Below are 144,179 nucleotides of genomic sequence, written 5' to 3'. Positions count from 1 at the left end.
TCGTGACCAGCGCGTCATCCCACTCTCTATCGCTCATTGGCCTTTGCGCTCTGCGGCACGACAGAAATGGGTCTCGGATCCATTTGCTCTGCGTCAAGAAAAACGCGCCGCTCTCGGCGAGAACAGGTTTCCAGCGGCTGCCGACGCCGGCACACGGCGCGCGGCACGGCACGGCGCCGCTAGTGTGCCCGTATGTACCTTTACTCGGTGGTTTGGGTGACGTGAGAAGAGTTGTTTTATGATTGATTTATTGTAGGGTTTAACGCGCCGACGCAACGCAGGCATGCCGTAGTGGAGGACTCCGGATGAATTTTGACCACCTGGGGATCTTTAACGTGCGGCGAAACCTCGTACACACGGGCGTTTTTGCTTTTCGCCTCCATCAGAAAAGTGGCCTCCGCAGCGGGGAATCGAGCCCGCGCCCTTGTGCTCAGCGGCACAACGCCTTAGCCACTGAGCCACCGCGGCGGTTAGAGTTGTTTTATGAAGTCCGCAGCAGTTCTGGAGTGATTTGTAGTGAGCCCCAGAATTTTGGTTTTTGAGACGCGAGGGCGAGGAGCGGCCGGGGTCGTCCAGGCTTGCGCGTTGGCTTGCGACACATGGGGACCCGCCTTCGTCGTCGTCGTCATCTTCGGCGCGGCGGACCCGTGGCGCTACGGTCGCTGCAGCCCCCCCCCCTCCTCCCCCCTTTGCAGAACCGGAGGCAGTTGTGTTGCCCACGTTGGGAAGTTTTTGGTCGGAATTGAGCTTTGGTATTCTGGGGCAGGGCTGTTGAGACAGGGAAGCCCTGGGTGGGTCAAAGGGAGACGACGTAAGCGGGCTTGATTCGGTCAGCTGCGACATCTTGGCGCCTGTTAACGTCGAGGGTGACCGTCGCCCTCACCAGGAACGTACGAGGTTGCCGCACGAGGAACGTGCACAGATTTACCCTTTCTGCTCCCTCTCTCATGGGAACCACGGTCAGTGTGGGGAGAGACTAGGTCGACACCCAGCTCTGCTGTTTCTCCAACTTTGCACCACTAGTGCAAGCGGCGCCATTTTTTAGGGGCGAAGCCTCTTAGGGGCTCGAGCTGTCGGTGTCTCATGTCGTCGTCGTCTCATGTCGTCGTAGCATCATGTAGCCACGGTACTAAAATATCCGGACACTCGTTTTCCCACGCTTCGCGCTATAACGTAACGCGTATAAAAGAACTCACCAGGACACTTGTTTTCCAACGCCTCGCGCTAGAACCCCGCTTCGTGCTTCAAATGAGACCTGTAGCAAAGCTGTATGCCTCTACCCCCCAACGGTTTTATCTCCGTGAGCAAAAATGCCAAGGCGCCAAGAATACTCTTATACACTGCATGCTTCGCCACTCCCCAGGTTTCAGGTAACGGTTTTATCTCCGTGAGCAAAAATGCCAAGGCGCCAAGAATACTCTTATACACTGCATGCTTCGCCACTCCCCAGGTTTCAGGTAACGGTTTAATCTCCGTGGGCAAAAACACCAATGCGCCAAGAATACATTATACACTCCTTGCTTCGCCATCCACCCCTCCCCTCCGGGTTTCCCGTCAGTGGAGATGGCCCGGGATTATTTTTATAACACCAAAGGCCATTCTTCATTTTACAATTCGAGGCCATACTTCTCACTATTCCCGTTAACTCCACTCCTATACGTAACAGCGGAAGCATTGAACGTGCCTATCCTGGCCGTCTTAATGCAAGCCTCCGCACGTCATCCAACCGATCCCACCCATTCTCTTCGAGACGTTATCGCTATAATGCTTGCAATGTAGCTGACATGTTCAATATTATTACGGGGTGTCATCTATAGCTGATAACGCAATGATGCCACATGAGCCAGGTGATTGAAACACGCTCTGAGAGAGAGGAGTAGGTGAGAGAGGGAGAGAGAGGGAGGGGGCTTCATTTGATGCCCGATGTGGGTTTTGAAGGGAAAATGTCTTGAACGATGTCTTGTCCTCAGTCGCCAGCTATGATTTCTTGCATCCTTGCGGCGGCTTCGGTCATCCGGACTTCTGTGAGTTGGGGCTCCGGAATTGAAGAAAACTCGAGAAATTCGGAATGGAGAAAAATAGAGAAAACGGAATGGTAAAAACTGAATGGAGAAAACCGGAATGGAGAAAAATAGAGAAAACCGGAATGGTGAAAACTGAATGGAGAAAACCGGAATGGAGAAAAATAGAGAAAACCGGAATGGTGAAAACTGAATGGAGAAAGCCGGAATGGAGAAAAATAGAGAAAACCGGAATGGTGAAAACTGAATGGAGAAAAACAGAATGGAGAAAAATAGAGAAAACCGGAATGGTGAAAACTGAATGGAGAAAACCGGAATGGAGAGAAATAGAGAAAACCGGAATGGTGAAAACTGAATGGAGAAAACCGGAATGGAGAGAAATAGAGAAAACCGGAATGGTGAAAACTGAATGGAGAAAACCGGAATGGGGGTCTCACCGGTTAACATTGCTATGGGGATTACGACTTCATGACCTAAAAACCATCGTGCAAGAATACGAAATGTCTTACAAATATACACAAATGTTCACAACGGCTAGTTTGCTTATATGTGGCTTCTGTACTGAAATAAATAAACAAAACTGTCACTTGCTAAACAGATAGCACCATCTAGTGAAAACTGAGTAAAGCAAAATGCGTGTCTTGTTCTATTTGTTATTTCATTGAAGAAGTGATACATTTCTAAAATAAGCAAACTGGGCAATCAGGAACATTTCTATGGATTTTTAAACCTTTTTGTATTGGTGCACGATAGTTTTTACGTTCGTGGGTCATGAATTATTAAGTCCCACAGGAATGTTATCTGGTGAGTCCCCCATAAACTGTACTTTTTAAATGTATTTATATCTCTAGAGCTGTAATTGTCGGTTGTCTTTTTTTGCAGCTCATGACAGGACCATGTCAAGTGATGTAGGTCTGCTTTGTGGTTGCGCAGAGTGCAGAGGTTCGGGATGTTTTGTTTGTTCTCATGGTGGTCTCAATTACTTCGTCCCCCAACTACTGCGGGCCTCATACAATTTGATTTTAGGTGCAGACAAACAAAATCTAATCTTCGTTTTTTTTTTGTTTGCTTTGGTCTGCTTTTCCCCATGGCACAGCGTACGGAGCACCAGAGTACGGATCGCGGCGACGAAATGGGCCATAAACTACACTGCGTTGCCTCCTTCTGGAAGTGTATCCCGAGACCATGCCGTGGTGCTACGGCTAAACATAGCAGGGCACTCGACACCAGGGACGGTATTCTCGTATTTGTCCGTTTTGAACACGCACTTTTTGCGTCCGTTTTATTGTGATGTACTTCCAGTTGTACGCGGTCTTTGGGGTGACTTTTGCGCAAGAGTTCTTGTAAACATAAACCTATTTTAAACTGATGTCGGCAAACATATCTGCATTTTCATCTTTAATAAAGAGTATCGCTCTCTGTCGCACTAATACATACATACATACATACATACATACATACATACATACATACATACATACATACATACATACATACATACATACATACATACATACATACATACATACATAGATACATACATACATACATACATTCAGGCAGACAGACAGACAGAAGATCAGGCGGACGGACAGACAGGCAGATGGGCAAACGGACAGGTATACAGAAAGACGGACAGGCAGACATACGTACGTACAGGCCTACAGACAGACATTTAGACAAACCGACGGACGGACGGACAGACAAACAGACAGACAGACAGACAGACAGATAGACAGACGGGCGGAAGGTCAGACGGACAGACAGAAATACATACATACATACAGATGGACAGACAGACGAGCAGACAGAAAGACGGGCGGAAGGTCAGACGTACTGAGAGAAATACATACATACATACATACATACATACATACATACATACATACATACATACATACATACATACATACAGACAGACAGACAGACAGACAGAAGATCAGGCGGACAGACAGACAGACAGACAGACGGGCAAACGGACAGGTATACAGAAAGACGGACAGGTAGACATACGTACATACAGGCCTACAGACAGACATTCAGACAGACCAACCGACGGACGGACGGACGGACGGACAGACAGACAGGCAGACAGATGGGCAGATAGACAGACAGATAGATGGGCAGACAGACGAGCAGACAGAAAGACGGGCGGAAGACCAGGCGGACAGACAGTCAGTCAGTCAGACAGACAGACAGACAGACAGACAGACAGACAGACAGACCAAAATTCGCTTGCTTAGGTAGCCCAAACAAGACTATCGTCTTTACAACGGTCTCCCTCATGAGTCGATCAATGCACCAGCCAGGCGTAGCTTAACCGCACTGAGTGGACCGCTCGTCTCCCTTGACCACCATCCTCTTCCTTCCGCTATGCAAAGCAGGGCGCGTCTAGTGGCCCTTAGTTGAGATGAGAAATTCCTAAATTCCTCACGTGTCTTTGCCATAGTAACGCGGGCAGTGTGCGCCCCTATTTCGCGTGGTTTTTCGGGCGCGCGTGTCGAAAGAACCCAATGTTTCATTCAAACAAAGAATACCGGACGCCGCCATGGTACATTTCAATGCAAATGGAACGGCGTTGATGGCGGCCAGATCTCGGGCAAATAGCTTCTGACCTTGGTTGCATCCTAAGGAAACGCGCTTTTGCTTTATCTTTTCACATCCAGCAAAAGTCCTAAATTCCTTTCGCAAGGGTGTTGGGGTTTTAATCTACACTTTAGGAAGGCGCCACAAGCTTTTTTTTTTTGCGCTTTCTTAAACATTCTTCGGGGTAGTGGGGTCGCGGTGCCATTAGTCTCCGCTAAAATAGGTGACGTTTCTTCTCGCTTTTTCTTTTTTGCTCGCACTAATCTCCAAAGCTTGGTTCTTGAGTATTCTGACTTATAACCCTTCGTATTTCAGTCTTCACTGTAAAGAATCCTTTGAGCGTTGACGCCATCTCATTTTTTTTTCTTTTCTTTCCTGAGGCTTTACATAATTCCAGGGCTGTCATCAACGAATACACTGTGTCCCTACTGTAGAGGCGACAAGGCTTAGCGGGGCTGAAAAATGGAAAATAGAAAAAGAACGAACTCTATTCGTCATTACGCAAATGATCAACCTAGAGTACACATTATGCGACAGCAGCTCTTGCTTACGGATAGCGCGTGCGAGACAGGATAATTTCATAAATCTGAAATCAAGGGAAAAAACATATAAACAGTGTTAAGACGAAAAATGATGACGAAACATTTCTTACAGCGCTTGCAGTGTATATCACACTGCTAGCGGGCGGTAGGGGAGAAGACATTGAATGCAGAGCAACGAAATGACCTAACTATAGAGCTTATATACTGCCTATTGAATTTCGAGGGCTAAAACGAGGAAGTGCATAAAGGAAATTGAAAAACCAGCTACCTCCTTAGATTTTTGCACTATGAAAAGTACGCCCGAAATTTTCATCTTCTGGCGCTATTTCTTTTTCGTTTCACTCAAGTAGAAAGGAGAAAATTCGAGGAAGATAAGTGTACAGAATCCTTGTTTCCTATTTGCAACCAACTACGGGGAATCAGAATTGAAATGCGTCGTTTAAATGTCTTAGGAAATTGGCAACAGCCGGCAAAGTGCCTCTTAACACTTCCTACAGCAATTCAACTACACTGGAAGCTCATTGCACTCTTAAGACAAAACCGAAAACAGGAAAAAAAAAAAACGAAAATGAAGAAACAAGATGACTCCGTTTAAGCGCGATGGTTCTCATTTATAAATCTAATGTCATCATAACTTTTAGCACGCACTTCTTTTCTGAAATATTGCGAGGATTTGTAAGCCATTGAATAATTTCAATCGTATATTTAAACTTCCCGCGTTCCTAGTTTGCAAAGACAAAAAAAATGATTATAACCCGTTTTTTTTTTTTTTTTCAGGAACAGCGGTGCACGCGAAGCTTGAACTCTGTGAAAACGAAAAGGAAAACACTCCTGCCAAAATCAAAAGGCAATGACCGAAATGAAAACACAAAATCACCGATGGGCCAAAACGAAACCCTTTGATTTCGCTGAGCTTTACCCGAACATAAATGTTAGTTATACGTTATTGTAGATCAGTCTTCTGCTGCTGAGCACGAGGTCGCGGGTTCGATTCCAGGCCGCGGCGGCCGCTTTTCTGATGGAGGCGAAAAGCAAGAACGCCCGTGTGTACGAGATTTAGGCGCACGTTAAAGATCCCCAGGTTGTCAAAAATAATCCGGAGCCCTCCTCTACGGCGCGCCTCATCGCCTGCTTTGCGTCAGCGCGTTAAACCCTACAATCAATCAATTTCGCCTTCTTAGTAAAGTGGCGGTAGTTGCTGGCTTCCTTGCGTATAATCTGTGCCTACTGATATAAGTTATCTGCAAAACAGCAGAAGTGGCATCCTTACTGCCGCGTGCGCGTGAGACTTTTTAGGAAGACAAGGTAAGCAAAATTCTTTAAAAAAACTGATTTATTGCGTACGAAAGAAATTAATCGCGTTCTGCATCTTTTCCAGTTTAAAACTTCATAATGGGTGATATCAACCTAAAAAAAATTACACCATCTTCCCGTGGGGAATCCTGATGAGGATGCGAAGCATCGTGGCGGTTCCGTGTGGTTCCATTGTGTTGCCGTTATGTTGAGTGATCTGGTTTTTACTAGCGCCAGATCCGGAGCCCTCCACTGTATACGGCGCGCCTCATCGGCTACGTTGCGTCGGCGCGTTAAACCCTACAATCAATCAATCAATCAATCAATCAATCAATCAATCAATCAATCAATCAATCAATCAACATCAGTCTTCTGCGGTTATTGGGAACGCTCAATTTTTTTCATGGCTGTCCGCTCTTGCGCTGTACGAACAACGCGCGGCGTGCTTAGGCCGAGCTAGAAAAGGTGAACTCGCATACGTCCCGACGCAGGTGCGTCGGTATTCAAGGGCATCGTCATCATCATCAGCGTCATTAGAGCATGTGGATAATGTTGGCTTTGCCGCAAGGCTCTTAGGCATACGCCATCACCGACAGCACAAGTCATCCAATACAAGCTCCGCTTGAATAAACTCTTCAGGAGCAAACGGTCGCGTCATCAGCTTGTTAGACTGACCGCTTTCTTTGTTGCTTCTAACATGTAGGCGTATCTATTCGCGTAATCGGAAGCGGATACATACATACATTATTTGTATACATATGTACATGGAGATACATTCATGGATACATAGGTACGTACAATAGATGGATAGGAGGATCTTTCACAGAGATGCCAGACGGCAAGGGTATATTCAGACTTGCACACGACGCTGAAACAGTCAGTACAGCGGGAAAGGGGGGGGGGGTAACCAGAATGTAACAAATTTTACGGGAACGTACAGGAACAGGTAATATAATCATCATCATCATCATCATCATCATCACCAGCCTATCTACGCCCACTGCAGGGCAAAGGCCTCTCCCATTATTCTCCAATTGCCTCGGTCCTGTGCCAACTGTGACCAATTTATCCCCGCAAACTTCTTTATCTCATCTGCCCATCTAACTTTCTGCCGCCCCCTGCAACGCTTGCCTTCTCTAGGGATCCACTATGTTACCCTTAATGACCAGCGGTTATCTTGCCTTCGTATTACATGTCCTGCCCACGTCCATTTCTTCTTCTTAATTTCTACTAATATGTCTTTAACACCAGTTTGCTCCCTGACCCACTCCGCTCTCTTCCTGTCCCTTAATGTTACACCTATCATTTTCCGCTCCATTGCCCGCTGAGTCGTTCTCAATTTAAGTTGAACCCTCTTAGTGAGCCTCCAAGTTTCTGCCCCGTAGGTGAGTACCGGTAAGATGCAGCTGTCATACACTTTATTCTTCAGCGACAATGGTAGGCTGCTATTCATTATCTGAGAATGTCTGCCATATGCACCCCACCCCATTCTGATCCTTCTAATTATCTCTGCCTCATGGTTTGGATCTGGAGTCACAACTTGGCCTAAGTAGATATATTCGCTTACCACTTCCACTGCCTCGCCACCTATGTCAAACCGCTGTGCTGTCCCAAGGTTATTGATCATTACTTTAGTTTTCTGCATATTAATTTTCAGTCCCACGGTTCTACTCTGTTCGCCCAGTGCGGAAAGCATACTTTGCAATTCGTCCCCCGAGTTACTTAGCAAGGCAACGTCATCAGCAAATCTGAGGTTACTGAGGTATTCTCCATTAACCCTTACTCCCACCTGTTCCCAATCCAACGTTCTGAATACTTCTTGTAAACATGCTGTGAATAGCATTGGAGAGATTGTGTCTCCTTGTCTGACACCCTTTCTTATAGGTATTTTACTGCTCTCCCTATGGAGGATGATCGTAGCTGTAGACCCATTGTAGATATCCTCTAGTATTCTTGCATAATGCTCATCTACCCCCTGGTTCCGCAATGCTTGAATGACTGCTAGGATTTCGACCGAATCAAATTACCGAGCAAAATGGTAATATAATACCAATAAAAAATTGACAGGCGATCCCCCCTCCCCCCTCAATCCCCCCCCCCCCATATCCAAAGGTAGCGCCAACCACAGCTGAGCGAAAGCTGTCAACGTGCTGTATGGGAATAATTTGCTGGGATATTATTTCACGAAGCACCTTATAAAGTTGGTGCATTAAAATGACAAAAGTATTCCGGACGTGGACTTGAGCCACAAGAAAATTGTAAATGTGCAGCCATTGACGCGGACCAAATGACGTGGACCTACCAAAGCTACTCGTAAAGCACTGGTGAGGTCATGATTGGTCAAACTCGCGCGCATGGTATGTGTCAATTGGGCGTGGGAATTGGTCTGAAGCAGTAACAGCGTGCCATTTTTTAGATGCGGAGCATCTCTTGCTCGGGGGGATGTAACTTGTCCGTGCCCCGTCCGCAGCGCCTCTGATGATGGTTATGGCAGGATGCCCCTAGGGATTGGCCAACCAAAAAATCCATCACGAGATAGCTTCGCGTTCAACCACCGTCGTCATCTTCCCGTAGGGGAACCGCTGAAGAAGAAGAAGGAGAAGAAGACAAAGCTGCGAAGAGGAGGGCGTGTACGTTGCTAATCCATCACGACATAGCTTCGCGTTCACACATAGCTTCGCGTTCGCGTCACACGGCGCACAGAACGTTGATCGCTGCCCGGCGTTTCTCACACACCCCACGCGCCCAGCGCCTTCGCCGACCTCCGTTCTGCACGTGGCCCGGGGCTTTTGATGATCATGCGAGGGGTGGCCGGTTGTGGAACCGATGGCTCGTGCGCCGCAGCAACACCGGCGTGCGCCTGTGGAACCAGCTTGCTCTGGGGCGATTGGTGACGCTGCGCCGGAGCCGCTCGATAAATATACATGTGTCACATAATGCGTATACCGTGACTGTGTCGTTGAAGCAGCAGTAAGCATGATAATCAAGCTAATCCTATAGGCAACAAGGAAAGCTAAGAATAACCAGCTGAACCTTAGCTCACGCTACGTATATCCTTGCATAGCCGAGCTAAGCCACTGCTAATTTTTCACTTTTATAAGGGGTGAAGCCAATTAGGGGTCGGGCTGTCGGCATCTCCTGTTGTCGTCGTCGTTTCATGTATTCACGGTAGTAAAACACCGGGACACTCGTTTTCCAACGCCTCGCGCTAGAACGTTTCATCTCCGTGGGCAAAAAGCGTACTAGAAGAACCCACAGGGACGTTCGTATTCCAACGCCTCGATCTATAACACTTCGTACTTCAAAGACACGAGTCCTTTACAGCAAAGCCCTCCATCGGTTTCATCTCCGTGGGCAAAAACGTTAAGGCGCCAAGAATACACTTATACACTGCATGCATTCGCCCCTCCCCAGATTTCACGTTAGAGGAGATGGCCCGTTTTTTCTTTGTGTTCTGTTTTGCAAAAATTGCGTGCGTATTGCGATTTGAGTGCGTTCTTGTGGCGCAACATCCCTTGTCGCGTGCCTTAGACGCGACAACATTCGAAAGTTTAAAGGGAGCGAGATAAGATAGAAACTGAAGACATAAAGGGAGTTCGCGGTTTCACTTCTTTCTTCTCTCCGCATTCCCCTACTTCCCGTATCTGTTCAGCCACCCAATACGATCCAATAAAACTTCGTTTCTCACGGAGGCCGCACAATTCTCGCGGTGGCCTTCGTTTTTCTTTCACGGCTGGTCGGTGACGCGTTGCCCATTCCGCGCGTGTCTCTTCCACTTTAGCCGGTCGAGAAGGAACCACCAGTTCGCTGGCGGAACGAAAATCGGCTGACAGCGCTAAAAACGAGGCAGCCGCGAAGACCGAACAAAGCCCTCGAGATGCTCCTTCACTCGGAAGACTTGGAGGTTCTGGTCACATTGAATGCGGACAGACAGAAAAGGGGAAAAAAAAGGGGGGGGGGGGGAGCCAATGGCTCCCTGGTCGCAACTCTGGAGAGTGAGATTCTTAGGTTCCTGTTGCTACTGGTCCAAAACAAACCATTGACATGATAAAAGAGTGTAGAGAAGCAACAGTGAAAACGGAAAAGAAAAAGACGAGCCAATGAAGAAGGAGAGGCCGACAACGACAGGCTACTAAAGGCGGAAGTCAATTTGTGTCCAACCATGTCGCTTAAGCAGGCATCTAGTATCTTCTTACATAAAAATGCAAACATAAAATGGTAGTAAGAAATTGGGAAGAGACTTTTTTTCTCCTTCTGTGCAGAGGAAAGCAAATACCAGTTTCCTAAGTTTTTTTTTTTTTTAGTGCTGTCGAGCTGGAGGAATTGCAAACGAATTGAAGTGGGTTTTATCGAACTCTTCAAGAAGAACAAAACTGACCGTTCCTCTCGTTAGCATTACGAAGTAAATAGTGTCCGACCGCTTAGCCGTCGAGTTGGGAACGCCACCCGAATAATTATTTCAGTCCGTTTTCACGTTCCGACTTTATTCAGCCCTTTTTCGCTCCGAAGTTCAAGAGCGTATAACGTTTCGGTGTCTTCGTAATGGCGCTGCAAAGCTGTGAAACAGCACCTAAAGTTCCTTTTGAGTCACCTAGCGAGGCCCTAAACTTGCAGCAAAATGTTAGTGTTAATCATAACGAAACTTTTCAATCGAAGTAAAAAAAAGAAGAGGAGTAAAAATAAGGTCCCCTTGATTCCGGCGTTGTCGGTGCGGCTTAGAGTACAAGCCCGATACGCAGAATACACTAACAATAGATACACCCCAAAAATTGAGTGGAGTTCAGTTGCTCCAGTAACGCCTAAAATGGTAAAGCGGCAGACGCGTTACCCGAAGGTTGTGGGTTCTGATACCAGCAGGAGCGCAAACATTTTGTAGTGTTTCTTTCCGGCCATATTCACACAAAAAATAGACAAACTACTTTTCCTATGCCTCTGTTTGCGTGCTTGACTATTGTCTTTCATTCCTCTCTCTCCTTATATGCAGACCGTATTTACTCGATTCTAAGGACCCCCTTTTTTCACGATTGCGATGGTCAAAGTGAGAAGGGTGATTAGATTCGAGAACCCCCCCCCCCCCCCCCATCATTTTTTTTCGCGGCCTGCATCTTGACGAGACCGGTGCAGGTACAGACAGTGAACAGAACACTTCCGTCTGATCGTCGGCAACCCTAACTACCATTCGAGTCCATTGTACCGCTTGGGCCGCCGCTCTCAGTAGCCCCAACAGGCCGTCTTCTGTTCCGTTGAAGTGGTTTGTATTTGCAAAACTGCATAAATGACTTGGCCCCTTCGTTGAGTCGGGCCCGCTTCCACGCGTCTCAAATCCGGTTGCGATGGTGGCTTAGAAAAGGGGGTGCACGCCCTTGGAATCGCGAAAATAAGCACGCCCTTGGAAACAAAATACCTTAAAGGGACACTGAAGTGACTTGTAAACATTCCGGGATTACTAGTACAAATTGTAGTCCGGAGTCCATAGGCCATGTTTTGACCATTCTGAGCGCCTTTACGCGAATTTATTTAGTAGAAAAATTACATTCTAAAATGCTGTCCTCTCTGCACCATCGCCCATTTTCTGCGGCGTTTTCGTTTACGTCAGGAGGAGATGACCTGGCAATTGGCTGCGCTTCTGCACGGCTCGCCGACCTTCCGGCAGAGCCAGTCGGCCCAGCGTTTAGTCCGCCAGCCGCCAACGGGTCGTCGCAATTCGTTCGATCAGTTCAAACGAAGCCACGACACGTGTGTGAATGGAAGAATGTGCCTTTCTTTACTTTGTTAGTTTGTACACTGTACCTAGCTCCGAGTCAAGGTCGCTCCACACAAGCGCTGCACAAGCGCACATGCGACACTTCGCTGACTGGTACGCTAGTAGGAAAATGTAAGGCCACTTGAAGGCGGGACAAGGGTCAGTGAAGTCAATATAGGTACTAAGAAAATAATATCAAGTGATACTTTTACCGTACAGCGTAAAACTAGGGAGCAGGAAGCACTTTTTTGCGCTGGGTGAACAAGCACAGCCGTCAGCAGCATGAACAGATATCTGCTAACGCTTTTCCGTCTAAGAGATGCAATTGCTAGACGTGAGATATTGTGGAAATTTGGGGGACGCTTCTTGCACGAGCGCTATACAACAAATAGCCACCTAATCTGCTTGAAATGCTAAAATTCAATAAAAGTGTAAACCGGTTATACATTATACATCTTATATTTTCAACGCTGGCAGCGCTGGCCGAAGGGGGCTTATTTGTCCACGTTTGCTAAGGCTACCGTGTGTAATTTGTTCTTAGAATGCAAACTCTGGTATGTGATGCAGGTGTTGCACTGCTCACGCACGAACGTGCAATAGTTGCAGCGAGTGTTCACTTTATTTCGCCTGGGCCTCGAACTGGGAGAGGTGCAGCCGTAACAACCTTTTTAGGCGTGTGAAAGATGGAGGAGTGGGGCTAGCGCATTTATTTGTGCGACATCTAGTAAATAGATTAGAAAAAAAGACATTTAGTAGTTTAAAACGAGAGTCAAATCAAAATACAAACAAAAATTCAAAATACGGCTGTTCTCCAGGGGCAGTGGCGCAATTGCAAAGCAACTTTAAACAATTACGAGATTTTAGAAAAACAGATGAAGTGGCGACGATTTACCACATACTTTCTGTCTCAGACTTTATGTTGTCCTAGTGACTATTCATAAAGCCACCTCCAAGAGATATGACGGTGGGATATATTTTCTGCCCTTTCCTTTTTTTTGTTGAAATTGCAATCGTCGCTATGGAATCGCCCATCACGCTAACCTTGAAGCCTTAAATTTAGGCCTGCGTACTGGCGCGTTCAAATACCAGCGCTTATATCAATGGGACCCATTTTTTATACTCGTAATCAAACAGAAAATTCCTACAACAGGCACATAAATACTACCAATAAATTAGAATATTTGGACACCTTGAATAATTTGTTAGCTGTCACCTTATCGAATGTGTTAGCCACACTTTTGTTAAAAGTAACCTTTAGTTAACGCTCAGTGAGCGAGAGAGAAGGCTCTTTAATGTGAACTGGTGAGGTCAGCCCTGCTAGGGACAAGGCTTGCTACACCAGATGGGGGGTGACTACATTGATGAGTGGTGCCTATCAGACATCAGGGTTACAGCAGGAAAAAGACAAACAAGAAACGTTAAAAAAAAAGAAAGTAAAAATAAGAAATGCTGTCAGCAGAGTCCGGACATAAAAATACAACTGAAATGAGAATCATTAATGTAAACACTGCAAAAAAATCAAAAGTACACGATGCGAAAAAAAAAAGAGTACCAACAGCAACCCAAGAAAAATACAAAGTAAATAGATGAACGGCACAGTGCGAAAGAGCAGATATCGCGACACACTTGCTCTGTCTGTGATTTAGAGAAATTTGTCTAGTTCAGTGTCTCGTAGGAACTGGAGTATAACTTTTGTACCTAATGTACTGTCAGCATATTGGCCCAGGGCCCACGAAAATGACGAAGTTCCATACTGCCTCCATGGCGTACACGAGAGCGGGAGCTCGCTGCAGTTTTTCGCGCAGCAGCGAATCAAGGGTAGACGCACAGCAAGTGATCTACAGTCTCACGCACAGCGCAAGTCAGGCACAGAGGGGAATCGTCCCAACCTATCTTGAACTTAAAACTCCGCGTAAATGCTACATTCAGGCGTAGTCGGTGCAACACTCCTTCACACCGCTTGTTGATGCCGCGTGGAAAGCGGAAGTTGCAGTGCGGGTCAATAGCCTGCAGTGGTTGATACCTGCGGCGAGGGTCAAGTCATTCAACACACCACATACAACAGGCACACACCAAAAACAGCCAGTCGTGACTCCGACTTGGCTTTGTCACTGGTTCATAATCTTAACAGCAGTCAGTGTTTCAACAAAATCCAACCACTCGAGAACTGGCTGTAGCGTTCTTTGTCCCTCAACAAATTGTGTAACGCTTTCCCGCAGTAACTGCCGCGCCGGGCGAGCGTCCTCGTCGCCATGGAGCCAGGCCATGCACGCACGCTAGATGCTATGGAGGACCAGAAGCATCGCTAAGTCGTACGGGATCCCTTCCTCATTGTCTGAGTATAGATACCGGATACCGTGTGAATTAAGTGGCAAGTCTTTGTGTAGTGTTCTTTGGATCACATCCCAAAAGTGCACCACCATCCAACAGTGTATGAAAACGTGTTCTATGTTCTCTGGTTGTTTCCAAATTGTACAGTCTGTACCCCATGGTGTCTCTAAACCCTTTTCTTATAACCATGACTTCTCTGTTAGTGTCCCTGAATGAAATTTGAAGGAAAAGGACTTCACCCGGTGAAATTGAGTCATTATCTTCTTTTATTATGTTTTTGTTGCTGAACCTCGACATACAAAAACCAACACATTACTACACAAGACAGCACGAGTTACTACAATGCTACGATCCGGTTCTTGTTCGAATTATTCGAATTAATGACTGATCTCCACAATGCAGTACATTCGTCCTCACAAATAGATGCTATATTCATAGATTTCGCCAAGGCCTTCGACAAAGTCCCTCACATCCGTCTAATGGAAAAACTTTCTGCTCTTAATATCAACCCTAAGATTAACAGGTGGATTAAGAACTTCCTAACCCATCGGTTTCAGTCAGTAACCATTAATGATCATTCCTCCTCTTTAGCTCAAGTAACTTCCGGTGTTCCACAGGGCTCAGTCTTGGGTCCTTTCTTATTTTTAATATATATCAATGACATTAACACTAATATCTCTTCTACTATCCGAATATTTGCGGATGACTGCGTCATTTATAAACAAATTAAAAACCCCCAAGATTTCTTATCCTTGCAAGCAGACCTTAATCAACTGACGAAATGGTGTAGGGATTGGCAGATGGAAGTAAATGTGCCCAAAACAAACGCCATAACATTTACCAAAACTAGCGCGTCCGAGCCCCGTCACTATTTTCTCAATAGTATGCCTGTACAAACCGTAACCATGGTAAAATACTTGGGGGTCCACATAACGTCTGATCTAACCTGGAATCACCATATCGATAAAATAACCAGCAAAGCTTCTAAATCACTCGGATTCATTAGGCGCAATCTGCATTCAGCTAACACATCCACAAAGCTTCTGTCCTACCAAACACTTGTTCGATCAAAGATTGAATATGCAGCGCTAATCTGGAACCCCCATCAGTCGTATCTCGTAAATAAACTTGAGGCACTCCAAAATAAAGCTGCCCGATTCATTCTCAGGAACTACTCACGAACATCAAGTATAACAGAAATGAAACAATCCCTGAACTTACCACCTCTACAACAACGCCGGCTTTATAGTCTTTTATCGGTTTTTCATAAGCTATACCACAGCCAGTCTTCTTTCGCTGCCTCGCACATAAGACCCGCTGGTCGCGTTTTTCCCCGTTTAGATCATGCATTCAAAGTTCAACCAATATTCGCGCGTACCAACCTATTTTTCTTTTCGCCACTCTTACTTGCTATTCGTCACTGGAATCAGCTCCCAGGTAACATCGTCACCCTCAGTAATCACGACTCATTTATCAAAGAGTTGCAGTTATTCCTCAATGTATAAATCATTTTTCAGTGTTTGTGTCATTTTTGAACCTCTTAGATTGGTTCAATGTTCGATGTTTGTGTAATTTTGAGCCTGAGTCATTTTTTAACCCTCGCATTTTATGGATTGGATAACTGTTGTGCGCCTTTTGTGTACCCTTTTTTTGAAACTATGCATTTCGACATGAATGTATTTGTATTCGAATTTTTTGGGGTGTTGCTGTTTTTAATGTTGCAATGTGTTCTTTTTTTCATTGCGACCCCTATGTAACGCCCGTAAGGGCCTTTAGGGTAAATGAATAAATAAATAAATAAAACAAGTCACTCCAGTGTGGTCAGTGGTTCTGCGCGTGTCAACCATTCAGGCACATACTCTTGGACTTTAAGCCCTTCAACATAAAGCGCCACACTCTCATGAAAGCACCGTCGCGCCGGCCTCGCATCCACATCTCCGTGAAGCTATGCTATGCGCGCCCTCCAAATACTGCACAGGCCCAGTAGCATTAGCAAATCGTATGGCACGCCCTCTTCATTTTCGGCTGGGAGGTATCGAATGCCATGTGGGTTCAGCGGAAATTCTCTGTGGAGTGTTCGCTGTAGGACGTCCTAAAAGTGGACTGCCATCCAGCAGTGTATAAACACGTGTTCTATTGTTTGCGGTTGCTTGCAAATTGTGCAGTCTGTACCCCACTTAACTTCAAGCCCCTTATCTTGAAGCCAAGTTTGAACTGTGAGTGTCCCGCTATGGAGTTTAAAAAAGAAAGACTCCCTCCCCGTACTGGCATCCTTTTGACCCTCTTGCCTGCAGAGTACAATGTTCTGTACCGTGGCGCAGAAAAAAGGTTATCCCGTAAGTCCTTGTACAACTGTCTATACTAATACGATGCAAGGCACTCAACGCACTACGACATACACACTTCCCATAGTTATACTGACAAAACGTTCCTCTGCACCCCTCGTTCTCTTAGGTGATGTTCCCATGATTTCTAACAACCGCCCCTTCCAGTTTCTTAACGACGTCAAATTTTTGCACCTTATCTCTTATCATGCACACTGATCCCCTGGCCCTTTACACCAGCCATCTCTTTTGCCTTTTAATTTATTTTGAGGTATATTTTAACTGCTATACTTTAGTATTTGCTTTCACACCAATATCATGAAGTACCCTGTTTTTGGCGCTCTTTGCCCCTTAGTCGGCCTTGCGCCATAAAAAAACCAATCATCATCATCATGAACTTTCTACGGCAAATATCACCCAGGTACTTTAATAAAAGCGAGCCGACGAAAATCGCACCGCCAACACAATTTCTCTAGAATGCCCGAAAATTACCCCCTCTATACTTCTTGCTGACACCACAAACTGCGCAAGCACTTGGCCTAAGCGCATCTGGCACGCGGTTTTTTAAAAAAAAGGTGATTTGTGTCCCGCATAAACAGAAACCGATTCACTAGCGGGCGCACGAACAAATGCGCTAGTCCCAGTCCACTGGCTCGCACCCATCTAAAGAGATTTGTTATTGCACACCTTTCCCACGTCGACGACCATATAAACACTGCAAATATCCGGTGCAATTTCTGAACATTCATGCGCGAGCAATGCATCACTTTCATTACAAACCATACATTTGAAATAAAAAATAAATTGCCCACAGTTCCAGGGCGCACTGCATTTGTTTTGGGTTCGTATCGCGCGCGTTGGCTTTGGACTTGGCCCCGGGTCCTAGCGCGTGCTAACGCGGTCCGCTTTAAGCGAGATGTGAAAGCCTGCGGAAGAAACGATCCGGGCCTGCCAGTAATGGAGAACTTTCAGCGGCAAGTTCAGCGGTGATGACATACGGAGCGAAAACTTGGCGCCTCACTAAACAAGTTGAAAGCAAACTTACGTCGGCCCAAGGGGCCATGTAACGAATAATGTTCGGAGTAACACTTAGATACAAGAAACGAGCTTCCCGAATCAGGGAACAAACTAGAGTAGAAGATATCATACCTCAAATAAAAAAAAAAAAAAAAAAACAAATGGACTTGGTCTGGCCACGTAATTAGACGAAATGACAGTCCGTGGACTACCAAGGTGACAGAGTAGACACCGAGAGACGGGTATAGAAAAAAAGGAAGGCCAATTACTCTATGGAGGGATGAAATAAGGGAACTGAGGCAAACAATGGACTCAAGCGGAGTAGGACAGGGGCGGTTGGAAGTCCACGGGAGAGGCCTGCATTCCGAAGTGGGCCTAGTTGGCAGCTGCTGCTGCTGCTGCTGCTGCTGATGATGATGATGATGATGAGGATGATGATACAACAGCCGGGTCTCCGACGAAGGGAGAGGGGCCACCAGATCTGCTGTTTCCCCAGCCTTGCACCAGTAGTTGCCAGCTGCGAAAATTTTTCATTTGCTTTTTAACCGCGAAGCACGACGCTCTATAAAGGAATTGGACACTGGCATAAAAGCCCTCTGCAGCTACGAGCTGGCGCGCAAGGTGTTCCTACGTTTTAATACCGCCCTTTCCTCCAGCGCGTGCATTGAGAGAGTGTTCAGTGTAGCAGCTGACCTCGTAACGAGGAAACGTAGAGGAATCAGCGACGACCGCTTCGACAAACAACTCCTGCTGAAAGTTGACAACGTGTAAGCTCTCATTCCCACAGCCGTTTTTCACCCCGTCACGTCACCGTCACGTCACCGTCTTCCGTCAAGGGCGCCGTTTTTCGACCGATTTCTCCCCGAAAGCGGTGCGACGGTGACGAGAGGCCGAGCTCTACGGTTCCGTCACGTCAACGTGACGGGACCATGCCCCGCGCTAAACCAGCTAATCAGAAAACAAATTTTTACGGCTAAATTTAGCGAAAAGTGAGCACAAATAATTTTCTTTACTTTTCCGATTAAAAACGCTCAATTCTAGGCTAAACTGGTCACTAGGCAGACGACCCTGTAATCTGACGGAGAGCTCCAGTACGAACGCTACTCCTTTACGTCTCCGTCGCGGTTTCTTGACGTGACGGTGCCGTGACAAAAAATGTGACGGCTGTGCGAATGAGGGCTAAGCCCTCATTCGCACAGCCGTCATTTTTTTCGTCACGGCACCGTCACGTCAAGAAACCGCGACGGAGACGTAAACGAAGTAGCCGTAAGCCGTAAGACGTAAGCCGTACCGCCGACGCACCCGCCGGGAAACGCTGCTTAAATTCACCGCGCCATCTACGGAGTGCTCCTTGAGGGAAACCCTCCGCCCCCGACCCGCCGCCGCCCCGTTGGAAGTTTATTGTCCCGCACGCCGCGAAAGAACCGTTGGCTGGTAGAGGTAGAAAGCTTTGCTTGAAAATTCAGGGCTCTTCCACTGTGTGCATAAGGGTGACCAGAAAAGCTGTGATGCCGAGGCTCAACGTGAGCTACAATATGCTTTGACCGGGTCGTGGTCCGAGGGGTGGACGAAACAAAACGTGTTTTTTTTTTTGTAATTTATGACTAATCATACTTACCGGTTTAGTACCTGATTAAAACTTTGACGAACTAGAGTATTTATTGCAGAGGAAAAACATGGCGCTGTCCGTTCCCTTCCCGTAAAAGCCCACGTATTACCAGCAGACGAGAATTACGGAACATTTATAACTTTACTGTGAACTACGTAATTTTGAAAAGTAAATACCACTCGGCGTAACGTTAGGGTCGGCTTACCGGCTAATTTGTCATGCAGTTTGTTTCCGGATAGTTTCAGTAAAACAAGAGCTAGAGCCACTTTCTGTTACAATACTCCCCCCTGAAGATGGACGTGCTTCAATGTACAGCACTCCATGCGGGAAAGCCAGCTTACAAAGACCAAGCTATCTACGAGACCCTGAAAGTCTGCTTCACCTCTAAACACGTATGCATTGCCGGGAAGACATTTTTTTCAGGAGAAATATAAACCGTCTAGTATTAAAATATAAAAACCCCAGGACTTTTCCCAAATATCTTGAGTTTTAAATGCAGAGCATTTCAGTAACTCACAATGTCACCTGCGTTGACGTCCGTAGTCCGCATCGCTCCCCCTACACTATATAAAAAAATAATACTTACCGGCGCCAGGTTTCGATCCCACGACTTTGCGGGAGGAACGCAAGGTACATGGTGCTGTACCCACTGCGCCACAAAGCCGACACAGAATGGAACGTTACGAACGCGCCTTATATCCTTGACTCATTCAACCGTCGGCCACAGGTGCGCCCTCTCCCCCACGTCCTCATCGCCTTCTCTCCGCTCGCAACACCCTCTCTCGCCGCGTTCGGTTCGGGCGCACAACAGGTGGGGACGTGCGCAACACCCTCTCTCGCCGCGTTGGGTTCGCGCTGAGCAAGTCGGTTCGCGCCCAAGAACAGGTGGGGGCGCTCGCATCGCGCTCTCTTGCCGCGTTCGGTTCGCGCTTAAACCACACATGTCGTTCGCGCGCGCTCCGGTCGCTAACATCTGTGGCGTGATCGTGACGTCAACATCACGCGTTCGTGTGGTGGCGCGATTTCGGCGCTATAATACTCTCTCGCGAGAGGCATTGGATTGGATTCGATTGGATTGGCTTGGCTTGGCTTGGCTTGGCTTGGCTTGACTCGGCTTAGCTTGGCTTGGCTTGGATTGGATTGGATTAAAGTGGATTGTGTTGAATTGTGTTGCGTCATAGCCGCGCCACGTTGCGTCATAGCCGCTCCACGTTGTGTCATAGCCGCGGCAGGGGGCTCACGGCACGTTTCACGTTTCACCATCGACTTCATCGACAATGTCTACACTGGAAGACAACAATTACAACAACAACAACCAATACGTAATCCATACGACTTGCAGGCGCGCCCCCCGCGGAAACGCTCTGCATTTGATCGTGCCCCTCGTGAGGGGGATGTTTTCTTTGCGCCATAACAAGTGTGTTTATCGCCCAGCGTAAACCCAAGGTGCAGGAGGCACGTTTTTTTCATACGCTTAAGGGGTGGCGGACAATTTTACGATCTCGCTAATGTGGGTGGGCGCCGCAGCGTGGCGCTACGCTCGCGTGCGATTGTTTACATCGCTCTGTTTCTGAAGACATCTGCTGGGTCCTAGCCATAGACAGCTTTATTGTAAAGAAATATCTTTTTGCATTTTTTTGTTGTTGTCATTGGCCTAAGGTCACCTTTTTTATTTTCCAAGTCGCTGTAAGCGACATTAACTCGATTCTCCTCGGCCACCTTTTTTGAGCTTGTGTATGCCACCACTTTCTTCGTTACCATCATCATCACTCTTACATCATGCGCGTGCACAGAAAAGAAGTACAACTGAGCTGGTGCGCGTTCCAACCAGCTCGATGAGTAGGGCTATGAAAGCATGCCGGTGGTAGACCCTAAGACAGTCGTCAAGTTGGTAAGGCCACGTCCTTTGCATTCCGTCGTCCAAACGCGATCCGGTGAGTCGCCGCCGCACTTCGGCCAAGGCGATGCCGCCATTAAGAACGTGAAGTGTGTACGAAGACTGCCACCTTTACCTCCTTTGCGCGTGTTCAACGCCGCCACCTCAAACGCGCCAGCACGGGACAGTGAGGAAGGTGCGTCCTCGCCTTTCTTATCGGGCACATCAGAGCTCACACCGAAGAACAGTGAACCGTCGACGGCCCCACCGGAAAGGGAAGTACTCGACGCCTTGAAAACGCTTATTTCCGACCTTGTGGAGGACGTAGAAATTTCGGTTGGTAGAATCGCTGACGCCTGCGATCTAATTAGGTCACGTGGGCCTGAACTCGGAGAGGAGCACAAGGAACTATTGGATAACTGTTTTGAAAAGTTGCGGACGATTTCTTGTGACGCGAATCTCCCTGCGACCATCCGTTTGATGCTCCTGGAGTTGATTGAACTGCAAAGCTGGGAGTGGACTTTTTCTGAAGCGCTGGAGAAATTTTATGCCGAGATCATCACCGCGCAAAGTGACCTTGGGAGCGGGGAAGGCACGCCAACTCCGAGTGAAAAGGCTCCGGTACTTCTGCGGACAGTGGGACCACAGAAGATGTCATCAAAAAAAGATTTTAAGGAGAAATTCCCGCCAAACATTAGCCGTGCTCGGAAGGGCAGCCACCAGGACCGGACTTTCGGTGACGACGTCACCAACAAGCCGTTTCCATTAATGGACGACCGGAAAGACCTCGGTGGCTTTAGGAGCGGGCACCACAGCGACACCGCTGCGGGCAGGGACACCACCCAATCTATTAAAACCGGCGAGATGGTCGCAGACACTGCAATGTCGGCAGCGAAGAAGGACACTTGCGCGCACAATCATCCGCCAAATCGCACGGAATTTGGGGACGTCAGCTATTCCCGCGATTTCCTTCTGCAGTGTTCCCGCTCGCCGTTCTCCACAGAACTTCCACCAGACTTTCCTCCACTGGACCTCTCCATTGAAACCATCATGGTGAAGAAACGTCCAGCGCCCTTTGACCCGGACCATCCCCACAGGCGGCCGGCACACCGCGGTTCTCGTGCCGGGAAGCGGGGGAAGCTTCGCTCCGACAGCATCAAGGCACAAAATGGCCGTGGCAGCAACCCAGAGAAACTCACGTCGGGTGGACTGACTCCAGCCTCCAAGCCGGAGACGGGACCCGGGGTACAGAAGGCAGCAGAAGAACCCAAGAAAAACGTCCAGTCGAATTCCGACCACGGTCCTTATATCGGGCACGGGAACCGAATCGTCGGGGACGACGTCAACACCCAAGAGCCTCCAGTGGTGGACAACTGCGGCATATCCGATGCTTCTAGAAGCGACCACACCCGCGACGCTGCTGCTGGCGGAGATGCCGCAACGGATGAAACTCTTGCTAAGCCTGCAGCAGAGTCAACGGTGGAAGGAGACTGTCTGGCCAATTTCGGTACACCAAATCGCTTACAGCCTGCGCACGCGAGCTACTCTCGTGATTTCCTGTTGGAGTGCTCTCGGTCGCCGTTCGCCACCGAATTGCCACCGGACTTCCCGCAACTGGACCCTTCCATTGAAAGCATCATGGTCAAGCAAACCCCAATGCCTTTTGACCCCGACCTTTTCAAGACGCTCCCTACACGCCCGGGACCTAGTCTTGTCATTGAGTGAAGGCGTAGCAACGCATCACCATCCACAAACACCGTGGTCTTGAAGTTAAGTTGAGTTTTAATTAATACAGCTTTCCAAGGAGTGCATATTTCTCATTCCTTCTGCGAACCACAAGACGCAAGTGAGCGTCGCGAACATTGGACGGGGAAAAACATGCACGGACTTAATTCGTTACCTTGTGCGTCTACTCGCTGTACACGTGAACGCATTCTTTAATTGCAAAAGCGTTTTAAGCCATTGGATGAACACGGTTGGAGAGATGGAATCACAAACATTGAATCAGTAGGGGCGGGTCGGTGGCAGAATATGACATACATGGTGGCACGAGAGTTAGTTGCAGAAATGGTGCTCGGTTAATTTCGCCGGATGAACGAGGGCAGCATGCAGAAGCTAGGGAGGAAATGCTTCTGTGGGAACATTTCTTTCTTTCACTGAGGTGTGGATGCGTACAAATAAAGAAGGAGTTAGTACTCCTGACTGCGCGTAATTGCCTGTCTTTTTATGACGAGGTGCTTTCTGGTAGTATCGTTCATTGCATAAGCTTGGCCCACGTTTAGACATCGTGCGGTGATATGTTAGTTTCAGGTTTCCTAGTGGTGACGATGATGATTGGTTTTTGCGACGCGAGGCCAACTAGGGCAAATAACGCCAAAATTACAAATATGAGGTGGAAAGATGACGACGACGACGACAACGTGGCGGGAACATACCCCCAGAGTGCTCGTGGCGCCAGTGTGGGCTGCGGGGATTGCCCTCAGTGTAGTTTGGGTGAGAAAGAAATAGCCGCAAGACTCGCGAGGGAATGGCGTGAGCCAATAAGAAGTGGCCACTACCAAAGAGTGCGAGGCCAGGCTGGAACGGGAGGAGAACGCCGGGAGGAGTGGACGGAGCAGGCTTGAGGAGCGTGACGTCCAGGTGGAAGTCTCGAAGCTCGTCGGGTTTTCGGGACCCGAGCTCGAGAGGTGTGTCTACCTGGCGCCTTGGCATCCTGGAGCCGAGGCGCGACTCCTAACTCGTGGAGGCGCGCAACGTTGGCGTGCTCCGCTCTTGGACAACCCGCTGCCTGCTGCTGCCCGTCGTCGACCGACTGTTGCCGGTTTCCTACTGCCCGCTGCTAAAGGGCACCCGATCATGAGCGGGTGCCGAGAATACCGTTGCCTACGAGGACAACAGTGCGTCTTCATTGTTAACGTTCCGGCACGCGTGACGATGTCATCGTAGCCCCGAAACGCCTCACCTCGCAGCGTCGTTAGAACCCACGACATCGTGCTGACAGCGCCTCATCACGGCAAACCTTTGGTGGGGACATCTCTTTGTACTTCTTTAGAACTGGTAGTTATCAGTGTCTTGTACATTTGGGGGAACTTTACGTTGTAATTAGCTGACGGGTGTAATTCACTCTGCAATCTTTTAAGTGCGAATGCACTTTATAAGCGACCCCGAACCTTCCGCCGTCCGCACAGCAACAGCTGCGGGTGCGCGCGCTTTTCGTCTTCCTTAGCAACGGGGGGAGATGGGCGCGCGCTGCCTGGCCGCTGACATGGCACATACCCACGTGGGAGATTGGCCAGGAATAAGTGCGAATGCACTTCTTAAGCGAGCCTGAATCGTCGCGCTCACATAGCGCCTCCTCTCCCCCCTCGCCTACTCTCCTAAAGCCCCTTTACTACTCTCCAGCTCGCAACACCCTCTCTCGGCGCGCCAGCCAGGCCACTACACTATATAAAAAAAAACAGCATCCGGCGCCAGGTTTCGACCTGCGGACTTTGCGGCCGCAGCGCGACGCTCTACCGACTAAGCCACGGACGCTTTTTTTTTTAACATACCAGCCGTGCTTCCGGCTAGGCTTTGTTATTTAATCATCACTTTAGAGAAATTAACGGCTCTAAAAAATCCAACCAATCTGGTACTGGCTGCTGGACTCTCAGCCCCTCAACGAACTGCGTGACACTCTCCCGCAGAAACTGCCGGGCCGGTCGGGCATCCATGTCGCCATGGAGCCACGCCATGCGCGCCCTCCATATGCTGTGAAGGCCCAGGAGCATTATTAAATCGTAGGGGACTCCTTCGTTATTCTCTGTGGGTAAATACCGTATACCATGCGGGGTAAGTGGGAAGTCTTTGTGTAAAGTTCGCTGCATAACATCCCAAAAGTGAACCGCCATCCAGCAGTGTATAAAAACGTGGTCTATGTTATCCGGTTGTTTACAAATTGTACAGTCAGTACCCCACGGTGTATCTAACCCCTTTTCTTTTAACCATGTTTGCACAGTAAGTGTCCCCGAATGAAGTTTGAAAAAAAATGACTTCACCCCCGGTTTTACAGCCATACGCTTAACTCTTTTCAGTACATCCTGCCCTGGGCCATCTTTGTACAGTTCTCTATATCGTGGTATCGGGAACAGACTGTCGCAAACATCTTTATATAATTTTCTACGTGACACGGTACTCAAATATTCCATCGAAAAACGAGTTGACAGAAACCTGAGTGACATGACAACTTCTTTAAAATATCCTGAAATCCTTCCCTGTATGTGCAAACTGGATACGACAAATTCCGGCAGTGCTTGAGACAGCCGCACCTGGCAAACTGTTCGCAAAAAAAGATCGCTTGTATCGCGAAGAAAAAGGAACCTATTCACCAACTGGCGGACAAACAGGTGCGACAACCCAAGCCCGCCCTCCTTGACGCATCGAAAAAGGTTATCTCTACTGCACCTTTCCCATGTAGATGACCAGATAAACACAGCAAATGCACGATGCATTTTCTGTACATTCAAACGCGAGCAGTGCAACACTTGCATAACGTACCACACTTTGGCAACAAAAACTAAATTACAAACAGTCGCTTTAGCAAACATTGAAAGAAAAACCCCTTTCCACTTTTCTGCCCTGTCGCGTATGTCCTGCGTTCGGGCACGCCAATACGGTTCGCTGTCCTGGTAACACTCCAATGGCGTCCCTAGATACTTAACGGGACTCGTTTCCCAGCTCACGTTGGCAAAAAAACTAAGCCACGGACGCGACGTTGATATCAGTGTTAGTAACGCGCCTTATATCTTTAACGCATTCAAACTACGTCGTCAGCGGCGTGCGTTGGCGCCTCAGCGGCGTTATAGCGGCTTGATAACTGCGTGGTGTACACGTGATACTACAAACCCGCTAGTTCTGCATTCTCTCACGTGACTGCGCCTCCTCTCCCTTCACTCCGGTCGGCGCTTCGCAGCTGCGGTGCGCTGCGGTGCGGTGCGCTCCTCCTCTCGAACATACACGTTAATTCACTTCCCGTCGCATCTAAAACAGGGCCATCTCCAATAACGTGAAACCTGAGGAGGGGCGAAGCATGCAGTGTATGAGTGTATTCAAAGATTGTAAGTCTCTCTTGCCGCACACCGCGCTCTGATTGGGCGCCGGCGAAGGCGGGCTTGTCGCTTGCGCTCGGCTAGTGTCACTAGATCCCACCTAACCTTGAAAGATAATCTGCAAATATTATCTCTACTATGAACACATGGGGGTGGGTCCCATTGTTCAGAGGTGCCTTACCATCCATAATGCGGTTTAGCTGCTGAGCGCGCTGGGCGTCTCAGGCTTTGGCGCCTTGGCATTTTTGCTCACTGAGATGAACCGTTGGTGAGTAGAGGTATACAGATTTGCTGTAAAAGTGTCGTGTATTTGAAGCACTATGCGTTCTAGCGCGAGGCGTTGGGAAACGAGTATCCCGGTGTGTTCTTTTAGTACGCGTTACGTTCTAGCGCGAGGCGTTTAAAAACGAGTGTCCCGGTGTTTTAGTACCGTGACTATATTAGACGACAGGAGACGCCGACATGCCGTGCTTTGCCAGAATTTGTAATTTCTTCAATTTTCGTGCAAGGTGGCGTTCACGGATATTTTAAATAAATTGTTTTGTCATTCCGATTTTTGGCAACACCTTTTTCAAGGCAATATCTGGCCAATGAGCCAGGAAAAAAATTATATGAGGATGTATATGACGTAGCTTTCCCAGTGCCACTGTATACAGCTCTATACAGAAGTGGTCCAGGACAAGATGTGTCAAAACGAGTGAAGCGAATGGAAGTGTCACCTGGGGCAAAGACTTTCTTTTTTAATTTGCACACTGGTACACTTTCAGTCGCAACTTGAATGAAAAAAAGGGGGGCTCTCAGTGGCATGGGGAACGGACTGTCCTATTTGTAAACAACCCGAAACTGTGGAGCATGTCTTTCTTCGTGGTTGGGCCGCAGTGTGAATTCCTTTGGGATGTCCTCCAACGCTCAGTCAAGAAAGATTTTCCATTTAGCCCACTGAAGAATACGTTTTTTGTACATTGATATAGAGGACGGTGTGCCATTTGACGCGGTCATGTTGTGGGGCCTGCACAGCATTTGGCGTTTGCGCATGAGTTGGCCTCATTGTGATGTAGACGCGCGACCAACGAGACCGTATTTTCGGGAAAGTGTGTCACAGTTTGTTGAAGTTCGGAGAGCGATGAACTGTCCACCACAGTGGTTGTCAAAAATTGAACCCCTAACTACGCTTTTGGGGAATTTTAAATGACAACACCGGCCCTGGGGTGGCATGGTGTCATTACTGTGTTTTTTTCTTTGTCACTGTACCTCGTGCCTGGTGTTGCTGTCCGAGATTGGCAATAAAGAAAAAAGAAAGCCCGAACCCCTATGGTGCTTCACCCATAAAACATCTTCGCGCACGCCTTTGATTTGTAACCAGAGCAAATTATTATCCAGATGCGTTGTCTGCCGTAGGTATATGGGACCCGTTACTCTATACAAAAATATCCCGGGCCACATCCACTAACCTTAAACCTGGGGAGCGGCGAAGCATGCAGTGTGCGGTGGTTTTTCCCTCAGCAATATCGTTTCTAATGGGCAAGCTTCCATCGCAGAAAAAGGCGTTTCTCGAGCCAACGCGCGCCGCTGCCTCTCTTGCCACACGGCACGCTCTGACTGGGCGCTAGAGAAGCGCCGGTGGACGGAGCAATCCCGCGCTCGCTGAGGCGGTGGCGCCCTCTCTTGGGTTGAACGGTGTTTAAGTAATTAAATTTAAAATTGTCTGGCCGTAAGTATTTCTCGTGTCAGACGCCGCAGCATGCTAAAAAGTATGCTTTACAGGAGAAATCCTGGAGTTTGAAACCAATTTTGAGGCAAAAGTTAACAAATATCTGTTATTTGGGCAATTAAATCCCAATTATTCCTGCATTTTAAATTATTTTATATCGGGTTGGTTCATTTGGAACCGGTTTTATCCATTATACACTGGTTTTTTGATCACCGTTTGGCAACCTGATTTACCGTGACGACAGGAGACGACGACAGCCCAAGCCCCTAAGGTGCTTCTCCCCTAAAGCCACAGCTAAGTTCGGACACAACACAGTCAATGATTACGAAACGTCCCACCGCGCTACATTGCAACACGTCCTAGCTGCACCAGTTAAAGCACGCGCTATCTCCCCTGACTCTCGAGGAGCAGCCCTTCAGCACCTATGATATTTCCGCATGTTCATGCACAATGACCTGCTCACGTAAGCATAAAAAAACCATCACTTTATTGCCCTGCAGGGGCTTCCTGCATACTGTGGTAACAACGAAGCCTACATAGCTACTGCTTGCGTTCATTGCCACTAGTTCATGACCCAAATCCTTCCACAAGGCAAGACCGGATGGCTCTCGTTTCTCCAGTAGCGAAGAGCCCTCAGTGTTCGTTCTGGAGGGACCCCAACAAAAGCTACGTGCCGCTTCACGCAGTCGACCATGACTGCTGATTCCGGATTGGCTAGCGGTCTGTGTGGGCGCGATAAGGCCGTTCTTAATCGGATTGGACTTACTCTGGTGTTCTGAATCCTTCCTCCAGTCGTGCCTCCAGGGGAGGAAATCCTTAAAATAGATTTCCTTACGCATTAACACTGCGGAATCCTCCCCTCAGCCTAGTGGAGGAGGCAAATGGATTGGAGGAGGGACTCAGAATACGGCCCCTAATGTGGCCTAAACGAAGCGTCGTGTGTTTTCTTATCCGAGAATCTTGTTTGCTGTGCCTTAGCGCTATTCCTGTCAATACATCCTTTCGAGGCTTTGATTGAGCCTCAAAGATTTGGGACCATATGTTGACTCCGGGAGCACGCAATTGCTGTATACCATTCTTCTTGGTGACAGAGGTAATCACGGTTAATTATTGTTCATCACGTGATTAGTCCACAATTTTCCCGAATGACAGGAAGCTTGTTGCAAGCTTCACAAGTGACTTTACGGACACGTTTCGCTGTAACACGGTATCTCAAATGCCAAATAGGCCAGAGTACCTCCAAGTTACCCCCAGTAATTCTAAGTATCGCAGGTAATACTCTAATTTTTGAGGCCAAATGATGTTTCGTATTTAGAGATACTGATCTGAGCTTAATCGGGTTCGCAATTTCTTAAAGCAGCGATTATTTTAACGAATATTTAGTGGAACTTTATGTAGCGTAGGCTGTACACTGGCCGAGGTTGAGCAGTTTCACGTTGACCTTGAAGGGCCATGCTGCGCAAGCGCGAGGAGCATTGGATTCGATTGCATTGGAGTGTATTGGATTGAATTTGGATTGGATTTGCATTGAATTTGGATTGTATTGGATTAAACTGGATTGGATCGGAAATCCAATCCAATTGGAGTACGGGTGTGTAGAGAATTGGGTCAGCACATTCACCGGTCTGCGCATGCCAGAGGATTGACGTGATAGCCGCGGCAGAAGCACTGGCGCCGGCGCGTGCCCAACTTTGCGCCTCGGTTGCACAATAGCCAAGTCTGACGCCGTGCCGGTGCCGCTTGGTAGCCATTTCGTGTGGCTTCTGGAGAGCCGTGCAGCGCATGCGCGAGGAGCAGTGACTGGACTAAACTGGACAGGACTGGACTGGACTGGACTGGACTGGACTGGACTGGACTGGACTGGATTGTGTTGGATTGGATTGGAAATCGTTTTAGCAGCACTAAGCATGGTAATAATCCTAGACAGCCAGGAAACCTAAGAATAACCAGCTGAACCTTAGCTCACGCTACGTATATCCTGGCATAGCCGAACTAAGCCACTGCTAATTTTTTCAAGAATTCAACGCGCTTAGCGAACATTAATTAGTTCACCACAAATTTTTGATTTTCATTACTAGGTTTTCCATCAGCCAGATTACAGATTTTACGCATTCATGTCCATGCTAGGTATCCCTTGAAAAATCGACGTGACAAAAACACGTCTTTCCCAAAACTAGAAAATGGGAACAGTCCTATAGGTTGGGCCGTTCACAAAAAAATGAGATGCTCACGTCGGGACACTGGTTTGGCCAACTATTACAAAAGAACTGTTCGATGGCGGAGGTTCGTCGCAAAAATGGTTGCGCACGCTGATTTTCAATCATAAGAAATTTTTACCCTTGAAGTGCTTTAAAGGTGAAAAAGAAACGAGAAATAAGCAACCTGAATTATCATATGCTGTCAGCGGAAAATTATGCACAATTCACAAGATTAGGGAAAGATTCTTGGGATCCTTGCTGTTACTTGAGGGAAAAATCTTTATTGATGACATGGTTGTGCTTCGGGACATGGCCTTTTTAAGTGCAGAGCACTGTAGAGGCTCGCTTTGTCGTCGTAGCTCGTTCGCTGGACCCAAGTAGAGTCACACGGCGTTTCGTCGTAGCGGCTGTCGTCGCGGCGTAACCCAGAGGCTTCGAAAGCCAGAGGTTTATATAGTCAAAAGCTTTCAAAACTCGTGAACCGCTGGCGCTTGTCGCACATCTCCCCGTTGTTTAGCGCAAAGAAAACTGTAGGTACATTTGAGGCAACATGTACGTAATTAACCGGCAGCGCCCGCATTCATTTAGTTAGGAACTCTCTTTCGGTTGGTTTTTACGATAGTAAACAAAAAAAAAGTGGCAGTGCAACGCCGGTACGCGCGGGAGGAAACGCAAGCACAAAAAGAACGCAACTCCTGCTGGCGCAGTTCCAGGCAGGGGGCGCGGGAGCACTATGAATGCGGGAAATTTGAATTTCATTGGGTGGTAGCAGTGAGCGGATAACGGCGCTACAGCCAATTGTGGCGAATCACTGCTCTGCACTTCCGCCGGCTTTCACATTGAGTGGAACGGCTTTAATTTTTTTGAACTGTAAAACCTTGCAACGCCCTGCAGTGATGCTTGACAAATACACGACTCGCTTACACGCGTCCCGCCCACCCTATAGCAGAAAAAAAAAAAAAAAAACAGGCAAAAGAGTTGGGAAAGTGCAAACCTTACCTTTTGTGGAAGTCATATACTTTCCTTCGATGTTACTTAAGACACATGTAGAGAGAGAGAGAGAGAGAGAGAGAGAGAGAGAGAGGCACAAAAACAGTGAGGCTTAGTTTTTATTAGCTCTTTTATTCATCGAAGCAGAAAACGGGGACAGACGTACCGTGATCACGGCACCGAATTCTTTTTTTTTTTTCGTCGACATCTTCAACATAAATCCTCCTTTCCCGCGGCCCCGCAACCTACGTGCCAGAGGCGAGAACTTGCGCAGAAAGTAATAATAAACTGTCAGCTCTCGAGCTTTCGCCATTATCTCCGTTACGGAGCAAGAAGATCGCCGTTTTTTTTTTTCAAACATGAAATGAGAAGTCCCTGAGGAACTGTGAATAATAAAGTACACTGAACGAAGTGTGCGTCTGATAAGCATACGCGCTCTGTTCCGACACACCTCCCGCATCATGATTGTTCGGCCGTGAAGCCACGCATTCTATACAAGTCCGTCTTTACAGCAGTCACGCGACATGTGCAAAAAACAAAAACGAACCTTCTGTTAGCGTCATCGCAAGCTAACTTGCAACAACTCTTGGCATGGCATGGTCATTTGTTTATGTACTTTCTTTTTTTTTCTTCTTTTTTTTGAAGGACAGCACCTTCCAACACATCGCAGACCGATGAACAAGAGAAGTTGAGATATGGCAAGCGAGCATCAGGTTTGAAATTCCCTCCATCTTTTCGCGTTTTTTTTTTACAGCTAGAAAACGAGAACATCCAGTTTTGAATGCGGGTGAAATGTAGCTACTTCACTGTCAAGTTTAGTTTCTGCCGAAACCATCCCCGCGTCTTGCCTCGGTGAAAGAGTATTGCAGCTGAATATGTTATTGAACCCGAATTGCCTTGTTCTAGCCAAGATAGCAGATAAACTTTGTCAGTCATTTTAAGCATACTGATGATGAGTTTCAGGTTAACATTATTACACAAAGCTAATAAAGACAAGAATAATAAATTAACAACCTAATGTGTCCCGTTTCTTCGTATTCGTAACTAAAAATATCAAAGCCACTTTTAGTATTGCATTTCTTTATTATGCGTCATTAAATAAAGGTGACTAGAGTCACGTCACCTTCTTTAAATTTTTGAGGTCAAAGAAGCACATTGTTCCCATTAGGTAAAATGAGGCCCAACGTATTTTCCGTAAGCTGGAAACCAAAACGTCATCCTCTCAAACTAATAAATGTGATTATTGCACCAAAAAAACTCCAGCGTTCTTACTTTATAGAGAATCGTTCACCGACGTGAAACGGCAACCGTTGCGTGCTATGCCAATTAAAAAAAAAGTCAACCTCTCAAAAAACGTGTCACTGAGTGCTGCTTATGACTATGTTTATTATCTCCGATGGCAAAGCTTCTTGATAGGGATAGTCGTGAAATGCAGCTAACTTTAACTGAAACAAGACGCCTTTCTGTTTTTTTTTTTGTACCAAGAAGCTTCTTTAGGAGGGTAAGTTGCTAACCCAGTTTCATTCAGTGTCAGCAAAAATGCTACAAGTTCACAAACGTTCACTACATTGCATCTTCAATTACGACGAGAAAATCTGAAAATGCAGCTCCCCGCGGCAATTTCCAAACACCATGCAGACTCGGTGCCCCGCTATTTTTATTCTTGGCATCATTATTACTATTTTACAATCTCATAAATCTTTCAACGCGTCCACTTCCGCGTGGACGAACGCGGCGAGGGAAGTCATTAACAGACGAAAGGTGCTCGGCCAATCAGATGCGATGAAAGTGACGCGTCACTTCCGGAGCGCTCCAGGAACTGTCGGCTCCTGTTGCTCTGCAGACGACGACGGCGAACGGAACAGACCCCGCTCGGCCGCCATGAGGTCATCCGGAACGGACCGCTTTCCCGGACCGCCCAGGAACTCTGAGTAGCGTTTTCCGGGACCACCCAAGAACTCCGAGTAGCGTTTTCCGGGACCACCCAGGAATTCTGAGTAGCGTTTTCCTGGGCCGCCAAGGAACTCCGAGTAGCGTTTTCCTGGGCCGCCCAGGAATTCCGAGTAGCGTTTTCCGGGGCCGCCCAGAAACTCCGAGTAGCGCTTGCCCGGCCCCCCGAGGAACTCGGAGAGCCGCTTGCTGGGCTGTGACCGGTGACCCAGAATCCAATCCAAGTCGCGGTCGAAGGAACCATGGCTCCTTAGGAGGGAGTTACTGGGGTCGCCGGCGTACAGTTGTTGCAGACTTCGGCTAAGCGTGTTGTCTGGATCTGTTCGTTTAGGAGCGGGAAAAGGAGGAAAGGTTACTTAACATGCCCGGTTTTTGGCGTTCTGAAGCAGTCTGGGCATCGCGCAACACAGTAGCGTCTCTTAGCGATCCCTTATTTATTGTCCAAAAGTTCACTCAGAATTTTCTCAGCTTTACGTTTACCAGTGTCGTAAAATTGGGTTTAATCCGCTGTGCCGCTAGACGTAGCGCTCAGGGGGGGAGGGGGGGAAGAGAAAAGAAATTTGTGGTCAGTGCTATCAGATTCCGTTCACTGTCATCTGGAGACAGCATCAGAAAAGAGATCAGGTGGGGAAGGGGTCTTGCCTGTCATAGTACATTCCTTTTCGGAGTGCCTAAGTTCTTACTGACGCACTAAACGCTTTTTCCGAATACTATGCAAAGGCCGAGGACTTAAAACATAGTTATGAAACTATTGCATTGCCAACGAAATTGCATTGTCATTGTAATTTAAGCAGTCATCTTTTCATTTTTATAACTCATCTGAGCTCCATCTCTAACACTGACGATGGGTTTTTGTCCTTCAAAGAAAAAAAAAAAAGAGAAATCTGCTTTTAAAAAACCTTAGCTATCCTTCTCTCTTAGTTTATTTCACGTCTCTCTCTCTCTCTCTCTCTCTCTCTATCTGTTGTAGCAAGCTAGGCGCCTTGGCCAGGCTAACCTCACCAGTATCATTAAATACTATTTTCCCCCCCCCTCTCTCTCTCTCTCTCTCTCTCTCTCTCTCTCTCTCTCTGTATCTCTCTCTCTCTCTCTCTCTCTCTCGCTTGTAACGTTCTTCCTGCTTTGCACAAATGGGAATTTGTGAGTCACTTTTCAATTAAGCTTCAGCACGGAGTTGCAACGTCGGTGTCCAGCGGCAATGAAAATGATCACACAGCACTACCGGCTGTCTCGTTCAGACACTCGTTCCCCCCCCAACACACACAAATCTCTACCCCGAGAGCACGACCGTCATTTACGTGCTCTCCAGGCGAATACATTCCCACATTCCAGACGAAAAGCCAACGAAGTTAGGCTCCCAATTGCTTACTCCCCGAAAAAAAGATAATTACTTGCAAAAAAGGGCGAAGCGGTTCGCATGCTACAGTGTACAACTCCGGCAGTCTTAATTTTTTATTAGCCTAGACCACTGAGTCCTACTTGAAGTCATAAAACGATCCCGTGGTGTCCGAGATACAGTTTCGAACTACCCAAACATTAAACTTCGACCACGGTTGCGTCGAAGAAGTTGAAAGCCAGAGCTAAATAATGTAGTACTTGAATTCCGCTGATGCGTTTTTTTTTTTGTAAAGGGATAACAAGTAAGAAGTATTCTACACCTTTGAAGAGGCCATGAAAAAAATGCAAGTTTGGTTCATTCGAAAGATTGCCTCTCTAGAACACCACTGTCACCAATTTTGGCGGGAACCTAATTCAAACGGGATATATAATGGGGAAAACAGGGAACAAGCATACGACACCCTAGCTACTTTTCTGCTCTACACTTGCGACGTATTATGGGCAGCTTGTTGCGGTTTGCCGAGGCCGACAAAATCCTACCCCAGTTAAACAGTGAATATGAATGATCATTTTGTGCTTAAGTATAGGGCAGATTATGTTTTAAAGCACTAAGAATGGTGGGGTAAACAATGGAAGTTACGAAAGAACAAGCAAACGGAGCGCACCATGCCGGCCAACGCTGGGGCAAGTCTGACACATAATGGTCAACTGGCATAAACGACACTGCCACATACGTGACTCCGGCTGTCGAGTCATACCTCCTCTCTCACTACACAATTACTATCAATCGTAACAATAAGCCAGGTTCGTTTAGAAATAAAAAAGAAACTGTGGTTGATTTCTCTGTGATAGGAATGGGTAAAACACGAAAGTGAAATGTGCAGCGAAATCTGCAGATGAGCATGCTTGTGGGTGTGCTTGGCGAGCGACGTCCTGCTGGCGGGTGGCTTCGGCAAAGGTCCACTGGCGTCATTTCCGTGACGAATATGACGTCAGTGAAATCTTGGTGTATCCCGGCATAATGCGCTTTCGTGTTGAAATATAAAACCCGAAAACGAACAACCCTAAATGTAATGTACTCTTTAGTACTAAAGGTTGCTTCCCCGCAAGAAGACCCTGTGTGCAGGCGTTAACCCTTTACAGGCCGCTTGCTTCGCTGTACTGGCGTCACTTCCGTGACGGATATGACGTAAGTGAAGTCTTCGTGAATCCCGGAATAAAACACTTTCGTGTTAAAAACCGTGTGCAACAGTGGTTTTTGAGCGGTATTGTTACGCCATCTACGAAGGCAAACGATAGCGAGGCTAATAAAAAATTCGTTTTTTCCTTAGCCACCCTAAGAAATCTTGTTTCATATACCTGCCCTGGATAAGTGATTGCCGACGACAGGAAACACACGATGTAGCGGGAGAATTGAAGTTGTGGCTTAGAATTTTTAATCTATCTTGGAATGAAGCATCGTTTGCTGCCGGACAAGCGCTGAGGGTACTATAAAACACCGAATCTTTCGAGTAAAACAAACTTGTATTTTGTCTTCATGACCCCTTTAATGACTACAAAAAATATAATGTGTACTCTTTCTGCGAATAAAGAGGGTGTGGGAGGGCACCTGATCACCGCAGAAGCGCGACATTTTTCGCGAAGTAGAAAGTGCGCCTGCGCAAGCCGTAGCCCTTGCATGACATTCGACGTTAGTTAACGTGCGACGGCGAAATAGCTTCGCCTTGCTGTTTTCAGCAGACAGCCGCACGTTCTCTCACCCATGCACGCTCTCGTGGTATGCCTGCGGAGCGGCAATCTAAGCCACAGCTTTAACCTAAGTGCCTTCGTTGCTGATACAGCAAAAGCTCGTTAATTCTAACTCGAAGGGGACCATAAAATTGGTCTAATTAAGTTGAGTTCGAATTAGCGGGCGGGCGCTTTAGAATGAATGAAAATCGTGCCACAGTGCGCGGGCAGAACACAAGGAAGCCACCTCTGCACTCGTTATCGCGATTTAGGCGCTACTACACGTTTGTGGCACGTGAATTCGTAAATAATGTTTCGTAAATAATAATGGCATGCGCCGGAGCACCGGCGTCGGTGGCGCGGCGCCCTCTGTTGAAGCGAAATAAGCTGTTGCAGGAGCGTATACAGCTAGCGCGCGAGGTTCTGGATAACGACGCGTTCGAATTATCGGGAGTTTTTCCCCACTGAAATATGCAGGACAGTGCCGGGACAAGGGCAATTAACCCGAAGTTTGAATTAACCGAGTTCGAATTAACGATCTTTTACTGTACCAGAATACAATGAATGGAAAGGAAATGTGTCACATCACTACGTGGCATCGTGCAAAGATATGTGAGGGCGAGGTAGGGAGCGTGGGGGGGATGGGGGGGGGGGTGGCTTCACAAAACGCATGCATTATCACTGTTATACAAACGCATGACCTTCAATTTTAAACAGCGTCGAAGTAAGGTGTTTTGAAGACAGGAGGTTGCTTTGAACACACAATTACAGTTGCGGTTTACTTGTTTACTAGCGTACTCACCAGTGTATGTACCTTTAAGAACTTATTAAGGCACTCAATTATGCACACGGCTTAGTTGCATACGTCATTACTGAAGCATACGGCTTAGTGAAGCATTTAGAACACAGACTCACGTGTTGGATGGTGCTGACCGAGCCATATAAAATTTTCTTACGATCCCTTGAAGGAAGAGAAAAACGACACACAATGGTTTATAGGCCATGCATTTTAGGCTCATCAGTTGAGGCACTGTTTATGGTGTTCTAGTTTACAGGCGGAACAAAACAAGTTTGGGACAGATTAGAAGATCAGTTTGCACGGTCACACACAGCATAGAGAAAACGTAGGCGCCACAGCGTGGCACGTTGAATCTAAATGTGATTTGACACGCGCGTTTTAACCTTTTAATTTTTTTTCCTTCGCAATCAACTTCGCTGTCGGCGCCGTTACCGAAAAAGAAGGAAAAACAAAACTCCTGGAGCGTTATAAATATAGACCGGGAGGCATTGAGAATAGTGGGGAGCCTTCCCGTCGCAAGGGTCCTATCAACCCGATCCACGCATGCGCTGAAAAAAGCAGTGCTGCGGACAACACATTTCATTCTGCTTGCTTCTATCTTTTGCTGCTGGGTCATCAGTACTAGGAATTCGGCGGCGATTAATCGACCTCGACTTAATAACAAAGCACTGCGGGTTCCTGAGAATGGGTCGTTAGTCGAATGGTGCATTTCAGTGACAATGAGAACCCACAGAGTTGGTAGCTGTCAGTATGCAAATGAGGTAGTGAGGCAACTCGCACGCCCTAATTAAATTGTGACAGTGAGTGATGAGATACAAATATATCCCGCAGAGAGTTGAAATGCACAATGCGTCATTGCGAAATTAACGGTAGTTGAACCATATAATTGATGTTATATCTTCCGGTGGCAGCGCACAGAATAAAGCATTAAAGCACCACTCGCCTAATTATACCTGCGCCTTCAGTGGTGTTTCAGTGGCTAAATATTCATGATGCAACGTGTGCGGTACCTGCACTGAAGCCACACCGTGGCGCCTGTTTTAAATCATGTAATATGCTATATAAGACTACTTACTAAGCAATACAAAGCAAAAAGCGTTAACACGAGCTCTCCATTGAGACCAGTGAAAGGCCATGTTCAGGAGAGCACATCAGCACGTTTGGCCAAAAGTGGATGAAAGTGACACTGGGCTGTGGCGAAGCGCTGGGTGCGAGGCTAATGGTGTCGCACCTAGCGCCTCATACGGAAGTCGACGTCATCGACGTCTCGACGGACAGGTGTACCTTCCACGACGGGGAGGGGCGATGTTTAGTTTTTGCATTTAACAGACTGAGGCCGCAGTACCACGAGTTTATTCCGCCGCCGGGAATTGACTCCGAGAACTGGTTAAATTTTTCTGTACCGTGCTTACCTTTACGGCTGGACACTGTCATGGGTCAGCAGCTACCGATGAATAGTGGCAGTGCGTGTAGCTAGACTGACAGGAAGTTTCGGTGTGCTAGAATGGGAACCCGTTAGGAACACGCTGATGGAACTGGTTTCTGTAAAGGAGTCAACTTCCGGTGGAAGTAATAGACTCAAGGTAACGGCCGAAGTTTAAGCGTCGACGGAGCAAGTCTTGCAGTACCTTCGGCTGGGACGCACCGGTGCAGTTCAGCGCCTTATTGCATTAGGGCACTGCATACCCCCCCCCCCCCTCCCCTTTCGCAATAATTTCGGAAAGTCTAATCGTTGGTTCTGTCTTATTCGTGGGCTTTTCCGGTAGCCAGAATTTGCATCTTCGATAAGATTTGAGTATTTTTCGTCCAAACATAGAGCTATTCGACTGTATCCAAATGTTCTAAGAATGTCAAACATTTTCCATAACTACCCGAATATTCCAATTTCGCGAATATTCGTATGTCGAATATTCTTAAGTCGTATTTGTATGTCGCAAATGCGGAAAATTCGTATTGCGAATATTCGGACATGCCGAAATTTCAATATGGACTATTCGGTCATTCTCAATATCCGAAAACAATTTTCACACCATTTATCTCTCTCGTCCGTAAGAATCAGATTTATGAAATTTCTAGCTCATGTTAACAAAAATTAGAAGGAAAGTACCGGCCCGCCACAGCCGAGCGTACAGCGTCAGTTTAGCGATCGTTTAGCACGGGGAGGGCATACCACGTCGTTTACGCGTCCCAGGTTGGGGCGAACGTCTCGCGTTTCCGCCGCCCGAGGAACTCGGAGCCCATGCGCTTGGGCATCATGTCCGACGAACGCTTGCCCAGGAACTCGGAGCCGATTCGCTTCTGCTTGGCCGCCGCGGCCGCCGCCATGGCCAGGTCGAGGTCGTCGTCTTCGTCGCCAGCGGCGTCGTAGGCGCCCGCACCGAACCGGGTCACGCCCGCTGAAGCACGGAACAGCCGCGCCGCCCGCAGCGCCGCCGCTGGCGAGCGCGCCGCCATTTCTTCCTCCCAGAAACCGGGCAGGGCGTCGGCAGCCTCGAGTCGAGAGGACGCCGATCGCTTGCCCAGAAACTCGGAACCCATGCGCTTCGCTGCATGGCGCAATGGAGACGTGCACGGCGCGCAGAGCGTGGTTTATGATACAACATTCAGAGATAACACACAGTGAATAAGACCCAATGCGAAGCGTTATCCCAGCTTTCCCACGAGAGGTATCGCTGGACCGGACAGCATTAGGCTAACGCAAGAACAAAAGATAGGAAGAGAAGTTGCAGAACGGGCGTTCTATGCATGCTCGCAACAGTGACAGCGATAAAAATATGTGCTTGACTTCACGACCGCCATTTCAGAGGGCATGTCTCTATAAAAATGACTACAAAACAGTATTTAGGCACCACCCACCACCAGATTCGGCATAATCGAGCCAACGCGAACCACTGGCATTGTCCATACATCTCATCTGGCGACGGCTTGCTCGACATCATTTGACGGGAATAGACTCAAAGGCGACAACTTCCCCGAGCTGTCTTATATATTGAGGTCAGTGAAGAACGTCTGGCGACACAGAGTATGAATGTGGAACACCCGGTGTTTCCAGCGTCGTCCGACTGCTTTCACTGCTGCGCAACACGTGCGGAAGCGGAACATAAAGTCGGGATGGCAAGTATCTTGGAATCCGCGTCAAAATCTGCTTCGAAATGACATTTACAGAACGAAATTCGCGCTATCTGAATTTAAACGTCTCGACTTAAGGCCACCGTAACACCTCTAACCAGCATAGGGGACAATGTCGCGCCCTAAGGAACGCCGCGCTTCGAAGTAATGCTTCTGCACCCCAGCGCCACCACGGAACAATGCGAGCGTGATATTAATGCGAACCTAGCGTGCGAGCCACGCTGATTGCTCAATTATTGCGTTGTGGGAGGAATGAGACGACGCCGCTCTTCTCCCAAGCTCCCCGGAACATTTCCCCGCTACTGCGACGCCATTAGCGCGGTTGCTTGCCGAGCCGTGCCGACACTCGACGAATATAGCCTACCACGTCTGTGCTATCTACGTTCTGATCGGTGGCGCCGGGATGTCTCTCCCCGTTTCTCCATGGGATGGGAGCACACGGCTTGCGTGACATACACCGAGCGCTCTCTCATCAAGCAACGACGCAGCCCTCCGGGTGCAATCAGGGCTGCGCCACGGCAAGCTGAATTCAGGCGGCGTTGCGATGGCTGCACGTGCAAAGGGCAAGTGCACGTGCTGCGCGGTGCGTCTTCAACCCTTTTGCGTTCTCACAGGTAATAGCTCTAAGACGCACACCTTTCGCCCATGGAGTCAATTGCCGCTATCTTGAATTGAAGAGATTTGTATGAAAGCGCATCTCGGTTGACCTGTTCACCGCAAAGGTTCTGGACTTAAGCAACGGCCCGCTAAGTTACCCGCGTTCTACTCCATTTGTTATTTATATTAGGGGTGAAGCCCCTTAGGGGCTGGGGCTGCTGACGTCTCATGTCGTCGCCGTCATCGTAATCATCTTCTCCTGTAGTCACGGTACAAAAACACCGGGAAACTTGTTTACGCCTCGAACAGAGAGCTTCGTGCTTCAAAGACAAGAGACTTTCACGGCAAAGCTGTATACCTCTAACCCCCAACGGTTTCATCTCCGTTGGCAAGAACACCAAGGCGCCAAGAATACACTTACACACTGCATGCTTTATCCCTCACCTGTTTTCAATTTAGTGGAGATGGACCTGGATTTTATTTTAAAGGTTTGCCATAACCTCGTTCCTTTCGACTGCGTGAGGCATTTTTGGGAGGAAATTACGCCCCGTGGTCAAAAATTTTGTTCTTTCTTTCAATGAAACGCATTGAAGAACTTTTCAGGCTGCCAACAAAGAGAGCTCATAAAAAGGTCCATCCCTTCATTCCACGTATGCTGCTTGCTTGCAGTAACTGCCAAGCAGGCCACGGCGTGCTAACTGCATTGCGAGGCAACAATGAATACGTCAGTCCCATATCTTCGGGACACTGTGAGCAAAAAGAACGCCACGTTCTGCAACGCACTCTAAGGCCATCTTTTGTTTCTGTTGTTTAGAGCTGATTTAGCGAACTGGAACCGAGAGCGAGGGAGTTAGTTTAAAAGGTGATTTAGAGAACTTTAGTACATCAAGAGAGGGCGGAACTGACAGGGCTCAGCGCTGAGGTGGGCATAATAATCGTAACGTTTGCCTGTAGAATGCGCTCGACATGTATTAGGGACTCTGGGAAAGCACTTAAAATACATTAAGCTCTCCTCATTACGAAATCCCGTGAATTGGAAAATGGCTTTGTTATGAACAGTACTTCTTTACATTTATTGTCATAACCTTCACCTTCCAACTGCACCTTATGTATGTATTTCACCACTCCCTTCTGTTATGCCCCATGGACCTTGAAAGTATTTTCAATAAATAAACAAGTAAAATCGCGGATGAGCTGCTCTCTACGTACTGCACTGCGGACCACGAAACACTTCTGTTAAGGCTATAGATTTCATTATTACGAATGTTTACCCGTGTGCACGGTACTGGCAACGTAGCGGTTGACTACCGCTGCCTTTCGGTTAGCCTCACGGAAGCCCCGTCCAGGCGCTGAGCCCTGTTCGTACAAGCTGCCCGTACCAGAACGGTTGTTTAGTGCAACTTTTAGCGTCGTCTAGGCGCCTTCTGCCACTTAAGAGCACAGCTGGGCTGTACCGCGGCAAAGAAAGCTTTACGTTCAAGTTAGTTGTGTCGGCGTTAGGTGAAAGGAAAACGAAAGGTGGGACCTATAGAGAAGGGTCAAGGGGAAGAGAAAGGAGGGGAAAAGAGGGGGAAGGACAGGCAGGGCGTAGAAGAGGCGTTGTGGTCGTCGGCAGTGTTGCCATTACCCTCCATGTTGGCGTGCACGGCGCAGAAGAATCCGCACGTCGCCAGGATAACCAGGGCGAACAGGTGAAGGCAGCTCATGGTGGCGAGATTCCTGGGAGCGGGAAAGAGAGGGAGAGAGAGAGAATGATCATCCCGTAAGTATGAGAATAAGCGAAAGAAAGCATATTGTTTAGAACACTCAACAGAGCTATCCCAACGTGTTGTTCTTTGTTTACCATTGTCTTGCGAAAAAAAAGTGGTTGATTTCTCGGTCATAGGAATCGGTAAAACACGAAAGTGAAATGTGCAGCGAAATCTGCAAAGGAAGGAGCATGATCTGCGGGTGGGTGGCTGTCTTGTGGGTGTGCTTGGCGAGCGACGTCTAGCTAGCTGGTCGCTTCAGCAAAGGTGCGACCAGTTCGGTCCTGTTCCGTGGCGTGTACGGCCTACGGTTGCGTTGCGACGACCTCATCCTATGGAACACGAGAGGTAGAGTTCGTAGCTTGCACCATGAACCCGCAAATGCGTGCAGCTTCCCGCTGGCGTTTTTCTTCGCACCAAATAAGTCACGTTCTCGCCATTCTCCCGTCGGCGTCGCTACGCCACAGCTTACGCCAACTGTTGACGCTGGTTAGCGTCATGGTGCACTACTTCGCTTCACCTCTCCTAGACGGCAGCACCATCCGCGTCAATGAAACGTTTTCTGGCGTTTCGCCTGTGTTCGTTGTCATGGCGTCATTTCCGTGGCGGATATGACGTCAGTGAAATCTTGGTGTGTCCCGGCATAAAACACTCTCGTGTTAAAAAAATAAGGCATAAAATTGTGTGCCAGAAGAAGATCCAGACATAAACGTTGCGAAATATAATAAAATGACAACCACAGCAAATTCCGTGCAGGTAACTTGAAATGGCAGCTAGTCGGGAACTAGTGGAGAGACTGAAAGGGGCACGTCAGAGTCGTAAACGGCATGCGTTCGACGCCAATCAGGCCCCTTCGCAGCATTCCTGGTCAGTCATGCATAGAGTACGACAGCCTCTGGAATATTTCAAATCACTAAATTTTGTTTTGGGGTTCACGAAGCCAGTATTCGCGGAAATTCTTACGTATTGAAACGATCGCAGTTTACGTTTATCGCTGGGAAGTGGCCATGAGGGCGTTGAATTTTAACTGTAAAAGGCACTCGCCGCCCCATGCGCGGCATTTAAAGGTTTCTCTTTTCTCCATTTTGTATTTTCTGTTTTAACACGAAAATGTTTTTAACCGGGATACACCACGATTTCATTGACGTCATACCCATCACGGATATGACGCCAGTACAACGAAGCAAGCAGCCTGTAAAGGGTGCATCCCTGCACATAGGGTCTTCTTGTGAGGAAGCAACCTTTAGTTCGAAAGAGTGTAAAACATGGGTATATCAGTCCTTTTTGGTAAGATGACATGTCATCACCCCGCTACAAAGGGGAAACCAATAGCAATCATAATCATCAGTGCGTTATACTGAGGGTAGTTCGTTTTCGCGTTTTATATCTTAACACGAAAGCGTTTATGCCGGGATACACCAAAATTCCACTGACGTCATATCCATCACAGAAAAGACACCAGTACACCTTTGCCGAAGCTACCCACCAGCAGGACGTCGCTCGCCAAGCACACCCACAAGACAGCAGCCGACACGAAAATCATGCTCAGCTGTAGATTTCGCTGCACATTTAACTTTCGTGTTTTACCGATTCCTATGACAGAGGAATCAACCACAGTTTTCTCTATCCCTTTTCTCTCCTTATTTCTTCATTTTCTCTTTTCTTTGCTTTTCTCGTAAGCAACTCCTTGTGTTGCGGCGGATCTAAGTCAAGGGTACGACTATCTCCAAGTGCATTGCTTGGGAATGGAACGCTAGAAACGAGCAAATTATTTTCCCGCCAAATCCCTGCTTGAACAAACCTTTCGAATTCGTATATGCAATATAACGGTAAATATGACCTGCTCGGCGGGGCCTTGTTTTTCCGTTCGAAGCTTATTAAAAAAGGCGGAGAAAAAAGGGTCTTTGGGTATAAAGACAAACACCGTATAGCTGCAATCACCGCTGTCGGGGAAATTACTCTTGGTAAACGGAACGCAGAAAGGCCAGGAAAGTATGTCTCGCTAATCGAATGCTGCGTTTATCAAGAGAATACACTAGAACAGGGAAATACTGTCGAACACACTAGTTCGGCGTCTTTTAAGCAAATAACTATCGCTCAAAACTATTAAGACACAGGGCGCGGAATTGATACTTTCATTTGTACCATATATTCGCAGACATGAGATCTTGTGGTTCAGGCAATCGTTCAGCGGCGAAAAGGGGACCAATCTTTGGCTGTTTGAGATCTTCGAGCGGACGTCTTTTTGTTTCTGGTAATGTCATCAATGGCCACAAGGCTACCAAAGAAGATCTTCTAATCCTCTTTATATAAAAAGTAATCGAGTGTTTGTAACGCTGAGCATTGGAGAATCACAACTGGCTATGATTTTTCGTTTATTCAAAGGGACAAGATAAAAAAATACCCCTCTAATATAAAAGAGTCATCTTGCAAGCACCAAACTCCGAGACAGTTACTCTCTTTAAACGAAAATTCCCTTCCGGCGATTTTCATTGCAGACATTCATTGCATTTTGTGGTTAGCAACCGAGATTGATACCAGAGAATAATAAAAATAAACAAGAGCGACGTTGAATAAACCAAAGAGGCGTACTGTGAATCTTAAACAGTGTATTTTTATGGGCGCTAAAACAACGTGGCCACGAAAGTGTACAACCAATTTTTATTAGAACAAAAATTGATTTTACACCTTCGTGGGGACATACACAGAGCTGTGCTGCCGTCACCAAGGTAAGCCGAGCCGAGCCGAGCCGAGCCGAGCCACATCACACGACGCTAAGGCACGCAGCGGAAATTAACACTTCTTTCACTGTCGAGGAACTGTACTCTAGATAAACACCGATGAAAGAAAGCTGGTGGTGACACGTAGCCGGTTCGAGAGACGATATCAACAAAGCCTTGATTCTTGCGTCACAAATGGAGATGACAGAGCTGCGCGCAGCACCAGCAAGCAAACAAAAACAAACGAACAACAACAACAAAAAAACAGCAACCACAATATTGGCGAATCGCAGCTTCTGGTGCTAGGGTGTAACCGAAAATTCGGAAACGGGGCAGACGCCCCACGCGCTGCAGGTTTTCGTAGAGATGCAGCAACGCAATCAGGCACCCTTGCTTCGATCCCTTCGATGCGAGCATTAGGAAACCACCATGCGCCGACCATTAGGCATGGGAACAACTTTCCCGCATTCGTAACCATCAGCCGGACAACGCCGAATTACGCCATCGTAGATGTTTCCCGCGACCTGGCTTATCCAGTCCGTCGTAAACGCTGCGCCTATACCCTGAGCGGGCAACGTAATTAACGGGACTGGAGGCGCAAAGCGGCGTCGTCGAAATGGGGAAAAAAGGGGTAATCACCCTCAGACATCAGCGTCAAGAGGAAAACTTCCCGTTATCACACATTAAAGGCCCGTTTGCTTCAGATACGGATTTCGTGTACTTTAACAGCCGAATTATTTCGGAGGTGACAGGCGAGGCTGTTTATCGATTGCTTTGCCCGAAGCTACGCACTTTTCTTGCAGAATGGTAGACCAGACTATTGCTGATAAAGCGAGCATAATCAGGGAAACGTTTAGATTACAGAAAGTGTCAACGAGAAAATTCATCCAGTTTGCGACATATCATGAAGTGATTAGAGAAAGTGGGAGAAAGATGAGATCCTCGTGTGGTCTTAAAACTGGCATAATTTCGCTCTTATTGGCGCATTCCTTAAAAAAGAAGAGGACGGAAGAAACAGGAAGCAGAGGGAAGAAGGAAGAAGAAGGAAATAACAATAAGAGGAAAGAAGGAATGAGGAATATTAGGAAAGAAGAAGAAAGAAGAAAAGGCAAAAGAAAGAAAAGAACAAAGGAAGAAACAGAAAGGAAAGAAAAAGAAAGAAAAAAACGAAAAGGAACGAAGGAATAAAGAAAGAAAGAAAGAAAGAAAGAAAGAAAGAAAGAAAGGAAGGAAGGAAGGAAGGAAGGAAGGAAGGAAGGAAGGAAGGAAGGAAGGAAAGGGAAAGAAAGAAATAACAAACGAAACAATAAAGAAGGATGCAAAAACATAAATAATAAGAGCAAGAACAAGAACAAGAAGCGGAATTAGACAAAAAGGAACCAAGGAGATGAAAAAGAAGAAAGAGGAACAAATAGAAAAAATCAAGAACGCAAACAAGAAAAAAGAAGATATCAAATAGAAAAAGGATCCTTCTTCGGAGAAGGAGAAGGAAAAAATTGTCTGAAGATTTCAACGAGAACAAAAAAGAACGAAACGGAAGCAGCATAAAGCGCGAGCAAGACACGTGCTTCACTATGGAGGCGTCAGCGACACACTCTTTTCGGGTCGGTCATCTTTCAACCGCGCTTCGAGTTCTTCCCACCCATTTCATGCCGGCTCCCCCCCCCCCCCCCCCCCCCCCCCCACCGCTCCCAAACGTCGTTAATGGGTTGCGCTCTTTTGCCTACTCGAGCGCGCGTAACGATCCCTTCGACCCCACTCGACTACCTTTGGAATTCAGCAAAAGAGCGCCTGTTGCTGTCACAGAGCTGCGCATTCACGATAACGCCGGTGCGCTGCACGAGCAGACCACGCTTGCAGCAATGCTTCCCTTGCTTCTCCCTCCAACTCCTGTTGCTTTTCTCTCTCTCTCTCTCTCTCTCTCTCTCTCTCTCTCTCTCTCTCTCTCTCTCTCTCTCTCTGTCTCTCTTTTTCTTCATGCTCCAAAGCTGGCAAGGAACTCAACTTTCCCAAGAAAAATGGAAATCCTTAACGATACAGCCGTACTTTGTTGCCCTTCTTACGCTCTTCAGCTCTTCCGAGTAGGCGGCTTTAAGCTTCTCCGTCGTCGCTGTAGCAGAAGCCGACTTTGATGTTGCGGTCGTCGCATATTTAGCGAGCATGCGCGAATATATGCGCACGACTCGCCAGTATGCGGGGGCGACGCCAAAGTTCAAGCCAGCCGGGCATCATTCATCATCGTGGAGCTAAGAGCATCGGAAGGCGAACGCGCTGGGAAGGCAGGAACGCAGCAATTTTTCGTTATAAAGGTGGTTCCCCTGCCCGCCTTTTATTTTCGTATACCTGAGCGGAAAGCGTCGTCGACGCCGAAGCGTCATTAGGCGAACAATGTCAACTCTCAAAAAAGGGTTATTTTTCAATGACTCGGTGCTGGAGGCTCGGCATTATTGACACGTATTGGCCGCTCCAAGGCTGCTTGCTTTATCTCACAACGCACGCGCGCGGAAGCCACACTTATAAAAAACACGATCAAGATTTCAAAGCTGTCTCGCAAGAAGGCCTCATAGCCCTTGCGTGGAGTTGACCTTAATTGAGAGGGCTTTCCCATTGACGAGTGTTCGAAAAGTGAAACGGATGAGTTTTGAAGAGCATCGCTGAAAAGGCGTGCCGTGCTACAAGTTTGGTGTAAACCCAGCGTTAAGAATATTGTTTGATCCCTGAACGCACTTTTTCGCTCGCAGCATGCTGTACATCACCGAAATTAAAGAAGGAACCGGAAATATTTCCAAATTTATAGGTGAATTGCAGCAGTCAGACAGACACCTGATCTAAAGGACACCGGTTATTTTAGACCAATTGGAGTAGTTTAACCTGCAATACGGCCACGTAAGGCGCTCTGAGATTTTTTCAACCACGTAATTTAAAACCAAGGAACTAGTGAGCTGCAGCCCCACCTTTTTGACAACGTGTAACTAAGGCGGGTAAAGAGTCGGCATTACCGTGTGAAAGCACAGCTTAGGACCTTCTGATGCAATGAGCGGCCTTACCGGTTCCACCGCATGTTTTGGTCGAGACGATCGTTGGTGGAGCTAGAAAAAAACGTAGGATGCGATAGATGTGTCTTCGACGAGCCAAAGAAATGTTTTTTTGAGGGTAACGGGCGCTGGAGAGTAGTTGCAGGTAGCTTGATAGTCAGATAAATGGAATGAAGGGGGGTCCGGGGTGGAAATGAGTTAGTTTGTAGCCATCTGAAGGTGGTTGCTTCATGCCTTGAGAGTTGGTGGTGTGGATTGGGAAAATCAGCCCTTTATGTCAGTAGTGCGCCAAGATGTCCGTATAGCGCAGGAGAGGTTGTGGATTAGGTGGATCAGGTGATGGCTGCCCCGAGAGAGAAACGGACCTGTGCATATAGGCGCGGGCAGAGGCGTGAGCCGCCTCGTTCCCCTTAAGGGATTCGTGTCCTGGCACCCAGACTATACAAACTTCAGGTCTTGCTCGGTCTTGTTAGAAGGAGATGAAGGGCCGTTTTAGAAATGCGGCCTTGTACATCATTTCTGCATGCTGCCTGAGAGTCGGTGAATATGGTGTCTGGGTCTTGAATAGTGATGCTGGCGTAAACTATAGCGGCTTAACAACATCACCTGCTGTTTTAAGAGCGAAGCTTTTTAGCAAATCGTAATTTTAGGTCCGTAGTAAATTGCCGAGCGTGCGCACGCGAGAGCTGGGCCTCGCGGCAATGCGCGCGGCAGTTAACAAAACCAAGAAAATGCAGAGCGCTCGTGTGTGCGTGTCCCGCAGCGACCACCCAGCGTCATCGGCGCACGTTTGCAAGCCAAGCGTACACACTTGGGAGATCGGCCAAGATTGGCAGAAAAAAAATATCTCCAGCGTTCGCCGTTATCGTGGTAACACTTGCTCGGATCATGAAAGACACGTCATAGCGTGTGCTCATCCAAGGTGATGTCCAATGATTATCACTTCAAAAAAAAAATTGAAAGAAGCTCACACTTAACAACAATGGAGCAAAGGTCGTTGCGGCATCGAAGAAGCAAATCGGCTGCAATCGTGGACTTAAATTTTGTTATGGTCGTGAAGGCGGCGTAAAGCTTCGCTACTTTCAAGTCTTGCGCGTTAGTGTGACCTTACTTCATTTTTTTATTAAAAATTTTATTGATTCAATAATTACATAAAGTCTCCCACTGCGGGCATTAAGACTCCAAAGCTTGGGGCGTATTGATTTTGTAGACTAGCTCTGTCTCCTTAAGGGGGATTTCGTGTTTTTTTTTTATTTCAGCCAATGGACACTTTGCGCTTCTGAACAGTACTCTTCAACTGATTTTGCTGTTTGCTCACAGCGTCAGATATCTGAATAGACCAACCTTTTCCCCGTATTGGGTTTTCTATCTCGCTAGGCGACGGCGATTTCAGCCAAGACCGCGAACGGGCAAAACCGCCGTACTCACTCGCGCCGTGCTCTGTAGTTCGCAGGGTTCTCGTTTCTTCTTTTAACGGCGGATGCAATAATTGCCTCGGACATTCGGAAATTCAGGGTCATCGTCAGTGCGAGGGGGCACACAAGGTTTCCAGCGGCACGAATGGAAATAAACTAAAGTACTTGAGGGGGAAGTGCAACTGGGCCAATTTGTGTCTGGGTGGGAATCGAAGCCAGGGCCTCCGGAATGCGACACCAACGTTCATACTTAACACCGCCACATATAAATGACAGTGGATTGCTAAAAGTAGATCTATAAATAATGCCCTGCGACCTCGATCTTGAAAATCTACTAGACATGTGTAAATATGGCATACATGAGTAATTGGAGCATGCGAGACTCATAAGTAACAATTACGCGAGCAGCGAAGGCACCGGGAACGCGGGTACATGCCGATTTGACGTTAGGCCTAACCTTACGCTATGACATGCTGCCTAGCCATAGGGAGCTTCCTGCTTCCCGTGTATTAAGCAGGCCCTGAAGACAAAACACAAGTTTGGTTTATTATGCACTCTACTGTGTCCCGACAACAGTGACACCAATTTCGCCGCAAATTTCTGAGAAATTATCTCGATAATCAATGACGTCACATGACGTCACATATTCTCGTTCGTGCGATTGGCGGGCGCCGACCCAAGCCGCCGTCAAGAAACCTGACTGCGCGATTGGAGTGAGGCTTTTAGTTCCGCTTGATCGTGCCACTTGTATGCTTAACGTGCTGCTAACAGACTGACGGCCAGGCTTTTAATTCAGGCGCATATTACGTCAGTCCTGCCCGTATTACGTGTACTGTGGCGCGAAATTTGAAAGTTATCCGCTGTTTCTGTGATTTGTCGGTTGAAAGATTGGCCCCGTACCTGCTCCTTTCGTTGCAAATGTATCGTCGCTGTCGAAATTTGCCAAGTAAATGCATCCCTTTGCTTTCCCGCTCACCTCCCTCGCAATGCCGCTTCTGCGAGGCTGCGGGCACCCTCTACCATATCATGTGGTGCTGTGATAAGAACCCCCACCTACCCCCCCTGCCTTTCCCCTCCCCTGAGCACTGGGAGAGAGCACTGTCCAGCTCGGACCCTGACGACCAGCTTTGGCTGGTGCAGCAAGCCCAAGAAGCCGGACGGACTCAAGGGGTCCTGGAATGAGGACTCTTCCCCAGGGCTGACAGCTTCAGATACACGTTTATTCCTCCTCCTCCTCCTCATGCTGTTACTACAGTCAAACCCGTTTATAGCGAATTGCAATATGCACCGGGATTAGTTCGATATATCCAATAGTTCGATATAGCCGAACCCGCCTATAACGAGCTGATTGTTACGAGTTCGCAATCCGCGGGAGCACCCCCCCCCCCCCCCTCTCGCCCTCCCCAACTCCACCATCCCCGCATACAGAAACAAACACATTAAAGTAGCCAGTACCATACCCAAAATAATCCATTTATTGCAAGTAATAAAGCTACTTTCCGCCTGAACTGCCTACTTTGCAAAAAAAAAAAAAAGCGGTGATTTTTGTTTTCACTTTCATTTTGGCGGCTTCAACTAGCATAGCATTCTCTACACGAAACATTCTTACACCAGTTCGAGTCCGCGTCTCCAAAATCTAAGACGCATTGGCCGAGCACATCGACTCCCGAAAGCGCTTCATTATAAGCGTCGGACGGCTTTCACTCCAGACATCATCGGGGGACATGGGGGAGCTCTTCCCGCAGTTCACCGATGCTGCTGTCTTGGTCCGGACTCGCTGACTTCGCGGGTTCCGTCGTGAGTCCCGCGCGTCGGAAACAGTTACGGAGAGTGTCTGGCGTCACGTCGTCCGTGCGAGGCGCAATGTCTCAGTCGCAACTCTTGCTTTGCGGTCGCGGCCAATCCGCATCCCAATCGCCGCTCCGAGACCGTGCATTTCGTCGGCCATTTTCGGCGCGCAGAGTTCGATATATCGAATGTGAACTTCGTTATAAGGAATATGTTTCCCATGTATTTCCGTAACTGAAATATTTTTGTTCGATATATAGCATAATTCGCTCTATCCGGGTTCGTTATAGCCGGGTTTGACTGTATTCCGTCGCACTCCTCCCAAGGTAAACACACTAAAGGTTTGCGTAAGTTAATTTAAATTTACCGCGTTCTCCTGCTCCAGGACGGGGGCCTCGATGCTAGCGTTGCCGTACGGTGGAGACGAGCGTGAAGCGAGGCGCCCTACTTCAACGTTTATAGAACCACGTTGCCCTACTCCCCGTGCGTTCCAAGCTGAACGCGGAACCTATCTAGTGGAAACTTTCGTAACTGTTGCCGCTTGATTTCTTAAAATGCTGCTAGAAGCTATCGTGGCGCGGGCAACAGAAGGCGATGATTTTCTGCAGCGGATGTAGTATTTGATTTGCTGTCGCAGCAACCAAGCATTCACGAATTTTTAAATAAAGTAACACTGCAAATATCACAAATTTATCGATTTTCTGCCTCACATTTTTGTAATGTTTTGTTCTTGTTCAACAATGTTGGCAAGTATGAACATTGACACCGGACTTAGCCTTTTAGATTTGGCTGTGAGTATATGACTAATGCGCAGCTTTTGTTTCACTTTGGCCAGGTTGCAGAATCGAGTCAGACAGACAGGCAGACAGACATACAGACAGAGCAAAACTGCTGCGTTTAAGTAGTCCAAAAGTAGGCGGCGGTAGTAGACTTCCGCCTTTGAAAACGTCTTTTGTGCCTGGAAAAAAGCTGAGTGAGTTGCCAAAGGCTAGTTCTTGAGAATTCAATAAAGTCGCATTTTGTCTTCATGGTCCTTCAAGCTCGCCACAAGAGATAGTTTTTCGCATTATTGATACGCGCAAACGACAAGTCTCGGAGCCACTGTTGTTCCACCTCTTTTAAAATACGTTTTCTTGTTATTCGTTTTCCCTCAGACCGTCTGGAATCGAGTTCAGAAGACTGAACCTACTGCAATGTCACCGCTAGCAGCAGCAACCCTACACAGCCACCGCGGCGGGTAATGGCGATCGATTCAGAGCAGACACCGACGACGGTGCTAGGATTGCGTGAGCGCGAGCTGGGAAAGCGTGTTTATCTGCCGCACGGGCGTCGTCCCGGCTCCACAAGAGGTGTTTCGACTCGAGATCTCCGACCGCCGATAACGCCTTCGCCGAGAGTCCCAGCAAGAATCGCGCCTGTCTCTGCAGAGTGGGCCAGAACTCGCGAGGATGAACAGAAGCAGACTGCACCGTCTCGCGTTCGCCTCATAAGGTCGATGGGGCGGGCACTTATCGCCACTTTCCGTAATGAGCCGCGAGAACGGAAGCCAACCCGAGAGGGACTTGGGCAAGCAGATAAACGCCATGTTTCCCTCGAAAAGAAGCGCGTGATTCGAAACCTCGGAGTTCGCAGAAAAAAATATCCAAACGAGATAGTTCGCGCTGCTGTGCTGCGTCTTGAGCGAAGCAAGCGTCGTGTCACGTCCGAGTGTTTCTTGTTTTTTGTGTGTTTGTAGTGTTTTTTATTATTATTATCCCTCCTTGCGCTGCTGCGTGCCGAGTCGTGCAACGTGGTGTAAAGAGCGCGTTGTTACTATTGTATACCTGCGTACTGTCAGCACTGAGGCAGAAAGACTGCTTGCTGCCAAAGTCCCTTTCTTTCTAAAGTACTTGGTGTGCCTTCTTGCGTTCATTGCTTACCAGAGGAAAAACCTTGCCTTTGTCAAGACGCGAACCATCCAATTTTGCCCACTAATCACAGGCGCTAAACTAACGCTTGGTCTGGGGAAGCCACCACACATCGGCGTTCCTCTACTTCTAAGAATGCTTTTTTTTGTTGTTGTTTTTGTTTCTTACTTTTCCCTCTCGTAAAGCATGTGAAGAGGTTACCGGCACCGTTACTTGGCACGCCAACTGGCGTGATTTTGTTCTCGGCTTTCTTTCTCGTTTTTTTTCCTTTACACGGGCTCGTCTCTTTGTATACTTTCTTTTGCCTCGAATATTCCGTGTCGGTGCGCTGTCCTGAACAGAAGTCGCTTGCACGCCACGCTGATGTCATCGTAAATTGAGTTATTCTGCCAAATCGAACGAGCGGGGAAGATTGTCGACGAAGGTGGAGACTACCCACCGGGTTCTCAGAGCTGGAAATAGATGGTGGCCAAAAATGTTTCGCCATTCACTCTTCTCGGGTGACCTCAAGACTGTCGATTGCGCAATATGGTAAGCCTAAAATGCGCTGTATTGTAATTCGGAGGCGGGCAAGATCAGGGCGTCTTGAGTCTACGTTGTAGCGCCTTACCGTAGTGCTAGCAGCGAACAGACAAACGCCTCCTCCTTATTCTTATGGGACAGTATGTTGGACTACAATCCAGCCGAAAGAAATAATATTTACGGGGTCGCAATGAGGGGACGGAATAATAGATTTATAAGTGGCAGGTTTAGAATTATACTTCTGGGCTCAGGTTCATGTTAATACACCGTTGTCAGAATATACCGACTTGGTTTGCAGTTCGCATCCAATGCAGTTCAGCCGATTTGATGCGATGTGAAGTTCTGCTGGAAATTGGGTGAAAACAACAGGCGTGCGGTGGAAAACGTCCGGCAACTATAAAGCCTTTGTGAATCAAAGCCGATTTTTAGAGCGAAGCTGTATATGCGTGGTCCTTTAGTTTTCGCGCCCGTGTGGAATGAAAACTTTTAAAGTTGGCAGCATATAAAAAAAATGAAGGACGCTCACACTAACGCGTAAAAGTTAAAGGTAGCGAAGCCGTACGTAACTTTCATGACCTTCACGACGGTTCAAGTCCACAATTGCAGCCGATTTGCTTCTTCTTCGCTGCTGAAGCGACCATTACCCCATCACAGTTGCTATAAGTGTGAGCTTCCCTCATTTTTTTTGGAAGTGTTAATCATTGGACATCACCTTGGAGGGGCGTACGCTGTGAGGTGTCTTCCTCGTTCCGAGCAAGTGTAGCCACGATAACGGCGAATGGTGGAGTTCTGTTTTTTTCCTTTGCCAATCTTGGCCAATCTCCCTAAGTGGGTATGCATGGCTTGACAAACGCGCGCAGTGGACGCTGGGCCGTCTCCGCGAGCCCCGCGCTCACGTGCGCTTGCTCGGCAATTTCTTGGTATTTTTAACTGCGGACACGAAAAATTACGATTTGCGGAAGAACTTCGCTCGTTAAAAAAAAAATGCATTAAAACGGTACCCGCGGAAGTTGTCTTCTAGGCAATGCATCAATGTTTATAGGTGAAGCCGATTTTATGAAGACCGGTGTCAGCTTGGTTTTTGTAAGCTGACTTTCCTCATTCACAATTAACACGCGACGAAGGAACCACCTTCCGGAGCCTACAAACCAATTCGAATCACCATAACGCTTTACTAAACTCTTTGTACCTCCATCCAATACCCTGCCACCTGTAACTCCTGCCCTCTTGCTGGCACCCTATACAACGTGTTATGGGAGTGCCAACGGACCCCCACTCTAACCCCTAATCCCAACCCTACCCATGAGCAGTGGGTAGAGCAGCTGACCAGCTCCGAGCTCTGGGACCAGACCCGACTGGTGGAACGGACCCGGACGGCCAGCCACCACTACCAGTATAATAAATGTCTGCGTCTCTCTCTTGCTCAATTATACGCACTCTTTTTTTAATAATGGTTGTTTAGCATCTTTTAGGTCAGTTCAGTAGCGGGCCCCGGCAAATCAAGAAGTTTAATTGACGTTCTGCATCGAACCGGAAGTGCCGGCCTTACCTATCTTGAAATGGACTATCGCGGGCCGCAGAAGGAAGGGGTAGTCGGACCATGCGACTGCCTGATGTTACTTTTTTTAACACGAAAGTATTTTATTCCCAGATACACAAAAATTTCAGTGACATCATATCCGCCACGGAAATGACGCTAGTACAACGGAGCAAGTGGCCTGTAAAGGGTGCACCCCTTGATGCAGGGTCTTCTTGCGGGGAAGCAACCTTTAGTATTAAAGAGCACGATGTTCTTAGGGTTGTTCGTTTTCGGGTTTTATATTTGAACACGAAAGTGTTTTATGCCGGTATACACCAAGATTTCACTGACGTCACATCCTTCAAGGCAATGACGCCAGTACACCTTTGCCGAAGCGACCCGCCAGCAGGACGTTGCTCCCCAAGCACACACCCACAAGCCAGCCGCCGACCCGCAAATCATGCTTAGCTGCAGATTTCACTGCACATTTCACTTTCGTGTTTGACTGATTTCTATGACAGAGGAATCAACCCCAGTTTTTTTTTCAAGTGAACCAGCCATTTACGAATACAGTAACTTAATATAACATACATTTATATAAGCAGTAAGTTTACGTATACGCATTATTTTTCAGGTGGTGTGGAGTGGTATCTTTCGGGGCATGGTCGACAGAGGGTGCACAACAGTCACGTTTATATTTGAGAAACTCACGAATAGCTGTCCAGCTACGGATACACGATGTCGTGAGTATAGCAGCGCCCTTCATTTTTTCGTAAATTTCACGAAAACAGCCCAAGTTGCCTCATTCATAGTGAGGGCTGAAGTAAATCCGGAAATAACACTGTACTCATGTTAGTCTACAAAGCATAACCTACATTGGTTGTCGGCGCTTCTCATAAATAGCCTCACTTCATCCAACAATTACGGCGTGCTGCCAAGCGCAAGTTACACCTTCACGATCCGAGAATACGTTTTCAGGAGATGTTTGAAACAAACCGCATACAGGAATAATGGGACTCATCTCTGGGCGCCAACCGTTTTATCGACCGGAAACACCTCGCGCAAAAACGTCGTTGTCTTGAATGCTTATTGGACTCAATCCCCGAGTTTTTCTCCAACATAGCTCACTGCATCTGGTACATCGCGGATTTGTCGACCGTCAAGGCTTATACCCGCATGGCGGAAACTGCGGCGTGGTGGTGCTCCGGGGATTTTCCCGCCAAAGCCTGTAAATGTAATTAAGCAGACCTTCCCTCGGCAATGCACCGCGATTTGGGCAGCCAGAGTTGGGAAGAGCGCACGTGCTCGGCCCACGGGCAACAGACACGTTCGTACGAAATCCTAAACACCATTTTCGAGAAGGCGTTGCTCTGAGAAGCCCAAATAACGAGACGCTTAGATCGCAGCATGATGGCGCCCCTAAACCGAGGGTCCCCAAATGGTCACCAATGGGGAAGATCCCCGTGCACAGAGGTCTAATCTGGAAAGCCACGCCGGTGCAAGTGTTTTGTGTGGACGTTTAGTTTCAACCCACACCAATGCCTCTTCTGAAACGCGCGTCTAATGTTCTTCCGGGACCGCGCGCCAAGACCACGAGCGCTCGCCCAGGGCGCGTTCTAAGTCTTCATTACGTGCGACCCTTAACCTTCAGCTGTGGTTGGTCTGACAGGTGGACATTGCACAACAGCTTTAGCTGTGACGCAGGTAAGCCCAGTGTCCGCAATACCTGGGGCCGGAATTACCCTGCCGCGTCAGCGAGGTTAGGCAGTGTTGCACAAAAATGGCGGCAAAAAAGGGGATGTCGTTGATGAAATCTCTTTCATTCAGGGTGCATGTCATCCAGGAGGCCCTCTTTTCTTTCTTTTCGCAATTGCAGGGCATCCGCGTGTGTGTTCATTAAGCTTCGGTTGTGGTTGGTCAGGTTAACTCCGCCATAATATATGCCATACGGAGTAAGTCTTCGTTCATGGGCTCGCCTGGTGATGACACCCGACTTGCTGTTGCTCCACGCCTGTCGCATTTTTACGCACGCCACGAAAAAAAAAAAAAGAGCAAACGCGGTGGAAGGTTATCACGGCGACGGCGAAAAGCGCGCTCACAATCTCATGCGCATAGCTTGGAGATAGAAAGAAGACGAAAAACTTTGCTGGCCACTATTGTTGGAAAAATTGCTATTGTCAAGAAAATTTCTAATTCTGGTGGAGAATATCAGTCATCCTATTTGCTACTGATGTCCATTAAAATCGCAATCCATGATACGCTTATACAGTTAACCGCTCCATGTTACGGTAAATACAGTTAACCGGTAAATACAGTTAACCGCTCCATGTTACGCATAAAATTTTCTTGTGAATAACGGTTGAGCTAGCATCCGGAATATCTGTCTGAGTCCCTACGGCTTTGCAACTAAATATTCGTGTGATGTATGGTTGGTCAATAAAGTTTCCACCTCAATAAAGTTTTCACCAACCGACCCTTGTGGCTTCAACCTTTTACTAAGTTTGTTTAACCATTTCATAAAATCTCCACTTCCTTGTGGAAGAACTCCGAAAACTTTGATCCGTCCTGCTGGGACGGTTCTATCTTCTAACAAGTGAAGTTTAACCTGTACTATATTATAACTTCATTAGGCGTAGCAAAGAAAACACAGGACGTGGGAGACAAGGAACAGCACTGGTTCTTACACTAGCGCTGGTCCTTGTAGCAGCGCTGGCTCTTGTACCAACCAGATCGTACCGATAGGTTGTTAGTTTTAACTTCTACGCTTGCTTTTGTGCGTGAGCGTGCCACCAAACGTGATGCATTGGGCCTTCTGAGGTGACGGGGCAATTTCGGCGTCCTGTAAAATCTTGACAATGATCTCGAGGGCTTCTTGTACTTGATAAAACTTGTTGCTGGGCTAGTTGGTTCATGATCATAACAACTGGGATTAGCACTTTAAAGAACAGGACACACGTAAGAGAAAATGGACAGGACTGGCGCTACTTTAACTGATTTATTCACAAGCTACATCTTCGCATTTATACAATGACAGAATCGATCATGCTTAGTGTTTACGGCTGCGGTTATCTATGTATTTGTTGCGATGATTGGTTGGGAGTTGTCCTTTAAATGGTTCACGCTGCGCATGATCCAGTCTGTCATTGTATAAATGCGAAGATGTAGCTTGTGAATAAATCAGATGAAGTAGCGCCAGTCCTGTCCGTTTTCTCTTACGTGTGTCCTGTTCTTTAAAACACTAATCCCAGTTGTTATGTTCTTGTACTTGGCCTGTAAGACTTGCGAAACATTGATTCTCATTTGCTGCAATTAAAAATCAAGAAACAGGGGGAATATTAATGTTAATATTGTTCAATAATATAAACTTGAAACACATCCCTAAGTGTTCCAGTGTACATTTCCACAGCCATATAGATAATGATTTAATAGAAATATCTTTGCCGTCGGTGCGTAAGGGCAGAGGTCAGGCACGTGGGAGCACGACGGTTAAGCATAAAAAGACGCAAAAAACGGTAGCAATTCGAGCGAGAGCAACGACCGTGCGCTTGAACTAGAACCCCGCTAGTTCTTCACGCTGAGTGAAACCTGCGCACATTTTGTGCGCAGTAATACAACGTTTAAGCACTACAGCCCCGTGTATTCCGAGGATGACCCCGTCTAAACAAATTTCGTTTTTTAATGTACTTCTCTGAAAGCTCAAAATGCGTACAGTGTACGCGCAAATATGAATGACACGAATCTTCGTGCCTGAAGGGTCAGCAGGGGAAAATGAAACACCGCGTTCGCGGAATCGCTTGCTTTTGAGTAGAGTAAATGCTAAATAAATTAGAATACGCAGTTTGTTCCAATCTTCTTTTTTTACATCCCAGCCTACTCGTTGCCTCTGTTAGCATCTGCTCTTTTCGTACTCTTCCACGCATCTCAGCTCAGCATTGTTATACGGTTTCCCGTTGAAACGCACGTAAAAAGGTGGCAGTGGCAGGGGCTCCATCTAGACGTGATAGATCGCGCCAACATTTCTCCATATCAATCAGCCTGGCCTCATACAACAACGCCATTCCACGTTGCGATGTATTACTGTAAAAAACAGCAACAAAACTAAAAAAACACACGTCCGGACAAATTTAATTCCAGCGCGCAATAAGCAACAACTGCGGGGAGCTCGGTGAAGCGGTAACCAACAGAAACGGGCCGACATGCAGTCCGGCGAAACACGGAGCACGAACAGAGCTCAGAGTAATACACAAACGCGCCGAAAACTAAAGCAACATCCGACGCATGTATGATTAAGGAAATTTTTAGAAAAAGCCTGCGCGTGGACCATGCATATGCGCATGCGCTCTTTGCCGTTCCACGGGCAGAGCAGCAAGAGAAACCCTAAGATGCTGCGCTCCGGCGTTGTTCTGTGTTACCCTTTTCCTTTGAATGTTTCTCTTCAGGGTTCGTTCCTTGCCGAGTGGAGTCGCCGAGACGTGCCGCCGCAAAGTAGCCGGCACTAATACGCCCCTTTTTTCTTGTCTGTACACACGAGCGCGTGTCTTTCGTTTCCGGTCGAGAAAATTGAGCAGCGCTTGCCGACAGAAACCGCACGAAACGCGCTCGTCTCGTCGAGCCCACCGAGGCAACGAAAGGCCGCAGTGGCCCGGGACACGAGTTGAGTGGAAAAGGCCGATGGCGTCACTGAAATGCGTTCAGAGCCCCAAGTACGTCAGTTTATACACCAGCTCCTAGATTGACAGGAGATCGCCTCCCACCCACCACTGAAGGGATCACTGTCGTAAAAGCGAAATACTATTGACGCTTGTTTAAAAAAAACCCTGGTACGCTGAGGTGAAGCCAGTCAACCACGCTACATGAAAATAAGGGGACGGCTGTTGATACTGACACTCTTCAGTTATCTAAAAGGCGTTGGTATATAAAGCATGATTACCGCACTGGACAAGCAGAGAAGAATTGTGGGCCTGAAAATTAATATGCAGAAAAATAAAGTAATGGTGACTGGTCTCGGGAGAGCAGAGCGGTTTGAGGTAGGTGGCGAGTCATTGGAAGTGGTAAGCGAATATATCTACTTAGGCCAATTAGTGACCCCGGCTCCGAACCATGAGGCAGAGATAATAAGAACGATAAAAATGGGGTGCAGTGCATTCGGCAAGGCATTCTCAGGTAATTAATGGCAGCCTACCATTGTCCCTGAAGAAGAAAGTGTATGACAGCTGCACCTTTACCGGTACTCACCTGCGGGGCAGAAACTTGGGGGTTCACTATAAGAGGGTTCCACTTAAATTGAAAACGACTCAGCTGGCAATGGAACGGAAGATGATAGGTGTAACATCAAGGGACAAGACGAGAGCGGAGCGGGTCTGGGAACAAACGCGTGTTAAGAACATGTTAGTAGAAATTAAGAAGAAGAAATGGACGTGGGCAGGGCATGTAACCGAAGGCAAGATAACCGTTGGTCATTGAGGGTAACAGAGTGGACCCCTAGAGAAGAAATCGTGGCCGGGGGCGGCAGAAAGTTAGATGGGCAGACCAGATCAAGAAGTTTGCGGGGATAAATTGGTCGCAGTTCGCACAGGACCGGGATAATTGGAGATTGATGGAAGATGCCTTTGCCGTGCAGTTGGCGTAGACATGCTGCTGCTGATGATGATGGTGTACAAGGGTCTGTGATGATGAAGGTTCGGGGCAGCGGTGTGTTAAGGAACGAAGTCGTGTGCAGTGAACCTACGCCCGACGGCGAGGACGAAGATGATTATGATCATTATGATGATGATTAGACCATTTACCACATCCAAGTGCGCGGACAGTGCCACTGCGCATGCGCAAAACAGCTTCCGGGCATTGTACGCACTGGCTGTGGCGGGTGCTATTGGGGCCGACTCTGGGAGACTGCAGTCGTCAGTCATAGCTTAACCACTCACCTAGCCCTGGTGGAGCTCGCCGCCAAGACCGGGGACACAGAAAAATGGCTTCAGCCCTTGGCGCACAATAACCCGAGAAGTAGCAGCCCCTCAACCAGGCACGAAAGCAGAAGCGAACCCGACTCGCTGATCTCTCTCTCTCTCTCTCTCTCTCTCTCTCTCTCTCTCTCTCTCTCTCTCTCTCTCTCTCTCTCTCTCTCTCTCTATCTATCTATCTATCTATCTATCTATCTATCTATCTATCTATCTATCTATCTATCTATCTATCTATCTATCTATCTATCTACCTCTCTCTCTCTCTCTCTCTCTCTCTCTCTCTCTCTCTCTCTCTCTCTCTCTCTCTTGCTCGCTCCTTCGCAAAACTCTGCGATGCGGCTAGTACTTCAACGCCCAACCAAGCACTGCGGAGAGTGCCTAGGTGATGTCAAAGGTCACACCTGACAAGAAGCCCTTTAGACTAAGGGAAAATAAAAAAGAAAACATTCACATACATGACGGTAGTATCTCCGGCCGAATGTCCCCACCGCGGCGGTTGTTAGCGGCCGACGGGAGAGAGAGAGAGAAAAATACTTTATTGGTGAGACACCGGATTCAGGTTGGGGCGGTGGCCTCAGCCCAGATGACCGAAGCGACCTGCAGCACCCGTTGCGTCAGGGTCCGTTGATCCACGAGGCAAGAGCTACCCAAGACCTGCTCCCAGTGGGTGGGGGTGAGGAAGGGGGGGGTAAGGGTCCGCGGGGCACTCGCACAAAGAGTGGTATAGCGTGTCGAGGCTGCGGCATCTCGCACACTCTGCGGAGAGGAAGAGGTGTGGGTGGGAAACGTTCCCGCTAGTGCAACGCTTGTTTTACTCTGATAATGCTTATGTGTTGTCATCTTTCAGTCAAACCTGATCCATTTTCCTCCTTCGCGAGGTTGACCTCGTGGCAAGATATCCTGTACACAGAGGATCAAGTGGCGGACCAAATAAGTCCTGATATACATATCGGGTAGGTTTATAATCTTCATTTTATGATTGACCAACCAGGAAGAAGTGTTTCGGGGCCAAGCTTTCTGGCTGAACAATCAGAGCAGAGCTCGTGACGTAACGCCAACCAGCTGGCCAATTGTAGTCTACTTGAAAATACGCCATGGCACTATGTCCGGTTTGACTGGTTTGAATGATCGCGGCGGATGAAAGATGTGACGTCACTTGTGGTCTTTTTCGAATCCTCCATTCCTCGTCTCTCAGTGGAAGCCTTCATTGTAAGGCTGTAAGCCTACGTAGTTTGACGGAGGGTTAACTCGCCACCGCCACCATCGCCACGAAATTCTGGACTAGTACTCTTGCACTGGTTACGTTACAAGTCGACTGGGAACCGTCATTGTCCTTGGCGTAGTCGATTAAATCCATCTCAAACTCATAACCACCGTAACTTTCCCTCAAAGCCATCCACTAGGATTTCTAATTCGTTCTCGCCTATCCGCCATGGCGGATTAATGGCTAAGGCGTTGTGTTGCTGACCGCGAAGACGCCGGATCGTGTCTGGCTGGAACGGCTGCTTTTCTGACGGAAACGCAAACAAAAATCCCGGGCCATCTCCACTCACATGAAACCTGGGGAGGGGCGAAGCAAGCAGCCTATAAGTGTATTCTTGGCGCCTTGGCGTTTTTGCCAGCCGAGATAAAACCGTTGAGGGGTAGAGGTATACAGCTTTGCTGTAAAAGTCTCGTGTTTTTGAAGCACTTAAGCGTTCCAGCGCGAGGCGTAAACGAGTGTCCCCGTGTTTTAGTACAGTGACTACATGAGACGACGGTTACGACGACGACATTAGACGCCGACAGCCCGAGCCCTAAAGGCGCTCTTAAACACTGTTGTGCCGAGAATCCGTAACAAGTTCAACAACCCCAGGTGGTCTAAATAAATCCGGAGCCTATCCATTACGGCTCGCCTCATAGCCCTCACGCAGTTTCGCTGCCTAAGGCACCTAGAAATTTTTTTGCGCACTGTTACCTTAGTTCTTGCGTCTGCTTCAAAAAAGGGATCAGAGCAAGATATCGTTTCAACTGAGGAGACTTCCGGAAGGTGTATTTCAGTCATCTGTATACGAGTCACTGCGGATAATCACAGCTGCATGTACCTTGCTGCAGATACGTAGCTTCCGCTGAAACATTTGTCTAAAAATTACTTTTCCGCTTATTATATTTGCCGAGAATGTTGTCTGAAACGTTGGAAAGGAGCGCAAGGATCATTGCAGCGGAAGGTGATTTTTACGGCCCACGGAGGAACGAGCATGAAAGGTTAAAGGGTAAACACACTTTGGAGGAAGTCTTGTGAAGTTGATACAGTCGCATGAATGCTTAGGAAGCTGCGTGATGGCTAACGAGAGCAGAGAAGTGTTTCCGAAACGCGACACAAGTGCCTATTTCCGGTTCCCTTCGCTTCCGCAGCGATTAGAAATCTGCGGACCATTTTTCAGGAGAACCCTTTGGTAGAAAGGTTACAAATCAAAACATTACACATCAGCTGAACGCGCGAGCCACTGACGTCAATAGCTTAACATCGAGTGCTCCGATTTACGAAATGCCTATGAAACGCTTCCTCAGCGACACACTAATTTCCGGCTTAGAGTAAGGAGCTCTGTAGCTTCTTGTTTCGTCGTTTCCAATTTTTTCTTTCCCTTCGCACCGAGAATATTTGGCGCCCGGCAGCTGAACGTACGCTTTCGTCCGCCCACGGAGTAAATGTAAATTGATAGTAGGGTAAATTTACGACCGCTTCACTGTATGCAGCGGAGCGATCGTAAATCGCCGCCGCCTGCGTGAGCGGTAGAGGCGCAACGGTAGTAGAAATTGACGCATCATTGGATACCAAATGAAGCTAACCTCGCGACTGCAGGGCTCCACGGCTCAGGCGTTGCGCAAAACGAACTGCGTCCGACAACTAAGCACGCGCTTTCCCCGCGGCTCAAGTAGAAATAAAACAACGAAAAACAAACTCCAACTTCCCGCTTTTTTCCATCTTTAAGTTTTTCCATCTTTTTTTTTTTTCTGTTTCTGAAGCGACAGTTCTGCGAGCAAAGTGTACTGAACGGCGACGACGTCATTATTATAAGTTTTACTCGATTACGACCGCTGCTGGTGGTTATGCAATATTTTAATGTGACTTGCACAAAACGCTCCTTAAAAGGAGTTTCTGCCGCAGCGCTTGAACGCTCCTCTTGACATCACGATTTCTAACAGCGGTAGTTCGCCTTTCTGCACACAAACAAAATATCAAGAAAATGCCCAGCGATCGTGAGCACGTGCCTCGCGGTGGCCGCCGAGCGTCGCCGGCACGCGCAATTATTCCAGCAAAAATAAATAAATAAATAAACAAACTTCAGAGCTGTCGTTGAGCGCTACCGCACATGTAAAAAAAGTCTCCGGTGCTAATGCAAAAGATGAAACGACACCCTAATTGGGAGAAGTCATAGCGGCCACCGCATTCTCTAGAAGTCACTATGAACAATTGGAGACATGGCTACGAGTGTGCCCATCCTTAATTCCCGAGACGACTTGCAGATCACGCCATCGCTGTCTTGAGTCAATGATGGAGAGCTGGTGGAAGTCTACAATTGTCAGGATGACTTTGCATCCACCACTCTCCGCGAACAAGACGACGACCTCTTCGATGCAAATGACGACGATTACTGGCACCGCAACGACGCAAGGTCAATGGTGCTGTAACTTAACTATGCGTCCAGCAATGTTCACCTACAACCGCTTCGCCATTCAAGACTTGTGCGTGAGTGTAAGCTTCCCTCAATATTTTTTGCAGGCAGCCAGAAAACATATGCAAGCTGCAATTTAAGCAAAATGGATCATCTGTGAATCACACATGTAGTCATGTATTAGTCAAGTGAATACTGATACTACGCGCCCCTTCCTCAATCGAGGCGGAGGAGGCTTGGGGCAGACAAATGGTTTCAGCAAACATAGGACGCGCGTAGGCGTCCTAATATTGAGGCCTCCCTTGGGACAAGCTCTATGCCTTGCTGTTTCTCAGAGATTTAACATCTCCTTCTACTACTATTATTTGTTTTGCTTGCATGGGTTCATCTTTTCTTATCCACAGTACACAAACCATGAACTCAAAGAAGAGCCGTTTAACGGAGCCAAATTAACACACATCTAAAATGTACCTGCCACCCCCAGCAGCCGAAAATATGAGGTTGATGGAAGAAAAGAAAATACTCGGCAACTCTCATTGATGCCTACGCACTGATACATCAACCAATCCCCGTTCAGCTGTAGAACGACGCCGATACCTCGAGGCATCGTTACGGGGGCGACGCGTGAGGATAAAGGCCGTATCTGTTTAGGAGTAGCGCTTCGTAATATATACATTCATGAGATCGGGCTACCGAGTGGCCGTATATAGAAGGCGTACTGCCCTCGAAGCATCTCGCAAAATTATCATTAATGTAAAAAGAGCACAGAAGCGTGCGATAACACGTCCTCATCTTGGTTTTTAATAACTGAATGCCGTTCTTTTTTATTTTGTTTTCGTTCCTCTCACGCGTGTATCTACCGCCAATTCTGTCCGATAGTTCGCCGCCCGAGGAGACGATATTATTTCCAGCTCGGTACATTCTTAATTATTTTGTGGCGCGAGGCCGTAATCCGGATCACTCGACACGATCACGAACGGCTCCACATCCAGCGCTAACTGCGGTACGCTTGTAAATAATGAACGGGTGGCACGTATTTTTATCGCCCACCACGAGCGAGTCGACACCTTTGATGGTAGGCTTCCTTCGCAAGGATCGTTCCGCAGAATCCGGCGATGAACAAACCTGCGACGCTGGCAACGCAACTCTCAGGCAGCGTCGTTCCTATAAGCCGCTAATGTAACTGGTACAAATGAAAGCTGCGAGGCGTATATGAGCGTTTCACTGTGGCCTTTGGCGGGCTTGCCGTGATATCTATTAACCTTAAGTGGAATATACATTGAACTTCCAGTGCAAGAGCGGTATTACGAGCTGAAAAGAAAAAGCTTCTAGGTAGTACGTCGTGGGAGGCAGTTTCCTAACACAGAGGTTTTCTGGAAGCGAGAACATACGTTGATCAACTCATGACCCAGAAAACCATCCATATAAATTTTGCTGATAATTGAGTTTTACGGGACAGTATATAGCCATCTAGGTTTCAGATTGAGCTTTATTTCTTTCCTTTTGTTGTACAAACAAACAACATAACGTTGACGCAGGATAGTTGGCTGTCTGTGTTGAATATTTGTAAACAATGAAGATGTGCGAAGGAAACGGGTGGTTGCTGCCACCCGGGTATCTGTACCGTTCCCGTGTTTGAGCTAGGTGCTGCGCGAAATGCCGAACGTCACAAATGCATGCGCATTGTAAATAATAAGGAGAAGCTTTTAAAATTACCGTTTATAACAAACACTTTCACCATCCTATTCGCTTCGTAAAATCAAGGGCTTACTGCGTTATTACGGATCCTGGATGTACGTAATTTAGGTCACTTGCCGCATGCGAGCGTTAGAGAGCAGTCTCGAGTTTTTGAAGCCACAGCATAGAGTCACGTTTTTAGTACGCAAAGTTCGAAATAAACCCAAAATGAAACACGTCCACAAAAATTACTGCCTTCGCAATAGATCTCGTGGAAGGAGACCTCGTCAAGCCCGCGGAATGTTCGTTTCGTCGGCGGCGGTCATCTCACTCACTTTTACGACACCAAGTTAGTGAACCGTTTGCTTTTGCGCAGCGAACGATACCCGGGAATATTTTTAACAGCTGAGCTCTTGTTACAAGCCATAACACATGTGTATATGCTGCATATATGCTGCACAATATTGTGAGCGGGCCAGAATAGCATAAAAATAAGCAGTCGCTTCAGAGCTGCTATAGGGCAGAAAAATATTCGTTAGGTTTAACCTTTAAAATCACTTATAATGAGCGAAAGGGGTTGCTGGTATAAACCTGGCCCCCCTAGCTGCCCACGCTGCGGTCACGGGTACCCTAACAACCAGCACTACATGTGGGACTGCTTAGAGATTATGCGGACAAGAAACATATACACAGGCTCCCTTTCCCCTTCTCCTGGCACTTGGGTGGAGTGGCTTGACCCCCCAGGGGATCCCCCAAAAAATTCACAGCATATCCACGGGGTGAATGATGATGAGTGGGCGAAGCTCCTGAGGGGAAGTCATCGGTAAAACCGTGACTCTTCGCGCCGCAGCCGTGCCGCTTCGCGTACGGCAGGGTCCTCGCGCCGTTGCCGTGACGCTTGGGCCTCTCGTTCTCAAACGCTGGGATCTTGGCGGCGGCGTCGCGCAGCTTCACGGAGCGCTTCTGCCTCGCGGGCTCGCACATCTGCAGCCTTATCCATCGGGCGACTCCGAGCGCGCGCCAACAGCGAACGGATTTTATTACAACGCTCCCCGCCATCTAGTAAACAATCCAAGAACTAAACTAGAGGTAGCCACGCCATCTAGTAAACAATCCAAGCGCATCTTTTCATCATATACAAGTACCGCCATCTAGTAAACAATCCAAGAACTAAACTAGAGGTAGCCACGCCATCTAGTAAACAATCCAAGAACTAAACTAGAGGTGGCTACATACATACGTCGACGATGGACAGACCCACGCCCTAAGGAGCTTCGCCCCTAAAACAAGTCAAACTCGCTCTCCGCAAGCACACCAAAAGCGCCGGCCGGCACCCACCCTCAGTCCGACAATTGACCGCCTCCTCATTACGACTGACAGAAGGGGAGCACTGGGAGGCCCTCCTCCAACACATTGAGGCAGTTCTTGGGGGCGACTGGTAACAGCAGCTCCTTCCCCCAGCTACGCAGAAGCCTTTATAGAAGGGCAAATAAAGATGTTCCTCTCTCTCTCTCTCTCCCTCCACGGCTTCTCCCCCTTCTCTTTTTTTATGTGCTGTGCGTCTTTCTGAACGTCAGCAGCGGCTGCAGTAGCTTCAGTCATGGCAATCTTGTGCACTTATTTACCTTCTCTATGACGTGCTGATTGTCGTGTTCATTGAGGTTCACTTACGGGGCAGCAACTTGGGGGCTCAGTAAAAGGGTTCAACTTAAATCGAGCGCGACTCAGCGAGCAATGGAACGGAAGATTATAGGTGTAACATAAAGGGACAAGAAGAGAGCTGAGTGGGTCACATTGTATGTTTTCAACAAACGCGTGATGAAAACATACTATAAATTAGGAAGAAGAAATGGGTGTTGGCAGGGCATGCAATGCGAAGGCAAGATAACAGTTGGCCATTAAGGGTAACAGAGTGGATCCCTAGAAAAGGCAAGCGTGGCAGAGGGCGGCAGAAAGTTAGATGGGCAGGTGAGATCAAGAAGTTTGCGGGGATAAAATGATCGCAGCTAGCACAGGATTCGGATAATTGGAGATCTATGGGAGTGGCCTTTGCCTTATAGTGGGCGGAGATAGGGTGATGGTGACGACGACGATGATTATTATTATTATTATTATTATTATTATTATTATTATTATTATTATGATAATGATGATGATGTGCTAATCTGGCCTTCGCTCTTGTGTTCCAGCAGCCAACTTTGCCTTTGCTTGAGAGATCGCAGCCTGCCGCCTTGCTAATTTATTGGGTGATTGGATTCAACCTGTCGCTTGCACTGACGTGTACGCACAGACGGCCCTGGAGGCGCGTCGCCTATGACGAGAGTGAGCGACCAAGCGCCGGCGAAGCGGCCGTTAAACTTTTGCCTAGTCACGTGGTACCGTAGCGGTCAGGCTCCGAGCAAGAGGAGCTGTGACGCCTTTTCGAAGCGGATCACATGGCGTGACGTCACACCTGCCACACTTGCGCGCAGGAGGATCAAGGTCAGTGCGACGGGATCATCGACCTTGGGAGACATGGCGTAGTAGAGATTCCGTTAAAAAAATTAGCGTCATCGACAGTCTTTTGCTAGGACTAGTATTTTTTTTTTCTGTCCAGGGTGCCTGATGTGCATTTGATACAGGCTTGCAAGTTTCAGGTACTGGCTGGCTTAAACAAAAATTTTTGTTTGCAGTTGCTCGCGCATTCTCGGTTGCTGTCAATATAATGTAGGTATCTTAGAAAAAGCAATCACACCTGAATTAAGCGCAAAGACAACTCAATCATCACGCCTAGTTTTTATCACTTGCCTTAGTTCACAGTGAGGTTGCAAACATTGCAGAATTACCGTCCGCGGTCAAAACGGGGGCTTCTACGGAGGACGTACGGCTACAGGAACCAGCTGTAACTCTTGTGTAATTAAAACTATTCCGAAACAGATTACACGACAATTAGCCGCTCAGGCGGCTCTAACAGCACACCGAGCTTCATTTACTTTTTTTGCAATTACGTAGTTCACAGTGAACTTGCAAACGTTGTGGAATTTCCACCTGCTGTCAACACATGAGCTTTTGCGGAAGGTAAACGGATCGCTCCACGTTTGTCCGTTAGAATAAAATTCTAGTCGTTCGAAGTTTCTTTTGTTATTGCGTCATTTTGCCACAGGAAATAAGAAACACGAAGAGATTATTTAGAAGACATAATACAGGTTTCTTTTTTTTCCGTGCCATTTCAAGTTTCATTCAGCTCATTAGCTGGGAGGTATGCTCAGTCGCAAATTACAAACAAATGTGTGTTTTATCGCCCCTTTCTTAGATTGCACCTTCTTCACAGTGTACTGAATTTTTAATATGACTTTAAAGACGCTGCCATCTTGTTTACACTCTAGTTCTGAATTTTACCTTTATTGCTCTGTATGTAATGCCACTCGCGGGGTCCCGCCTTTTTTGTTTTCTATCTTCCCTCACCAGCTACTCATAATTACTTGTTACGAAGACGCCGGCCACCCAACGGCAAATAAGTCCATTCATCCAGTTATACATTCTTTCCTCGCCCTTTGTTATGTCCTACCACCACCACCCGCCCCCCTTTATCATGAAAGACAGCATTTAAATTTGTGCGTTCAAGTTCACATTTGTGCCACACTTTTTCTTTTTTTACGTTTGTCGGTTACCGACTGTGTGCTTTATATTTTTCCCAAATCTGGGTGCCATGACTTTGTTACAATGCATTAGCTGAATCCAGTGAGCCTGCTCGAAAGCTCACGGTAATCCGGCTTTAATACTTCGCCGCGTAGACGAGCGAATAAAAATAAATCACTTAACATTAGCGCTCGGCGTGCGTTTATTCTTCTTTATTTTCCACTCTCATCATTTTTTTTACGGTTTTATTGCACAGCCTTTGCGCTTTTAAAAATAAGCAGCCCCCAAAACTATCAAATACCGTCACCAGCAAATTATAGCTTAGAAAAGATACGTGCGCGTGATTTTTTCCGTCATGGTATAAGCATGAAATGCTTTATTGTAGATCCTCTATTTTATCGTTTATTGTATGTCTGGTATCTAGGAATACTATCAGAGCGTACTGGCGAGCTGCCCACCGCTCGCGACGAAGCAATACGTTTCAATTTTCTGATGTATTTTATATTTTTGAAGAAAAGACGGGTGAGAACACTACTCACGTTTTAGAATCATTTATAGGTCTTAGCGTTTACACACGATGACCTTTATTGGTAGTATTAGGTCAGTGTAAACGTCGGTTGTCTGCGGACCGTTATGAATGAAAAAAAAACGAAAACTGAATTTGCCTGTTTTCCAGAAGTCACCTCGTCAGCACGTAATAGTATTCGTTGCCGCATTTTAATCCCGTGCAAAATAGAGTTATTTCTTCCGTAAGGAGTAATGAATGGAATAACTGGAGATTAGCAGAACGTTTGGCTTAAATCCTCTGAAATATGGGCTGCGTAAACCAAGTAGTTATCGTAGAACGGGCAGTCATATATGATATCCTTACTCAAACACGAACTACGTGAATGTCGTAGGCAAAACGATAAAAATGCGTTCACGGTGGTTCCGCATCATCATAATTTTATGGCGATAAGGATGTGGAGTCATGAATCGTCCCGACGGTTACGATACCTAACAAGAACGTCCAAGCATTCGCACGTCACCGGTTATCATAAAACGTGGTCAAAAGGCGTACCTGCGGTGTTTTCTTTTATCTCACGCGCGTGGTATCCTTTATAGTACCGTTACAGTTATTTCAAGATTCCACGGCAGCGAACAGCCGTGCTGTGGACGGGCCGCTTATTGTCACGTATACAAGCGGAACGTGCCACACCGACAGTACCTACAAGTTGGGAAAGCACGCACCACACCAAGGAACCCGCTCAACTCACGTGTCTAGCAACTTTTGGCGGCAATTGGGCGGAAGTGGGCGAATCTCCGTTTGTGCTCCCCCGAGGCATCGCACATGTCCTCTGGGCAGCAATCGTTGTCTTTCAGCGAGTAGAGAAGAAATTTAGTGCATCGTAACTCTGGGAGAAACAACACCCCCATGTTCTACGACAACAACAGTAGCAACAGCTGCAACACTCCATGCTGTTCCCGGCAGTGGTTCGGACTGCGGTCGGGCTCTTAGAGATTTCTAGTTTTCGTCTGCAGCGAGAGCCGTTTATGGGAGTCACCCGCGGTTTCGCGAACTTCTCCGTCCGACCCGAAAACTATTTTAAAGGTTGCTTCGCGTCGAGCTCGTGCACTATGCGGGAAGCCAACTTAGTGAAAGAAGGCTCGCTTTATTACCTAAACGTCTACCTTGTACTGGATTTCTGAGTAACTGAACTCTGCGCTGTGTTCGCTCTCTTTCTTGTTAGGTCGGATATAGTTTTCTCTTCTCATATTTATCCACTACTCCCCTAGTTTTTATGGAAGTTCAATTTATGTATTCTACGGTGGGACGCACACTTGTTGTTTGTTTCTCTTTGCTTTGCTTGTTCTTGTGGGCATTTTCGAATTTTCTATTCAATTAAAGTCATGTGTTCGGAAATGTGTTTTTCGAGCGTAAATTTTGAAGTTTTGCTTGTATGCGCGTCGTCTTATGCGTGCAAGATACTCCCCTTCTTCTGCATATTATCTAACTTCACAGCCTCGTGATGTCCGCGCCTTATCACGGTGTCCACTGGCGAAATAGGCGGTAGTACGTGAACGTTTGAAGAGCTCTGTCTTTTGTGAGCATCGCCTGCTGCGCTGTTTCCTTGAGAGTGATATACGCCCTGCCACGGTATTGCCATGACTTTGTTTATGAGAAACCGGGGTTACTTGAAGCGCATGTGCATCTCCAATGCACGTTCAATTTTTTTTTTCCTTCGTACCACTTGCCCAGCTCGTGCATCAGGAATGTTTACGCTTCTTAGCTACCTTTGGTTGCTGGCGAAACGTTCCCCGCCCATAAGAACAACAGGGATGTGTTGCTCTAAGGAGAACGGTGTCGCAGACGACACTCCTACAGCCGGTAGTTTTATGTGCGTGCGCGTACTCTCGCCTATTTCACCACTGATAAGGAGTTGACATGGCGATCGGTCGTTGCTCCCATGATATTACCGCGTTTTCGGGCGTATAACCAGCCCCTGCATATAACCCGCACCCACACTTGCCGTCGACGAATAAAAAAAATATACCCTCGCGTATTGCCCGCATATTTTATACGTAAAAGGATGGACCAAAGCTACTACTCAAGCAACATCAGACACTTGTTTGTGCAAAACAACTTACCTACCTGACTACGTAACTAGATGAGAAGTTGCCGCATACATTTTTTCAGTTCGAGCTGTGTGTTATTGTTGAGCTGTGTGCGTAAACTAAGCACTGTCAATTGGATAACAGTAGCTCGCTATTACTGCTGTAGGGGCATCACGGCCCAATGCGTATTGTGGTGAAGCTGCACCAAAGGAAATACCTGGCATATAATCCGCACATCTACTTCACCCCTGAAAATTTCGCGCTTTTTGGTGCGTGTTATGCTCATGAAAATGCGGTATTAAAAATTTGGGAGGTTGTTCGTGCGATAGCACGTAAGGGTGCTGCGGTATGTTAAAATATTGCGATTAAGCGCGGGATCCCGCTGTACTAACGCATCATATGATTCCCATTTTATTCCGGACTTTTATGGCTCAGCATCATATTCACACAGTAGTGCAAGTACAAATCGATGCCCACTAAAGTAATCTTGAACGAGTATTCTCTCTATGTTACTGCAATACACGCTACATTCGGTGTACAGCTAAGAGCCCTACGTCGCGTAAGAGATTTGATGACTCCAGCTGGGGTGTGTCTCCTCTTAATAGCCCAACTATAGGCGTAGTAAACACAAACTTTGAATCTCTCCATAAGTGTCTTTACATGATTAGCCTTGCTTTAACATACGACAACGAAAAGTTGTAGTGCGAATTAAGGTTATAGAGGTTTATTAAAGGGACCCTCCAAAACGTTCTTCATCTTTTTTTGAAATCTTAAATGCTTGCAGAACGTAGTCACCAAACACTCCCAGTACTTAAATTAGGCGGTCGCAAAGTACCTCAGCCAGAATTACTGCTCTATGCCCATCAGATAACTTGTAAACTCGCTCAAAAGATTTTCCTCTCTTTCCCGGTCTTCACGCTCTTCGATGGCCCGAATTACGTCACTACCGGGCCATGTAGCGGCTGTTGGCCGGTTTTAGTTCAGTTGCAGCAATGAACGCTTTTCGATAGCCACTTCAGAAATAAAGCCACAGAAACAAAGCAGAAACGGAAGGCGTATCTGGTGCGACGAGCGAATCACTCCGTGCTGCTCCGTGATGGAGATAACTGTAGCTTTCGCAGTGGTTCCAGACGCGAAGGAAAGAGTGAAAGCGTTTATCGAAAGTGTTGCAGGGTCCCACTGAACAGAAAAGAATTGAAATCAAATATATAGGACGGCAAGTTCATGCGACAGCGGCGTAGGACTAATATAATTTTGGAGAGCGAATAAGGCTAATACAGCAGTGGAAAGCAAATTTTAAACGATAAATACATCTGTTCTAAAACACGACTGAAGGCGAGAAAACGGACGTCAATTGTTCTTTGCATGTATAGTATATTAATTTGCATTTTCTGAGTGATAAAGGTGTTCCCGAATGCTGCAGCACTGCTCAAAGCAGAGTAACTGTAAAAGCAAAAGTAAGCTATAAGGTAACTCTGCTCAGTCCGAGTCACATTAGTTATGGGGTCTGCTGAATAGCATAAGTGATAACGATGGCGAACATCCCCGTGTGAAAGTATAATTGATGCAAAGCGCGCCGGCGCATTCTTTCTTCATCATTGTCTTTGCATATAATAAGCTTGCTGCAAATAGAGAGAGCTTTCCGAGCTAAGGTTGGCCATCAATGGAAACATACGGCCCCATGATCATTGTAATTAACAGAGGGAATAAAACGAACATGCATAATCAAGGAGGCAACGGTGAGAGAGACGGCAAAAAGAAAGCGGTGCTCATAAATTTTCCGGCAGTCAACTAAGTTCAACAAGGCGTGAAATTTACATTCCTCTATTTTAGCTCCACCCTCAACTTTTCTGGAAGCCAACGGACTCTAGCCGTAATAATCATGGCGGCTTCAATCTTATAGAATACCACATGTGGGCCGGTGCCAATTTTATGCTCCAAAGGAGGAATTGGAATCAAGAGAATCCTAACGACCCACTTCTCGACGAATCTTGAGCAGGGTAGGAGCTGTGCATTTTACAAATAAAAGCGAGAAACGAAAACTGCGGCTTCAGGCGACCTCGAGTTGGGCACAATCAATCGAGCAACTCGTATTAACCGGAAAAGGAATACGCGGTAGTACGTCTACAGAGGAACTCTAGCATATTATATAACCAATAGTTCTGTATTCATTGTGCAAAAAACAAACTTTGGAGGCTGAGCTCAGTGTAGGTAAAGCAAACAATGAGAACTGTGCAGTTTAAGGCGAAATCGTAATTTCATGAATGGAAGTTATTTAAATTTAAGGCAGTCACAAACCTGGCAGGTTCTTATAGGGAGCTCTTTGGCGTATGTGGGCGCAGACGCCACAAGTCTTGCATACAAGGAAACTACGAAATTAAAAAAAAAACAACTACGTAAATGGTTCACCCATCATCCACCGGGCACACAGATGCCATAGGCATCTTATAAGAGCTTATTGGTGACGTGAATACATATTACCAGCGAATATAAAAACATATTACTTCAAGTGGAGCTTTACTTTGCATAAGTGAAACATAAAATGATAAAAAAACAGCTTGTATTTTTTCCCTTGTGTTATCCTTCTATGTTTCACGTGTGCGAAGCGAAGTTTCAGTTGCAGTCTAACGATAGTCCCGTCGGCTTTTTTCCTTGGTCCGTGTCCTTTTCGCTGGTAGTATGTACCCAAGTAAACACCACCTATCCTTACTTTGAGCCTTAGCTTATTGGGGAATGCGTAATTGTCCCTACATATTGTTTTGTAACGTTGCATGAGGAGATACCAATGCCCGTTCACAAACGCGTTCAACCTACCAAAATAAGCTCACCGCGTCTCGAAAGATTCGGCCGGATGCATCGATAACACCATTCCGAGAGTTACCTGCAAAACACCTGCCGTTTTCCACGTGGACGCGACAGGCCACTATGTCCTTGATTATGCAAGCGCTTGCGGTAGAGGGGTCGTGTCAACTGCAGCCGATAGCAAGGAAACGCTATTAGGGAAGTAGCGGAGGCGATAGACACGTGGCACGAGCGGGTAATAGGGGAGCAAATAGAACGAACCTCCAGCAACGTGGAGCCGCAACTCCTCCACCCGGAAAGAAAACTAAAGCGCCGTGGTCGCGCTGATTGCCATCAGCGTTGGCCGACGGGATGGCGCTTTATTCGACCAACCCAGCGAACATACAGAGCACAGGCATTGCATGGTGAAAGCGCTTGATTGGCAAGGCAGAGTGATGAAGCTCACGTGTGTTTTTGCGTACAGCCGCCTATGCGTACAGTGCTCGCTACACTACACTACACTACACAACAAGTGTACTCTTGTGTACACTAGTGTACTCTTGTGTACTCTTGTGTACACTACTCGATTTTAGAACCTAGCTTCACCGCCAGGACGATTTTATAAAAACAACGACCACCTTGACCATTAACCGTAGGCAACTTCCCCGTGTAAAAGAACTACGAAAGCGCTAGAAAATCCAGTCATGCTACATGCATGGTTCCGTGGCGGGGCCGCGCCGTACTGAATGCAACTAACTACCTAGGAAAAATAAAATTATTCCCGGTCCTGTAAAAATGAACCACAATAAAGTAGCGAGGGGAACATTAAAATTAAACCTGCGCTACCAAAGCAGACAAACCTGAACAAGAAAAGAAAGGCGAAGAAAAAGCTAGTCACAAGAAATAAAAGAAAAGCGGGCGGCTAATTGGAGAATAACGTAGCAGCAGCAGTTGAATGACATGTGAGACGGCAAGAGACTGGAAAACCTAGAAACGCGAGAACTGAAAGTGAAACAAAAAAATTGGCGCGGCTTGCACTAGTGGTGCAAGGCTGGAGAAACAGCAGAGCTGGCGGTCCCTCTCCTTTCGTCGGAGGCCCGGCTGTTCTACCTCACGCTTATTCCGAACTTGCCGCTGACAGTTCTCCATGACTGGCAGGCCAGGATCGTTTCGTCCGCAGGCTTTCACATCTCTCACAAATTGGACCATGGTAGCACCCGTTAGAACCGGCGGCCAAGTCCAAGGCGAACGCCAGCACTACGAACCCAAAGGAAATGCTGACCGCCCGGAATGCGATGATAGCTCACTCGAATAGAAGCCGGTTTTTTAACGCGAGGGACCTGGGTTGGATTGCGACCACGGGAAGCGTTTTTTGTCTTTCCAATTGGCTGCACATGTTATTGTTCCCCACTGCTGCTAACCCCGTACCCCTCGGACCTTTAGAGTGGCCCAGTGGTTAGTTTGCCGGTTGCACGGTCCAGAGTTTGATACCTGGGACCTCCCTAACCACATTGTTCGCTTGAGGCGTGCACTCCGAACACCTGCTCGTGGGCTCCTACCTCCTAACCTCCTCGCAACTTTCACTCAAACTCGGAGGTTTTTAACGGCGAAGCTGTTGAGCGAATCGTTTATGTACATTGTCCGCAGTTAAAAATATCAAGAAAATGCCGAGCGCTCGTGCACGCGTGCCTCGAGCGCTAGTTCGTCAAGCTAAGCATACTTGCACAGAGAGATTGGCCAACGTTGACCCCCAAAACACTCCAGCGTTCGATGTATCGTGGCAACACTTGCGCGAAATGAGACACACATCATAGCGTACGCCCCTCGTTCGTTCGTCCTCGTGTCGTCGTGCGCATGCGCCCTGTACCGTACAAGAGCCGCGACTCGAATGTTGAAGGGGCTGTAGCTGATCATTGCCTCCACGTGGCCCGGCCGCAGGTAGTTCACTCGGCCGAGAGGCCGCGGTTTCACACTCGGTGAGCAAAGCATCCGCTAGAGACAATAAGCTGCGTTTGCATAGTGGCGTGCGAAAATGTCAACCAAAATGACGAGCTCACTCTGGCCTTGCTCGACATAAGGTCATTGAAGTGCCATGCCGCTGACGTCAGCCACGATACCACAGTGATACTAAAGCTCACCTTTGTGTCTGTCAATGCTCACCAACAACAGCTGCGCCATTAAAGTCTTACGCGTGAGTGAGAAAGCTTCCCTGAATTTTTTTTGGTGCGACGTACGGATATTGCTTGGCCTAAATAGCTCCGCTATTAAAAGGAAGGAAGGCATTCAACAAAGTGAGCAGAAGTGACTAAGACGCGCTTATACCTATAAGCGCATGCACACGCATCAACCTACGGTATGCTACGCTATAGAGCTACACCACAAGAAGCTAGCGCACCACGGTTAGTTAATATTCAGCCTCGGCGCAACGTGCTTTCCTTTTTAGCGTCCTGCGGCGGCAAGTAATAGCGCGAAGCGCGAGAGCGCCAGTGGCCTCCAAGCGGATCCTCCCGCACAGTCGCTACTCCTTGAGTCGGCAAGATAGCGCACATTCAGCCACCGAGCAAGCTGGAGTGCGCACGGTCGGGGAGACTTGACCGACCTTCAATTATTCAGGTCACTCCAAAATAAGGGCAAAACACAGATACAGAACGAATCCGAACGCCACGGAGTCGTTCGAGAAAGAAAGCAAAACCACTCGTTTTTTCTTTTGCCTCTATCCTGGGACTGTATTGCGGCGGGCAAAAACCTCGGCTTTCTCCCCACAATTCCAACGATGAGGAAAGCAGGGGAAATGGTATAGACGCGCCCAAGGTTGCAAACAAGTTCATCCCCGATTTCGTCTTGCCTTCAACGTTTCTGGTTGTTTATATTTTGTTTCACATCCGACTGCGTTTTTTGGGAGCCCCGATTCTCTGATGAGCGCACCAGTTCCAGATGAAGCGAACACAACTCTTTTTTGTTTACGTCATACGGGTCACGTTTTCTAGAAGGGGCGCATTCGGCTTGTCTGTCTGCGGGCAGGTGGAAATATACACGCCTCTTTATGCCATAACGCCGTTCGCGTCTTCTCCCCCGACGCGAGAAGACGTCACTTTTCACTACACGGGAAGACACGGATAAAACCCTTTCCTCGGATCATATTCCAAGCTCGCTTTACAGCGGGGAAAATTAGAAAAAGGAAACAAAAAAAAAACAGACTTCGTTCCGCATTGTTGGTTCTCCAGATCACGCATTCTCCATTTGTTTTGTGGACGTAACTTGATACCCGAGTGAACAAGTCGCATACCTGCGTACGCAAATTGGTTGAAACGTGCAACTCTTTTCAAGTTCTCGTCTCAGATTTGTTTCGTTTCGCTTCGTATATACACTTGCCAGCTGCAATTCACACGGAACGTGCCCGCGTGACTTGAGTGCACTGCCCCTTGAGCAGAAACAAGGCCACGTCTTGGAATGCAGTGAATTTGGTAAGCGCCGCAAAAGAAATATGAGACGGAAACTTTTCAAGCCAGCCGGAAAACCGGAGTGTTTGAAAAAGAGCACTTCTGGTAACCCTGGCCACCTGATATTTATTTTAAAATGCACGTTTAGTCTCGCAAAAGTAGAACCTCGCCACGTGTAGTAGCTGCAATGTCTAAACTGTGTACCAACCCTAGCTATAGTTGCATTATAGTAGGTTAAAGGGGCCCTGCAACAATTTTTCCAGTTTTTTTAAATGCAGAGCATTTCAGTAACTCACGATGTCACCCGCGTTGACATCCGTAGTCGTAGTCCGCACCCCTCCCCCTACACTATATAAAAAAAAAAATACTATCCGGCGCCTGGTTTCGATCCCTCGACCCTGCGGGCGGAACGCAATGTACATGGTGCTCTACCCACTGCGCCATAAAGCCGACACAGAATGGGAGGCTACGAACGCGCCTTATATACTTGACTCATTCAAACTACGTCAAGAAGCTGCTGATACAACGCATTCACTACCACCAACTCCCCAAACACTAAACGTTAGCGCAATACACCCACCCCCTATGCGACGCATTTACTCGAGTCCCCCTCGCGGGGAGATGGGCCCAATTTACGATAGTAAGCGAAAAAAAAGTGGCCGTGCAACGCCGGCACGCAGAAGAAAAAGCAAGCACAAAAAAGAACAGAACTCCCGCTGGCGCAGTTTCAGGCAGGGGGCGCGCGAGCCCTGCGAAGGCGGGAAATTTGAATTTCATTGGGTGATGGCAGTGAGAGGATAACGGCGCTACAGTCCATTATGGCGAATCACTGCTCTGCACTTCCGTCCGTTTTCACATTGAGTAGAACGGCTTTAATTTTTTTTTTTAGAATTCGAAATGCATTCAGAACGTAGTCAGCAAGCCCTTCCAACGAGATTGGGCGGTCTCAAAGTACGGCAGCCAACAATTACTGCTCTACGTTGATCAAATAACCTTAGAATTCGCTAAAAAATCAAACGCCCTCTCGTCTAACGACAACGATGGTTGAAACGCTTAGCTTTCTCGCGTGGGAGTCGTTCGCTGTCGTCGTGGTTGTAGGGGTTCACAGAGCTTTGGGGACGGGACGGTCGCCATCAGTAAGACCAAGAAAGCTTCGCTTTAAATCCAAACAGCTGTCTAAGTGGTGCAATCGGATGGACGTAGGCTTCAGGTTCGATTCCGGCCCCACGAAGCGTTTTTTTTTTTTTTTCAGAGGCTCTTGATGTGCATTCTCTTATGATCATCGTCATCGTCATCGTCGTCGTCGTCGTCGTCGTCGTCGTCGTTTTGTGAAACCCTACTGTGTAAAGTTGGCTTTCCTGCAGTGCGTTTTTGTGACGGAATGCTAACCATCAGCGTGGCATAGAAATCTTCGCTTTAAAAATGTCTTTCCTTTCTTTCTTGGTCTGCGTATCGTCTGCACGCTCGAGTGACGTCACTCGAGCTATATCAGGGCTATTGGCCGGTTTCTCTTCAATCGTAGCAAAAGCGCATTCGATGGCCGATCTAAAAGGATATCCCAACATAAACGAAGGATGCGCTGCGACGAGCGAATCGCGCAGTGTCGCTCTGCTCTGTCGATAACTATAGCTTTCGCAGTGCATCCAGAAACGTGGGAAAGAGTGAAAGTGTTTATCGGCAGTGTTGCAGGGTCCAATTAATTCTACTTTCTAGTTCAAAATTGCATTATTTCCTTATTCAGCGCACACCTTCGCTTTTTACCCATGCGTTGGCAGGAGCATTTCCACGTCACGGTTATAACCGGCCTCTTATCATCCGTGGCACTTTCCACACAAAGACGCCGTCCAGATTTCTCTCTGCGCGACGCATCATTGCGTCTGGGTTCCGCGCTAAAAACGTCACGTCCGCCGAAGTTGTTAGGGTCAGAATAAACGTGCAACCTAAAGTAAATCCATGCCATCCATTGCCCGACTTCTGAATTCAAGTCACTCTCTTTCAGAACCTTTCCTCCAAACTTTATTAAAACTATTTTTATCTCGTCCGCATACTGGCCGACCGCTTAATATGACACACTATTTGTGAGATTAAGCGAACACTGCCCTCTTATCGTTGAATTTAAGGAACACATTTCAACACAGCCAGCTGTACGTCCACCGCAAAACGAAGATAAGATTCACGAAGGATTTCGAAAGAAATGTCGAACTCAGTCCATCCTATAAACTCTATTTCTGTACACTTCAATCTGAAAGGATGCGCAGTGACCGCCGGATATTCAAAAGAACCGCGCCTCGGACGTTTTCGAACGCGAAACCGCACGCATACAAATCGATTCCTTTGCTTTTAAGCGCTCGTCTCTTCTGTTCGCATTCACAGGACACCAACTGACGCAACCGTTTTTCGCTTCGAGAAGAATGCGTCGTATCGCAAAAGGCAATCTGCAGAATGCGAGTTTTTCTTCGCGACGAAGTGACCGCGAGACGCCAAGTTACGGCCAGCATTGGATAAACTCGCAGTGTTTGTCCCCGTATACGTGAGATTCACACGCATCAGTGATAAACCACCGCGGAGAAGTATACTGCGCAAAAAACCGATCGCGGAGGCGCCGCGCGTTCCGGTTTATGCTTTGCGGGAAAGCTTGTTTGTAGGCTCCCTTTGCGGGGGATTTAATAGGGCTCCACCTTTGGTCACGTACGGCCGTGGCAATGAATGTTTGGCGTACGAATCGCTCGACTGTCCGGTTGTGGCAGATATGTGGGGGCGTCTTGGGACGGGCTTCGCTGCGGAGTTTTTATACGACCCTGCCCCGTTTAAGTACGTCGCTAAGCAAACTGCGAACGAATATTGCGTCGTTGCTTGCTTTTATGCGCCGATAGCAACGATATCTGTCAAGATGTTCGAAAGAAGTACGGCTTGAGGAATATGCGTCGTGTGCCACTGACCTTGTTTATGCTCAAAACAGAATGTCTGTCGAGAGCAAGCTCAGCGTGAGCGGACTGTTGCCATCCATTTGGGCGCCCACTTTGGTTTGTAGCCGCAACTTCATTCTAAAATGTTGCCGTGCCGGTTTTTCATAGGTGTCAGTTTCGGTTGCTCTGGTTGCTTGCTGTTCTTGACTTAGATTCTTTGTATGTTGTTCTGTCAGGCACGTGATTTAGTTCGCCGTTTTATTTGAGGAGGGCGGTGGTGTCTGCAACTTTATCTTTACGCCTGTCTCACTTCGCGACAAGGTTTCGAGTAGACAGCTCCGCATCGTCTTGGGTCCACATGTTAACTAAATAGATATTCATCTTGGTGGACATATATTCTCTCTCTCTCTCTCTCTCTCTCTCTCTCTCTCTCTCTCTCTCTCTCTTACTCTCTCTATCTGAGGATTGCCTACTACTCCTCCTACTCTATTCGCTCTTTTTGGCTCCACACTTCGCACCCCTCTCCGGCCCATCCCACCTACTTCCCACCCTCATTATTCCGTTGTACTTCCCACCACGTCATCATCATCGACGTCATTATTATCACCATCATCTCTTTTTCTCACCCTCCTCCTCACGCGGTACTCTATTTTTCCTGCTCCGTCTTTTAATCCCCGTCACATCTTATCCCAATCCACACCTGAGCTTATCCCACATCTTATCCCACACACCCTGAGCGCCGACAAGGCATCCCTCACCATTACATCATCCCTACTTCTCTATCTCTCCCACGGGCACACATACACTTATTTATTTCTCCTCAAACTACGATATCTCTCTGTGTATAGCTCTGTCCTGTACCTCCATCACGTGCCTAAAAGCCTAATCACCTCTCACAAAATAATTATCGCCTCTTTGGAGAGACATCATTTCTCATACAAGGAGACTTCCTTTTAGGAACTTGCCCTCTGTCCATGTCTTAATGCCCACCAGTCGTTGTTAGTGTTGTAGTCATCGCCACAGTAATCAGTCTGGACATCATGATCTCTCTCTCTCTCTCTCTCTCTCTCTCTCTCTCTCTCTCTCTCTCTCTCTCTCTCTCTCTCTCTCTCTCTCTCTCTCTCTCTCTCTCTCTCTCTCTCTCTTCAGTTTTAGCTTTCTAGTTTCTTTTCAACACAGGACAAGGTTATGTATGCCTATATCGGAAAGAAACTTTGACCATTCATGGGTCCTTGTAAGTCACGACCAAACGCTATCGTTATAAGAGGCTTACGTGACACATGTGCGGCTCATCTGCTTCCCCACAAACGCTAGGAGAGAAATGGGAAGTAAGGTAGTGATATCCCATTCGTGATGGGGGACAACATTACATTCCCACGCACAGACACACAAATAAGGCGCTCTAATGAAACCTTCCAGCGGCGATGACTGTTGGAAGCATTGCATTTTTGTTTCGCTTTCGGGTAGAAATGTCTGCATATGCACGGCGTCGGCAAAAACTTGTTTGTACAAAATATCTCTACCACCACCCAACCACCCGCAGCCCTAAAACAAGTGCCTTAGAGGTAAACGCGAGTTTAAACTTGGATTCCTGCATGGGAACGGAGGCGGTATATTCTTGGTGCACGAGTAACAATACAACCAGGGTAAATGTCTCTTTCCAAGAAACCTGCACGACCATTTTGTGTGGAGCAAGAAAAAAACAACAGTTGATGAGTAGGAAATAGTTGCAACATAAAGCTGATTTTAAATTATTCGGGTTCAGCTATTACCGTGGTAACTGTTTTCCATTAAGCACTTGTTTTCGTTTTATTTTTAAATAGCGACATTAAGCTTTGCGTACCCCAATATTCCAAAGGGCAGCCTCGAGCCGTGTTGTTCCAAATGCATTTATTTTGTTTCGCTTTCCCTTTCTCTTTTATGTTCCTCCTCTCTTCTATTTTCTCTGAACCTCACTGTGTTTTGTTACAGTAGCTCGAATATTCAGTGTCTTTCGATGAGAAATAACGAGTTTTTACGCCATCCAGGCATTGCAAAAAAAAAACAGTTTGTATAAAAGCCAATTTTCACTCGCAATGTCGGCGCAATGGCGCTATACATTGGTCAACGTCAGTTCCTAGCACCGAAAATATTTTTTTTCTTGCTATTTTGCACACTCGAAATGACACGAATGTCATTGTAGTACGCAAAATATATCAAACCTGAATCACTGAATAAGGATTTGGTCAACCAGCTACAAGTAAATAATGGAGCGCAAAGGACGTAGTCTGTAAATAACTCACAGACTTCCGGTCATTCTCGAAAGGCAAACGTAAGAAAGTCATCTTGAAGGCCGCAATTGAACCCAACAGTCTTGCCGTAAACCCAGAAGTACTGTAAAAATAATTATCACCAAGCCGTTGCTGACCTTATCAGAGATCGTTCATCTACTGTCCTTATATCTGCATTGACCGAATGGTCAAGTAAAGGGCAGAGGTTCTAGCACTCAGCCACCGCGCAATTTTACTTGAATATCGAGTTTTCCTCCCTACCGCATGCCTTTTCCGCAAGGCACTGTGCTAACGTAATCGGACCTCGCTGGCTCTTTGGGTAATGCGACCGCGCAATTAGAGCACGTTAAAGCACTCAGGCAATGATGCTCGGCTGAGGTTCTTAGGAGTTCACCAGTATGGTCATCTCGAATAGAGGGGTGCCCTTGCGCGCTCATCGTCACCTCATTAACTCTCCCACGCGGTAACGACGTCGTCTCGTCAAAACGTACAGGGGTTTGAACAACGCTAATTGCTCACACCTACGTAACCGCCTCTCGGAAGGTGCTAAGTCATTAAATCGAGCTCAAACATCCTGAGAAAGATATCCCTGAAAGGCAGATCATTGACATCGCACCCCGGGATAACTCTGTTTACGTGCCCCATTAAGTTTTCCCCGCCGATAAACGTTATTCTGAGCACTGTAGTGTTGTACCTGAGATACCCTCAAAGCGCGGCTGAGAGAAGAACGGTAGCTTTGCATGCTTTTGTCCACTTAGCATTGCCATGAGTATTGTTTATACGAGACCGCACTTGAACTAGCAGGGGGCGTATACAGCGACAATCATCCCCTTTTTAGCCAAATGCATGGTAACGTGCATTGACGAGGTGTCGCACCCACCCGTCTACCAAGCCGAAGACGTAGCTTCTGTTGGGACGCCCCGCGGTACCTCCAACGACGATACTATTACTTAGCAACACGTTTCACAGGACTCAGTATAAAGATAAAAAATCCCTTGGTCGACAGAGAACGCGTGATAGGGTACAAGTTGCACCTGCGGGCGCCTAGTTTAAGCGTGCGCGTTCAGTTCTTTCGTTCGTTCTGCATCTTCGATGTGCTTCTTCTTCGCCGTTATGGCAACAAAGATGGAGTTAATGTCGTTGCGGCAGCGAAGAAGAGGCGAATCGGCTGCAATCAGGGACCTAGATTATTGTGATAGTCGTGGAGGTTGCGTACAGTTTCGTTGCCTGCAAGTCTTACGCGTTAGTGTGAGTTTCCTTCATTTTTTGTTCTACCTAAACGCAAAAAAATGGTCTGTCTGTCTGTCTGTCTGTCTGTCGGTCTGTCTGTCTGTCTGTCTGTCAGACGCGTCAATTTTTAGCCGTTCCACAGTACTCTCCGCCTTCTAGTCTAGCAATCTCCTTCTGCTGCGTTCTCCGGAGGATAAAACTTCCGTCCGGGAATTCCTTCGAAGCGGACGACACATTGATAAGGTGTTTCGGCATCCCAGCCTAGCGGCGCCGCCTTGGTGTCCGAAATGGTCACGTGAGGTCACTTTGTCACCACGTTCGGGGCATGGGGCGACTCACGGGCTTTCTCTTCTCGCCACTTGCACCGCGCCCTGACTTACTGTGAAGGCCTCAGTTGTCGTTGTGCATCACGTGTTTATCCCAAAACTTCGCGTGTTTAAAATGTTCGTTTAGGAAAGGGACGAATAATTTTCCCCCTGCTGTTTTCGGGTGACAACGGGACATGCATATTACCTAGGCGATCTCGGCGTTCAGGACCGTACAATGGCAGTAGAGGAAACCGAAACCCTTAAATCATTCTCGCAAAGTCAGCACTAGCGGAAAGCTCTACTGCGCAAGGTGTCTTGTTCCGCACCACCCGGACTTGGCGAGCATAAGTTGACTATGCAGAGCGACAAAGAGCGATCTGGCTGACGTGCTTTCGCCGGTGACCTAAATGGACTAAATTTTCGGCGACCGGTCTCTAGCAGTGCAATTCCGCCCCGTTAATACAGAAACTCGCAGTACGGACTATGAACGGCTATTTTGGGGACTAAACGAGTAAATACAGGCATTTTTGTCTCGTTATTACGGACACGGGTCCACAAATCCAAACCTAGGACAATAAAATGACTGGCAACCCACAGAGGCCCCAGCGCGTACCAGGAATTCACTGTTGGCTGAAGTATACAGACACAAAGCGTGTATTTCTCTCGGAACGCTCTTCCTTCCAGTACCATCGAATTAGATAAAGAGCATTCGTAATCAGCGAACAACATAAGGTAGTTACGACAGAGTGACCCCCTTTCCCTATCAAAAAAGATTTGCCTATGAAGGGAAATCCCTACCAAAGGAAATCGCCTTCTGGACACTACAGCAGGAGCAAAGCAGTCAGTGCAAACCCAATATCCTCGTTTTTTGGCTGACTAAACCATGTTATTTCCCGTAACGGTTATTCCTGAACGTTTGTGTTTTTTACCTTGATTCGTTATTACGGACGACTCACGTTATGGAAGATTTTTCTGTTCAACGGAGGCATCCATATTAACAAGACTTGACTTATATACATTTGCAGGCGAGCTGTAGTTGAAGGATCGGGGTAGCTTTTTAACTTAATATTCTACAGCGTGTTCATCCTTTTTCGCTCTAAGACATTCATACCTTTCGCTCCGTCACTCGCTCTCCTATATCAGCCGGGATTCGAACACATGACCTCATTTTCAGGAAGAGGAAGAGGAATGCGGCTGATCCCTTCCCTTCTCTCGGTTATACGCTGGCGTCAGCAATACCAGTACAACTCGATCACAGACGCGAGTTTTATTACCAGCGATACGAGCGCTCTCTCTCGTTCGTAACGAGTCATCAGAGGAACCGTCGGATAACGATCTTCTCCACAGATGAAGACGCCTCGTGTGCAATTAAAACAACCCCTGTTCTTTAAAAAGAAGCTAACGCCTAGCCACTGTAATCGCCTTTGAAACTTCTTTGTGAGAGTGATCATTTTGCTGTTATTGAAAGATCTACACTTTCGTTAGGTTGCTCCACACTGGAATTCGCCATCGGGAATCGATTTGCGAAGCCAGGGAGCGCGCTTTGTCAGTGCTAAGACCTACAAACGCGTGCTATTTAGATGTTCGACTGCCTCAGGCGGGACAGCTTAATTTCGATGTAGGGAGAAATGAACCAGTTCGCGTATATAGACTGATATCGCGTCAACTCTTTCGAAATCAGATCCAGCGCCCTGCACACGAAACAAGGTTAAATTTGTGTCTCGACGTGATCTAAGTTGCATTATCGACAACGGCGTAGGAAGTAACAGATGAGTTGGTAATAATTCTGACGTCGAGTAATTCTTTAGCGGGTACAAAAAAAAAAAAAAAACATCAGTACGATGATGTTTTTTTATCTATCGATTTTTATTATACTTCTATGACAGAAATAAATCTTGTAAATGTGTGCTGGTCTGCGGACGACTTTAACGATGTCATAGCTGTCGGTGGGAGATGCGTACGACGTCTCTGTGATGTTTGGAAGAGGCAGTAAAAGAAAGAAACTACATTTAGTAACCCCCAGAGATCAATTTTTGTATTTCGAGAAGTCTGAGTGGTTTCTTTTGATAGTTTTGTTTTGCATGGCGCAACTGCTAGTCGGCTGACGGTCACATATCGCGGTAAAATTATCCAAACTGTTATCCCCCCCCCCCCCCCCCCCACAAAAAAAAAGAGGAGAGACTTTGTGAAAGAATTTCGTCAGAACGCAGATTGTAATAAAACAAAATACAAACTCGGCAGCGGGATTCGTAAAAAGATTCATTGCTATTCCACTCGGTGAATGTCGATCACCAGCGGAGCTGTTTGTTGGCTATTGGTTGGCCACTAAGTGCCTTCTGAAACCCCGCCGGGGAAGCGTTCAGTAAGACTGTAGCCACATCGACGTCGCGCGTTTTCCCCATCGCGGTATTTAGGGTCCCGACGAGCAACGCGCTTGCACTCGGCACCAGTAGCCTGATCGTTGTCGGTGGTCTCTATCCGCCGCATCGCCTCATCGCCGCATACTTTCTTTTTCTTTAGGAGAAGGCACCACACAACAATGCGGAAAAGCTAGCTTCCAATGACCAACCTGACACCGACCTCCTTAAAATGTGTTTCACTTTAAACACGGAAGTATTGCTCAGAAGACACTTTTCAGGAGAAATATACGCCACTTCATATAATATTAGAGGCGCCAGAGGTGAGACAGGTGGCCAAACTTGTAGGGTGTGCCAAAGTGAGGAGAAGGAAAGCGGCTTTTCTCAGACTACGCACGCAAAAAAAAACGGAGGAGTTAGCATATAACAGCTTCGCTGTAAAAATCGTGTAGCTTGTAAAGTCGACGCTAAGTCGATATACTTTCAGCTCTAGCCACTACGCCGCCAAAGAGGGTACAATAAGGAGAGAAAAATAGAAGTAGGGGCCCTCTAGGACTCTTGTACGCACGCACAGGCAGTGTCTTTCACTAGAGCTCGACAATTATTTAAGTCCGCAGTAAAAAATGCTGCAGACGCTACTACGCTGGTCGTCTGCGATATGGTCGTCTGCGTTGTGTAAAGTCTTACAACGTCCCTCACAAGAAGGGGCTGAATTTTGTCGTCTTATCGTCCGCCTCCGTTGCGTATCGTCGTCACTTGGTGGTTGAGGTAAAAAAACGCGAAAGGAGGTTACAAAAAACGAGGCAAAGAATTCTCGGCAAAAAAAAAAAAAGCTTGTCAGACCTTGTGTAAAAATACTGCTGTGCCTTTGTTTGGTATCCCTGTTGCGTCAAAACGCGCGTTCGTGTCGAAGGTCACTGGTTTCTAGGAAGGCAGCAGAAGATGTATAGTCTTCGGGTTTCAATTTCCGCTCCGATGCCCGATAGCAACTGGTACACCGGCTTTTGGCGAAAAACTATGTTTCAAAGCAGAGTTTGTACGAAACGGTGCTCTTCGCAAAGCCTTGTCTTTTTTAGCTTTGAGCTCAGGGGTCGACTGGCTACATAGCCACTGGATGCTTTGTGCGAGTGGATGTTTCATGACTCTATTCGCGTCGGAGGTTAGGCAGTGAGGGCAACGGAGTTGCGTTTTTATTTGTTCACGCGTTTGTCTTTCTGGCTTTTCTACAATTCATTTCACCATATTTAGTGAGTATTACATAGTGCGTTCACCAGGGTACGACTGTATACCTAAAGGCACAGACATTCGAAGCGATATTTGTGAGTGACTCGAAACAGCGACAGCAGCAAGCCACAAAAATTAGGAGGCTAGCCAGGCGCCCAGCCGTTTGTACCGCTCTCGCGCCACAAACGACTAGCCTTTTGGTTAGCTCAGTTGGTAGAGCGACTGCTTCGGTTAAGTGGTGGCCCCGGGTTCGAATCCTGGACCAGGATTAATTTTTCTTCAACTGCGAAGTTTCTGTGAAAGCTGTACAGCTTTCCTTTGTAGCCGTACGGCTGCATTGCGGTGGATGTCAAATTGTCCTTCGCAGAAACTTACTCCACCAAGGGGATTTCCCCTAAATCTGGTCGATTAAGAACCTACCGCAGTGGCTCAGTTACTGTCAGTTACGCGGTGGCTCAGTTACAGTCAGTTACGCGGTGGCTCAGTTAAGAACCGGTAGCTAACAAAAGGAGCGACAGGCAGCCGCTGCTAAAGCGAGCAAACGTTGCCTGAGACGGTTAGAAACCAAAGCCCGGTTGGCACAGTGCGCGAGGGACATGCGAAAAACGCCCCGTTACGGTCTTTTCATGCCGAACCAAAACGTGCGTGTCGGGCCAAGAATCGAGTACGGGAGGGTGAAGGACGAGATTCTCACGCATTCATGAAGATCCGCCAATGGATCAACTAATTTTTTTACTGCGTCGCTCGGTACTGGCCGGACAAAACCTCTCCACACATTAGCGCACCATGTCGCGGTAATCGTAGAATGGACGAAAATATTCCTGCAGTCGTCTGGCCTTCATGACTTCCTGCGACCCCCCCCCCCCCCGATCTCCTTCGTTTCTTTTCCCCTTTTCCCTTTGCTTTCGCAGCCCATGTTTCCGCGCGTAACCTCTGACACTGAAATGTACCAACGCACGACATCACCGCCACCGCAGGCAGTTGGGAACCAAAACAACCGTTGCAAGACGCAGGCACACTTTCCAGCGGCTTCAACGTGGCTAAATCAAAGACGTGGGCAAAAGAACGGCGCATCCTTATGGGTGCTGAAACGTGGCCACAACAAGGCAACGAAATGCTTAAAATAGTTGCCTCTTGAACTGTCCACCTTTCTTTTCTGCTCGTGTAGTTGCTGCCGATTCACTTTTAACTGTGCTAAAATAACCCCTTGTCAATAACATCCGATTTAGGCTCTCACATCCAATAACATCCAGTAACATCCAATTTGAGGCGTGCCCCCCATTTGAGGCTCTTGTATTATTTTTTAAGGCTGCTAAGTGGGCTTACTACACTTCAACCGTCTCGGAACGCCCACTTCATAATTTCTTGACCTTTGGAATGGCTCTTGTACTTTTTCTTTCACAGAGTCGATAGTTTCCAGGTACGACCACATAATGTAAAGCAAAACTTGGTTTCTCGGGCTGCGAAACAGCTTTTTTAGTAGAAACAGGAAGAATGGCAACCTCGGCAACGATTGTGCTGGCTAAGCTCACCGTGAAGTTTATGGACCGACTGCAGTGCGAGGGTGTTACACGCTCGGGTGAGTGCGATATTACTCTGTCACCTTCACATCCCAGTTCTCTGAACTCTACAAAAGTTTTTGCTACGGTGTTCATTAACTTTTAACTCGTCCTTCCAGGAGTTCGGAAAACAGAGGGGCAAAAAGAGAAAACAGCCCTGACGTGGCAAAATTTGACGACAGCGCTTCTTACGAAACGCCCATTCGTTTCTCATCGTAACGAATGGCATCGGAACCAGCGCTGCCAAGTCAGCGCACGCGGAAACGATCGTTCAGTCGTGTAGAATTCCTTGAAACTACAACCGGCTTTAATTTGCAGTTATCACGAACAGCGGCGACTATAGCTCGAACTGGAGGCGGCATTTTTGGTTGCCCACACGGGGCTCCAACCAGTCCTAACAACACTCCCCAAGAACCCTCAGCTAATTTGTTGCATTTTTTTTTCAATGCTGTTGCAAGATCAAAGTCAATGTAGGATCTCTTCCTCTCTTTCTCGAAATAAGAAAGTTTTAGTAGATGTCCTGTTTAACTTATTAAACTGTGATGTATTGAGAATCAATAGCGGTACAGCAAGATGTGCGCTGGCGATCCAAGCAAAAATGGGTCAGTTCGTATGACGTCACGGTATCCCCAACGTCTGCCAACTTCCGGAAATAGTGGCGCACACAAAACATTTTACGATGAGGAAACATTTTTTCGAATCTGTACCCGTAAAGAGTTCATAACAACGCTCACGAATTCCCATAAACAAAATGCAGTTGATGGAGCAGGAATGCAGGGTAAACCAGTAGAATGTGTTACTATTATGATTGCACAATGTCTAACACGTATGTTAATATGTATTATATCGGCTGGGGTTTTCTTGCACAACATGTCGATTGCTAACGCCATTGTGGTGTTTAAAAATACGACAAAAATTATTACTGCGTTTACTGCCCAACTTCAACATCACTCGTTTTATTAGAAGTTTCACAAAATTTTCTTATGCGACTGATATAGTTAACACATAGTTATAATGTTATTAGTCCTGCTCAGTTTAGTTTTCGTAATTATAAATCGACCGAAGTAGCCTTGTATACTCACGCAAAGGGGATGCATACTAGAAAACTTCGAAATAAACAGCGTTGTTTGAAGCGTACTTCTCGACTTTAGCAAGCCACCCGCCGCGGTGGCTCAGTGGCTAAGGCGTTGCACTGCTGAGCACGAGGTTGCGGGTTCGATTCCCGGCCGCGGCGGCCGCTTTTCTGATGGAGGCGAAAAGCAAAAACTCCCGTGTGTACGAGATTTCGGCGCACGTTAAAGATCCCCAGGTGGTCAAAATTAATTCGGAGTCCTCCACTACGGCGCGCCTCATCGCCTGCGTTGCGTCGGTGCGTTAAACCCTACAATCAATCAATCAATCAATCAATCAATCAATCAATCAATCAATCAATCAATCAATCAATCAATCAATCAATCAATCAATCAATCAATCAATCAATCAATCAATCAATCAATCAATCACTTTAGCAAGCCATTCGATTGTATCTACAGTCAAACCCTACTATAACGAACCCGGATAGAGCGAATTATGCTATATATCGAACAAAAACAACTCAGTTAGGAAAATACACGCGAAACATATTCCTTCACATTGGATATATCGAACTCGGTGAACGTAGGATTGCCGCCGAAACGCATGGTCTCACAGCGGTAATTGACATGTTGGTTGGCCGCGGTTGAGACGTTGAGCCTCGCATATAGAGCGACGTGACGCCGAGTACTCTCCGTAACTGAAGGACAGTGGGAAGCCGGGCTAGTTGAAAATGGTTAGTGACTGCAACTCCGCACAACAAAACGGGACCGTAGAATTTCTTCGGGGATATCCCCAGTGTCGTCGACGACCAGGTTGCCGTCACTGTGAGCCCCTCTGACGCAGACACCGTCGTCGATGTCATGACAGCTGGCGCTGCTGGAAGCACTAAAGAGGCAGATGATGTCGCGGGTGAAAGCCGTTCGCCGCTTAATGAAGCGCTTTCGGCGGTTGATATGCTCCGCCATTATTGCTTCGATAGTGAAGGACACGAACTCGAATGCTGTGCTAGTTGACGCCGCCAAAATGAAAGTGAAGACAAGAATCACTTCTTTTTTGCGAAGTAGGCAGTTGAGGTGGAAAGTAGCCTTATTGCTTGCAATAAATGGATTGTTTTGTGTATGGTAACGATATACTTCATATTGTCCTGGTTTGACCATGCGGGGATGGGGGGATGTCCCGCGTATCGCGAACTCCTAACAAAAACCTCTTTATCGGCGGGTTTCGCTATATCGAACTATTGGATATATCGAACTAGTTACGGCGCATATTACAGTTCGCTATAACCGGGTTCTACTGTATCACCCAACTCGCTTATCAAAATGAAAGACACAATATACATGCCAAGGCACGCTCTCATTATTCCTGTATTTACGCTATCAATCTCAGCATGTTGAAACAATGCATGTTCCTCGAGGACGATGCAGTAAGTTTAGGTGTACCGCAAGGTAGCATCGTTGGTCCCTTTTAAATGCGGAGCATTTCTTAGGCTCGCGATGTCACTCGTCGATGTTGTCGGCGCCGTCCACACGCTCACTGCGCATGCGCGTCGAGGCACAGGTGCGCGTCTCTCCCCCGTACCCTCCTCGCTCTCAACAACAGGTGCGGCGGTGCGGGAGGAGCGCGTGTACCCCGTGCGCTGCGCGCATGCGTCGTAGCTACCCGTGCGCTGCGTCGCGCTCAACAGTAACGGCGGCAGGGCGTGTACACGTGATAACGGCGTGGTGGGTGCGTGGAAAGTTCGCGCGCTTGTGTACGGAAGTGTGCGCATGCGCGTCTCTCGCCCGTACTCCTCTCCCATGAACGCGGGCGGTGTGTATATAAGCGGCGGAGCGCGCGTTCGGAATTCGGTCAAGGGCGTCTTTGCTTGGCTTTCGCTTGACTGGACGCTTTGCTTGACGGCACCAAGCAATAAAGACAGACTTTAACTTTACACTCCTTGCCTTCGCTTCTCCTTCATTCAATAAATAAGAATAATAAAGACGAAATAACAATTAAGCATTTCCAAACCATACCCAATTACGCAACATTCACGCGATACCCCCACCACTCTGCGACGCATTCACTCGAGTTCCCCCCGTGGGAAGATGCGGGCGGGTTTTTTGTTATTCTTTATATCAATAAAATTGCGGGTAAATATGAGTCTGCTCAGCGCATTATGTATGCGCATTGTGCCAGTCAATTTTTCTCGTGTAGCGCAGGTACTGTCCCAGCCAGTAGTGCTAATTCAACGTTTCTCCAATCATGAATTGGGCCATAGACGATAACTTATAAACCAATGTTACTGAAGCGAAGGTACACATTTCACCGGCGTCATAATGTATCGCCAGCATACCATGCAAGGCTAGCACCTCCTGACCCAACTACACCACCACCATTACCACTTCTGTGAGATACCGTTTATTTAACTTAATAATACAACAATTAAAATTGGTTCATCTCATAAGGCACAAAGTGCTTAATTTTAATAACGCATGGAGTAGGAAGACCATTAGGTCCAAAATAACCGAGGTCACTAAACTTTCGGGCTGCCAATGCCCTGTATATCTGTTATCTCGTTTAAAACTTATTATTCTCCTCTTTAATGACAAAAAAAGGCTCTCGTGTGGGCGACAGCCACTACAAAAATGCCCGCAAGCTGTTGTTATTACAAAAAAGGGCGTTGCGCATTGTGTGCGTACTTTTTTCACCGTAAAAACCTTTTTGTAACCCACGATATTTCACAGAATGCCAACTTATTCCGGAATAATTAGCTTCCTCACCATTCTATTTAAACTAAGCATGAAAAACAAAACAATAAACAAGCTAGCGGATTTGACAGAACCCCCTATCTTTTATGAGAGCCGCCACTTTGAAGGCGTAAAACATATCCAGACGCCGGCCAAGTTATAGAAAACAGATGCTTGAATAGATATCTCAAATACCCTAAAGTATTTCCATTATTCCAATATTGACGTTATCACCATTTAGATGAATAGCGTGAGCCAAAGTTTTCGTTAGAACGGAAAAGCTGCTGCAGAAACATTTACTAGATCCCATATCGAAGTAAAAACATACGAAAGAAAGGTCTTTTCTCGTTATTCCAGAAACCCGCGGGCGAATGCTGCTACTCTAGCCAGGGAGACCATGCATTCCTGAGCCCCCCTCGAGCTGAGAGCTGGTTAGACTGCACTCTTACTGCTCCAGTGTGGGTTAAGAAAGGTGCATTCGCGTGGTCAGAGCACACCGATACTAGATGGCACTGTCTTGTTCTTGCCATGTTTTGTTTCCTGGTTTCTGATGTTTATCACAATATTGTGCGTTCCCACTTTCCTATCTGCAAAAACTGCCCGAGGGTAATCAGGGTCCATCAAGCTGTTCCCACCCAGAGTTTACCCTGATTACCTCGTGTAAGGTTCATTACGCAACAATAACGGGAAATAGAAACTGCACTCATTATGACTCGTTCCTCTCTGGCCGGGGGGGGTCCGTTCTTAACCCGACAAAGAAGCTATTTGTGATAAATTGTTTATGCACACACAAGCTCTGTAACATTTATTATGCATACATGTTCCCGTCCACGGACGTTTCTGTTTTTTGCACGTGCTTTCCGGTGAACAGAGGGGGACGGAAGGAGGAGGAGGGGAACGGAGGGGGACGGAAATTGCAATAGCTGTGGCCAATATTGTGGTACATGCGGATGTGGTAGCTTACATTTAGTTTCGAACTTGTTTAGTCCGAAGCGTCTTGGCAAGAAGACAGGAAAACGCAACGTTACAGAGGACAGTCAAGCGAAAAGAAGCGGAGATCCGCTCGCATGTAGAGTGATAGAAGAAGAAAAGAAGGCGAACGAAGCTGCTTCCTCTCACCGAAGCAAAGAAACACCTGGGTATGGTAAAGTGGGAAAGGATGCTGTGGCGAAGGATGGAGAAGGCGACGTGAGGATGGCGGCAGGGGCAAGAGAACGCCCCCACTCACCCACCCTTCCCGTGGGAAGATCGACGACCCCCCTCAACGACGGGTGGTATCCCGTTACGGGGCGGGTAGAAAGAAGACATAAGCGTTGGTCGTAAGCGGGAATTCCTCTCCGTGTTCTTTAGAAGCTCACAACGATCGGCGCGGAAGTGCCGGCGTCTGACGTCTGCCTTCGTCGCACTGTGCTGCACGTCTGCTGTTCTCTTATCGCCACTTTTAAAAGAGAGAGGAGGACTTAATCATGATTGCAAACTTAAAGAAGGCGGCGATGCGAAAAAGTGCAGGTAACGATAACACGTCAGCGTATTAGGAGGAAAAACCGTGTTATGAAATACCTAAAGAAAGCCATGGGGCAGTGCTCACACAGTTAGTTGTCCGCCTTGATTCAAATGCTGAATAAGCGCTTTTGTCCATCATCGCAAATCTGTAATCATCATCATCATCATCACCACCTATGCATGTTCGCCTATGTATGTTCACTGTTTGACGAAAGCATGTCACCAAACTGTAGGATTCAGACGAATACTACACAACTAGGCTCAACATTGTCCTGGCCATAAAACGCTGACTGTGTCCTAGGGAACCTTACCAGGATGGTTGCACTTAGCTGGTGTAGCCACCACTCGTATGCGGGGGTTTTACCTTGCCGGACCAGGCATCAATCCAAGCACATGTCGTTTCTTCTTCGAATGTACACATTGTTTGAGGAATACTCAAGAGTGTGGAGGAGTTTCGAGGGTGTACTTTCCACCGATGAAATGTGGGGAAGCCGTACACGCGGGTGCCCACTGCGAATTATATTAGTCTGCAGCTAAATGCATGTTTCCATCTGGTGTCCGAAAAACACGAGATTAAAACTCGCATGAGTGCTGAGACATTGTTCAACGTTATTGGGTTGGCTAATCAGTTGACTAGAGCCGTTGAACGGACCGGTACACATCTACCGATGTCGATAACTGCACTTTGAAGCTTGTATATCCCGTACGGGTGGTCCGTTCGGGATATTTCTGGTTAGTTGTTGTTACGTTTGGGAAGCGTTTACCCACGAGCACCTTAATTAAGCGAATGTGGGAACAAGAATGCTTAATTTTCCTGCGAAGTTGCCTGTCTAGTTTTCTGCGAGCAACGAAAAAGTTACCCTAAGTTATGCGGCTGTAGCCTTAGCACAAAAGCATGAGCCATTCCCATCTGCGAAGGTGGATGGCCAGCGAAGCATTCGAGGAGGCGACACAGAGGCAGCACAGAACGTAGATGAAAGATACGAGCAAACATTATTCTTTTGGGAGTTGACGGCGGTCATCCCAGAGAAAGACATATACACGCATACAATTTTGTTTTGACTTTACTGACCGGGAAAACGCTGCCCGTCGATAAGTAACCTACTCAGGATGTGCGTCTAAGTAATGAGACGTATAAGCTGGAGGTCGAAGTCAGGTTTTGAATGGCAAGAGGCTTGGCTTGTAGCCGATGCTAACAGCGCACACATCCATACACATCGCTACGCACACATCTACAGCCTATCTACGCCCACTGCATGGCAAAGGCCTCTCCCATATATCTCCTATTATCCCGGTCCTGTGCTAACTGCGGCCAGTTTATCCCCTCAAACTTTTTGATCTCATCTGCCCACCTAACTTTCTTCCGCCCCTTGCAACGCTTGCCTTCTCTAGGGATCCACTCTGTTAGTCTTAATGACCACCGGTTATCTTGCCTTCGCATTACATTTCCTGCCCACGCCCATTTCTTCTTAATTTCTACTAATATGTCCTTTACACGCGCCTGTTCCCTGGCCCACTTCGATCTCTTCCTGTCCCTTAACGTTACTCCTACCGTCTTCCTAGAAATATAAGCTTCGCCTATTGCATTACGGCGCCATGGGTCCGCTTTTGCGTCGACTAACGCTCAAGCGGGGGTGGACTGAGAGGCATCGAGGCGCTGCTGCTTTTGAGCTTCTGTCAATAACAGCCGTACCACCGATCGATACTTTCCGCGAAGAATAGCTTGTGAGTAGGATATATGTTAGTCATTTGTTTGCTTACTTGGTGCAAAAGGCCGTTAATCAGATAGCAGATAGGGGGAGTGAACGTAAAAACGGTCTTAGAGTGTGAAAGGGTGCTTTCGAAGTTAAGTTCGGCTTTGTTGAAGCCGTGAACTCCCCTATCGCTTCTCGATTCAAAAGATTTACCGCTTCCAGCCACAGAAAAGAAGTCATAGTTTTAGAATGTCGCGCAACAAATAGACTTAGGCAAACATGTTTTACGCACAACCGATATTACGCTGCTTATGAGCAAAGGGAATTTTCAGCGCTCAAGTCAGCCGTCGGAGAAAATCGTTCATGACACGAGGAATCTTGATATGTCAAGCATTTTCTGCTCACACGTGATAGCAAATCCGCGCTTTTAAGCTTTTTTTTATGTCGACCATTGGAGGGGAGAGTTAAAAAGGAGGAATGTATGCCGATTACCTGTTTCGACCGATACCTTAAGTTCAACGGGGAATGGTGCTTGTTTAAACTAATCGGCAAACGAGGTCCTACGTGGAGAAGCTCGCATGCGGTGCCGTTATGGGCATTTGACTCTCTAAGGCATGGCATTCTGAGCGTTTTAACCCAAACTTTTATAGTTATAGACCATTAAAACAGCACACTTAGATAAAAAAAAGATTGGCGCCTAATACATACAAAACTATTAAAAATCACCAAAGCGTTAGTTCACCCAGGCTAATTCGAAATGGTAAAGGCAACTATCGTAGCTAGCAGCGGTTCTTCAGCAAGTTGATTTCTTTATTAGCCACCCCTATATCTGTTAAGTTGACTGTTCCAGGGCGAAATGTTTATTTCCCGCACTGCATTGTCATGTGAAAAAAAAAAACTGTCCGGAAGTGCCTGCCGAAAAGCTTGTTGACTCAGACTTATTGGAGGTGAATAATTGCCTACACCTCCTATCCTTGGCATTACGTGCTGCACTGATTTCGTTGGTGCGAAAAAAGAACAATCTTCCGTGATTTGCAAGCTAAACGATATTCTATTTTTGTACGTAGACTTGTTGTTTTGTTACTCGCATTGAAGTGATTTAATGCGGGCGTGATCCACAGCGTGAGTCAGGATGTCTGTGCGTACTGACTCAATTAAAAAACGGGGAATGAACTGAATGTGAAAATGGGCGTGCGAATGGGGCACTGTGTATTGTAAGAAAAACCAAGCGAGCTACCAATTTTTTGCTTGCTTGATTGATTGATCCGAGTGAGTGAGTGAGTGAGTGAGTGAGTGAGTGAGTGAGTGAGTGAGTGAGTGAGTGAGGGAGTGAGTGAGTGAGTGAGTGAGTGAGTGAGTGAGTGAGTGAGTGAGTGAGTGAGTGAGTGAGTGAGTGAGTGAGTGAGTGAGTGAGTGAGTGAGTGAGTGAGTGAGTGAGTGAGTGAGTGAGTGAGTGAGTGAGTGAGTGAGTGAGTGAGTGAGTGAGTGAGTGAGTGAGTGAGTGAGTGAGTGAGTGAGTGAGTGAGTGAGTGAGTGAGTGAGTGAGTGAGTGAGTGAGTGAGTGAGTGAGTGAGTGAGTGAGTGAGTGAGTGAGTGAGTGAGTGAGTGAGTGAGTGAGTGAGTGAGTGAGCGAGCGAGCGAGCGAGACTTCACTTTGTTTAAAACCATGGGTCGTTCTTTTACCCTTTGACCTCCATTAAATTTTTCCACCGATTAGTTCACTTGTTTTTGCAATCAGATCCATGTATATGGTAAGCTTTAAATACACTGACGAGTATTTTTTTTCTTTCTACATTTTATTATACTTTCAAAAAATTGACTACTCTGCTGTGATCATCTACTTCTTTCTTTTATTTAGCTTAGCAACGGATGATATACGCGATATAGGCAATCGGGGAGCGTTCGACGTCTAAATTTGTGTCACTTGCTTTAATTTGGCCAAGTAAAAAGGGCCACCACCGTCTGCCATGCGGCAGCAACCCAACACCGGAAGCGTCTAAGAGCCAAAGCAGGATGTTAGCAAGAAAGCCGGCCGCTGTACGTATACAGGAGACGCCGTGATATGAAGAGAGCGCAAGGATATTAACAACGGCAAAAGGTCGATCAGTGTATAACGACGGGTCTGCTCCACTCATCCTAACGCGATACCCACAGGGTTATTCCTAGCTCAATGAGACTCATTACAAGACCAAGACTCTTCTGATTTTATAGCCGACTTTCTCTTAAACAGCCCTTTAACCCGCTTTCACCGATAGGCCTAGAGCCCGCCTTGCCTCCAAAAAAGGCGAAAGGCCCCCTCCCCCTCTCTCACTCTCTCTCTCTCTCTCTCTCTCTCTCTCTCTCTCTCTCTCTCTCTCTCTCTCTCTCTCTCAAAAAAAGAGAGAGATATGACGGGAATCACCTATCCAAACTCAAAGGCAGAGGTTATTTATAACCGTGGTTGAACCAATTATGTTAAGTCAATTGAAGTACAGTCTCCAAATTTGTAAAGAAATACAACAATTCATGGTTAGAGAAGTACCTTCGTGGTGTTAGTTGGTCCAATCCCGGAATGCGATGAGTATGATAAAAGCCTGTTCAGCAATAGTTGTGATATAAGTGGGATAAGGAAGAAATTTCCGCAGTAGTGAAATTCAGAGGTGGTCTGATACACTTTTTAACCGCACACTCACTACGGCACAAATGTGGGCATTCATTGAGAAGGAAGCGTTGACATTGTCACGTATGTAAGGACGATTGAACGTTTGTCGAATGAATAAGATTTATTTGAGAGAACTTTTACACCGCAATAATCTAGAAGGAACCACAAACGGCGAAGAAGCAGTCAACAATAAGAATTGATTGTGATGTTTAGCGCGCCGATGCTACACAGGCGATGAGGTGCGCTATAGTGAAGGCTTCCGGATTAATTTTGACCAGCCGGGGATCTTTAACATGCGCCCAAATCTCGAACACACAAGCAGTAGAGCGTTGGGGAATCGAATGGCGCAGCGCATGCAGGAAACATCTAATTAGATCGAATACTGACCGCACAGCTACACCCTTTTCCTATCGAATAAGACTGCCGGTGCGGCATGCGAAAAAAGGAGGAAACCGCGATTCACTTGAAACAACGGATAAGACAGCTGGGGGCCACAGCCACGTGCTTGTGACCAAAAGAAAACAAATAAGATGGGATTGTTCACGGCAATTTGCATGGAGGGCCGTTGTGGTGTAACGTACGCACTGGTGGATAAACTTTTCCCTGCGTCCATCTTTGCTTGCATCGAATTCTGAGGCAACTGAGCAAAGGGAATATAGCGACATTAAAAGGTTTATTATGACGCGTTTCCTTACTACTTTTACAACTACGCACTACATTGAGGCGGGCTGACAAATATCCGCGCTAATAAATATGCGTAAACAGCTGCCGTTTTTCATGATTTTCAGGGAACGAGAAGAGAGCTTCTGAAGTAACTCGTGCTTCACTGAAGAAATGGTTGGTACTGAACATGTCAAGCGTGGATTTACCGCCTATGCCCGCATTGAAATGAGGCGTCGAGAGCGCGTTTTTTTTTTTTTTTTTTTGTGTGCTCAATTAAGCTACAGCTTACCGAGCGTATGAACATTTGCGCGTGCGGTGCTCATTACCGTCGACGTAATATCTGAAACTTAAGGCTGCCGTTAGCCATAATGCCCGGAGGAAGGGCGAGGAGTTGCGCTGTTGGAGTTACATGCGGGTGGAATCGCCAATCCCGAATGCTCCCGGAAGGCATGCCATCTGGCAGCAAGGGAGGGCTGCTGGAAGGTACACAGCCGCGGCAATCGGTTCAGCAATGGATCCCCATTGAGCTTACGGAAGTGGATTGGGACCGGGATGTGTGCGGAAAGGAGGCTTTATGACTGGCACGTAGTCTTCTTTTAGGGGCGAAGCTCCTCTTGCTCGGGCCCTGTCCCGTCCCTCGTTGCTGCTGTACACGGCACCACGATGATGATTGTGGCAGGATCCCCCTAGGGATTGGCCAACCAAACATTGGCCGAAGAGGTCAAAACGTTCGGCGAGTTCGTTGCTACCCGACAAGGAGGAGAGGAAGAAGAAGAGGTTGTCGTTCGTCGTCTGCGAGCTCAAGACACGTACGGGGGTACGCGACACAAGACGCTCTGCAGGAGGCGACGGCCAAGGTGGCTAAAATGTCACACACCGAATTCGCCAACTTACCCATGAAGATTCTCATCGTCCCAAACAAGCCCTACATGGTCACCACAAACATCGACGTCGTCGACGGGCTTGTCAACGGAGCGGTGGGAATTCGCAAGCTTTGCGAGTGAGGAGTGGTGGTCTTGACGCGGCGGCGCCCGGTTTAGATCCCACGACTCTCTGGCCGTGACGGGAGGTACGTGGCGCAATTCCCACTGCGCTACAAACCGAGACTCGAGCATGGCTACGAACGCGCCTTATGTCCTTCACTCATCCAGGTGGTGCGCGCCGTCAAGAACACCTATAACAACGTGTCGAGTCTTTATATGATGTGTGGGCGAATGTTTCACGGTTTTACCGATAAGCATTTCAGCTTGGCCCCTCTCATCATCATTCACTTCGTGGAGATGGCGGGATTTTTTTGATGTTGCAGTATTCGCGAGTTACAATTGTTTTGAAAGTTGTACAGAAAAAGAGAACGTTTCTAGAAGAAAATCCAACAATCGCGAGAGCATCGGCGACTATCGGGAGAAAGCGGAAGAGCACTACACTGTAAATTACTGTTGTCTGTAAATCTCTATAACATTCATTAGGCTCGCAGATCGGTACGCTTTCTAACGTCGTCCTTTTCGGTTCCAGAACAGGACTTTCGTTGTACGACATTTTCGAAGCGGCTCTGTATTGCGATAATTTAATAGCGCAGCTCACTAAATCGATCTAAACGCTTAGTGGAGTGCCCTTGTATGCGAACGAAATGTGCCGTACTTTTCGACAAAGCAATCATTCTGTGTTGCATAAGTTTTAACACGTAAGCACTCTTTGGTGACCCTATGCTAACATTTCCCTGTCACGTAAGACTCACTGTAAAACTTGCATAAGAAAACGCTTCAATAAAAGGCGCAATATTTTATATATGACCACTTATATCACCCATAAAAATGTCTCCCAAGCAGTGCATCTGTATGTGGTACTGAGGGCATTTTTAAAAGTACTCGGTATATAGTAGAGCAGCGATATGGAGGCATTTAATAAAATGCCTAAGCATGCTTCTATATGAGCCTGCTGACGATATTTCTAACAAAATGTTCTCCCAGTAATGCACTTGTGTAGATTTGTGAAGCCGACTTTAGAAGATCTCGGAGTAGAGCAGAGTGGCTGGAAAGGATGCTCGCGCTTGCAATAGGCAAATAAATTCCCACTTTAGAGTATCTAAAAAAAAATCAACAAATAACGCGGAAAACTGTGCGTGTTCACAAAAAAAAAAGACAATGACAGAGAGAGGTACACGACAGGGACTGCGCTGAACTATCAACTGGTTTTATTTTGAGAGACACCCGCCGCGGTGGCTTAGTGGCTAAGGCGTTGTGCTGCTGAGCACGAGGTCGTGGGTTCGATTCCCGGCCGCGGCGGCCGCTTTTCTGATGGAGGCAAAAAGCAAAAACACCCGTATGTACGAGATTTCGGCGCACGTTAAACATCCTCAGGTGGTCAAAATTTACCTGGAGCCCTCCACTACGGCGCGCCTCATCGCCTGCGTTGCGTCGGCGCGTTAAACACTACAATCAATCAATATTTTGAGAGACAATATATGTAGCCGTCCAACCCCAGGTGTATCAGCGCATGCGTAGAAAATGTAGTTCTTTCTCAGACAGGGTGATAGAGGCCACGCTGACGCATGCCCCGCCAAGCGTTGAGATCCGTTCTTATTCTACAATTTGACGTGAGAGCCGTGATTTGCATTTTCCAATGATGGAAGTGTATTGTAATTCTGGCAAACAGTCCCTGCAATTCAAACAATGGCTTCCCAGGAAGCCCTGCGCATGTTTCCCCTCCCGCGCATTTTTTACTTTGTTCGCGTGCTCCATCAGCCTGTCGTTGACGCATCTCCCAGTTGATAGTTCAGCGTAGTTCCTATCGTGTACCTCTTTCTGTCTTTCTCTTTGTTGCGCTGTTTTGCCTAGATTTCAACAAATATCATACTTTGGTGGTTAGCCCGACTCTTCGCTGGACGAAATGACGACCCAGCGAGGTCGCTCTCACTGCGAAAATCGCTGTCGCAATGTGACCAATTCAGCGCAGCGGCCCACAACGGTTGTCCCCGGAATAACACCTCGCGTAGCACAGGAAAAAGTGACGCATTCCTATTTTTAGAGTAGGTTTAAAGGCACAGATACTAGCTTCAATTTCTCGTCAACTTCTAAAACCTCTCGAGAACGATTAGCAAGTGATGCCTATGATCCGAAGATAAATTAAAAAAAAAAGAAAAACTAGTCGTTACACCCCAGTTATTGACCTTTCCCGAGGAGGCGTGCGGCCTTCGAGACGAGAACTCGTTCTGAAGCCCGAAACATGATATGAAATATGCGGCAGTTATAGCGAAGCCGCTCTTAGTACGCGAAGCGCCGATGGCTGTACGGCAAGGATGCCAGGGATTACATTTTAATTCCACCTTCTCCTATATTCCGAGTCCCACCCGGTGTGAACTACCCCTGCTCTCCGAAGGAAACGTAAAATTTTGCTCGTTTTAATTTGATCGTTTTCTGTTTCTACTCGAAAGTAGGCGCGCTGGAGAGCCCGCCTAAGAAAAATTGACAAAAAAAGTTTATTGCGCAGAGTGGAAGGCAGATGCTTCCCAAAGGGTTCTTTTTAACGGAAGATTTTTTATTTAAAATGCGCCTTAACGGAACTCATGAAGTATTGCCGAACACGATCGCGCGATTCCTTTACAACGTAGTAAACGCACGAAAGAGCCCGCGCCGTAGCGCACCTGCTGCAGCAAAGAGGAGGTGCGGCACCCCGCGTCACCTGGGGGCGAGGCTAGGTTTCCTCTTTGCCCGATGAAACGGTGTATAAGGGCGCAAAACTTCATCTTTAAGGAATATCTGGAGTTAGTAGCGGCGATTTAAGACTCTAATGTTGTGGAGTAGGACAGAGGAGGCCTTTTTATTGCACAGTCGAATTATAGGACAGTGGAGGAATTAGCCGGAAATGTGAACTCGGCTATCCAAGGATAAGGCTGCTGCAGACTTAATCGGCTCAATCTTTTTTCGGTATGGTAAAACGAAAGATGTTCGTTCCGGCTGTTCATAGAGACTTCGCAATCTAAAATAAATGGATAAGTCACAGGGAAGCCAAATAAATCCACAGCCACTGTATTCAGAACGTCAGTAGCTAAAGGAAATAATTACAGAGAACGAAATCAAACCGACGTCTCACGCGTGGGAGACGGCAACTGTACCTTTGGAGCCGCACTCGTTTTTATTGCGTGAGAAATAGATCTAGCGCTCTGATAGGAAATTTCGTCGTCGACCCCTAAATAGACAGCGACAGAAGCGCAGATAATGACAGGGGGAAGTCGGCAAGGAGTGACGCAAGACTATCCGGCGGCGCCATTGTCTGCGGTTGCGCTGCGTTCGCACCGCTGCCAACGTAGTTGTTCAACATTAATCCGGAGCCCTCCACTACGGCGCGTCTCATCGCCTGTGTAGCGTGGGCGCGTTAAATAAACCTCATGATCAATCAATCAACACGCCAACCCGAAGCAGTGGTGGCTCACCTTTTCTCGACGCGCCCTTCAAATGGCACCTAGACTAGTTCCGTCCCCGCTTGTACGCGTTGTAAAATAACGAGTGCAAGAGAAGGAGGCAAATTAGGATACAATGACAATGACGGCGACAATATTCCGAGACTGGCGGACGGCCTATGGAGCCACAGGCGGCCAATGACGCTCGTACAGCGAGCAAGCGTGACCACTGAGACAATTAGAAAGCAAAGCACGGTTGACAGGGTGTGCGAGTAACGGGCGAGAAACGCCGCGTTGCGGGCATCTAAAGCCCGATTAGGGCGTGCGCAGGGAGCCTAGCCTCAAATTTGCGAAGGAGATGGTCTCTAAGGACACATCCCTAAAGATCAACCACTCGACCTCCCATTACATTTTTTAAGCCAGTTGTGCTAGAGGCGAAGCAACACCGCACCACCTGTCCGGTGTCGTTCGGCTGCGTGTTTCTACGTTCGTCATTTCAGTTCTTTCAATGGAAGATTTCACGGGCTCTCCCGATGGTGGTAATTCACGCAGTTCTCCGCTTGCCATTGAAAGACGACGCCCTTTAGATAAGGAGTCATCCCCAGCATGCCGTTATCCTAAAGCCGGACGAACAGTGTAGTTTTGCGTTAAAGGACGACCGAGGCTCCAATAGAGAAATCGCCCGTGAACTCTATAAAAATTGTACACAAATTCTGAGAATGGTCGCAAAATGAGCAAGCATCCTTACGGCGCTTCTTCATTTTACCAACTTCGCGCTTACTTGGTGGCATCGAAGAAACACGCCTCGCTGCATCGGACCCCTGCAGAGGGGTCGTATCAACAGAGCCAGTGTGCCTTCCCATTGCTGCTTTAGGTTTTCCCAAAAAGCAGCGGCTTTCCGAGACGTCGCTGTATTTTTTTTATTTTACCATGGTTTATTTCTATTTTAAAGCGAAGCTCTCTAGCTCTACCAGCCAACGGTTCTTTTGTGGCAGCCGGGACACTAAACTCCCAACGCGGCGGAAGCGTTGGCGTAAGGAGGGAGGGGGCGGAGGGAGGGGGCGGAGGGAGGGGGCGGAGGGTTTTCCTCACGGAGCACACTAGAGATGGCGCAGCGAATTTACCCAGCGTTCCCCGCGCGGAAGTGCCTGTTTGCCGGCGGTGGCGTCGGTGGTACGACTTTGTCGTCTGCTTTAGCGACGGTTGTTTCGGGCCTGTTTTGGAGCAGCTTCGCGTTCATTGCGCGCTGCCTTCGCACGGCTTGATTAACTTGTTAGACAGAACCTCCAGGGTAACCCGCACCCGACGGATTTAAGTTTTCGTACGGCAAACATACGCTAAGGATTGGTTTGCAGGGCGGGAAAACAAAATGTACAAACCAGATACAGACATCAGGCCCCTAGAGAAACACTACCTTTTGCGCACTGCTTGCCACGAATGCGACTCCGTTTTCTAAATTGGTGATTACCGATTCGGTTGTGTTTTAAGAGGTATTACAAAATGCTGAAGGAGTAACTGCTTCTGATAAATAGCGATTATAAAAGTTCCCTAAGCTTTCTCGCGATTCTCAAACTTACGAAACTAACTAGTTTAAATCGGTATAAATGGGAATCACTAAGCTCACATGCCGGATTGTTTCGGTGTCTGCGCTTGTGTCGCGCGGTGCTGTAGCCCCGAGCTAGCACATCAAGATGGCTAGGTTCCGCTGTCTCACCCTTCGAAAGACGCTCCTCTCCGTTTTCTTTCTGCCAACTCACGGCCGGGCTACAGCGGCGGCGCCGTCCGCAGCTCTAGCCCGGCCGTGGCCGCCGCTGCTGTTGCGCTCGGGATGCCGCCCCCGCAAATTCCAGGTAATGGCTGGCAGAATCTCTGGTTTCACTCTTTGTAGAGCCACGTGTGTCACGTCTCATGGGCAATTGTTGTGGGTGTCGTTTAAAGTTTTGCTTTCCAACCCCCTTGACAGCGTGTATTGGGGCCAAGTTTTTGTCACTCCCTTGAATGAAAAACGGCCGCGTCATAATTTTTTGTCTGCACTCATCTTACAATGATTCTGCCATTATCACATTTGCAATCAGTTATTTTTAGACCCAGCAGCACCACACAATGCTTCTCTGCACACCCACCCGTACTGCGAAAAAGCAAGCTTTACTTCACCCAATAGTTGTACCCTGATATCTCGTGTTTCGCGGAGAGCACGGAGAATCCGCTATCCCTGGTTGGTCAGCACAGGAAAACTGAATGGTGTTAAAAGGGGGTGGACAGGGGAGGCTTTGCTTTTATTTATAATACCTTGTGCCCCAGCAGCAAAAGACAACCGGTATAGCGTAGCCAGCTTCGCGCTCGTGCAATCGATGCAGTGCCCGGCGTGTTTCTGCTCCCATTTATGGCTTTCCGGTTAATCCAAGTTAACCTTTCGCATCGCTCGCAAAGTATACGTTAGTCTCGCTTCCGTTTTACAGCACCCTGGTGCAATAAAGAGGGCACTGCTGTTAATGGGGCTCGTGTCTTCCGCTTCCTTTATTGCTACTCTAACGACCTGTCTTAGCTCAGAAAAATGGTGACTTGAGCTAGTTAATGTAACTTCATAATAGCGTGTTAGCGCCATACAGAAGGGGCCCAAACGGGGAAGGTCCAAATAGCGGCGGCATTTTTTATATTCAATTCAATTCTGGTTCATATGCGACGGCAAACCAAAAACAAATTTAAAATAGGACAGCTCAACTTTCTTCCGTGAGACTCAGAGGCCTTTTTCTTGAAAATTTGAAAAATTAGCCCTTAAGATCGAACCAAAACGCCGTCGATGCGGGGAAAGTTCATAACAGGTATAATTTGAATACTATAGAGTTGCCGCCGGGGAAGAATTGAAACAAACAGGAAACTTTCTTATCGACGCCAGAAGCACCAGACCAGAGTTGGGAAGTGGGCTGGGAAGAAATTGGTAGAAGGGGATAAGAGGGGGAAGGAAAGCCGACCACAGTTCTTCGTCAATGCCTTACTGCTTCTCTGATTGGTTGAGCAAAGCGTCAAGGACGTGCTTTCTGTGAGTCGGACCTCGGAGTGTATGGACTCGCGATTCCCAGTCTGCCGGTCGTTGCAGGCCAAGTGTCCTCTTTGAACACTGAGCGTTGAATTCTCCCACACAGTGGCGTACGCAGGATATCCTTCGGGAGGTGGTCGGACCACTCCCCTCACCCCCAAAAATACACGGTAGCGCATACAAAGGAGGAAGAAAGTGCAGAAACAACACAAAGCACAAACAACAAATCGATTCGTAATTTTAACAGCGAAGCTGTTTAGCGATTCGTAGATTCCGGCGTTTCACATAACTCAGAATAACAGTATGAAGAAAAGAAATCGCCGGCACCGGTCAACGGAGTCAGAGTGAGTCGTAGTACCCACTCAGCTACGACCGTATGTTAGTACCGGAGAGTCAAACGGCTTACTAACGCGGGTGTGATTGTGGGGAGAGGGATCAAGCCACCCGCTCGACACAGAGCACGTGGTAGGGTACCCATTGCACAGCCCCTGCCCGGCCAGTAATAGGCGTACCAGTAATACCATCCCGGCCAGTAATAGGCAGTAATGGCCGGGTTCGTTCTCATGAGCCTTACACCTCTGCCACACGGCCGCTTCAAAGGCCTTCCCAAGGCCTTTGAACCATAGGTCTATCGATTGGCTCATTGACTATCTATGAGGCCCACTTGCAAGTCATCGTTCAATTGTCAATTAAAAATTAGCCTCGCTGTCACCCAACGGCCGCATCCGGGGAGTGAAAGCTGGGGTTCGTCCGCACTTTGCTTCGTAGAACAGCCATCCGGTATTCCTTCAAGAATGCTGCTCGCATTGCCATTTAACATTGGCATGCGTCTTACGAATACCCGACGCCAACAGCAATCAACCAAACAAGGAAAGAACAATGCTCAGATTGCATCGCCAAAAATCTCCTTGCCCAAAGAATATTAGATGGGAAGCATCTCATGCTCGGGGCTGTGTCCCTCCCTCCCTCGTTGTCGTTGTCCGCACTCTACTGCGCATGCGCGTCTCTTCAGCCCCGTCAGCGTTTAGGCTGACATCAGCGCAGTCCAATATAAAAAGACATAGTTAGGCGGCACCTGGTTTCGATCCCACGATTCTCTGGCAACAACGGGGGGTACGTGGCGCTCTTCCCACTGCGCTACAAAACGAGCCGGGAGCACGTGCTACGAACGTGCCTTATGTCCTTCATTCACTCGAACTACGTCAAGAAGCTACTGATACAACGAAGGCACGCGAAGCTGAACGTCAAAGGAAACGACGAACTGAAAACTAATGGGAACTTCAGTCGACCCCATGGCTGCTTCGCGTACTACTCAAGGTTCCCCTACGGGAAGGTGGTGTAATTTTGTTTTAATTTCAGAATGGTGGGGAAATGACTACCAAGTTATGACTACCAGTTGTCAAGTCCGAAAAAAGCTCACGGAGGCGTTCCGAGGTATTTGTAATCGCGTACCAGGTATTGAAAGCGCCAACGTATGGTATTTTCCTCCGTGCCGCTGAAACCGGTGGCTGCTTAATACGGTGGCTGCTGCAGCATAAATGCATACAGATTTCCGATTAGATTAGCGGTGCCCGTGAACGTTGCATCAAAGCACGGCAAAAGCTAAAAAACACGCGAAATGAAAATTTCACCAAGCCACAATACATTTGCGCAACACCACTTCAACCGTCCGGCCCCGTCAGAGTTCTCTATCGAAAGCGTAAGAGCGCTCGCGTCATTATTGTCAGATTAGCGCCCATGCTTCAGGTACAAACTAAGTACAAACACAAACAGCCACCATACGCGTAGGTCTTTGGGCCCGGCACCCACCTGCGAGTTATTTTCTCGCCGGGGGCGATTCGTTCTCGCCTTGACCAAAACTCATTTCCGAGTCCGGCGAGGGGCGCAGTGGTCTAATCGCCCGATTATCTGGCCGCCCCGTGAGCGGAGGATGAAATCGATGGTTCACACGCGAGTCGGGCCCAAGCGTTGACCGCCACGATTTCTTTATGCGCGTGCCGGGGACAGTCGGGGTAACTCGCACGGCGACTCTTCGTTTCTGAAAGCGTTCACCAGCCAGTGAGGCCGGCCTTTTTCCCCAACCTATGCTGTTTTTAAGTGGTTGTGAAGACGAAATACGAGTTTGGTTTATTAGAAAGACTCCTTTGTGTTGATAAAAACAATACCAACTTTATTGCAGACTTCATACAAACAATCGAGATATACCGTATTTACTCGATTCTAAGCCCCCTCTTTTTTAAAACGAAAGTGTTTTATTCCGAGATTCACGAAGATTTCGCTTAATTCATATCCGTGACGCCAGTACAACGAAGCAAGCGGCCTGTAAAGGGTGCACCCCTGCAGAAAGGCGCTCTTGCGGGGAAGCAACCTTTAGTAGTAAAGAGTACGTTAAACTTTGGGTTGTTCTTTTTCAGGTTTTGTATTTCAACACGACAGTGTTTTATGTCGGGATACACGAAACTTTCACTGACGTCATGTCCGTCACGGAAATGACGCCAGTACACCCTTGCCGAAGGGACTCGCCAGCAGGACGTCTCTCGCCAAGCACACCCACAAGACAACCGCCGACCCGCAAATCATGCTCAGCTGCCGATTTCGCTGCACATTTCACTTTGGTGTTTTACCGATTCCTATGACAGAGGAATCAACCACAGTTTTTTTCCACGTTCGCGATTCCCAAAATGAAGGGGGTGCTTACACTCGGAAAGCGTAAATTACCGCCCCCCGCCACTTCTTTTTCGCCGCCGTATCTCCACGAGACTGTAGCAAGAAGCAATGTTTTATCTGTCAAACATTCAAAGAAAACTAGGTGCAGACACTGAACCTACCGCACACGCCCGATACTCAGTCACCCTTGGACCGCCGCTATCACTCCCACAGCAGGTCACCTTCTATTCCGTTGAAATGGTTTAGAATTGAAAACTTTAAAATAAACGTCAACAGGCCCGCTTCCACGCCCCTTTGAAATTCACCTTGCGATGGTTGCTTAGAAAAGGGGGTGCATAGATTCCCATGCACGTTTTTTCCCCCAATTTTTTCCCGAAAGTAGGGGAGGGCGCTTAGAATTGCAAAAAAAAAAAACGGTGAATATAAGCGGATGAAGCAGTGGCGACTCCCGTGCCACTTTCCGGCGATTTATCTATGACGTCACCGAATCTTGTTTTGGGCGAATGGCGGCCACCGGCCCAGGCCACAGCCAGGAACCATGACTTCGGAGCTATAGTGGGGCCTTTTGTTTCGTTTGATCGTATCGCTTGAGTGCTAACGTGCGGTTAACGCATTGATAACTATATTTTTAGTGTTGGCCCATAATATCAAACTCCTGCCCATGTTACGTCATTTGAAGGGTTTTGAATATTTGTTTTTGTTTTTCAGGTAAAAAGCGTCTTGTGTGGTTGGAGTGGGTCAACAAATGCTAGTTATTTGGAACGTAACAATTTATTAGTTATTTCGATTGTATTTTGTATTCTTGGCCCCTTCTTAGCAACGTCTTCTTAGCCATACCTGCTGTAAAATAGTAGAGCCGACTGTAAAGAGGCTCGGTGCATGTTGTGTTATAGCCGTTCATCGGGTCTTACGGAAGTAGTAAATAAATGTCCATGAGCTTTCCGCATTTGCTTACGATAGTTAAAATTTCAATAAAAACATGTCTTTGCAGCCGTGCACGTGTGCAAAGCACTGAAGCTAACTTTAAATAAACTTAGGGTATGGCGTTTTCAAGCGAAGCCTTATATGTTGAGGCAAAAAGAAAATGATGCTGTTCTCTGTACGCAGAAAACTCCTGCGGAACAACCCGATACGCATGCGTGAAAAACCAGGTAGACGAGGGTGGGGTTGGGTTTACCTCTCTCGCGGCAGAGCGTGCGTGCCCTCCTTAAAATTCAAAACAGGGCATGGTCCCTTCGTCATGGGTACACGCGGAACCCCACAGGGTGCTGTTCTCTTTCCGCTACTTTTTAAAATAGCTATGATGCATCTACCGAAACAACTCTCTCAAACTTCAGACATGCATCACGCCAGTTATGCGGATGATATAACAGTATTGACATCAAGTGGCAACCTGTGGGATATACAACATAAAATTAAGCCACTGACGTTGTTTTTAATTACGCAGCTAGTTGTGACCTTGTTTGATTCTTTAGCTAAATCTGACCTAGTCCCCTCTCATTAAAGCTAATCCTAAGGATTTTACGAGCATAAATATTATGCTCTCATAGACTCCGTTCAACACCATTGAAAATATCCACATTCTGGGCCTCTGTATTAATAATAAATTAAATCTCAAATCGACGATAATCAAGTTGATACGGCCAGGAGATCAGGCTGGACGTATGATCCGTAGAGTTTCAAACAACCGTGGAGGTCTAAAAGAAAAGGATGCTCTTATGCTTGCACATGCCTTCATTACAAACCACCTGCTTTACTCTTGCCGAAGCTACGCATAACTAAATCACACACCAGTCGTAAAGATCACCTGATTAGATTAGAAACACGAAAAAAACGTGCTATGGAAATCCCAATCTCTACTTCTAACAATAAACTTTAAACCATTGGTATTCATAATTCTTTCTCCGAACTCAAAGAGCCACACATGACGAACCGTTACTCCAGGCTTGCGCAGTCCAAACCTCGAAGACACCTACTATAACGTCTTCATATCAGCCACTCTTTCACTAATCGAGATGACTGAATTTTGAATGCATAGTACCAGCACTCTCGCTTTCTCCCGTAACATGGGCTCCTCTACCCATGGGGGCAGAAGAAATGCTCGTGCTAAAATGCTATCGAGAAAATGGGGCTCAAAATTTTGAGTATTTTACACGGATGTTGCCAGCGGTTTGCCCGCCGGGCTTTTCACGGCCGCTATCATCCATCAAGATAAACACGTTAATGGCCTCTTTTTGAGAGCCTTCAGCCGGGACAAGGTGGAGGAAATAGCCGTAGCGCTATCTCTCTCACATCCCAACTCTACACCGGTCATCACTGACTCCCGCACAGCCTGCAATTCTTTTACTCCTGGGAAATCCCTCCTCTTTAATTCAACTGCTCAAATCTGCAACCAAGGTCTCTGAACTGCAACCATAGAAAATCTTCTTTGCACCTGAGCATCAGGAAGGAAATGAGGCTGCCGATGCAGCCGCCTGAGCTCTTTCCTACCGGAACCCCCCGCCCCTTCTGATCCAAGATCCAGAGAACCTTTCCTTAGATTTAAAGAAAGAATATAGACAATTTTTTTTTAAATCATACGATCTACCCTGCCCCTTACAAAGTGCTGAAAAGAGAAAAACGTATTTTTCGCAGCTTGCAGACCAACACTTTGCTATTTCCTGCCATCATAAAACTTTTAGATCCCAGAACGGATGAATCATGCCCTTTCTGTGGATATATTTCCGATAATTTCCACATAGTTTGGGCTTGGTAAAAGAACTCATCCCGTCCCCCATCCCTTCCCCCACCAGAGAGGCCTGGGAGATAAACAGCCCTTCTCAACTGCTCAAACATCTCAAGAGGCGGCCAAAAGATGTGAATCCCGGACTATGGATACCACTCAAGCACAGGACCATTACGATTCTGCTCTCTTTTCTGAATAAACCCGCCGCGGTGGCTCAGAGATGGCGTTGTGCTGCTGAGCCTACGGCCGCGGGTTCGGTTACCGGCCGCGGCGGCCACTTTTCTGATGGAGGCGAAAAGCGAAAACGCCCGTGGGATCGGTATTTCGGTGCACGTTAAAATTCCCCAGGTTGTCAAAATTAATCCGGAGCCCTCCACTACGACGCGCCTCATCGCCTGTGAAGCGTCGGCGGGTTAAACTCCATAATCAATCGATCAATCTTTTGTGAATAAAGTTTTGTTCATACCTCCTTGGCCTTTCTAAGCTGGCTTACTCACATAGCGTTTTTTCGTGCGTGCGCGGATGTCTTCGAATTCAGAAACCTAGCAATAGAAGCTTTGCTTAAAAACAACGAAAATACAAGAGCTAAATTGTTTTTGAATGCGTCATTTGTATTTGATATATTCGTAAGGCGATTGCATCCCATGCAAGACGCGAACAGCAACAACGCATTCCGGTAACAGAAAGACGGAACGTCCCACAGAACTTTCTTTTTGCTGACGCGAACGTTTCCTGCGAAAATGTCGTAAATGACATGCGCATTGCATACCTATATCTCGGTTGTTTTCTAATGCACATCCCACGTGACGCCGTGATACAACGCCTACGCTACACATACGATGATAATATGGCGCCGCCTTTGATTATACCAGCAAAAACTTCGCACGCAGAAGGCGAACGCCGATTTATTCTGACGTAATCGCTCGCGCGATGAAATAAACACAGAAATTCCAAACGGTGAATATTTTAGGCACAGCCGGGTACCGCGTATTCGGGACGACGGGAGATCGGTGCTATCTGCCAAAACCACAGCGACTTCCGATTGACGCGTCGATTTTTTTTTTCCCTTTCTCTCAGGCCGTTCCCGAATTTATTTGCTTCTAAAGTTTCACCCGGCTGTTTACCGCACGTATCGCATGCCAGCACGCGGAGCTTGCAGCTTCCGCAATTTGGCCAAGTCAGTGCAAAGCATCGTCAATGTTGGCGTCTCTGCACGACTTCCGGTTTTCCCTTCATCGTCTTCGCTTCTTGCCGTTCCTTCTTTCTCGGCAACGCACTCACGTTTCAAACACGATCAAATCTCCCATTCCTGCGCCCCCGAAGTCTTGAGTGGGCCCCGTAGGGCGCGGAATTCGAAATCCTCCGGCGGTGATGAGGCAGCCGGTGTTCAGCGATCCCAGTAAGCTAAGCAACATCGAGTCGGCGTACGGCGCTACAGAACCGCTTATTTTATTTCGCAGGCCCTACGCCGATCGAGGTGGCGAACGTTCGAGGAAGCGAGAGACACAAAACGAAAGCGTCCAATGAGATACGAGGAACTCTGAGCGGGAAAATAAAAGCCGCGGTCACTGGCGCACAAGTAACGCTAGGCCGTAATCCATTCATTCGCCATGTAAATGAGGTACTCAGGAAATGCGTGGAAAGAAAGCTAAAAAAAAAATAGCGGACAGAGAAAAAATAGCCCGGCGGAACTGAAAGGGTTTGGAGTGCAAAGGAAGAGATTTTGCTCGTGATTCGAACTGTAGCTTTGAGCGGATTTATCGGCCGGAGAAGTCGGGTTCACTGTTCCACAACGTACTGATTTGCATTACGGCACAAAAGCGAAGACGATAAAAAGTAGCGCTTTATCGGCACTGCCTATAACGTCAATTGGCGGCGTCGGCAGCGAACTGTTTATTTGAAAAGACGGGGAGGCCGTGAATAAAGGAATCTAGCATGTGGGGTTGAGCTCGATTTCGCCATGTGCCAACCGGTGTAGATAAATCACCCTACACACTCAACACAAAGTTATTGAGTCTGGTTATTTATCGGTAACGAACGTCGTATCCAGACTAACGGGAAATTCAAAAAGGATCCGTGTAATTAGGTTTTTCAGCGCACTAACGAAGACCAGGTGAGCCCCAAACTATTCTGCAATGCTGGGCTCGTCTCTTCTCGCAAACTATTCTCAACAATAAATCTACAAATTCGCTAATTTAGCTACTGATTTTATTTTGAGCAGAAATTTTTTTATACTAGGCATCTAATCTGCACAGGAAATCATCATCCCGGTAAGCCGTCACTGCCGCCTGCCCGAACAAACTGAAAAGCAGTCTTGATTCAAAGGCGTTAACACCAAAGTAGGTATAAGAAGTGTAGACGTGAAGATCGGACAGAATTGCATCCCGGATTATGTTGGCTATATATGTAACCAATCTGCTCCGAGAAAATTACCTCTCCGGTGCTGTTTGACGACGAAGGAACGATATAAGTGCGAAGACCCTTTCTATTCCCTTATGCTGACGCTATACATTTCCTTGAAAATAGCACGATCATCCTATTTTAACCCTGGGCGCACTTTATTCGGATCTGCGCGCAGTTCTGAATTTTAACGAACACAATCATTTTCGCGGGTGAGGGAGCACTAACATATGCGTTTTTCGTGCGCGCTGTGTATTCGGAGATAATGCGGACGGGGTATCGTCCAATATAGGGTGTGCGAGGGAAAACAACTAAGAATTGGGTAAATACGAAGACGTCCCCGGGCCCGAGAGTGCGATCGAACCACGACCGCGATGCTTGGGGAATCGAACAGTGTCGACAAAGGGACCCGGTGAGAAACAAAGAAGACAGCAGACGAGAAACAAAGTAGCAGGCGAACAGCACAGCAGACGATCAGAAAAACCTGAGCAAGCGACCGAACGTCTCGAGAAAAGCAGCACGTCGTGAGGTGGTTGTCCGATCCCGGGAGGCCAACTTGTAACCATCCCGATGAGACAGATGGAAAAATTTTGTAAAAACAAATAACGTAGAATAGAATAAAGGCATGCACTTCCCATTAAAACACCGATCTAAAAGAATGAAAGCCCCAGATCGCCGGCTCTGCTTTAACAACCGAAGGTAAATATTAATATGGTCATCCACATTTAAAACAGTCTTGAGAATTTACATGAGCGAGATTCTCTTAGCGCTCTGGACAAATTTCCTTTTGAGATTGTTATTAAGAATATAGGTTTATTTAAGACTGCTTTTTTGGTGTTGTTTTAGAGAACGACGGCGTTTTCTCAGGGGCGGGTTTATTGAAAAGAAGAGTTCATTTTCAACTTAGCACTGCCTTGCTTGGCGATGTAATTGATAATGTATTGATAATATAGTAGAGACCTTCTCTAAAGTTATTAATCATGATACTAAAGTAGTTGTAGGCGCGACTGACGGGAAGTAACCCGTTAAAGTTGCATATTTATTGTTTGCTTATAACCAAGTGTCGTTATCAATGGCTACCTAAAACATACAAAATTAATAAAATGCGGGCTATCAGCACTGTTTCTACAGTTTTGGGTTCCGATAGCTATACATAAGGAAATTTTTTGCGTTTCAATGTAAAATCTTGTTTGTTACTTCACCGATGTAAGAAAATTCCCACGCTAATTGCGGTTACTAGCAAATAAAAATTAATTGGCGGTGGCAGCAGGGTACGTCTCTTCAAGAAGCCTGCCTTAGGCCTGAACACGAGTCAACACGGAATGGAGCACCAGCTGTACTGGCCACCAGAGGTGCGTCAGCGCACTGGCCAACTCCGGATTTCAAATGCGTTCTCTGGTAGTTAGCCTTGCCAGTTGGGTTTCATGTTCTACAGGACAGCCAACCACGCACGAGTAATTCAGCCAATTACAATCTAGTTCGGTAGACCTGTAAGCTCTGCGTCCTTCCTTCTTGCACTGAGCCCGCCGAACCATTCTTGCTCCGTGCGCCGAACCAAGGAGCTTAACTGGTGAAGGGAAGCATTCATTGCCTGTGCGGATTCAGCTGTTCGACCTCAAATAATTCGATTCAATACAGATGGCCCTTTGCGAGGATACCCAGCACCTACGACTATTTCCCTTTTTCGCTTTGTAATGTCGCAGTGACTGACCGCAAAACAGGTGAGGAGTGTTACAGTGGCGGAGGAACAGCCTCCCGATAATGTCCAGGGGCCGCCATTTTAAGTGAGCGGTGAAAAGCACAGCTCCGTAGTGATCCATCCAAACGGTGAAAGCACCCAGAAACTGTTCCATGACTATGTCGGAACAGGGCACCACGCTACAGCGGTATAGGTACATAGGTGCAGCGTCAGTTTTTCTGGTTTTATGGTACAAAATCTTGATAATAGTTTTTAAGGTTTCTTCCTGGCCGGTGTAGAGTGGAAGGTGTAGTGACGACAATGCTGCAACCTTAGCAATCAACACCAACCATCAATTTTGTTTGCCCCTCCCCTTTTGAGCAACATGGGCTCGGCAACAACGCCGTATTGTCATCTAATCACCCCTCCCCCAGCCCCAAAAGGAAGAGAAAAAACGCCGTCCCGTAGGCTGTCTGGCCACGTGTTTTTGGATTGGTCGATTTCAAAAGCGTTCCCAATTGATATATAATCATACCAGACCAAGCTCAAATAAATATCCTCCAAGTGGGCCAAGCTAAGCTACTACATCGTCGTAGTATTTTTTTACCACTGAATGGTAAACAAGTACTACGATGGCCTTCTCACTCAGCAGGTGTTAGTCAAAAACATGAGTTGCCAGAAATACGACATTTGGTGCCTCAACAAGTATACGCCGAGTTCAAACGATAAATTGTCACTCCCGTCTGACAACATTTTGTGTCGAGAAAACAAAACAAAGCCCGGCCGATTTCACAGGAGAAACTCCCCTTGAAGCGTATCGTGTTTTCCTCTTTATAACTCGCCTGCGCAATTGTTTGTGCACAGCAGGGGGAGTGGGCGGCGAGGGTGTGCGACGGCCCGATGTTAAGCCTAACGCCGGGCTTTGAGTCTGCTGTCGTCAGGACACCCGCAGATCGCATAACAATCAGTATGATGATTTTTGGCAGGTCGAAAGGCTCAACTTGAAGGCAACCTTACGTTATGCCTGAAAACAGGTCTTCAGGCCCAACGGCAGTCAGGCTTTGAAGGAAAACGTTGTTAACGCCAACCGGTAAATATTGGAAAAGAAGTACTCTTCGTACTAATCGCAATTCAAGCTGTTGGGGTCGACGTCGCAAGACCTCGAAACTAAGCGTTAAGCCTAAGCTTTGGCGTACTGCCACATACTTGAAAGTTATCCTATCACAATGCTAATTGTGATGGAATTGCTTATGTTATTCCATCACAAGAATACATACCCACAGAGTTCACATATTCGCAGCCGGGTACACAAAACACTTTATAAACAGAAATGTATGCTGTTGGAGGGCTAGTTGCTACGGACGGTGCTGGATTAAACAATCAATAACTCAATCAATTAGTTTCTTACAGCTCCCCAACTACAGGACGGTCGACCGCAAGAATTGTGTGCACATACTCTGAATCATGTACGCGTGCTCTGACGCCTAGCAAAGTGGTAGATACATGCAGAGTTAGACAAACCCTCAGTGGCGTATTGGATGACGCTTTATAAGCAGGAGTGGATTTCGCATGATAATCCGTGGTTGGTACATCTTAACCACATGTGAGCTAGTTTTGAGGGGGCGGTGAGCAACTGCGCCGCGTTCCTTTGCGCCTACCTTAGAGCCGCTATTCACTGTGGTGCCATTGATATAAATGGCTCCTGGACGCGCGTTCAAGTAGGTTTCCGCGATGTTGTGCAGCTTCTGGTGGCACACGCACTGCACTTGCTGAGGAGGCATGCAAATCCGGGTCTTTCCGAAGGGGATTCCGGAAAGCAACCCTTTCCTGCAGCGACTCTTCTTGTCATAGTCCTTCTGTACGCAAATTATCTCCGCACCAATCATTCTCCATAACACGGGCACGGACATGAAAATCTCAAAGGACAGTCGTATTGAAATAAGCATAGGTCGCACCTCCTTCGAAAAGCGAATCATCGCAACTGAGCTGAGGAGTTAGGGCCGCTTTAAAGGGACCCTGAAACACTTTTTTTAACTTCTTCCGCAACCGTAAAGTCTTGCACAACGTAATCAACCAACACATCCAGTACATAGATTCGGGGGTGGCAAAGTACCTCAGCCAAAAAAATTGCTGCTCTATGTCCATCAGATAACTTAGCTACTTGCTCAAAAGATTTGTCTCTCTTTGCCGGTCTTGGCGTTCTTTGACACCTGGAATTACGCCGCGACAACGGTGTAGCGGCTATTGGCCGGCGTTCCTTCAGTTGCAGCTATGAACGCATTCGATAGTCACGTTCAAAAGAAAGCGAGAAAAGCAAAGCAAGCACGGAAGGGTCGGGTTTGCTTCAACGAGCAAATCACGCAGTGTCGCTCCGTGCTGGCGATAATTATAGCTTTCGCAGTGCTCCCACAAGTGCAGGAAAGAGTGAAAGCGTTGAGCGGAAGCGTTGCAGAGTCCCTTTAACCTAACGAGAGTTGTAAAGGTTGGCACTGAAATATTCTGAGATGCTTTGCCGAAAGGTCCACAAACGTGTATTTTGACGGCCCCTGCAGTAACCGTTCCAATAGTTAGCGCCAAACAGAGCTATAACGGTTTCTGACGTTACAAATCGTGCTGGGGGAGATTAACTCGAGGCAGCAACATCTGATCTCGCGCCTTTGTCATTTTATGAACTATCGAGGTTCTCTCCGCCAGGAGTGGTATACCAGGTGTGCTAATATACCGATATTTCCAAACCCGTCTCCTGGCGTAGAGTGATGTTAAAGCATAAAACTCGACTCCACAGCAACAGCGAAGCCATGATATATGTAGTCTTTGTCAAAATCTGTTAGCCCCTGTAAGAGTTTACAGGGCACAAAGAATTCTACTTGTACTCTTACATTTCCAGTTAGCCTGAGATGCTTTTTGAAGTACCAGAAAGCTGGCGAAAGTGCTTTCCTGTCTTGCTGTCATAATATTGTTCGGCAGCACTTAAACGTCTACCTTTGCTTTGAAATCATTGTGGCTTCGAAATTTTTGCTGTTCTTGAGCTCTTGACAAAGACTGTACGTTCTGCATTAACTGTAAATGCTAGATTTACCGCAGTCATTTAATTCACTGTATCGATGTATCATCAGTAAAAATTAACCACGCAGGCAGAACACGTGTTTGTGCTTGTTGGTTTGCTTTTTAGAGGAATAATGCCTCCGCCCAGAAGCAGTTCAAAGTGGGCTGCAAGGACTATTTTGGGCCGACGAAATGCCACCACAAGAGAAGCTGTGTGGAAAAGTGCTCTTTACAGTGAGATATCCGTGAATTAATATAAGAATACTTCCATTCCAGAAGTGTATCCACGCGCAAATACAAACTTCTAAGAATTGCGCTACCCTTCCCAAAGTCGGCTCGGAACGTCAAGGGAAACCGCTTAATTTGTTGTTGGCCCATCTCTCACGGATATGCCACGGGCATGATGCATTCGCATCCGCCAGTTTCAGTACGGTCTGCATTTGGCTTCCAAACCCTGTTTCGCTATTCTATCTATGTTTTTGGTTTTAATGAAAAAAAAATGTTGGGCGAAATATTCTGAATGTTGTGTAACGTTGCGCCGTGCACTGCACCGTTTCTACGATAAACTATTTCTCTGCTCCGCTGCACCAAGTGCATGGTTTAGAGAGGACAAAATACAAATTTGGTTATTAGCAAGATTGCTTTGTCCCAATAAAGATAATACTAATATTATCACTAACCTCGAAAAAATAATGGAGATATTAGAGAAAACACGTGAAGCAGTGGCGACTCCCCTGCCACTTTCCGGCAACTTTTCTATGACGTCACAGAATCCCGTTTGTGTGATTGGTGGCCGCCAAACTAACCTATCGTTTACTGGGCGATTGTATGGGGACCTCTAGTTCCGTTTGGCCGCATCGATTAAATGCTAACGCGCAGTTAACAGTCATAACTATATATTTAGTCCCGTCCCATGGGGCGTCACTCCTGTCCAGAGTACATGACTGTAGCGCGAAATTTAAAAGTTTTAACATGAAAGTGTTTCATTCCGGGATACGCAAAGATCTCACTGACGTCATATCCGTCACGGAAATGCCGCCAGTACAACGAAGCAACCGGCCTGTAAGGGCGCTCCCCTGCACACAGGGTATTCTTGCGGGGAAGCAACCTTTAGTTCTAAAGAGTACTTATACTTAAGGTTGTTCGTTTTTTGGTTTTATATTTTACCACAAAAGTGATTTATGTCGGGATACGCCAAGATTTCCCTGACGTCATATCCGTCACGGAAATGACGCCAGTACACCTTTGTCGAAGCGATACGCCAGCAGAACGTCGCTCGCCAAGCACACCCACAAGACAGCCGCCGACTCGCAAATAAGGGTCAGCCGCGGAATTCGCTGGACATTTCACTTTCGTGTTTCACCGATTCCTATGACATAGGAATCAACCACACTTGTTTTCAACACTTCTTGCGCTTTTAGGGGTTAAAATACGTCTTTCATGGATGGAGTGGAGGTATTTAAAGGTACTGAAGCCCAGTTCTTAAAAATTGAGCAAAGTTGTATTTTGTCTTTATGGCCCCCGTTAAAGGAGCAACATCAGATATATAAAACATCCGAAACACGTAGGCTAGAAATGGTATTGGAGGGCCGTGGTTCCTAAGCGCTATGTTGCCCACCGTCTCTTGTTCTGGTGGTCAAACATAATTTTGATGCTAGCGATGGGGAACTCTTTAGGAGATAGTAGAGTTTGTCTACACGTCTTTTTCTCCCTTGTTTAGGATCGTGACAGGTATAGGCTGAGAACACTAATAGCAAGAAAAAAGAACCTTGAATAAAAATCTGCGAATAAAATTCAGAAAACTTCTTGTTATTTGAAGGGTCTACGTAAGTCAGCTACTGAAATTACCGTTCGGAAAAATCGATGCTTTAGCATTGCGTGCGTAACAAATAGGTTTCAAAATAAAAGTTATCGCGCCTTCTTCCATTTACGAAGGTACATCATCAGGTCGCAAAATTCGCGTAACGAAATGGCTAAGCAAACACGCGTCACTCTGTAAGGTACCGACACCTCGCCAAGTGACGGGGAGGAACCGCAAGGGAAGGAGAAGAAAAAAAACAGGAATTGGAGAAAAGGAATAAAGCGAAAGGATGACGGGAAGAGAAACAAGAAACATCCATGAAGCCCATCTTTGTTTATGATAGAGGTGCACGCGTCCTTCACTGTCCTCTGTTATTGACCGTTTCGGAGTACCCTCTGTCCTGCCTTCGGCGGGTCGGAGTGTAAGGTTAACTTTGGACAACCTCCCCGTAGAAGATATTCAGCTATGTAGAATTGGAACCCGAACATATTGTGTGATTAGCGTGAGAAAACTAAACGGCAATTGCGCGACTTCGTTTCGGAATGGCGTTAAGTTTTAGACCCAATCAAAAGTGCAAAACAATGGCAGGATTAAAATTAACGAAGTACTTCGGGCCTAGCAAAAAAAAATGTTTCGATATTGCCAGCACCAACGCCTCTTCCGTTGTAAATTGAAAGTAGTATTGGAATTTCTGTCCAGTCTTCCCGTTAGTGACAGCAATGCATGAACTTTTTCTAACTTGTGGCATTTGCTCTCAATGTTTCGGCAGCATTCTCCCGTTCCAAACCCCACCCGTAGCGTTATCCCCCTAACCCAACCCCTCGACTGAAGCTCCGATGTTCAGTTATCGGGAAATGTGTGCTCTATCGCAAAAGGACACATTCATTCACTAAAAGCACGGAAATAAATCGTCAACATGTGTAAAAAACGTGGCTGATTAAGGTGGCAGAAAGGTACACAGTACCTGTCGGTTTTTCCGCCCCTAGTAAACTTGCTCAGCTGTGCGCGCAAATTCCCGGGAAGCTCAGAAACAAAAAAAACCACGAAAAGAAACACGCGAAGCGATTTCTGCCTCTTCACGCTAGAGTAGTCTACGAGATACTATCATGCGGGGAGGCCTATATCGGGCAGACGGGCAGATGCGTCAACGACAGGGCACGCGAGCCTCGTTAGTCTCGACGCTAACACTTTCTTTCACTCTCCAAGCGGCTGGTCAGCTCTGCGGACTCACGTGAACTCGGCGAAGAACCGCGTCTGTTGTTGATGAAGCAGCAGCCGTGTGTCGTCGTCTCGTGGGGCGTCTTCTCACGCAGACGAACTCTAGCTCTGTACCAGGCTGCAGCTCTCTCCGACCGCAGCGCTGCACTACACACGCCAAACTTTCCCGCGTGGCGCGTATTTATAAAGCCTTCGGGCACCGCAAAGCGGCGCGAGGGTGCCACAGTAGCCCGGGAGAGCTAGCGAAGAAAAAAAAACCGCTCGAGAGGGGGCGCGGAAAAAGAGAGCGAGGGTGAATGTGAGAGCGCGCACACCCCCTTCCTCGTTCTCCCCTACGAATCAAGGGAGGACCAATCGCTGTTCATGACGTCACACGGCCGCGTGAAGGTCGCCGGCCAATGAGAGTTGTGCGGTGGGGGAACTGGTTAAAAAAATAAGGAGTAGCGTGGGTCACAGTACGCGGGGGAGGATAGGCCGCAACAAAACCGCTCCGGAATGCGCACCATGCTCCGGAATCTCGGTACGGGGGCGTAGTTCGGTGGCGGGGAAATTTAACGAAGAGCACGAGGACGTCGTCATTGTGGAGAATATCGAATGCACCGTTTTCCGTCACTGAGACGTGCCCTGGAGGACTGTAGCTGTGGCTCATTAAGAAAGAGCACGTCACGCCCTGGGAGTATTTGCGTTTTGGAAGTGCGTCAGTATTGCGCCCAGTTATACGAGCAACCATATTGAAATTTTGCGCGCCGGTGCTACACTTAAGCTGCCAGGCGTGCCGTAGTAGACGCCTACGTATTCACGTAGAAACCTGGTACTCTTTAACGAAAACTGACACGGGAGTTTTTGTTTTAGTTGTTGTTGTTCGGCGCCGTAAAGAAAACAGCTGCCGTGGCTTAGAACCGAACTCATGACATGTTGCACAATAGCGGATAGACTTAGCTTTATGGTCACGATACATGAATCACCGGAAAAACTTGGTTCTTTATTGCAATACGCCGCCGGAATATGATGAAAAAAACAAAACAACCATCAGCATTACAATCAAAACGCCGAAAGAGAAGATAGCAATGGCTTAAAAAGGGGACAATCATAAGAGTTATTTACAGGCGAATGAACTTACTTGATCCACTGATAAAAAAAATAGTGGTAGACACCTTAACGTTAACCACATCCCTGGATGTAGTTACGAAGGTCTGGTTTTCTCGCCCAGTCTACATCCATGATGACCTCCTGATTGGCTTGGAACGCATCGCTGGGGTGATATTCATTGCCGTGATGAATGTATACGCTCCCACTACAAAAAATAGCGTTCTTGCACATTTTTTGTTCCGTTGTTTCAACATGACTTCGTGACAAACGAAGCATGTCATCGGCTTGGAACGCACCGTTGGAACAATAGTCAGTGGCCTGACAAAAGCTTTCGACATGGATAACCAAGAAGGTAATTGCAAAGAACATGATGTACTACCCCATGCTCCCGTATCCAATCCAGTTATCAAGAAAATACGCTTATTTCGTTAAAAGCAATGACGTAACGTTGAGAAGAGTACTCTTTAGAGGTGTACCCAAAGGCTGCGCTTTATGTCCACCGCTGTTCTCGTGTGGCGTTTATTAATCTCTCGCACAGTGGCTTTCCGGAAGCAGTAGCGTTCTGCACGCCGCCGTGACACTGCCACGTGGACCCATTATTTATTCAAAATTCCAGCGGCGCAGTCGGGTGGATGGACGGTAGTGGCCGAACAGCAAGCCCGGGAAATTTTAATGGGGCCTTGACCCCCGGGCTTCCACCGCGAACGCCGAGGATAACGATTTGAACGGGAGGGAGAGGTAGTTAAACATCTTCTCGTTCTGTGCTCGGAATGAGCAGAACGCGCTCTAAATTAAATCCTGACAGCGCTAGAGCGCAGCTAAACTATCAGTCCGCTTAACTCTGACTTATATAATGAATCATTTTGGCGATGTCCGAATCATCACTGTTATGTTCGATTTACGTTTTTACCGCTGCGTTTTCAGACCGGGGGTGTTATACTATATCAACGGTTCCCGTACATATTTAGGAATCTGTAAAAACGTATAGTTTGTTTGGTCCCAGATCTAGCTTTCTTTTCGCCTTTAGGTGTTGTTGGGGCAAACACTGAAACTTCTGTGTAGACATTTGTAAGCGCTACATATATGAAAAAAGACCTTTCTGATATTGTCACGAAGCCAAGGACGACGCAGTTGTCTTGAAGGAGAAACAAGTTTATTGGAGCGAACTTGTGCTCCCCTAACAACTCAAAAGAATACAGAGGCGGCGAAGCAGCGCGCAACAAAGTGACTTGCACAGGCGAGTGTCGTCGAATCGAATGCCGCGGCGTCTGCTCTTCAGGCTTTTATTTTTCGGCGCAAGTGTTTCTGGAACCGTCGATTCACATCCAGAACATTGTAGATCACAGAAGATTATTCTGGGCTAGTGACGTTAGGGCGAAACAGTGTGCCTATCTGAATGTGATAGCCCGTGCGGCAGAAAAGTAAAGAATGTAGGACGCGCTTCGTTTGGAACGCAGATAACACAGCCGGGCGTGGCCCGGCAGTAAAAACAAACAATAAATAAACAAACCCATACATGGTTCGCGGCAATATTTTAACGGACCTGCGAGATAACCAATAAATTCAGGAACATTTTTTGGGCCTTGTTTACTATAGATGTTCATTGAGTTCCTGTTCTATGACAGTAATGTGATCGCGAAATTTCAATTATCTGATGAAGATTTTGGCCGGCCGTTCAAATAACATCATAGCCATTTTTAAGTTGTTAGGGGCGTAATTTGAAAAATCGCGGTCACCCTCTTACAGGTTTCTTAGGACAAAATCCCCAAAGGTGTGCTCCGGCGTTCGTAGGGGTTACCTTTAAAAATAATCGGGCTAAGCACATACTGAGGAATACGAAGACACGAGATTTACCACAAATCCAGACTCGCCCCTAAATAAGGGATTTGTGAGAAGGAAGGCCTGTACAAGAGATTTTAGGCACCCTGTACCATTAGAAGCTATCCGAACTCAGTGGCTAAGGCGTTGTGCTGCTGAACACAAGGACGCGGGTTTGATTCCCGGCCGCGGCGGCCGCTTTTCTGATGGAGGCGAAAAGCGAAAACGCCCGTGTGTACGAGATTTCGGCGCACTTTAAACACCTCTATGTGGTCAAAATTAATCCGGAGTCCTCCATTACGGCGCGTCATCGCCTTCGTCGCGTCGGTGCGTTAAACCCTACAATCAATGAAATCAGAAGCTAGTTCGAAATCCCAGCGCGCCTGCAGGATAAAGACAAATTTCGAGAAAAATAATTTACCCCTTTTAACTGCGGACGAGTGCAATTCTTGAATAATCCAGTCATATTGAACTTGTGCGGTCATATTGAATGTGCTGTTGAAATTTAAAGTCTCAGGTACCGCTGTTAGTTTCGATGGGAGTTGACCACCTTTTACGTCATTTCAATCCGTTAGGGCTGTATTAGCATGAAGTCCCGTTCACCCCTCTAGGGGCTTCTTAAGGCTATATACGTACATGTATTTTGCGGATTTCTGGGGGTAATATTTGTCAGCAAAACCGATTCGGTATATCAACGGGAAGAACATAATAAGTGATACGGAAAGACGCGTAATTTACCCCGAATCCACATTGTTTATGGCGAAACGCAGAAACTGATTTTTAGGCATTCAGCGGAAACTGGTAAGGCACTGTAACGGGGTTGCGACATTACCATAAATTTGGGAAAACCAAATTTAGATCCTTTTTTGTGGGTGGAATTTCTGAAAATTCTATTCTATGGAATGTTCTCTAGAAAATTGAAGACTTTGGGTGGAGCAGTTTCGGGTGAGCATTAATTAACCATTAACCGGTCGGTCGGTCGGTCAGTCGGGCATTACTTAGATTAATACAAGCAAGCGGCAGAAGTTAGAGGACGATGCGTCGTTCACTACCGCCGGGCACACTACCCTAATCACGTTACACTTGTTTTTGAAGTTTTTTCAAGCTGCCTCGGAAGTCAAAGTTTTGATTTTTTAAATAAAATTTCGTGGTTGTTATCGAGTTATCGTTTGCTGACGCACAGGCTTTGCGGGTTGAACATGATAGCAATCCGCTAAATTTAGCGGGGACGCACTTGCCAGTGGGTCGTCCATAGCCGCCATCTACAAATCGGAGGGGAGGACGACGCGAACGAAACGGCAGTTTCAAGCGCGCTTTTCGTGCTAAAAATACTCCTAAATCGTCTGAGTAAACTCGAAACATGGCCTACGCATTGCAAACTTTATTCTGGTAAGCTTTTAGGACAATGTTTGCTACTCACTCCAGCGGAACCCTTGAAGCGCCGTCCGAAATTTCTGCCGCAACCAAGTGGGATTACCAGTGTGCCGCGCCCTCATGACGGGTGACGATGATGTGGAGTGTTAGAGGCGGTCACTCCTACGCTCGATGTTTCAGTGGGGAGAGGTTTTTAGGCCTGAGCTCATCACCTTGCTGACTGCGCACGCGCCGTGCATCCTACAAGAAAGTAGTCTACCTTTATTGTTACCAAATTGGCCAAACCTCTGCATCTCAGTGACTAGCCAGGGTCACTTCTAATTTTGCTCACGTCTAGAAGTAACCGCACCCAAGGCAATATTAAGTAATTAATAATTGACAATGACTCTGGCACGTCAGTGACTGGCAGGGGCGTGTTCAGCTGGGTAAAGATAAGCTGTGCACGCACAGAGAACAGGGGGAGGGGGTGAGATCATCTGCAAAAAAAAAAAAATTAAAGCCGTTCCACTCAATGTCAAAGCTGTGGGAAGTGAATAGCAGTGATTTGTCATAATGGGCTGTGGCGCCGTTTTCCGCTTACACCTACCACCCATCCCGCTCTTCGCCGCCTTGTCCCATTCCTGGCCTTGTGAATTCAACGGAGGTTTCTCCAACGCAATTGAAATTTCCCGCCTTCGCATTGCTTGCGCGCCCCCTGCCTGAAACTGCTCCAGTGGGAGTTCTGTTCTTTTTGTGCTCGCCTTTTCTCCCGCACGTGCCGGTGTTGTACTGCCCCATTTTTCCCGCTCACTATCGTAAAAACCAACGCAACGAGCGTTCCTAACTAAATAAACACGGGCGCTGCCGGTTAATTACGTATATTTTGCCTCAAATGTACCTATAGTTTTCTTTGCTCTAAACAACGGGGAGATGTAGGACAAGCTCCAGCGGTTCGCGAGTTTCAAACGCTTATGACTACATAAACCGCTTGGCTTTCGAAGCATCTGGGTTAGGCAGCGAAAACGGAACGCCGTGTGGCTTTAGTTGGGTCCAGCGAGCGAGGTATGACGACAAGCGAGACCCTTAAGTGCGCTACACTTAAAAACCTCGCCGTTTCGATTTGGCACTCAGGCTTCAGGGCTGTTTGAATTGCGGCCTATTGAGAACGCGGAAAAATCTTGTCCCAATTTCGTATCCATTTTGTTTTTCTTCAACCTCCGCCTTTAGTTTGCGAGAAAACTAAAACAATTAACCTAAGCCAGCTATACTCCGAGGTTTGAAATAAACCAAAGGCGCTCCAAACAGTCACGAGTGATTATTTCTTAGTAACTATAGTAATACCAGAGTCCCTCAATGCTTTACTGGTCACGAAACTTCGGCGCTCGCTTCATATAGGGACCGCGCGCGCCACTACAGGCGCCACCGCCGCACGAAGGTCATCCAGCCGCAGCGCGTGCGGCATATTTGCCAGCTCTTGGCGTGCAAACGCTCGCTGCTTTTGGTGTCTGCGCGCTGATTAAGTGTGTTTTTTTTTTCGTAGTAGTTAGCCATGAATAGTCCAGTAATTGTGTTTATCACCTGCCTTCAATGGGGTTTTATTTTTCGAAGTAAGTTACCGCACACTTCGGCCGCGAACGGCAACGGCTTCTGTGTGCTCTGGCACAAGCGCTGCGCCGTCGTGTTTACGGATTCTTAAATCTATATTGCTTCTTTTCTTAAAGCAAAGTTGTAAATACCACACATACGGTAGCTGTGTAGTGATGGACTGCTGCGGGCCTATCGATAATACAATAAAAAACTGAAAGAAACCAAGCCCGCGTCGTTCAGACTACGCTTAATGAATCCGTTGATTGCTCTGTAATGCACAGATCGCTAAAAGAGATAGCCCAATAGTATTGTCGTGTCGATGAGTGGGTACATACTTGAGAACATCTAAAAACGCTGCAGAAACGCGAAGGATCAAAACACGAAGAGATATGTGTTGCACCATGTGTCTTTCTGCTTCCAGGCTTTGCAGGAAGCGAAGCAGGAAGCGAAAAAAGAACAATGAAACTGATTTTATCACACGCAACAAAAAATTTCTATGTTACGAAGGGAGACAAAAGAGCGTGGTCCAGCGTACAAAAATTTATTTTTTCGCGCTGCGATGTGCAGCACACCGAGGAAACAGAATATTGCCACGTAGCCAAGAACGACGCAAAGCTTTTCTGAACGCAGCGAGCTAGCGATCTCTTGCACTACAAAAGACTAGAATGAAACACAAACGTCTAAGAAGCAGTCCGCAGTGTGACGTGAACAGATGAACGTCGATAAAGTGAGTTGCGCGGCGTTTGCTATGCATGCATTACTCTTGGAACGTTAATAATTTCAGATCCATAGAAATAGGATCGAGAACATTGTCGAAGAAACAAAAAATCAAGTTAGCGACAAGGTGGCACCCTTTCCATGGCACCCTTTTCATATCAAACAATATTGCCCGATGGGACGTACGACAAAAAGAGCAAACGGGCGCTCCGGTTGGAACGCCAGATAAGAAACCGGAATCGGCCACGCGCGGTTACAAAACAAACAAAACGAACCCTAAGGGATAATTTGCGGAAATATGAAAAGTAAAAGCACAAGGACGTCCCAAAGCTTTTTTACACGCGAGCCTGAGCGCAAGGTAATACAAGTTTGCAAACAGGTAATGAAGCACCGCTACAACCTGACTGATATGACAAAAATCCGGCTTTAAGTTAGCCTTGTACAATTCTAGGCCCACGATGCTCTCAAAAGGGTACATTGCTTTTTCCATTCTCACAAACAGTGCATTTCCACACACTGTCGCACACTTATAATCGAAGCTTAAATCTCCCGTTGCTTGCCTTGGAATGGCACCCCTCCATTTCTCACACAGCTGCCCGTCGCTCGGTCAACAGAACAAGGAAACATTTTCTGTGTTATCGTTGTACAAGGAACGACATCCCGGGACGCAACACATGTTCGGCCTCGTCGTTGCACTACTTAAGTCGCATCACAAGAGCGCGATATGCACGTTAGATTTTTTTCCCGCACAAAACAAACACAACTCGCCGCGGCTCCGCCGTTCGAGCCAGCGCAACGCCGCCCGAGGAGTGACCTCAGTGAGAGGGTGGCGCCAGCGCGCGGCGGCCAAATGCAGCATATGAAGCTCTCCCATTTAGTTACGGAGCAGTTTCGAGACCAGTAAAGCATTCAAGGACTCTGGTAATACTTAGATGCAGTACTGCATCTAAGTACTGCATCTAGGCATTACTTCAGTGCTATTTTGAAGAAAAGTCCTGCTATGTCAGCGACACTTTATACGCTGTTCTTAACATTTCGGACGGCAATACGAATATTCAAAGCCTTTTTCGGGTCGATAAGTTTGCGCATTGCCACTACCCCCGATTGCCACCACCGCTACACGAAATCGCGTGGAGATATCGAAGAGAAATTAGTTCCTTGTTTTCTTGAGATATATCCGCGCCCATTCGTGTTCTCTCCTGGCCCTATAGCTACACACTGCCACTTTGCCTTTACCACTCTGAACAAACCATGCCCACATTTCGATATTATTATCGAGGTAGCTAAACAACTTTCCAAAAATTCAGTACGAATTCCCTTTCCCAAGAAATTGGTAACAATAGTATTATTTACGAAAATCGGACGTATCCGTATTCAGTAGTACTTCCGATTTCTAAGACATTTCTTTTTTTTTTTTTTTCATTTTGGCTCTGGATATGCCAATGCCATCTATGCGTAACCGAGACACGCCGTATGCTCGTCAACAAATTGATTGTGGCTGCCTCTAATCGGTAAACGTGCACCATACTCCAATCACCGAATTTATGTTGCCTCGAACCGCGTACGGCTGCCTCGACTGAACTGAACACGTTGTCCCACAAGCGAATTTCCAGACCATTCCGAATTAGTGACATCTGAGTCCAAAAGCTCAAACTCCCAGCTATAGCTTCGTCTTTTCGGAGGCTGCTTTCTCCGTGACGCCTCCTGTGAGCTCTTTAGGTAGGGCTAACCGCCGACGAATGTGTACCTTCGTTTCTGCTTGCTAACGCAAAATCCCGACAAAGAGAACAAAGCACGCATGGCTAATAGCGAGGGTCATTATTCTGCCGAAAGGGCCCCGCGGACGGGTCTTTTATCTCCGGAAATTGAGCGCAGGCGCCGCCAAAAATTAATTTACAAGAGCGCCCTTGAAAGCCCGGTTTTAGAAGTGCGTGCGCGAGCTTCGGGCGAAGCAGTAAAAATCGGCTAATTTGGTTACATTTAGGCACCTTGTGTGACTTCGCCGAGCGCTGATTGTAGCAGCAGAAAAACGAAGTGCTACTGCAGCTCTCCACCAGTGATGCGAAATAACACACTAAAAGACGAAGCAAAATGGAAAAGGTGGGCATATTGTGAGGTATACCCACGTTACAAGAGCGCGATGGTCATAAAAAGCTAGACGTATAGAACTGTTTTTCATCAGGACGTGGCGAAAAGCTAGAAAAATCAATTGAAATTGCATTAAACTGAAGGCGCGCGTACGTATACTTGGAAAAAGAGCTGCAGGTTTTCCAAATTGCTCAATAGCTGATATTCGTTCTGTGACAAGTGATGCGATTTTTCCTATAAATTCGTACCAATCACCCATAAAAAAACAGCCTTTTTGTACCAAAATTCTTTATGCCCCTGGTGCCCACCTTGTCCTCCTGTGCCCTCAACACCTTATTCCTCTTCTTTCCCCTAACCCCGAGTAGTGGGAACGCGCGTTAACAAGCTCGGACCTTCAGGAGCAGCGCGGCCTCATACAGCGGGTAACACAAGCGCGGTGGTGCTCGGCCTCCTGAACTGAGGAGGCCGCCCACCGTTTTTTAAAGCGAAAGCTTTCCTACACTCGGTGACAACTTCAGAACGGCACCGATGATGATGATGATTTCTATTGGTTTCCCCTTTGTATCGGGGTGATGACATGTCATCTTACCAAAAAAGACTAATATACCTATGTTTTGCACTTTTGGTTCAATACTAGCGCTGCTTAGGGCAGGCACAAAAAGCTTATTAGGCACAAAATACTTTTTTTTTTCTGTTACAAGTGGTAACTGTCCTAGGCAATATTCCCCTCTCTGCTTTTCGTCCACCAGCATTCTAATCTTCTTTTCGTCCCCTCGACAGCCTTGAAGTTAACTTCCTCTGTGATACCTTTAAATCCTAGGGCTTCTGACAGCCCAATATTCCCTTCATGTAGATTTGGATGGATACCCTCACATTCTAGCACGATGTGCCGCATAGTTTCTGTTTCTTTTCCGCAGACCACGCATACCCCATCATTTTGTGAATACTTCCCCACAAAACTCTTAGTTCGCAGGCAACCTGCTCTAGCCTCAAAAAGCAAAGCACTGCCCTGGGAATTATCGTAGAAATTTTCCTTTCTGATGTTCATCTTCTCAGCCCTGTACATCTCTAACGACGTTTTGGCTTCCATTTTTTCCCTCCATTTATTCGTTTCAATCTGCCTTGCCTCTTTTTTGGTTACCTTGGCTGTTTTGGATTCCCCACTGTTCTTTCCGTATTTCATCGTTAGCCTTCTAGTCTTTCTTAACCACTGCGTGTCCACGCTTTTCAAGTATAGGTACCTAAAAACCTTAGCTGCCCACCTTCGTTGATCCATTGCCCTCAACCTCATCTCAAAGCATATTTTACTCTGAGCTTCTCTAACTTCAAACGACGCCCAGCCCATATCTCCCTGAACTGCTGAACCGGAAGTTGCCGCTGTGCCTTATCACCGTAGCCGGATGTTTCTCCGCGCGGCGCAAGTAGGGCGTTACTGGGAATATTTTGAACATGGCGCGAGCCGTTCCCGTGATTTTTTGGACTTAATATGCTTATAAACGACTCCAGTGACGACAAACAAACTGCGTGAGACAAGGCAGACGATATCGCAATTATAGCAAACGCGTTTCGAAACACGCGCGCACTGACGTCACGGGTCCGGCGCTCTGGCGGAGTGATACACTACATAAAGTGGTGCCGTTCTTGAGTTGTAACCGAGTATAGTGGAACCGATGACATCAAAAAGTAATGCATTTTTCTGTAGACTTGTTGGTTGACATAAAAACTGATAAGCTCTCTGGACACACGGCGCATGCGCAAAGTCGGGCTTCCATTGCGTCTGTGGCGGCGCCCCAGCAGCTTGCGTCGTCTGCTGCCGCAAACGGGCACGCTCCAGGAACGATGACGCTGGGGCTCAGCCACGAGTGGCGAGTGCTGACCACGCGTTTGCGGTGCGCGCTGGGCACGAGCGTGGAATAAAGCGGGGACCCCAGTTTGGGTCCACGGTGCTGTAGCGTGCAGACGTGTGTCTTCGCATCTCTCTGTCGCCGTCGCGACATTGGTGACCCGGACGTTGCAGCGGAGCCACGTACTCAGAATGGACCCTCCCCGCGACGCCAGCGGTCCTTCTGTGTCCTCCGCTGCCTCTTCACCTGGCATCTCCGCCGTCGCTTGCCGTTTGCCCCCCTTCAGCGCTAAGCACCCCGACGTGTGGTTCCTGCAAGCCGAGGCAAGCTTCCGAGTGAGCCACATCACGTCGCAAGAGACCCGCTTCAACCATCTACAACAGTCACTGCCTATTGAGATCGCGGTTGAGGTTCGTGACATCCTTGCCACCCCGCCTACCACGAACCCTTACGACACGTTGAAGGCTGCCATCTTGAGCCGCACGAGCCCTTCGGAACGGCAGCGTTTCCAGGGGCTGCTTTCTGCAGAGGAGTTGGGTGACCGTCGACCTTCGCAGCTCCTTCACCAACTGCAAACCCTGCTCGGCGACGCACCTTCTGCCACGGACTCCCGTTTGTTGAAGGAACTTTTCCTGCGACGGCTCCCCTCTTCTGTGCAGATGATCCTCGCGACTGCTTCTGACCTTCCCTTATCCGCGTTGGCCGCGCATGCTGACAAGATAATGGAAGTCGCCACGTTGCATCCGCCTTTGTCCACGGTGGCATCCGCTCAATCTTCCGACCATACCACCGTGGCGGCGCCTGCTACTCCTTTGCCCTCACCGCTATCCGACGACCTCGCCGCTCTCCGAGAGCGCATGCAAAACTTAGAGGAGCTTGTCGCCTCGGCTGGTTACAGCTCGCCGCCGCCTTGCAACCCTCGAGCTCGCCGGTTTTGCCCTTCTCGCCGTACCCCGTCTCCGCAAGTATTTCGCCAGGAAGGCACAACGCGCCAGCCACCTCAACACCCTGATTCATTGTGCTGGTACCATCGCCGCTTCGGTGCAGCGGCGCAACGTTGCACCCGTCCTTGCGGCTGGCCGGGAAACGGGACGAGGGATCGTTAGCGGCGGCGACCGATTCCCAAGCCAGCGACAGTCGCCTCTTCTACATCACAGATGCAACCAGTGGTCAATGTTTCCTAGTTGACACTGGTGCTGAAGTGAGTGTGCTCCCCGCTAATTCCTGTGACCGCACTCAAGCACCACTGTGCCATCTCCAAGCTATTTACAAGTCCAGCATTCCCGTGTACCGAAAAAAATCCCTGATGGTAAACATCAGCCTACGCCGTGCGTTCCGCTGGATTTTCCTCGTGGCCAACGTGAGTCACGCCATTCTAGGAGCCGATTTCCTTTCGCACTTCGGCCTCCTGGTTGACATGGCCCGAAAAAGAATCCTGGACGCCAAAACCGGCCTTTCTGTCATCGGCAAATCGTCTCCAGTCCATCCGTTCGCATTTACGCTTCTTTGCGACCTACCTTCTCCGTACCGGGAATTGCTGAACGAGTTTCCTTCCCTGACTGCCCCTCCTGACTGGACAAAGCCAGTGAAGCATGACGTCGTTCATCAGATCATCACCACCGGTCCACCTACGCACGCCGTGGCGCGCCGACTGGCTCCAGAGAAACATAAAATCGCGGAACAGGAATTTCACCACATGGTTGAAATCGGCATTGCTCGCCCGTCATCGAGCAACTGGTCCTCGTCGTTACACATGGTCCCGAAGAAATCAGGAGACTGGCGACCCTGTGGTGATTACCGCTCCTTGAACGTGGCCACGGTACCCGACAGGTACCCCCTACCTAATATACAGGACTTCACCAATAACCTCAGCTTGACCTCCAAAAAGCCTACCACCAAATCCCCGTAGCCCCGGATGACGTCAAAAAAACTGCCATCATTACACCGTTTGGCCTCTTCGAATTCACTCGGATGCCTTTCGGGTTACGCAACGCAGCTCAGACTTTTCAGCGCTTCATAGACGTCGTCCTCCGTGGTCTACCTTTTGTTTTCGCCTACATAGATGACGTTCTTGTCGCCAGTTCATCGCTATCTGAGCACCTGCACCATCTGCGGATAGTTTTCGAACGCCTAGCAGAGCATGGCCTCATCCTTAATAGCGAAAAGTGTGCGTTTGGGTTGCCGTCGTTGGAGTTTCTCGGTCATTTCGTTTACTGCAATGGAATTCGCCCTCTGCCAGACAAAGTGAAGGCCATAATCGACTTTCCCCGACCTGAGTCCTTGCGCCAACTGCGCCGTTTCCTAGGGCTGGTAAATTATTACCGACGGTTCATCCCGGAATGTGCGGCCATTGTTCAACCTCTCGAAACTTTCCTTCAAACTTCCAAGTCTCCCGAGTGCAGTCTTGAATGGTCTGAAGCTGCTGATCGCGCATTCACTACCACCAAGGAGCGCCTGGCCTCTTCTACCCTCCTCGTGCACCCGCGCCACAACGCTCCCACAAGCCTGATGGTAGATGCTTCCCACTGTGCGATTGGAGGTGTACTTCAGCAGCACATCCGCGGCAGCTGGCACCCGCTCGGTTTCTTTTCGAAGAAGCTTTCTCCCACTGATCAACGGTACAGCACTTTCGGACGGGAACTCCTGGCGGCATACCTCGCTGTGAAGCATTTCCGCTTTTTCCTCGAAGGCCGCAGCTTCGTGATCTTCACCGATCACAAGCCTCTTACGAACGCCTTCAAGTCATCGAAGACTACATATTCTCCCCGAGAGACGCGACATTTGGCTTATCTTGCAGAGTTTACGACGGACATTCGGCATGTCAAGGGAATTAACAACATTCCAGCCGACGCCCTTAGCCGTATTTCCGCCATACAGCGCTCCGGTTTCAGTTCTCAGGAGTTGGCCCAAGCCCAAAGCAATGACGAGGAGCTCCGAACTCTACGTTCTTCAAACAGCTCCTCTCTGCAACTCGAGGACATTCTATCCCCTGATACGGGAATCAACATCGTTTGCGACATTGACCCGGTCTCAGGCCGCAGACGGCCATACCTTCCTGCGTCTCTCAGGCGCATTGCCTTCAACTCTATTCACCGTCTCTCTCATCCTGGAGTTCGTGCCTCACGGCGTTTGATTGCCGAGAGATACGTCTGGCCGGGCATGAATACTGACGTACGCGCCTGGGCCCGTTCCTGCCTCGCCTGCCAACAATGCAAGGTCTCTCGGCATACCACATCGCCTCTGGCTACTTTCCCACTACCGGACTCAAGGTTCTCCACAATTCACGTGGACCTTGTTGGCCCACTACCACCATCTAAGGGCTGCCGCTACATCTTGACAGTGATCGACCGTTTTACCCGCTGGCCGGAGGCTTTTCCAATCGACGATATTACGGCTGAGACTGTTGCTTCCACGCTTATGTCGACGTGGACCGCCCGTTTTGGCGTGCCGTCGGAGATTATCACAGACCGTGGCCGCCAATTTGAGTCCACACTCTTTCGCCGCTTGACATGCCTACTCGGTGTTACTCACCTAAAAACAACGGCCTATCATCCTCAAGCCAACGGCATGGTCGAGAGGTTTCATCGTCAGCTCAAGGCCTCGCTGATGGCTCACGAATCACCTGAGCAGTGGGCAGTTCACCTTCCTCTTGTGCTGCTAGGATTACGCACCGTCATCAAAGATGATCTTGGTTGTGCCGCATCCCAAATGGTCTATGGCACGTCTTTGCGATTACCGGCAGACTTCCTGGTCCCTCCACAGCCTCAAGATAACCCTTCCTCTCCTGGCCCATCCTACGTAAAGGATTTAACCCGGTTTTTCAGCTATATCCGTCTCCAACCGCCACGGCCGTGTTCCACAAAACCCACTTTTATTCACCCAAGTCTTTCTGTCAGCCAATACATTTTCATCCGTGTCGACAGTGCCCGCCAGCCATTTCAACCGCCCTACACCGGCCCTCATCTCGTCATTTCACGCGGCGAAAAGACGTTTACAGTTCGCGTTAACGGCCGCGACACTGTCGTTTCCATTGATCGCCTCAAGCCCGCTTTCAGCGAGGCCGAACCGCCTGCCTTCGACACCACCATAAACCACTCCACCCTGAACACCACCACTCTCCCCTCCGTTCGCAGCCCCACCCGTGAACATCCCAGCGCAAAGACTGTCCGTTTTGCCGACACTCCGTCTGAAGAGGGGGGGCTATGTGGCGGCGCCCCAGCAGCTTGCGTCGTCTGCTGCCGCAAACGGGCACGCTCCAGGAACGATGACGCTGGGGCTGAGCCACGAGTGGCGAGTGCTGACCACCCGTTTGCGGTGCGCGCTGGGCACGAGCGTGGAATAAAGCGGGGACCCCAGTTTGGGTCCACGGCGCTGTAGCGTGCAGACGTGTGTCTTCGCATCTCTCTGTCGCCGTTGCGACACGTCAAAACGACTACTTGAAAATAGCGAAAAAGGAACCGTTTTAGGTAAGACAGTACGCGCATCGATCATGAAGGAGGAGAACAGTATACCTTTATCTCATAAATCACGCATCGGTATACATTTAGATCGTTCGTAGATGCGCCTACGTAGTACGCGAAAAATCACCGCATGCGTTCGTTCTTCGTTGGCGATTTGAGTCTTTAAAGGTTTGGCGATCTATTAGACGCACTTTCAGCGAAGGTTTTGGCGCACTTTTTACGCAGTTTTGATCTTAGAAAGCTTTGGCTCTTCTCTCAACTTACCGTTTTTTTTTTCTTTTTGCTCAGTAACGGTTTGCCCACCTAGCTATGCAAAACTGATGTTCTCGAATTATATTTGTCAGTACCACTAAGGCGTGTGAGCTCTAATCTCCTGGCACAGTATTATGAAACTTATTCAAACACATACAAAATGCTATAACCTCCAAGTGGAATGCTCGAATAATTACTTGAGTCCCTCTGCTGTGCACAAAGCCCTTTTTAAAGCTTGCTTCTCTACTACGCACATGCTAGGAAGGCATTTTTTTTCAGGTGCCATACAAGCATTATGATACCCAGCTCCACAGGCACTGCGGGGTTTTTTTTTTCTTTTTGAATACCCCCATGAGACCTGGTGTACCTGCGAGGAGTAATTTTATACCTAGCCACTTTAAAATCGGCTTCACAACTGTACACGAAGGCGTTATGGGTAATTTCTTTTTTCAGGGGCTACTCGCCTATCAGAAATCTTATATGAAAGTAGAAAGGACTTACAGCCTTATACTTAATCTCTACCGAGCCTTTTTAAAGGCAGCTTCACTAATACATACAAGTGCATTGAGAGGAAGACATTTATTTTCAGAAGTAGTGGATACCTAGGTAAGATGGCTCGTAGACCTTTTAATAAATACATACCTCCATAATTCCCGCTGTATCCCTAATGAACGTCACCGACACGACATGTAAAACTCAGCTTCATTGCGATACAAAAGTGCGTCGCCAAAAAGACATTTTCTAGCGGCAGTTTTATACCCCTGTCACACGGCAGATCTAATGACATTTAGAGCAAATGTCATTCGCTCTAGATGACATTAATTCGGCGCTACACGAGAATACCGAATGACATTTGAGGCGAATGACATTTAGCGGCTAACTGAGGAGGCTACTCATTCGGCCACTAACTGAGGTCCCGGACCTCAGTTAGTGGCCGAATGAGTAGCCTCGACAGCAGTAGAGCGTCCCTAGACAGAAAAATTCAGCAATAAACCATAGAATATTGTTTCTAAAAACTGTCAGTAAACTTATATTTTCTTTTTGTGTTGTTGTTCAAATAAAGAAAGATAAACAAGTACTAACAAAAAAGAAAATATCGTACCCAGTGCGCGCGCTAGCCTAATCCGGATTTTTTGCAGACTTGTCTCGACTAGTAAGGTCTCCTGATGTCACTTGAATCGGTGGTTTTCTGGTTATTTACTATAAAAAATATTCCTTTGTTACGTTTTTTAAAAAAATATTGCGTGTGAAAACATTCTAGATGCGCTTGAAATGTAATTTCTGCTGTTTTGCGAGCTCGCTAATCGTCACCGCTACCACAATCAAATGACATTTGTTTCGCCGTGTAGACCCGCATGGCCGAGCCGAATGTCATTAACAGTAAATGTCATTCACTTTCAATGACATTAGATTTGCCGTGTGACAGGGGTATTATATAAAGAGTCCGCTATTGTATGCGGATAAAGTTACGCGGTAAGACTGACACGCCAGCGTCACAGCCGAACAGACGGGTTTCCTTGTCGAGTCCACGAATAAAAGCTTACGCATTTAAATGATAAAGATACACCTTTTGGGGTCTGGTAACTTGGATTACCCGCCGCGGTGCCTTAGTATATAAGGCGTTGTGCAGCTGAGCCCGTGGACGCGGGTTCGATTTCCGATGGAGGCAAAAAACGAACACGCCCGTATGTTGAGATTGCGGCGGAAGTTAAATATCTCCAGGTGGTCGAAATTAATCCGGAGCCCTACACTACGGCGCGGCTCGCACTCCAGGCGTCGCTTCGGTGCGTGACCCCCCTTTCCCTTCCCCCAAACATGAAATTTTGAACTGGAAAGTCAGCGGGTGGTTTTAATGTCCAAACGCTATTTCCGAACGGGTTCCGGTGGTCGTCTCTGTAGTTGAATCAAACTTTTTAGGCAATCAAATTATTTTCCCCTACCGCATATACCGATTTCTGACTGTCGGCAGTGACAGAAGTTCCAAGCTCTAACTAAAGCTAAATTTTCCGACGCTACAGACTGAGTTATGTCAAGAACGCCGTCGTACCCATCATAATCATAATCATACTCATACTCATCAGCAGCCTTATTATGTCCACTGCAAGACTCTCGCATACGAAATTTTAAATGCAGAGCATTTCAGTAACTCACGATGTCACCCGCGTTGACGTCCGTAGTCGTAGTCCGCACCCCTCCCCCTACACTATATAAAAAAAATACTATCCGGCGCCTGGTTTCGATCCCTCGACCCTGCGGGCGGAACGCAATGTACATGGTGCTCTACCCACTGCGCCACAAAGCCGACACAGAATGGGAGGCTATGAACGCGCCTTATATCCTTGACTCATTAAAACTACGTCAAGAAGCTGCTGATACAACGCATTCACTACCACCAACTCCCCAAAAACTAAACGTTAACGCAATACACCCACCCCCTATGCGACGCATTTACTCGAGTCCCCCTCGCGGGGAGATGGGCCCAATTTTTTTTAAATCAAAGCTTTATACCTCTGCTAGCCATCGGTTCTTTCGTGGCGGGCGGGGCAAGAAACTCCCAACGCAGCTGCGGAGGGAAGGGCGGTGTTCACTCACGGAGCACAGTGTAGATGGCGCGGCGAATTTACCCGGCGTTCTCCGCGCGCTCACGGTGGCGGGCACATTGGCGCGGCCCGGCTTTGTCGTCTGCTTTAGCGACGGTTGTTTTGGGCCTTTTAAGGCGCAGCTTCGCGTCCATTGCGCGCTGCCTTCGCACGGCTTGATTACATTGTTCAACAGCACCTCCTGGGTAACCCAGACACGCCGTAATTAAGTGGCCGTACGGCAAAGATACGTTAATGATTCGTTTGCGGGGTACGAAAACAAAATGTGGAGACTACCTACAGACATCTGGCTGCTAAACAAACTCTACCTTTGCGCACTGCTTGCCACGAATGGGACTCCGTTTTCTAAATGGGTGAGTACCAATTCGGTTGTGCTTTAACAGCTATTACAAAAGGCGAGAGGAGAAACTGGTTCTGATAAATAGCTGTTATAAGTGTTCCCTAAGCTTTCACGCAATTATCAAACTTACTAAGCTAACTAGCTTAAATGGGCGTAAATTGGAATCACTGATCTCACATCCCGAATTGTTTCGGCGTCCGCGCTTGTGTCGCGTGGTGATGTAGCCCCAAGCTAGCACATCAGGATGGCTAGGTTCCACTGTCTTACCCTTCGAAAGACGCTCCTCTCCGTTTTCTGCCGACGCACAGCTGGACTACAGCGGCGGCTCGAGCCCAGCCGTGGCCGACGCTGCTGCTGCGTTCGGGACGCCGCCCCCGCGAATTCTAGGTGACGGCGGACAGAATCTCTGGTTTCACTCTTTTTAGAGCCACGTCTGTGAATTTAAGTGACGTCGCATGCGCAATTGTTATGCGCGTCTTTTACAGCTTTACTTTCCTACCCCTTTCACAGCGTTGATTGGAGCCAATTTTTTATCTCATCCCTCCATCGAGACATCAATTTTCTTTACTTTTAATATGGTCTCAAGGTAGCCACTCCATTATTCTGGTAGTCCACCTAGAGCACCGCACGGGCCCGGGCCGCCCGAAGTCGATTATCGGCGGGCCCGGGTCGGGCCCGGACTAAGTGCCACGTGCCCGGGCCGGGCTCGGGCTCGACGCCGGGGGCCTGGGCCGGGCTCGGGCTTGAATTCACAGGCCCGGCCGTTAATAGTTCCAACGTGAAGTGTAGAAAAGAGCATAACAATGAATTTTCTATATTCTGAGTTTTTTTTTTTTTTTTTTACGCGCTTCTTGATGTTAGTTGTACGCATTGCTTTAAAAACGTGTTTTGCCAGGTCTCATAGTCCCTACACTGTAATTTTAATGAAATTTAATGTACTGTATCAATATTTTATATTTTGGTGTATAACATACCAAAGGTGCGGTTACAAGGAATGCCCTAGCGGTGAAGGAATTAATTTAGACAACCTGGAGCTGTGCACCCATGTCTGTGCACACGTGTTTTAGATGTCGCACCAATCTAAATACGGCTGCCGTGGCTGGGAATCAAACGCGCGTGCTAGAGAAACATTACCGCTTAACAACCACTCCAGGTAAAATATTTCAACGCACGCACATACTCGTGGATTCAAATGGGGAGCAAGAAATTTCAGCAATACCAACTTGTGGCCGAGAAATCCACGTGAGGTTGCCAAGAGTCTGGTCATCACAGGTGATGGTGTCTCTCGTGTAAGATTACGAGCTATTATTACACCGATGCGGCGTGAACCGCAGACGGTGTAAGCTAAACTACGTGCACTTTTAAACCCTTATTTTTTGCGTTTCAATTCGTGACGTGCTTGTAGACTAGATGCTCTGCCTAATTGCCCGCTACGAATACACTGGACCAAACATAATAAACAAATTTTCTTCAGCGTCTAAGACCGGGCCTGGTCACACACGCGCGGGCCCTCCGTAGGCTCAAAAATAAACGTCCGGGCCCGGGCCGGGCCTGGGCTGGGCTTGAGACGACGGGCCCGGGCCGGGCCCGGGCCAGGCTCACTTATGAATGCCCGGGCCCGGGCTCAGTGTTACGGGCTCGGGCCGGGCTCGGGCCTTAAAA

The 144,179-nt window shown here is 47.6% G+C and overlaps 1 protein-coding gene across 2 annotated transcripts; it reads right to left on the bottom strand.

Moving 5' to 3' along the window:
* Window positions 1–31,440: 31,440 nt before the first annotated feature.
* On the bottom strand, window positions 31,441–124,550 carry LOC144153823 (uncharacterized). Of its 2 annotated transcripts, XM_077685554.1 has the most exons (5): window positions 124,383–124,547; window positions 42,497–42,588; window positions 39,314–39,689; window positions 37,260–37,305; window positions 33,458–33,597 (listed from the first exon to the last, which is right to left on the bottom strand). In XM_077685554.1, the coding sequence occupies exons 2-3, from the start codon at window positions 42,573–42,575 to the stop codon at window positions 39,322–39,324; spliced, it is 447 nt and encodes a 148-aa protein (XP_077541680.1). In that variant the 5' UTR covers window positions 42,576–42,588; window positions 124,383–124,547; the 3' UTR covers window positions 33,458–33,597; window positions 37,260–37,305; window positions 39,314–39,321. The 2 variants fall into 2 exon arrangements, with proteins under 2 accessions (XP_077541679.1, XP_077541680.1); XM_077685553.1 differs by lacking the exons at window positions 37,260–37,305; window positions 39,314–39,689 and having other exon boundaries at window positions 31,441–33,597; window positions 124,383–124,550.
* Window positions 124,551–144,179: the final 19,629 nt, after the last annotated feature.

This window comes from Haemaphysalis longicornis, unplaced genomic scaffold (assembly GCF_048455015.1).
Source record: "Haemaphysalis longicornis isolate Haplotype H1 unplaced genomic scaffold, Haemaphysalis longicornis Haplotype H1 scaffold_9, whole genome shotgun sequence".
Taxonomy (NCBI): domain Eukaryota; kingdom Metazoa; phylum Arthropoda; class Arachnida; order Ixodida; family Ixodidae; genus Haemaphysalis; species Haemaphysalis longicornis.
This window is presented reverse-complemented; position numbering and strand designations above follow the sequence as displayed.

Coding starts and splice junctions, on each gene's coding strand:
- LOC144153823 (XM_077685553.1), bottom strand. CDS start 42,575: ATGAGCTGCCTTCACCTGTTCGCCCTGGTTATCCTGGCGACGTGCGGA. Junction 33,598..42,496: donor CGTGCACGCCAACATGGAGG/GTAATGGCAACA, acceptor CTAAACGAACAG/ATCCAGACAACACGCTTAGC.